Source organism: Opisthorchis viverrini, assembly GCF_000715545.1.
Source record: "Opisthorchis viverrini unplaced genomic scaffold opera_v5_10, whole genome shotgun sequence".
NCBI lineage: Eukaryota > Metazoa > Platyhelminthes > Trematoda > Opisthorchiida > Opisthorchiidae > Opisthorchis > Opisthorchis viverrini.
Genome location: NW_008751666.1, coordinates 3,143,704 through 3,258,955, shown reverse-complemented (window position 1 = coordinate 3,258,955; position 115,252 = coordinate 3,143,704). Strand labels below are relative to the sequence as shown.

Sequence of the window (115,252 nt, the reverse complement as noted above, 5' to 3'; positions counted from 1 at the left end):
CGCTAGCTATTTTCCTGAACTTTCCACAGTGCACTCAGTTCACACAATCATTTTCAGGTGCTCACCATTGAGTTTGCCCCCTCCATTTCACTCAAGAGGAAATCTTGATAGCAAAGATCTAAGTTTTGGCGGCTCACAACAGCGATGGCATTGCGTTGCAGATGACTCCCGGCAGTCGTATGGTATCACGTAGATTTCAATTCAACTCAGTGACAATTATTATGTTGGCTAATCGTAATTAAGTAGGCGTGTACAACTCAGACAGACGGCTGTTGGAGATTTAACATTAATGTGTTCATATTTGCAGGTTGTGAGTGAGACTGGGTATCACCTGGTCTATAAATATCGGGTAGTCAACAGGTAGTGGTTCTTTTCTGATGTTGACAGTTTGCGATAACACTCGAGCTAGTATGTACTGATTCCCCTACCCTTAAAACCATGAATAGCTCTGAACAGTGTTCTATTACTCTTCGTTAGCATATTCTTTCCAAGTCGCTTCCTAACGTATTTTGTTAGTCCATATTGAACGGGGTGGCTAAGCCTTGTTACCACGCAAGCCAGACGTTTACAAGTTCCTCGTGTTAGCAAGTTAAATTGCAATTTTGTAATCCCATCTGAAAGTGGCCGCTCGATGACAGTTGTTCTCATTATAATACTTCCTTCAAAACCATTGTCTCTACTCTTTCCAGCGTCCAAGCCAAATAGGCTATTCCCCATCGTGGAGCTGATCTTTGGGCACTTTCTCATCCGGTTCCTGCTCCAAACGATACTGGCTTTCTTGGCTGCATTTATATTCTGCCCAGTCTTGGCCGTCATCCGCTTGGTGTGGGCGTTCGTTCGCTGTATCACTCGCTCCATATGGGATGCTTTGGTGTTTCACCTCGTTTTGCGCCGTTTAGCGCGGGTACCAGCTCGCGAAGATTTCATGGTGAAACGTATTGCGGGCCCTGGTACAGCTGCCAATCACTTTTACAGGGTAAGCTTGAACGAACGTTTCCGTCCGCTTGGGGTTGTATACTACAGGAGCTCGACGGAAATCCCATTTGGTGCTTCGCGGCCTGATTAGTAGACTTTTTCTCCTATCTGGTACTTGAATTTCTTTTCTTCTATCATATAAAGCCATCCCATTCAGCACAAGCTGTCGAACTAATAGGGTGTTATTTTTAGTTTAGATCCGGGACTGGGCTTGTTGTTATGCTGAAAGTAGTCGACTTTACAAACAACAAACACACAAATATACACATATGATGCCAACAATTTGACGCTAGCGAATTTAGCTGGAAGCAACATACACTAAACTAATTCGTTCTGTATTATATCAGTAGTTCTGTTTCATTCTACTCTGTAACTGTCATGACCACAAAAGGTTACGGTAATCCTCATTGCGACTAGGTCTGCAAGATGGTGCCCGCGTGATCCCCATGATTGAAGATGCCACCAGATATGACTTCTCGTCGATCTCAGTGGTGTCGTTGTTGTCGGTTTTCATCCTGTTTTTTCAATGAGTGTCCGAGGTCAAGGAACCTCAGAATAACTGCCCCAAGTCCCTCTCCATCCACACTAGGTCTGCAAGATGGTGCCCGCGTGATCCCCATGATTGAAGATGCCACCAGATATGACTTCTCGTCGATCTCAGTGGTGTCGTTGTTGTCGGTTTTCATCCTGTTTTTTCAATGAGTGTCCGAGGTCAAGGAACCTCAGAATAACTGCCCCAAGTCCCTTCTCCATCCACCTTTATTCTTGTCTTCTTGACAGGGCTTTCAAATAGATGATGATTGTACTGCATCCAAGTGTAAATTTTGAAAACTTTTGTGTTGTCGTTGTTGATGACGTCGATGATAATGATGATCATTACTGTCGTTCCTCTTTTGCTTCTGTATGGGGTTGAATTCTACGAACCTGTTGACATGGCTTACAGCTTTGTTCTTTTCCTCTAATATTTATCCTGTGGAGAAGCTGTGTGCCCCAGATCCAGATTCTTTATCTTCAACGATCAAGACAACCGCCAAAGCTTCTCAACTACCGGATGCCTCGTTCCGTCAGTTTTGTATCTGGCATTTTGCGATCTTACGTGTGCGGAAACGCCATTATCACACCATTATCACAAGATATGTTTTGTGTCGTTCGCAGAGAGAGTATTTGAGAAAAAACTAACGATGTGGATCTCCTGAAGACAGGTTGCGCCACAATTTTGAGAGAGAATTCCACACAACGCTAAGTTTATTGATGATGAAGTTGGCCCACATTTTTGCTGGGAAAGACTCAGAAGCCCGTGATTATGTAGCTTGAACGCAGTGTCCTAAAACACTGGCTGTTTTATACACTTTATGTCGGAACAACTTGAGCCTCATTCGGCACTATTCAAACATGTTTAACGACCTTTGCGGCTTTCATAGCAATCCAGCTAGTCAGCTGATAGGCTCAAATCCTTTCCATTCACCTTGTTATATCACCGGCACCAGTTCCTGAATTTCTCATTGATCTTTGACTACCTAAGGTTTGGGTTTGAGATGGCGCAGCGGTTAAGCTGCCTATCCCTTCGGTAGAGGTTCTAGGTTGGCACGTGAGCTACGGTTGGGAAGCACGGTTTGGCGGATATTTTCGGGAGATAAATATTGGGTAATTGATCAGGTGGGTGTTGATCTGTTCGCCGAGCTCGGAGAACCAACTAATGCACCTGAGCTGCCAATATTCCAACACATTACCGAAGGTAAAGATAAAGATCTTGGCGATATTGGTAGGAGTTCGATGCTTGTCGAAGAATGTATTGAAAATCCATACCATTGTAACTTATCCTGTGAGCACAGCTGCACTGTTCATATGGTGAACTTACTGCTCCAAAATGAAGCAGTTGTATCTACCTTGAATGAGATAGCGATATAACCATAGAAGTCTGTCAACATGTCCATTTTGGCCATGTTGCATAATTAGAAAGTAGAAGGGAGTTTGATAAATGGTGGGTTTGTAAGTTCAAGCGCGAGTAGAAAAAAACAGAAGGTAGGTCTGGAAACGGACTTCAGCCGGTGACCTCCCGCTTATCATGTGCCCTATCGACTGGGTTACTTTCGATCCTGGTTCTCCGGTGACCTTGTGCATCTGAACTGTACTACTGATACACTGCACGCCTGCCTAATGGAATTTAAATCTATATCTGCCAGGGCGATTACTTCTTGGTACCCTCCACAGTGGGCCGGATGCTCACATCATCCTGACACACAAGGGCATTGACGCGATTTGACTTACACTCATGTGCATTCCAATTTGGATTTTCACAGGTGGCTCACCTGGAACCCAACTCAGTCTCTTGCCCATGGTATTCTTCTTTGACGTTAATTGTTTGAAAGTATACACAAACTGTTATTCCTAACGAGAAGTTTGTTGGATTAGTTGTGAAGTTCACGTACGCGTTTCGGTGAGCGAGCGTCCTTGGTATCTCAGTCTTCAGAGCACCTATACGGTAAGCTGGAATTCGGCGGTTCGAGCCATACTGCAGACGTGTCTTTTCGCGCATGCTACGTGTACTTGAACTTCCCATCACAATAGTTGATTTTCGAGACACACCTTCACCTCATTCGTAATAACGCATGAATCATGAGTCGCTAGTTTCTCATTAACCTGCCTCACAGTACTATTTCCAAGATCAGCTTGTTCATGAGGACCTCGCCCAAATGGTCCGATTTTAACACCGTAGAAAACCATGCACCATATAATTCATGAATTTGGCTGTTATGGGCCATTTTATCGATACTCATACTACTGCTACGATGACAACAGCAACTTCATCCTTAGAGATTTTCAAGATTCTACAGGTCACTTGACGCGTTGGCTCGAGTAACTCATTCATATTTTGAGGGTTACACTGACACTTGCCGTAAATTAAGTAATTGCCGCATAAAGGATTTCCTTGTTTAGAATTCTATGCTCTCTTAACCACCGACAAACTTCAGTCGCGCGAATCCTGCATGTTAGGCGAAGATATTATCAGTCTACAACTGAATTTCTTGTGGATTTGAGGAGGCTACTGATATTCAGCAGAAAACCAGTCATTTTCCTAAATTCACCACTTGTAAAGGCGATTCAAGAGTTTTCTCATCGTTGACTGTTACTCTTTTAGCAGAAAACGGCCAGAAGTAGAGCTGTTACCAGTCGGTGCGCGGCAAATCCTCCCTGTCACCGATCAAACTTTCCAAGCTGTCACGCTGCTCCTCCGATGAGTCACTGTTGATCTCAGTTGCTTACGGAACACCTCAATTGAAACATCTACCTTTCCTTATTCGACCGTCCCTTGTCACGTCATATTTGAACCCATCCGCGTTATGTAATCACGGCGATCTCCGACTTCATTCGCTGCGCTTCTTATACATTAAATTCTTTGGTAGTCTTGTATGTAAACTCCCGAGAGGCTGATCTTATCGTTTTCAGGTTGACACCAAGCTCGTACGGTTATGCGGTTTTTAGTTTCACACTTATCATTTGTTTTTCCGTCCCGCTATTCGTCACTGTTCATCAAAGGCGCGTCCCGTGGACATTTTGGTTGTCCTTGTCGGGCAGCTAGAGCTTTTGGAGCTCAACCTATGGCGACGCCAGATGGAACAGTTGGCTGACAAACCGATTGATTCTTATCGGTGAGTGCTGTTCTGTCGTATATTGAGCATAAGTTTTATTCTAACTTTCCTCCTACAGGTTTTTCACAAACGTAATTAATGTAGCAGATTTGACTCGTGAATCGCGGGTCCGATGACTCGCACTGAGCCAGTTACTGGCAAACATAAACCAGAAGTTATAGAGAACATGGGATGTATGCTTTCCCGTATACACGGCCGTTACGAAATCAATAAGTTGCTCAGGCTGTGCAGTTACGAACTGCACAGCTTGTGCCACAATCCTCAGATACTGTGACTGTCACTGTGGGCATCCACAATTGTGGATGCTTCACTGGCATGCAACCGTTGTTTTTGTTGTATCTTGCATTTATTTCGCAACTTGCTGCCCTGATAAGACCGTTTGCCGCACGAAAGGCTTCTTCGATAACAACCGGTTCGATCGATCATCGGGCTTATCACCCATTCTTTCTGGTTTTCCTGATTCTCAGACATTTACTCCGGTTTCCACTCGGACTGGGGTTGATCAAGTTTCAGAATCCACAACCACATGTTTCTTATCTGACGTCGTTACCTCCCCTTGTTGTGTGTCAACATCATACACCCCCACCGACTCGTCGGTCTTACTACCCATTAGCCACCACCCGGTCGTCACAGTCCATGTTCTACTCGTGTTTACTCAACCCGGTTGTTGGACACCTATTTTACGGGTGTTCATGTTTCACTGGGAACGGACTGCGTTCGAGCTGTTTCAGAATGACATATTGATAAAGATTGTGAAATAATTTTCCTTCGAGATTCCGAGATACACTATGTAGCTGTTTTGTCCCTGTAGCGGATCATGTGCATGCCACTAATCTCAAGGAGAATTCGAACCCGAAACCAATCGGCTAGTAGCTGAATGCTAAATTGTTGACCACGAACAGCCCATCGGTAATGCGATTACCTTACGCTTACACAGAATGTAGCGCCACTCATTCTTCAGTCTCGGAATTCACTTTACATGAATACCTGTTGGTTAGCCGGATAAATGAGGACTTCTCAGACAGAAGTTTGACTCGTGTTGTCAATTATCCTTCCTCCTGACTGCTTGTAGTTCGTTGTTAGTGTGAGGTTATTGGAAATTTTCAATCGAGATTCCACTTTGTAAATGGAAATAATCTAATAAAAAAAGCTGAAAAATACTGTACGCCTATCTCGTGTATATTGGGAATCCCCACCAATCCGACCGTTCCATGACGAGCGATTTTTCAGCAACATGATCACCTGGTGGTCGGACGGTTAGTCTTCAACCACTACCCGGGAGGTTGCGCGTTCGAATCACCCTGGAGATTCGTGAGATACGCACTGCTGACCACATCCAATAAGAATGAAACAGCCGCACAGTGTTCGTCAGCTTTTTGACATTGTCCAACTTTACTTAGCTTTTGCAGCAATAGCGCGAGGTTTGCAGCATAATAACATTTTGTTCTGACGTGTCAGTCGCGCATAAAAACGTTCACTTCGCAATGTAGAGACGAGTATCATAAGTGTGTGGAACCAATCGGTAAATCGACCGACCTGTCCTATCATTCCATCGCCAACTCATGTTAATGGCGCATTTCGTTGTCCTTTGTGCGCGTAAATTCGGTCGGCATTTTTTGATGAGCCTGTCCACACTTGAAGTTTTTAGCGAAACTGAGCAACGTTCTGGGTCTAGCCTGGTGGCTTGGATATACTTCTTTATGGCGGGTTTCCAGGACTGGGCGCACTCACTCGATTGGTCACATGTCCTGAGTCCTCTTCGCTTATGCCGTATTGTCGTACGAAGAATCATTATAGTGCTATGAAGGATGCAATACTCTGTACTTCTCAATCCAGACAAAGATTCGGACATTGTTGCAATACAAAGAAGGTGGAATGTTCAGTTACAACGAAGATAAATGTCGCATAAAATTGAATTTCGAAAACGCCATAGCGATAACGACCGGGACAGAAAAACGAAATCGAACTTGGTTTCATCTCTCATGGGTTTCAGAGCCAGCAAAACATGATTGAAATCGCAACATCACACCTACGTGGGACACCGAATATACGTAGAGAGGGAGTCTTTTTGAGACCGATTCTACGTGCACAGCATTCTGCCCACCAGGAATTAGCAGGGTGGTAACGGATAGATACAATCCACTTCGTCAACTTCTTGCTGTTCAGTTTGTTAAGGGTTTTCTTCAGGTTCCACTCTCCCTGGTATTATTGCACACCCGGAATATGTATTTTTTCATGTTAACCTCTACTTCTCACTCCTTAAACATCTCACCTGTTACCCGCTGTAATACCTTGAAGAACTGATCCTGTTGTCCATGAAAAGTGTTCAAAAATGTTCGAAAGGGAACTCTATAAACAGATCGATGACTTAGCAGTAGTTGTACCAACTAGACGCGTTGTGGGGAGTTTTTTTTATAGGTTTCCTTATACATCAGCTTTGTGGCAACATTTTTGCAGCCCTTTTTGAACGATGTGTAGACGATGTTTTTGTTATTGTGTATCCTACCCATTTTGGACGCGTTCACAACCGCGTTACTCATCTGTATCCCGATTTATTTGTCTTTTAGAGCTAAAATTACATTTTTGGATATGTTCATTAGCAAACTTCCCGGCCATACTCTCAAATGTTCGGTGTGAAGTGAACAGTAGATCCAAATTTCATCCATCTTGGTTTTTGAGATGTATCTAATTCGCACTTCGTTCTCACTTGTCACACGTACTTGTGTTCCCGATTCTTTGTGAGAGAAGGGATTTTTTACGAAAACTTTGCTGTCTGGTGCTACCCGGAGATATTCATCGTTGCTCACAGCAGAATCGTGGCAGGATACAACAAACACAGTTAAAGAAAGAAACACTGTTCGCCAATTGCGATCTGCAGTGAACATTTCACAGCAGCCATACACAATAGGTTTCAAGATGCAGTCGGCCGTACTGAGAGGACCATCGACCTGATTCTGCTATCATCAACCAGCAATCCAATACGTAATGTGTACACCGCCTCCTTCTGACATGCTTTACATCAGACCACCTGCAGTTATAGTGACACCTGGGGTTATGCGGACCTGTCTCGAAATTGCCTCTTATAGTCTGAGTCGGTTGACTGGTCAGCCGATAGAAATAAGGTGGGATGAAGCTCATAATCGATCACGAAGCGTAGCCAAGCTAACGGTCAGTGCGTTGACCCCAGAATATCGTTCACAATTTCACTTCGAAATGTCGGTACGAGGGTGATAGGGTTTGGTATGATCAGTTAATATGCTAATCAGTCAATATTGGTCAAGTCAATACTCTGAAATGCTCGTTAACTTGCCTTATTGTGGTATACGATCTAGGCGTGAAAACGGACTATTGACATTCTGCAGAATTTTCTCTCCACAGCAATTGTCAGGAGAATCTGTCGATTTTGGACACTTACCGAATGACAAATTTCCTCTCTTTTCCTCAACTCGAAGGAAACAGTTTTACCTCAAATTTATACAAAATACCGTGAATCCGGCGGCCGTCAAGGTGTTTGTATATATAATGTTGACCTTAAACGTGGAGTGTGTTTCTTCTGACTGCTACCACGGTCCCCGCCTCAGGACTTTTCCATTATAACTCATAGGCGCATAGTACATCCTTCGTTGATGGAATACCTTTGCAAACTTTCCTGGTGTTTCCTCTCGTTCTTCCTATTCGTGTTTCCCTCTATAATGCAGTTCCACGTCTATTAGTTCAATATAAGTCTTCGTACAGTCTGCATATCATCTTGCAGACGGTTCGCTTGCCCGCCATCCAAGACACCAACTTTTTTGCTCATACAAGACTATACCAGTGTCTATCTCTCTAGCACTTCCCGAAGGAGTACAAGTGTCTGTTCTCATTAGCTGTCATCATCCATTCTATACTGGTTCTCCCTAGTGGGGCAAGTAATCTAATGGGTTCTGTCGTTTCTGCAGTTTCTCGGACTCCTCTAATTAGCCACATATTGTCGAGGTAATTTTTACAGTTGGTACTTTAGGGTAGACTTACTTTGCCTTCCTCATGTGAAGGCTTTCTGGCGTCCTTCGTATGATGTCGGGATAAGATCCTCAGATCAAGTTGTTGAGAATCTCAGTTTCTTGATCGAAATATACATCTTCTTGTGTGTCAATCCATGGTGTGTCTCGTAGGTTGTTCCCACTCAGACCTGAATTTCGGAGTGTTACTCGCCTTGAACTTAGATCACTATTGAGGTGCTTCGAAATTCTTGTCGCATTATCTCAATAAATTTGTCGATACGTCTTGTGAGAAGACACCATGATGACCTTACATGAAAAGGGTGTATTAGTTTAGGACGGTAGTAAATGGCGGTCTTTATTTTCATTCCATTTGTCATACAGTGTAGTATAGACTAACAACACCATGCTGTCTACATGTGCTGAAATTGTTCTATTGGAATATGTGCTAAAAAACAGAACACGTGACTGAGTACCTCGACTATACACCATATCAATTACCAGAGTGCGACGAAGAGACCCCTGAGGTCAAATGATGCGGAATCTCCTTCAGACCGAAAACTCGGTTTCCTACGGCGTGCACTGCATTTGCACCGAAACGCCAGATCTCAACCAACCAGCCTCAAACCTAACAATGGCTCTGATCTCATGTCCATTCGTATCTGAAAAGACAACAAGGCTTTAAATTCGTGGGTTAAGCCAGGCAGATGTCGAACTAGCAGCCTTGATTCTAACTTTTTGCGCCCGTAGCACTTTTTATTTATTAAGCATGTCCGCGTATTAACACAGGGTCCGTGATTCGGTTCGAAGCACGAGATAAATACCACCCTCTTCCTTTAGGACAGGCGAACTTTTCCCTTGTATCGTACGCACTTCACCCTTACTGATTAGCGTGATGTGTGTCCCGGATCATGGTCAACAATGAAATCAACAGACAGCATGCTACGAAATCAGTAAGTGCCCGTACCATAATCTCCAAAGACCGTTCCAGGCTTGTTGCACAGATTATTGGACACCCTACATAGTGTGATGCGGCTTATCTCGCGTGTTTTCTCCCAGCACATGCGCGTGATTCTGGTAGAATTTCCCATACATCAAGATACTGGTTTTGAGGTCATTAGGAAATATAGTCTTTCAGGGTGTTTTGTCGTGTAAAAACCCTATATAGTTAAGTGGGATCGACTCTGGTAATACCGGTTCTTCTATTCTGTTCGAAGCAAAGGCGGGGCACAGGAGACTTGAAATTCATACTGACGTTGCTGATACATGACGATAGTCTAGAAATGATAGATGTCTGCTATGTCGAACATCTTCGGCGGCACAGAGGTTTGCGCACAATCACCGTATGGACACGGAGATGTTAAGTGATAAGTGATTGCTCGTTGAGCAGAAGCCGTTTATTTCAATGAACCTACTTATCCCGATAGGTACGTTACGAACTGGTTACGGACCTCTCGGCGTTTTGTCTCATGTCCTCGAACATGTGCTTTTTCCATGAGACTTGAGTGAATCAACTCCCATGAATGGTCTTTTGTTTATTCCTCCAGCACTGAGCACCGGATGCCATGTTGTTGTTTGGGAAAACCTAACAAGTCGACTTTTTTTTACCTTTTTTTAAAATATTTTTCAGTGAATCGTAACATTTTCACAGGTTTGTCAAACATGTCATAACATTGCTAACGATGTTGTTTCTGAAAACTGTGTCACATGGTTCACCGTGCAGTTGTTTGTGTGGTAGGATGTAGCTAATGAGATATGATTTGCCTGAGCCCCTGTTAATCCTAATTTGACTTGTCCCGAGCTCCACACAGTGGCTATAGAATGTTTTTCAGAAGATTCTTCCCTTATACTCTCTGTGGAGGTCTCCTCATGTTTCGGAGTGCACCAGCTGGGGATTGTTAGTATTTTCTTCAAATTAATTCAACGTCGTATACCCTGTATGATGAGAACCAATGAATTCACAGCTTTGTGCGGACGTTTTGTCAATCTTTTCCGGTAGAATTCGGATGCGGATAATTGGGCTTGGGGTGGGTCATTAGCTAGCGTAGCTTTTTCAAATTTGTGATCGGCAGTCACAGCTGCTCTGGTGCATCGAGCGTCGTACAGTTTATTGAATCAGACTGTTTTCCTGTGTCTTTTGTTCACGTCGCGTCCGATGGAGACTAACCTAGTGACGAAGATCATGAATCCGGATACGGTAAACGTTTCGAATTTAGCCTAGCAATACGCAGCAAGTATGTTATTGTTCAGAATCAGTACTATGGGATCCTGCTGTCTGTTCTTAGTGGGCTGTAGCTCACCTTTACATGTACACCTTCTACCTTTACGATAAGAGGAATTCGGATGTTTTTCAAATACAATAACCTATGAAACGGGCGGAATGGTCTGATTATTTTGTTGGCCTAACGAACATACTGGCCGTCATCGAGACTTCGGTATTTTCCAACTGGTTTGGCACATCACATCGACCTACCATAGTTTCGTTGTGTTTGTTCAGGCCTCGTTTAAGTTATATCTAGAGCTTTGACTCAATTAATACAGTTCCTTATGGTGTTAAAAGAACTCTGGGGGATTATTTTCTATTTTTCCGCCTTAGGCGCCTGGTTCAGAGTCTGTCCTGGTTATGTGTAACCCCACAATCTGACGGAAAGCTGTACACTACCTTGTGCCAGAAGACAAAACTGTGGCGTTCCGAAATTCAATCGAATGCTGAGGAGTAAGTGCCTTGTTGCGTGTCTTTCGTGCTGTGTTAGAGCGTGTGAGAGGGGGACTTTTCGTGAGGTACTTCGATGCGTGTTGACTTCTCATCCCGGGTTGTACTAAATGCTCTTCTGGGAGACTCGGGTGCTTTTTATTCCGTTTTGCCATGCCAATGCTGTTTGTGTGCGTTCTGTAGCCCACCCTTGTGTCAATTAGGCATGCACCTGTTCTCCGAATTTACTGAGTTCATTAACAGTTCAACTAAAAATTTTTCCATGTCCACCGCGAAAAAGCTCCGCGGAATTCGATACCATAATAAGCGGCGTGAAAGCAATACGGTTGATTACTTTGAAGCTCTGTGATCAACTGAAGCGTGAAATGAAAAGCCTACAGTTGAATAACTATATCGTTTATCATCAGTGCTATTTTGGTCATTGCTTCGGCAGTGCATTCATCGAGTTTGTCTGAGCCTATCCAAATGCCCAAAAACAGATTCGCATTGTATTTGTTTCAAGAAAAGGAACTTTAGAAATCATCATCCTACTGGCCTCTATATAGGAACAACGGGACTTCCCTGGCCTGTTGAGTGGGCACACTCAGCTATAGCTTACTTCGCGGTTATCGCCAAATGTTGCATTGGCAGTTTTGGAACACAGCTCACCCAGTTGTCCAACACTTGTCCTCATCGCTGATTCACTTAATCGCCTCATCAAATCATGGCTTATCAGCTGGCTTCATGTCTTCGACTAAGAACATAATTTCCCGAATCCATTTTCATTTTATTCCCTTGTCCGCTTTTTAGACGTATCCAAGCTCTCCAGCTACACCTGAAGCCGAATCAGTTGCAGCGTATCAAGCTCTCCGATCGAGATTTGCATGTAAGTTATGAGCCCCACTGTCTCTGCCTTTTGACAATTTGATAACATCACCATGCTTCTAGTGTGATAAACGCAAGATTTAACAGTGAGTGAAACTGCCATCTGCAATATACGCCATGTTCGACACCAGTTACCGTTTGTTCGCTGTTTGTTTACGTTCTTCCTGACGCTTATATGGCAGTTGAGGGCCAGCAGGTACTACTGATTTATTACCGTCACTGGTAACCTAGTTCATTTTATAGGCCAGGGCTTCGGTTGATTCACTGATTTCCTTCCGCTTTTTAGACTTGAATTTGATTCACCATTTACCACACTTGCAGGCTATGGACTATTAAAGTTGAACAAATTTGCTTCATAATTTTCCAACAAAGACAAACTTTTCGCACCGCCTTTAAGGAGAAAATTCCTTATCGATACATAGTGTGCATTCAGATAAGCTGTCGTACTTGTTTTGTGTAGTATTTTTGCATCAACTATGACATGCATGCATGCATTTCAACTATGACATTTTTGAGGGGTCAGTCTAAGTTGGTATTTACCGCGACACTTCGTTGTTTTTTGTAGCGCAGCTAGATAACTTTGGACAAACGAATGTTGGAAACCAGTAAATGAAGTGCTCAGTGGTACGCTCGGTGATCACTTAGTTCGCATGAAAAAAAACTTTGTAGCACTCAGGAATGGAATCAAAGACGACACCTGTGAGGTTCCAGAACCGCGAAGATGGGACAAACTGAGTGTCCAATGGGTGAACACCACTTACCGTTGACAGCTTAGGAAGCAACTCTGATACAGTTGGCCTCAATAGACAGCTAGTTCTCATCCGTTTACTTGGTTAGCTTACGAGCAAGCGCTGTATATAACTACAGAACCGGATGCGGGTTGTGCAGGTTTGATTCTTTGTCTTGTTAACCCAATCCTGGTAGTCACTAAGATGTACTCAAACGTGTTCTTTCAAGTTGAAAAAAATTAAGATATCAGCTGTGTAACCTCGGGTAATGATGAAATGCGCTGGTCGAATTATGCACTTCCCAATCTTGCCCTAGCACTCCATCCGTTTTTGAGCCTTATCTCTGTTCCAAAATACACCGATCGGTCGTAGTTCATTGTAAAATTTCTACTTATTTGTGCGAGAAAACGAACTTTAGGCTGTTTGGTAGGTTCTACTCATTTTCTGTCGTATTTAAATTCCCGCTGGAGACGTTAGGGAAATTCGCAGTGAACGACCTACCCAGTTCATCCTAACTGAACAAAAGTGTCGCAGTTTGTCCACTGTATCGGATTTTGAATGTGCCGATCCTGTTCTTTTGTCTCGCACTGAAAAGGTACCTTCAAATGTCGGACACTATGGAATGTATCGGGATATTTTTGAATGTTTCATAATAATCGGAATAAAACTGATGAATCTCGGCAAAATGACCCATATTTTGACCACAACCAGCGTTAAAACAGCCCACAGGGTTTCCACACTGAGCTTAAACTGATGGACTGCTATTCTGCCCGAATCTGCGGTGGAATAGTTCGTCCAAGCGTAACCGATGGAGAGCCCAAAGCACATATACTCGCGCTTTGTCCGAATTGATTAGACATTGTAACCTGTTCCGCAGGTACAGCAGCTTGTAAATTCCTAATGTCCTCTTTCCTTCGCCCTTGTGATCAGACTGGACCGAAGAGGTTACAATGACCATCCATGTGGTATTCCACATTGGGAAGTCTGGTGAGGTCCGTATTATGAAAAATGCGATATTGCTAACAGCACAGTGATGATACAAGGCGGGGCCTTGTCTCTTCGTTCACATATCCATAATCGTTTTAGAAAGCATACGATGTACATACCAATTATGGAGTAAGAGATATCAATTGTGTATACGTGCTATTCACTGCGCCTATAGTTTTACCGCATTTCCATGATGTCTCAGCATTTTGATGTGAGTTTTCCATGGTTTCTGCTAATCACCAGAAAACGAGGAATGAATTGTGAATTCTATTCCACTCGGCTTCCGGAAGTACCTAACGCTTGTGATAGAGCCCCTTATAGCGAACTTTGTTGTATGGTCCAAAAGATTATATACTTACGGAAGAAAGTCTTGAATGGATTGAGTATTCCGACATACTCAAAAGGTATTTGACCTCGCGATGCTATTGTATGGGATGATCGAATATGAGAGGAACGTATATCACGCACGCTGTCGTCATCTGATCCTGGGAAATTGAAGCGCACTTTATCGTGAGTTGTTAAAGTGCATCTTGGTGCACGGGTTAGATTCTTCTTCGGTGTCGGAAACGAATTTCACTGAAGTTATATGGTCAGTTCCCGGGACAGCTGTCGGAGTGGATTTAGTTCAAGTGGGTGAGATATGAATGATCTAATTCGGACAATCTTAAAGCAGTTGGCCATGAGTGTATACATGTCGCAACACATGTCACTTAGTTGCAATATATTTGTTCCGTGAACTTGACAAGCCGGAACCACTTGAGAAGCGAACCCCTATTAAATTGAAGTTCGCTGTGGATGCGAGCAACTGCGGTTAAGTGAACGCCTTCATTTATTAGTTTAAGGCGTGTTTATTTCGGTGTTTTTGGACTGTGAATTCACTTCTTCCTGAACTGTTTCCTCATGAGCATTCTCTCAGTAAGTCAACACCCGGTAGTCTTGTGCTGTATACTTTGGACTTTCTTGTTCATGGATGTATGGAAGTCAATCACTGGTATCCTCTACTGGTTTGTTACTATCCATTAGGATGGTAGTCCTCAGGATAGCAATAAGGATGCCGTGCGGCCTTGATCAACTATACCTAACCGGCCACGCGACCTATCCATCAAACGTCTTGACGCAGATATTCAGCTTACTTTTACGCGTTTGCAGGCACATGTCTCAGGGAACCTGGTATAAAGCCTCGTTTCTTCTGCGTTTATGTATTCCTCTTACTAAAAATGCGACAGAAATTCTCCGTCGGTGTCCACGATGGTTTGGATTATCAGGAACTGATTACCCATTTCAGCTGCCCATTATAAACTGATGATTAATTTCAGCTTTCACCAAGTTCTCTGTTGCTGTCGAAAACTTCTGTTCAAAGTCGCATTGTTTTTTTGTTTGCAATTTGTTGCCCTGTCTTGCATGTCATGAGCCTGACAAGGAAACTGATCCCTACAGGCTTCGCGCTTGCATATGTAACTTTCTCTCTGCGTTTGAATCGTATTTTTTTCTGCGACATGCCTGGCTGCTATGGGACTTATTACAACGCACTGTGTGCTTTTTGAGCCTAACTCTCCAGTGCTTTTCTTCCACTTTCCCTTCGCGATATATTCAGCACACTCTACGCATGGGTGCCGAGCTTACTGAGTGTTTCTTTCAAAACCGAATAGCGGCTAGATTGGATCTGCTGCAACAGGACCTGGTCTCATGGTGGTCCGCTTTTTCTTTGAACACGGATGACTATCTAGGTGAGTCACGGAACCTTCTGATAAATTGACTAAATGTTTGGTATGAACAAGTGGCGGACCGGCCCAGGTACATCTGAGCGTTGTTGTGTCCCTGCCGGAAAAAAGTTAACTTGTATTATCCTATCACTAAAACTGAATTGGTCGATGGAATGATTTTTGGGAGTAACTTCTGTAGAGGAATTCGAAACTACTCGGGTGTACAGCTGGTAGCAGTTATTACGATTCTCGGTTTCTAGTCGGATTGTATAGAATTAAAATCAGTAGAAGTAGTTTTTGTCAAATCACAATCAGTCTGTCTGACACGGTTTACCCGAATAGCAGTCGGCTGTCGATGTGGAAATTCAGTCTGTAAGTTTCAATTAGTTTGAGTAGATTTGACTTCACTTTCAGTGTGTACATCAAGGAACCATCGTTCGCGAGCAGGAATGCTGTTAGCCATGCGCAATTCAGAACAGCACAAGCAGAAACGTGTCCAACCTTTGGCCTAGCGGAGGGGATCAAATAAATTTCGAGGGTCTTGTCGTGCGACTTACCTTCCAGAATACGGCTGATGTGCTCCCTTGCACAGGGTTGCTAAAGTGCATACAACACACTTTCGGGACTACTACATCCGCGGTAGATGTATACAACTTTTTCTCAGACTCACGTAAACTGAGAGCAGTCCTTCTAATGCCAAGGCGGAACGCTTGGGACACTTTCAACACAATATCGGTGCATGAAACTGCCAGCTTCACATACTTTCAGTGTCGTGGTTATCCTTGCGGTTTGCCTTCTAAAACTGGACTGATGAGCACATATTTCCGAAGCACTACATTTCAACAGCAACAGCAGTAGTTTATCCGGATTTTCGTCAGTTCAAGAGAACCTTCTTTTGTAGTTAGCGTCGTTGGTTGATCATTTGAGCTTCCTGGTGGCGCATCGAACGGGTGGCCAAGTATTTTGTGGCGATAGTATTATTGAGTCCGTTGAGATCTTTGGCAATCACGGCCTCTCGTTTTGGCCCGAAGACACTTCATCGCTTTCTATGATTTCACCAGAAAACGAAAAGTAAGAGGGAATAAAAGTACCTCGCTAATGGTCCCTTCTCGGCTCTATGAACTTTGTCGTCGCGTCGCCTCAGTCTTAAATGAGGCCGGGATGAAACAGTCCGAGTTCACTTGGCCCTTCCCACAGACAAAAATTCAGACGGTGCACCGGATAACAAGAAAGCGCGTCCCGGGCAAATTTGTCTTTGAAGACCACCAGCTGGCTTGTTTCAAGGGTTCCGGGACCCTAGCCAGGTTTATTATTCAATGGTATTCTTATGCTGCGTATGAACCTATCCCCTGACCATTTGATTGAGGTGTTTCTATTACCCCGCACTCCCGGATTACAAACAGATCGGAATTACTTGTGATGCACAAAGGTCTAAGTCCTGTCCCACGCTGCCATAATTCGTCGCGTTAGGCTACAGCCTACTAAGTCCATTTTAACTGATTGTATCGGCAAATTGCAACCTGATACTCTTATGCAAACCCTGAAACAGGATTGCTTTTTCTCCTTGATGCTGCCACTGACCTTGGGGGAGCTATTTGACTTTCGTGTTTTCTCCACTTCCTGTTTGACTCACGTAAATATTTGCCAAGTCACCGCGGGTCAAAGTAACTCAGGTGAAACTGCTCTCGATCATTGTAGTCGGGAATAAACAATTTATTCGTGGATTAAAATAAAACCACAAGAGGAAAAAATGATCCCAAGTGTTCCTATCGTGGTCATTGTTTTTCTTCTCAGGCTTGCATCTCATTCCTTCTTGGTCCTCTCTCTCAGTGTGTGGCTGTGTGATGGTTGGTATGAAGTGTCCATCTACTCGGCGAATGGCAGTCGAGTAATTAGTCGTCGATCTAAGTCTTTCCAAATAACGTAGAACGGAATAGTTGTTTTTGGCGCGGTTCCGTAATTCTCACTGCGTTCCTGCTCGTCTGAGGCGTGTGATATTCACCCAACCACCCCGTTGATTCGTTTTAATTGCCTCTCAATCGTCGTTGGTCATCGCTACCGCCTTCGGATCAAACTTTGCGGGGAAATGTTTATCGTAATATTTGTTTTTAAAAAAAATGATTTAATCGTTCACATGACATTTCAAACAGAGTCGCAGTTATCAAAATACACTCATTTGCAAACAAATTTGGTTTTGCTGGAGGCTCACCTGGAACCCAGCTGAATCTCTCGTTTATGATGTTTTGAAGAGTTGCAAAACAGTTCCTCTTAGGCAATTTTTTCTCTTCCCCATTGAAGGTTTGTGCACGAGTCTTTTGGGTCGAACTTTTGGTGAGCAGATTTTCACCTGCATCACTGAAAATGATACTGTTTTTCCACTCCAGGTAAGTTATTCCATTTTTTGTGTGTGTCATGCGTTCAATTGGTACAATTTTCGGCTCACAGGCGTTTGTTTCAGTTGGTGTGTACCGCTTTACACTCTGCATAGTTGGAACATTTTTGTGGGTGCGTTTTCCAAAAGTAGTCCAAATCTTCGAATCTTTCGGGTTCCTGTATTCAGTCTAAAAACCCTAGTGAGTCCATATATGGAAACTAAGCAAGATCATGCGTTACTGTCATTGTTGTCTTTGATGTTACTGATGATGATGATGATGAGTGAGTCTTTGTTACTTTGGCTGAAAGGGCAGGGCATTACGTAATCTCTTCTGCTTGTAAGCATCGACTCCAACCTTTCAGGCTTTCTTCAATACAGGTGTTTCATATAATCCATGAAGACCTCCGAGATCATTCTAGGCGCTACTGCTCACGATAAAACAATAAGAGACAAAAGAGCTATTTACGTTCATTTAGGTAACATATCCCCTTAGTTCATTTCCTTTGAATTAGATCCCTGGTGCCGGATGTTTTTGGAAACTATCAGGATGGGGCGTTATGAAAAAAATACTTTTGAACCCAAACAAAAATATACTACAGATGATGTAGTCGGTTCGTTTTACCAACTGCATGTCTGTTCAATTTGGAAACCCCATGCTAGGGGCTTTTCCCATCATGGATTTTATCCCAGAGCAGCGTGCATCGGTTTCATCCATTTAGTGGGATTAGTCAGTAGTTTGAATCTCTCAAGTTATGAACAGGAATCAAATGCCTACAATGCAACCGAAAAGAAGGATCACTGGGCTAACTCCTAAATTTTCTACCTCGTGTTTGTCGTTCACAGGAACTGCCTAAAGCCATCAAATGGAAGGGTCTACACAAACGTGTTTATAGATTAAGTCATTAGGGTGAACGAGAGACCCGATAACATATACGTGAATATGTTTAGATATGGCATGTGGTGTATTGAAGGTGCCAGGGTTAGAGACTGTTGGTAGGGGTATACAACAGATCAAGCTTTGATGCCGTCTAAATTCTCGAAGTTGGTCCAAACCTGGAACGTGTTTTAACGTCAATAGGGGTTTGATGAACCAGCATGGATACCGAACAAAGATGCCACTAGCATATTCATGGTAAATTAGGGACGGGGCTACGGACGATGTTCGGCGCGCAAGGAGAACAAGGAAAAAAAAACCGGGATTGTTGTGAGGCAATGAGTAATTATGTCCGTCCTGAGGCTGTATTGGGTCCGCTGAGTTAATAAATACCGTAAACCTCTGATGTCATGAAAAAAAAAAAAACCGGGATTGTTGTGAGGCAATGAGTAATTATGTCCGTCCTGAGGCTGTATTGGGTCCGCTGAGTTAATAAATACCGTAAACCTCTGATGTCATGTTCTAGTTCGTTATCAGGTAGCATTTTCAATAAGCAACCTTGATCAAGGTGTGTTGTCAATGTATACTACTCTCACCCACTGTTTATCCATAGCACTGTAATCACAAGGTTGTTGGTTTTCTGCTTCGTTCAACCACGGGCAAACACGGTCATCTGTTTCCAGGGTGATTATTTTCTGGCACGACGTTTTAGCGTGGCCAAGGTTTACTGAAGTTTCGTTTTAAAGGTCGCTTGTTTGGAGAGGTCTGTTGCTTCCGTTGTCCATCATCTATGTTGTTGGTCCGCTTAATCTTTTCTGCCACATTCAAGTGGTTGTCCTTGATGTTTGCGTCCCTCCAGTGTCACCTGTACTTTCAGTCGGGTTAGTGTTGGAACCTGACCTCTGCCTTCTGTCTTCCCCTGTCTAGGCTTGGGCAATACCCCAGCTCTCGTGCTTCCTTTGAGTTGCATGGCAGCTAGGCACCGAAAGGGTATTACAGCTGAACGATTTAGTGTTCCTCTGGTGTTTTGGTCTAAGTAGATATGCTAGGTGTTGAGCTGGAAATTCATGACATTAATGACTATTTGACGGGAGACTCAACTGGGCTGCGGTTGAATCTCTCGTTTGTGGTGTACTTACTAGTAATATCAATATTGCTACCATCACATTGAACCTAAGCCTTCTTTACTAGAGTCGTTTTCCTGTCCTGTCATTCTTAGCAATGAAATGTACACCGATTAAGTCGCTGTTTTCCAGCTATTAACTTTGTGGTCATTCTTCACGTGGCCTTTCATTCCACCCTACTCCCTTCATATGATGTGGGGTACCTCAGTTTGACAGGCAAGTTCTGGCTTATTACGACGTGACCTAAACTTTGCGCGTAAATGGCAATTTCCTCCCTAATCGGATGGTCTTTACTTTTGCCGAAGAGTTACCATCCAAAATTTGGCTCATGCCGCACGGCTTGCGTTGACACTTGATTGCACTTGGTGATCTTTTAGCTGTATGTTTAAAGGGCCTTTTGTCGTACGTGCCGATAACTGCAATATATCATCTTTTCTTTTGTCAGTTTGTCTTCATTCAGGCTTTGTGTGACCTGTCACAGGTGTGGCACACCGTGTGAAGATAAATGACTGTGTACAACTTAACATGAGCGGTTTTTATTCGGGGTTGTTTATCTTAAAATCATTCCTGTTTACCGCACAGGATTTGGACTTTATTGGAAAGGAAAAATTCGCTGGCGTGTCAGTTTTATATTTCAACCACTCGTATGAACACTTCAGAGCACGAGGCACCCTAGCATTGTAATCGGTTTTTAGTGTGAGGCTGGTCGTTCCTTTGTTTCGGTTGGGAATAGTTTCCGTTTGCTATAAAGTGAAATTGTTTATGGGCACTTCTCACCGTAGTTCTGGAGCATAACTTCGGACAGTGATTCGGCATTTCCATTTCACGAGGTGCTGTAATACTTTAGGTTATTGTACTTCCACTCAGTTCCCCCATTCTATTGTTCCCGCTTCAGGTACGCGAGCCGTCTCTGATCCAACATTTTCAAGATTTCTTGATAGGAATGGTCAGTCGAAAGACAAGTTTACGGTCTCTGGATGCAGTTGCGATTGACAAACACAGAGGTGCAGCACTTTGTTCCTCTCCAGCTCCACCAGAAGAAGAAGTGCTTTCACTTTCGAGCGATGCGGTGGCTTCCACAAGTGACCTTATGTCACAGCGATGCACAGTCATCCCCGCTTCTCCATCCAAACGGGAAATGAATGCAAATTTACTGGAATCTGAGAAACCTCAACAGGAGAGTGAGATAGGTTCAGCTTTGATAAGCAGTTCCGATAAAGGTCTTGCGGTATCTTTCGCCTTCCCAGACACGCTGAGAACATCTCAACGTCGTGCTGTACCCGACCCAATTGCATTCATTCATATCGATCTTCCGCTTTTCCCTCTGTCGGCCTTCGCTCCACTTTCTTGCCGTCATTTGCCGTTGCCTTTGAGGTGAGTAGCCTACCGTTTTTGTGTTGAGTGCAGTGTCATCCACTACTGCAGTTTGCGTTCCTGCACAAACATTACCGTAGGTTCTGGTATAACTCCGTCAACTTTTACCTCAATGGACCCATTATCCTGGGTTTCGTCGCTAGTTCATTTCGGAAACCTCATGAGGTTACTTCACGGTAGCATTGGATTTGCACTATTCCTGTTGTTTTGATCCTTAACAGTAGAGAGGAGCTCATGAAGAGGAAGGCCGTGAAATCGATCTCATTTTCCGGCAAATCTGGAATACTCCTACGCTGATGGGCTTTATTTGGTGAATAGTCTCTGGAGTTTTCCAGAATGACACAAGACTGTTCTCCCCGTTTTCATTTTGTGAACCAAAATGTCCGTTTTGAAAGGAATGTACCGCTGACGTTTTTCTCTGCTGTAGTTGAAGTTTCTTAGTGCACCCAGAACGTTTGGGTTCGAGGCTTTAATGAACTTGTAGTGTTTGTCATCCAAAAACTTTTCCTTAGGGTTTTATTAGTTTTAACCAGCGGGACGTTAGTGTTACTAGAATACAGAAGTAAAACGGCCCTTTTTCACATCTTAATTTACGAAACATGTTTACAGGTTTTAAAGTCTGGGGCTTAACCGCTAATTTGAAGGCGCCCATGGCAAATGGAACTCCTATCGCTGGATGGTGGCGTGCGATATTGCCCATCCGGTGACTCCAGTGGAGACAATAAGAGTTTTCTCGCAAGGATGCCACCTGCATCAGTTACTACATAAAAATGATTCAAGCAGAAGCTTGAACGCTGAACCTACGGACTACTCTCTGAATAAAATCCGGGAATTCCCGTCGCTGCTCGAAAACCACTTTTTTAGTTGGATGATGGCAGGACACGGCCGTATAACTTTGGATACCAGGTTAGATTGCCCTCATGTAACCTCATGTCGCCGCCCGAACAAGCAAGAAGCAGTAAACTCATGCACAGTTCCTGTTGAAGTTTACTGGTGATATATGTTCCCAATCATTCTCATATGTGACTCTGTATTTTTTTCGCATTACGACGTACCGGCGTTGTGGTGGCATTATTTTGACAGCGTGGTCAGAATTTTGAAGTGTATCACGAGGAATCTGTGGAAATCCGGCATCAGTTTAAGACGCTCCGATAGTTGTGGAATTCCTTCGATTTCATGTCAGATCTCAAACTACCTCCTGCTATTCCTTAACTTTACGTAGATTCCTTTTAAAATTCTGTCGAAACCTTGGGGTTTCCAAGAATTTTCTCGAAACGTAGTGAAAAATGTTAGGATGTTTTGATGTGCAAAAAATAGCATCTGGTGTTCAAGATTCCTGTGCACATGCTTAATGCGGGCTAGTAGCACCTTCGTTTTTTTCGAATGAACGTGATAGCTTTTTTGTTTATTCTAGCTAATCTGGTAGCTCCAACCACTGGCTCGTTTTTAAAGTATCTCGGTGTTACGCCGAAGGTGACTGATAGTTGAATTGTTTTTTTTTTGCGCCTGATTGTTTCGATGTAAGCGTGTTGCAATTCACCGGGATGTCGTCATCGTTGCATAGGAGTGTGGCGGTGTGTTGGTCTGTGAACATCGATAAACCAAAATTTTCCTCAGTATTGAACTGAAGGTTTTTAAAAAAAACTTTCAGAACAGGTGTTGGTTACATAAGTAATTGGACTGATCATCCATATAAGGGTCAGCAGCGCTTAGCTTACCCTCATTGATGAATCACCAGGGCGAGAGCAACGCTGCTGAGTCATTAACCGTACTCTTGTTGACAGCTAATTTTGAGTGGCGCCTGTCTCCGCCTTTACTAGCTTACGCTATCGTTCAACGTCATCTTTTGTGCGTCGCAAAATTTTCAGGTAAATTTCTTGCATGGTTTTGATGTGATTTTCCACCTTTTGCTTCACTTCACTTTAATTTGTGGCCCAAAATCGCATTACAATTATCAACCCTCTCGTTCATTACGAAAAAAACCACCCTATCGTTTGCTATGTCCTTACTAAAATGACAAGCACTGGTCTATAGATGCTCTTGTGAGAAACCTCTCTCATTCGTGTTCCATCGCCCACGAATGCGAACACGGTTGGTACCTCAACTTACATGTGGAAGAACGGACTTCCGGTAGACGGTTCAAGTATTCCTTTTGTTCATCCTCTACAATAGGGATATCAGAAGAGTTTTCAGCAACCTTGTGAGTAGTTCCCTTCAGATAACACCTGTTCGCTGTTCTCTTCTGTCTTGTAAGTTTTACTCACCAAGTAAAAATAAGTCGACTAGTTTGGTCTCAGAAACTTCTAGTGTAAACTACTTTAAGGGGCTCCCTATGAAACACCGGTTTTCGCTGCAGCTTTGTGCCCCACCAGCGGTCTTTTCTTACATGCGCACGCAGCCAACGTTTCCCGCCTGTCCAAAATCCATATTATGGTAGTTTGCCAAGTTCTATGAAGCCTCATTCATAATAGCGACACTTATTACGCCCATCTTCTTAGTGGTCGCAAAGCCTGACGTTTGTCCTGCCAACCATGCCTGCGTTGTTTATTCCGTCTCAGGGATATCAGACAACTATTTCAAGCCACGGATATTTTATCTTGTGCAGACAGTCACTTCAACATTGTTCTGCTGTTAATCTTATCTCTACTTGTCCGTGCTCAATAGCAACGCGATACTAACTGCTGGAGTTTAATTACTCACAGTTGGCCTTGGTTGTTACCAGTGGGCGAACTCTTTTTTCTTCTTTCATATTTATGTTGATTTTATGCGCTGGTAATCGATTTTCCCCGACCGACTTCCTCGAGGCTGATAATGATTGCCGCGAACTGATATCCTTATTTGCATAATTTATCAGGACTGTTTGAACCAGCCCACCCTGCTCCTCTACCTTCGTTTTCGGACATGTTGTTCACTGGAAACGTAATTTTCCATTAAGTTTGGGGAGTTGTGTCTCAGCTTGTAATCGTCTATAGGGTTATTCGCAATCTCAGTAAATCTTACTACTTAGCTCTACTCAACTACTTTAGTTTGGAAGCTGAGACGTAGTTCAGCACTAATGATCCCTTCAAGTTGGATGAACACTATGCACCTAAGCGAAACAGACGCAATAGCAGTACTACTTTCAGAGCAGATTCCTTTGATGTCTTAAGTATTGTCCCATGCATATTTTCTGCCAATTCATTTGTAGAATGTCGTAAACGAAAGGTTTATTTGATACACTATTTTATTCCGCGTCCACATTACTTCTTTATACGAGTTATTTGTGAGCAAAAGTGTTAGCCAAATTTTCACGTCTGAAACGAAACATCCGACATTAGAAATATGACATCATTATCAGCAGCACAGCATCAGTGTTCAACAGTGATGCTCCGCTGGCGTACAAATATAATTTATTTGAAAGCCTTATTGCGAAGGAAAGAATAAGGATGGGAGTTAGTGCATAGCTGTTTCAATCATTCCGAGGTTGCCATACTTCCGGACACTCATTTAGAAAATCTGGATAGGAACTGACAGCACTAACGTCATTGACGCCGCTTAGTGGCCATAATTTGTGGCGTTTCTGGACATGCACACGAAGGATCAAGCACACCCCATCCTAGGAGGTAGGCCGCACCGGCAGTATCAAAACATTTCCTAATCTCTTTCACAACCCTCTGCCAAGTTAAAACTTGGTTACTGTCCTGCTTCTCCCACTCTCAATTGGACACGCAACACCGCACTTTTTTTCGGTGAACGATGATTCGGTAATACGTAACCGATGTATCGCAACTTTTTGCAATACGACACCGTCTGTTGAAGTCCCCGTTGCACAATCGTACAACCTCGTTGCGGACCCCCCTGTATCAGCCTACGCGAGCTATGGTTCTAGAACAACGGTTATCGAAGTAAATATCTCAATTCGGCTATTCTTAGAAACCACAGGCGCACAACAAAGCTGCCCTTAATATCGCCCGATACTCACTTCTTTTGAGATACAGTGATATTCTCTTTACAGCCTCAGTTGTCTCAAATTAGCAACCGTAACGCCGACCTTAGGGATTCTTGCGTTGGCTTCATCTGTCACACTATAATTTCCAATATATGTAAATCGTTCCGTGAATTTGTGTACCTCTCCTTGGGCTGTATGTGGCGTGTTAAGTGACTCCCGGTCTGGGAACATGACCTTGCACTATGTGGGTGCAAAGCACATGCCAAAAGACAAGATGACTTTGATCAGTCCATCACAAAATGCCTGCATCTTTCTCCTCGGGAGTCCAATTACGCTGAGTATTGTGCTATCACCTAATTGAATGTAAGGATTCGGTCAACGTACCACCCGCCGGGCACTCGAGCCAGTGCTACACAAGCCATAGGCGATAAAGGACAAGCACCACCAAGAGTCCCATTACGACTGGGATCACGCTGATCTCCGTGTGATTACCACACCCATCTTTGGAAACCGGTACTGTCCTGTTTCATCTCAGTCATCTGGGACATTCTCTTTTTCCAAGGGGCAGGCAAAAATAGGAAAGATGCTTACAGAATGCTTAAACAATGTGGGTTCGAAGTCATCCGGACCAGATGCTTACTGTCGCTTAAGAGGACATATGCAATCATAAACCTCCGAGGCCGTAGGAGATTCCAGGTTTACTGTCCATCGTTCTACTGAAATTCCAGGATCCAATTGGGTGGCAGTTGGTGGTTAAGAAAAAAGGTTGTTCAAAGTTCTCGGCCCATCTCGCGTCATCATGATCATTGATAGTTGTACTCTCCAGTGGTCTTCGGAGTCAGGTTTCTGCAAACAACGGAAACAATAGTGCTAAAATAGAAAGAACAAAGGCGTTGGCAGTGGCCTGTTCTCGCTCACCCGCCGTGCTGTGTGCTGCGACGGCTAATGACACCACGTGACGGTCAGTATGGCCAGTACGAATGGTCAGTACGTGCCGTGTCGGTCATTGTTCTCCATCTAAAAGCTTATGTTCCATAGTTGTTCCCTGATATTTCTTCCCGGTTCAGTTCTCTCACGACGGAGTTCCGGGGCTAAACTGTTCCTTGACTAGGTCACTTTGGGAGATTTGAGACCTTTGCTACTATTCTGAAATGTTAGCTCTTCGGGTCGAGTTGTGCGCATGGAACCAGATGTCTTTCTCTCCATGAATAGGAAAAAAAAACCATTTTCGATGTTGGTTTTGAACCCAAAGAGCTTTCATCTTTTAAAGGAAAAGAAGACAATGGAACAAATAAGCTCTTTATCTCACGGTTTTCATATAAGTTTATTCCAGGTGCTGGATACCCCCAGCTACATAGTGGGTATTCCAACGGTGAACTCCGGAGTTTTTAGCACCGAAAGAATTTAAACACCCAAAGGAGTTCATCAGAGGACAGCGAGCTCAACGTCTGCATGGTTTCCGTAAACGGTGAACAAACACGCGGTTATGGCGTCTCTATTGTTGCGAAAAACAATGGGAACTAATAAACGAAGTAAATGAGCGGAATTCCATGCAACTGAATTATGTTTGATGAGTCTTCCTATTACTCACGGTAAACATTTCTGGCTGGCTCAATCATTGTTTCATAAACGCCGAATTTTTTCCTCCATGTTATTTTATTTCAAATGAAGTATTGGGATTGAATCCGTTTGTATCTTCAATTCATATCAAAGCTTTTGCGGAGAACGTTTGTAACCGTAGCACTAGGGGTATGTGTGCTTTCGGCCGGGCCTGAGAGTGTCCTCTCTCTTAAGAACAATGCATTTCAGAACTTCCATTTTTTTTCCAAGACCAGTGCTTTATTGTGGAGTTATTTGTGAAACACGTAGTTCATCGAAACGATTCTATTCATAAAGTATCGTTACCTATGCGAATGTATATACTCAGTCTCGAACGGACTTAACCTCATGTGTATGGTCACTGTGACTCTTTGTTCCACTTCGTGGGCAGTTTTCCTCATCATTTGAATGATGTTGTCTATTTCTTTTCTTCAGATCTTCCCCAAAAGTGTCTACCATAAACCCACTACCGTGTTTCATTTCGGCCCGTCTGGAGGACGCTTGTAAATGTTGTATATGTACAACCAAAGCAGACATAGATCGTGCCCACCGGCATAAATTGGCGGAACGCTGCGGTAGCCTTGGCCATCAAGAGGGTTTGTGTACATGCACAAACCGAGTCGATGTGCCTACCTCCTATCGGGCGCATTCTGGTTTGACGGAGGAAGAACGTAACCTAGGGCTCCGGGTGAGCGGCTGGTCGGCTCGTGATGCGGATATCAAGAGTTCTCTATGCCCATCTCTGGTTACTGTTCAACCGGAGTCAACTCACTTGCTGTCACGCTGCCCAGTGCATGGGACACTCACGATGGTTCCCGAACCGCAGCGGTCCTTGTGGAAACACGTATTTTCTCGTCCTGGTATTCGAGCAAAGAAACCCTCGCCCGTCGTCGGAGCCGTCGAACATCTCGGTCGAGTTTATCACCCAGCTATAATTACGCTTTTAATGCATGCTCGGTAGGTATACTCTCAGGTCTGACTATTTGTGTCTCTCAGTGTGAAAGACATGAAATGATCCGGATGATTCGGGTTGGTATTCTTGTAAGCTGTGTGCTCATCCGAACGCAGTATATGCGTTCAGGTACCGCACCGTAATATTTTTGCAATTTATCCCTACGCATTTATGGGAAACCATATAGACATCTGTAGGTTTTCTCCGTCGGAGTTGTAGCTTGAAACTCAATATCTAGTTCAGAAGTTTTCCCACTCTAATCACGACATACACTCTTAAAATAAACCACATGTTCCATCGTTCATCCACCATTCACTGAGGCGTCGATTTAACAGTATTTATTTTATGTCATCCCTTGTGTGTTGCAGTAGATTCCCCTGATTTTGGCTAACATAATTACCATCACTCTATGCTTTCTGGATAGTGACAGGGAACAGAATCCACTGGACCTCAGTCACCCGGCTGTTCAAACTGCAATCAACCAGGTTACGACCCCTCAAAGAGCTTTTAATCTTATCCACCGACTTCAATTGCGTAGCTCCGATACGCGGATTGCTGTTGCTGATTCGGTTCCACCGCTCTATCCAGTCCTAAGTGTTGGTTCTGAGTTAGCGCGCGAGATTCACACAACCAAGTATTCCAGTCTCAAAGCCGCTGGTGAAGTGGGTTCTCCAAAGATGCGTGCCTATTCTGCGGTTGTGGCGGTTAGTCGAAGCTCGGTGATTTTAGAACGTGGGGCTTCGCGTTCGCTTTTGCTTGGATCTAGCAAGGATTTCCGACCAGGTCACTCAGGAAGTCTGGATACAAAATCACAGGATACCAAAGCGACTCCAACCGACATCACGGTTCGGCGTTTTCCAATGAATACTGACCAGTCGTATCAGCTCGCCACATCCCGCGTAGACCCACGACCAAATCCCCGGCATATCAACGGCGCTCCGCTCGTGTTGTTCGGTTGGGACGATCCCAGTGCGGTGGTTGCTGGCTATTGGTCTGGGATGGACACACCCGGGAATGAGGTGAATGACTTATGCAATTCAACAGGAACACCTACGGGTAGTCTTTATGGCACGGAAGATGCAGCTACCACTGATGACTTGGACGAAACTGAAGATGCCTTATCATTGTCCAGTCTGAACCAAGGCGATATTGTAGAGAATGTGTTCTCTGCACCTGGGTGTAATCAGGTCTCCTTGTTTGGACCCACTGACCCGCTGATTGTTCCGAATCTGTTGACTACTTCAGCCACAACAGCTGGAAGTGCCGAAATCGAGGTAAGCACTGTGGTTGTGTGAGAGATCTGGTAGTTAGATTACATCAGCGCCTCAACAGGGGATTCCCCGGAGTAATTACACACATATTTCACCCGAGTGTCCACTACTTAATATGCTTCATCGCTTATCACCAACATGTAACAGCGGCATGCAGTTAACGGTGGTTGTTTCGCATGATAACACTCCACTAGGCGATTGTCCTTCAGTAACCTGGTGCATTATCTCTACGCTTATATCTAACTTCTAGTCGGACCACAGAGCTGATGTCAACGAAAAACGGTCAAGTCTGCTTGGAACTACGGCTTCATTGCATTTACATTCTGGGCAGAGTTCCGAGAACTGCTCGACAGTCATCAACCCAGGCTCGTGTGACCGGATACAACTCTCCCCGGAAACGATTGCCAGTTCACCCACTGACCACTCACAATCCGAGCGAATCTGCAGTCATCCAGACCTATTGACTAGTACTGTCGGATTTCCCGAGTCGAAATATTCACAAAGCCCGCCATCTACAGCCGAAGAGAAGCAGAGCAACCCTAAGCAAATACGGTTGAACGAAATGAACGGTGAATTGTCCACCCAAAATTCTTCCGGTTACCAGGTTGCGAGACTGGCGAGAGAGGAGGAAGATGATGAAGACGAAGAGGATGAGCAGGACACTTTAAAGACGGTTTTGATCATGTGATTACGCGACCACTCACGACTTATTCAGATTGTCGATACGTGGTATGTACGGGGGCTCACGGGGCTGTCGTTGCTTATTTTTATTCGATTTATGCTTTCTATTAACCAGCACATGTTTGCTCAAGCTCTCAGAGGTCTATTTTCCTCCTCATTATAAATTGTACCCGTGGAACAAGCCTCTAGTTGACGTGCAGCTACAGTGATTATGATCACCAAGTCGATATCAGTGTCAGAAGACAGTTGGTACCAAGGATAGCAAAACGAACAAAAATGAGGACAAACTTTGAATGTGAATTGACTAGCAAGCGGGCGGGAATACGAAAATACGTAGCGCCAAAAAGCACAGGGTGGATACGCTGTCCGATGATGAAAGCGGTAAAACGGGCCTATATAGCCAAGGCAATTATTTTGGCCAGCGAGTCTATATGAGGGACACAGGGAAACGAGAATTTAGTAGCATGTCATTCGAGAGCGCACTGACAACTACAACTGACGACTGTAGGGTTCTCAACTCAAATACAGGTTGCACACATCTCCTTATGTTCACAAGTCCGATATTCCCTGGCAAAATGTTACGCAACTGTCGACGTTGGCCTCAGTTCCAACCTGTTACCCGACATATGTTTCCAAACTCCGCAACACAACAGTACCGCGCTTACTATCCGGAATACGTCAGTCAATTGGCAACGTGGATGACCACGAGGGGCATTTTCAAAATTACTGTCTGCTGTCCACTGGAAGTCCATTATACCAGGAATCGCAGGCCCGCGCTGCCTGCCTTGGCCAGGTCAGTAACACATACTGTAGGATGGCATCGCTGTTGAGTCACACCTAGAGCCGACCCTATCCAGGCACCACGCGCGCTGATATCAGCTCCTTAATAGAGTTTTGATAGCTTCTGCTTATCCAAATGCGGTGGTACAGGAATTCTGATTGAAACAAATGTGAAGCGTGTTGAACAGTTTGTTCACAGTCAGCGTGGTAAACACTGGCTTATGGTTGCCAAAACTAGGCTATTCGGTTGTCTGATACAACAAGCCGTAATAATCAAGTACGCGAGTTACCTTGTTTTACTTCGCCCTGCTAAATTCTCCCCATAAAGCTTCATATCTTCGCCTCGCTTGTTTTGGCTTCTTCCTGTGTTTCCTGCATCCTGACCCCAAGCTAACCACCGAGTGTGTGCTGAAATTCACCTATTTCCCATTTTTTTATTCACGTGCGAATTAATACCAGTGGAAATCTGGAAACTGCGCTCGCATAACGAGCTCAAATCGGACAACACTGCAGACTGTCGGTGCTTTTTCACTATACGAACTGAGTATCGCATCGTAAAGGCATACTCCATTCCCTTGAATAATGATCTAACTTAACTATGGGTCATTTTTGCACTGTATATATGGGTGAAAGACTCAAGACGAGGGTTTCATTTAATTTTCGCATTAAATTCATCGTAGTTGGTAGGCTCTGGTCATAACTCACTCCATAGTTACCGTTGCTGTTTTCGACTCTCATGGACTGCAGAAAATTAACATTGTCCTGGTACTTTATACACAAGTGAAGTACAATTCAGAGGCAGGCTTAGAGTTACGTAAGTCACTTATAGTCCAAGTGTACTCTGCCCAAGTTGATGCGAATCGATGAATCCGTTGATATTTTAGCCGATGGGACTTCCGTAATTTTACAAAACCCATCTACCGAAGTTTAACATCACCCACCCCCTCACTGATTTCGACATTATCTGACTATAGAGTTTACTACCCCTTCTACTTTATTGCCAATGTTTTCGTTACATCACAGTTACCAAGCGGATGGGAACCAGAGGCTTCACATGGCGGTAGTAGCTGTGTATCGTGCTATCGCGGTTCACGGATGTCATAGATTCGCCCACTTTTGTTTCTTCACACAATCGTACCGATGGCAACGCTCCTTTGGATGTCCTCTTGGTACCCAGGGACCTGAGTTAAGATGTCAGCCTCCTTTGTAGTGTTCATCTATTTTTGTTTGGTTAAAGCCATAAGCTTGCTATCGCTTTTTCTCAGAACCAGAGTTATGTACTACATTGTTATCTCAGTCACCCCTGAACCTGTCAACCCCGCTGTAAATCCTATGCATTGTCATTTTATTCCCGCCTTTATTCACCCCCACAAACTGCTTACAGCCTTGTTATCTACGTATGATTGAACTTGCCCGTGGCCTTTTATCTCATTACTTTGTGGCTTCTCAATGTCTTACTTGATGTTTTATGGTGGCCAGTTGTGTGTACTCTCTCCAACCGCTTTATTTGTGATGCTTCCGTTGCTTTTTAACTTGGACCTGGTGTTTTTCTCTTCTCGAGCTGATATTGAATACGAAACGGTTTGTTCACTATTTTCATTCCATTCGCTTTTCCTAACTTAATGAATTTTTACGCAACTTTGATCTCCTTCGTTTCTATCTTTGCTCTTCAGATACGCGCAGATAGATGCACCAGCCCGAAACACATCTGCTTTCCATATAAGTTTGATGACTTTCCTTCTCAGTTCTCACTTTTTACCAATATAACTGACTCATCACATACATTTGACATTCAACGGCATTAGGTTGTTGGCTACTTTCTCTTACCGGTATCTGATCATATTTTGCTTCTATATCTAAGCAAAATTCTACTGTTTCCTTTCCGTAATTTCTTCTGAACTGGGGTTTACTGATTGATTTCTATCTGCTTCATCGTGGGATGAGGGGGGAGGGGCGAACTAAAGTACACACCGTCTCTGTTGAAGTACCGATTGTTCGGGATATCTGTTGTTGACATGAGTTAACGATAGACGCTTCAGAGTAACGTCACAATTCCATCACAGATAATATTCAGAACTCAGACTGTCCCCTCCGAATCGAGTTCATGATCAATAGCATCGCTGGGTTCGCTCATCTTCATAACAGAAGCCACTCTTGGCGGTTGGAAAAGCTTTTAACTAGGTAATGCCCTGAAATTGTGAACACTCTGGTGAGGTGAACGTCAGACTTGAGTAAGCTGCCTGCATCCTGGATAGTTTCCCAATACCGCACGATGTACCTTATGAATGCGCAGTATTACGCATCATGAACTCGGTTGATCCAAGGTCAACTATTATGAGGGAATGACCAGTGAATGGACGGGAGCGTGATTTTGATCCGTACTGGAATCAAATGTCCCAAGTTAGGAGCAATTCACTTCATCAGTTACCGACGAATGAAAGTGCACCTCAGGAATTCAAGACCTAACGTTTTCATTTTGGCAATAGTTTCAACCGATCGAGTAACCGGGAACCGTTTTCTAAACAATCAGGTTTATTTCACGCAAGTGGCCAGTTCTCACTTTCTCGGTTGACGGTTTTGCATGGGTGAACTCAACGTTAGGTGTGGTGTAAGCTTTTTTCCCGTGAACTGCTCCCAAGACCGACGAGCTCTAATTTCATCCAGTTTACCTTATATCCATGCCAATACCTAACAGGAATCCAACGGGTTGCGGCAGATGATAAGTCTGTCCGGAACACAAATTGCTCAGTGTAGTAGTGACAGTATTCAGTAGGAACATACAACTTGTCTCGTTACTCGCCAACTGGAGTTCAAACCGAAAACTTCTGCTATTTTCTCATTGCGTCGCTCAAGAAAACCTCTTGGACAGTTGGTAGAGCGGATTAGTCCTGGATTAGCTGAAGCTTAAACAGATGTGCTCAGTGAAGTCCTCATATTTATTCGGTTGGGTGAATTTTGGATACGGAATACATATTTGTCATCCAACGGCGTCTGAAGCTATTTCCTTTCCCAATTTAATCTAGCGTGGAGAAGTTCACGCAATTAATTAGTTCTCGGGTATGCGTCAGTCAGGTATGGTTCTCTTGAACCGGAAGGTCATCTCACTTGGTACTCGGCAATAAAATCTGAAGTTCTTTCGGGCTGAAGGCTATCCTGTCTGTATACACACGTTGCATCGATCATATCTTCACCCTCCGACAGATTCTGGAACAGCGACACTGCTTCCAGCAACCAACAACGGTTGTTTCTTGACCTGAAAGCTGCCTTTGACTCTGTGGACCGCCAAGCACTATGGCAGTGTCTGTGGAGCAAAGGTGTCCCTCATAAATTCTTAACCCTCACTAAGACGCTGTACGCCAACTTCCGCGGCCCTATCAAGGCCTACGGGAAGCTCGCCTGTGTTCCCACATCAAGTGGTGTCCGACGCGGCCGTCCTCTTTCACCTTTCCTCTTCAAATTCGTCACTGATACGATCATGGAAGATTCACTACCAGCCTCTAATGCCTGTGGGGTCGAAGTGCTCCCTGGGCCTCCGCTCACAGACGTCGAGTACACAGACGACATAGCTCTTCTTGGATCTGACGCCGTGGCAATGCAAACAATACTAAATAATATAAATAATTCTGCCTCGCGGTTTGGTATGCGCTTCACACCTGCAAAGTGTAAAGTGCTACTGCAAGACTGGGTGGGCTCGAACCCTAGCCTCATGCTTGCGGATGAACCGATTGAGGTAGTAGACAAATTTGTTTACCTGGGCAGTTGTATCAGTCCCGGTGGCCTGGTTTACAATGCTGCGGTGCGCTCCATATTACTATATGGATCAGAAACCTGGCCGCTGCGCGCCGAGGACGTCAAAAGCCTTTCAGTGTTTGACCATCGATGTCTTCGGAGCATTGCCCGAATCTGGTGGGAACACTGGATCAGCAGTTCTGAAGTACGTCGAATGGTATTCGGGAGAAATAACTCACCCTTGATAGCTGAGCTGATCTGCATGCATAGGTTGCGCTAGCTTGGCCACGTGCTGCGTACGCCAGTCAACTGACATCCTCAAAGGGCTCTTTTTGCACAACCACGTGAAGGGTGGAAGAGAGCCAGAGGCGGTCAAACAATGGCTTGGCAGTGAAGTGTGAAAACAATTACCAGCAAACTCAATGGTGCTGGTCATTGCCGTCTTCCTGGATGGGGACCTCGAGACGGGCCACATCAATGGGTGGAGACATTGTCAGACATGGCCCAGTCGCGCCCTCAAAGCTATTGCCTTCAATGCATAGCTCCCTTCCCAATCCTCCCACTTGACAGCCCACTGACAGTGCTGGATTTATGCACCAATTTATCAGCTCCCGCCTGCAATGCGCAGCTACATACCCCCTCCCCTCCAAATCATCGGGTGACCGAAACTTGCGGCAGCTACAACCACTGTATGACGAGTACGCGGTTATTATAGCTGACAATGATGATGATGACACGTTTTAGTATGCCAATAAATTGGAGTAAACTCGTTGGAAGACTTGCCTATGGTCATTTTTGTTAATGCACCCTAGTTCCGGGGAACTAACAAAGCTACTGAATAATCTAGTTCGCATCAAAACAAAGTGAAAGAGAGTTATCGAAGTTAGGTACCCCGCCTAGGGAGAAAAACACCAGCATAAGTAGACAGCCAACCTATAGATCAGTTCGATTACATGCCAGATAACCAATACATAGTTTGTTCGCTTTCGTCGGGTATTATGTTGCACAATGTGCAGATGGAGCGTTTGTTGTCTCTGACGAAAAGCTGCAATTATCTGGAGTGAAGCACTGCACTTGTAGTCAGTTTGAAATTTCTTGGTATAACAAATGGTGATAGGATGTTAAGTTCTTTAACGGCTATTGTTTACATTGCGATTCCGATTACCTTGTTTCCGACGGTTACTCATGGTGGTCGTAACATTGAGCTATGAGGAACTTCAATTATCGTTGTTTTTTCACCACTAATCAGCCTCAACAAGTGCCTTACGCAGAGCACCATCTATTCGACCTCATTCGTACCGAATACTGCAAATATTCTTAAATGATTGCTTCAAGCTGTTGTGGCTTTCGAAGCTCTGGTTCGCGTGCTTGTGCGAAAATCGCCTGCTGTCCGGGGAAGTCGGTCAATCGACATAACCTATGGGTTGTGATCAGCTGTTTCTTCCGAGAACCGTTTGACGTGCTTTATCGTTGGGTAATATAAGTCCAGGGTTAGTAAGTGAATGTGAGTTAATGCCCTCAAAGTGTGTGTGGCACAATTTATCGTTGAACATTGGGACCAGAAACAATCACGCCCAATGCGATGTGTTTCATTAATAATTGTCTGATTAGGTTGGATAGCTTGGAAGAGAGTTTCCGTTACGCACAGCAGTGTTTTTTATTCGACTCAACATACTGCTTATGAATTAGCTCAATGCTTTTCGACAACACATTACCGGTCTTGGTCTTCTTGGGGCTAGACCGATTATTCTGAACATAGAGGCGTCGAATCAACGCCTAATATACAACTGTTCTGACAGCTTGTGACTGGGTAACTTGTTTCTCTGTCTTCGTTGCAATCCAACAGCGGCGGTCGATTACATTGGATGGAATTTTTCTAGCTGTTATGTGTTAATTCCTTTCAGACGTGCCGTTATTCTTGTGGGTAACGGCGTTTCAGTTCTTTCGACGTGCTTGTCCCGGTGGAGCTACTGCAGTACGGCGGACAGGATTTGAATATCTCTTCCTAGTTTCCTATCAGAACAATCTTTTTGTTGCCTGTACACAGACGTTATGACGGTGTAGATATTTTTCTGTCAAAGTTGGCCTATAGATTTGATGAGTGACACGTCTTTTCTTAACAATCGGACATCTGAGAAGTGTAAAGACCTCACTCTATGTTCAACTGTGAATTAACTGCCTGTGTGGCACTGATTCAAGTATTCCATTGTCGGTTGCGTACGGAAGTTGCCATCAAATACAGCGAACGTTACATTACCGTGGGGAGCATGCATTTCTGGGCTTCCCACCGCCACTCCATCAATTTTTGGGTAGAGATTTGTTAAGTCAGAACTTTACATATTTAGTCCACGATAGAGTAAAGAATCGAGGATGATGAGTAGAGATATTCAGTTTCTTGGCATGTGAGCACAAGGAGGACGCTTGTGACAAAGGAACACATCCCATGACATTGTCCTCCTGGGAGACATCTAAGCTTCGAATCACCTCAGTAAGCTCAGCCGAATCCTAGATCTTGTGTGTAGCTAGTTTTATGATTGGTTTGCTGAGTTTAGAATGCAACTGAACTGGTTTTTATGGGGTATTCCAGTGAAATAAAGAGTTTGTCGTCTCGGGATACCATATTCGTAAATTTTAGAAAGCCTGTAAATGCTCACGAGGTGAGTTGAACAAAACATGCTTGTGTCTCTGGTCCAGTGCACGTGAAGTGGCCTCCTTTACTCTTGTTCTATCACGCCCATTGTTTTCAGGAACCAACCGGCTCCGATACCCAAGAACTTCGTTCGTTTTTAGTATATTCCTTAAAACAGCTCCATAGGCTCAGTTTCGTCCCAGGATTGCATTCCCGTTTCTTGGACGTTTTGTTGGACCTGTTTCAATGAAGCTCTAGTATAAACTTCAACGTTGGTGAATCTGGATTTTTAGATCAGCGTTTTTGCCAGCTTACAGTATCAAGAGATTTCGGAGTAAATTCACAGAAGTGTCCATATGAAAATTCAAAACTGAACCTCAATAGTCATACGGTCAGCTTGTGGCGCGATGCAAAGAAATTATAATCAAGCAAGGGGACCCTAAACTATGTAGTGTTAAGTGAGAAATTTGTAGGATTCATAAAGTGCATTCCAGCTTTGACGGTAAAGGGTCGCTGAAACAAAAGTGGCTAGTGAACTCTTAAGTTGCTTTTTCCTCTTAGATGAAAACCCTTCTGAAGCTCTTGGCTGAAATCCAGGAAGGTTCTCCGGCACACAAGACCCTAGTTATCCACTCTAGGCTGTGCATGTCCACCCAGAAGGCCGAACTCATCAATACGTCATAAATATGTTGCTGACAATAATTCCTTTTCTTTACGCAAAACCTATGGGATAAAACCGTTGCTGAACCTGAGTATACAAAACTCAGCAATCAACCCCGCACTGACTATGTCACCTCGATTGGTGACGAAACGTGTGCAACTCAACTTCCAAGCTCGGCAAACGGACCAACAACCAATCAGCGCAACCGAGTTACCTATATTCCACAACATTATCAACTCAACGAAAAGCTACAAAGCAGGGGGTTGAAGTGTGAGCCTTTGATCTTTTCTGTCAAAGAGATCCATACCATTTGTAATTTAGCGAGATTAAAGCTCATCAGAAGCCTGTAACTTTGAGGTCGCCTTTGCAGTTATATAGCTAGATCAGAATAAAGCTCGGACTTCCAGATGTAAGTAACTAATTTTTCTATTCACTAGTGTCTCCCTAGCTTCTCATCCGCTAACTTTCTGGGGGTCTAAATCAGAGTTTTGAAATTTCCGACCTCATGAATGGAAAAGCAACGTTCCTTTCGGGTAGGCAAAAGCTGTACTTGGCACATTTCACAGTACCTAATCACGTGGTAATAAAGAATAATTGGTCGGACGGGATGTGTTCAAACGTGAAACAGTTGGGTATTGGAGTACCAGGATTTTGGTTTAAAGGTAAAACAAATTTTGGGTCTTGTGTTTGGAAATGCGTTAGCAATGAAGCACAAGGATGCCTCAATCAGGCGTAGGAAATTGGACTGGAATGTTTCTGGGTAGGAGAATTAGGTTCCAAAAGAGGTCATTGGAACCAGATGAACAAACATGCTGCTTGAATGTGCTTTGAATGTACACGTTTGATCATGGTTCGGTTTGTTGTTGATGATTTGTTAAATACAAAAGGCGATATAATCATGGGGAACAAAACTAACATTTTGGGGTTCATATGCCCTTTATTTGGGTGGGAATCAGAAATACGGAAAGGCAACGGCAAATGCTTGGTTTGGGTTGTACAGAGATGTGTAAATTAAAATAGCTATTGTTTGAGCACTCTGAAGGATAACTGTTTTTAATTATTCTGTCTTAGACGTAACTTGCTTGCCTAATTGACTTAACATTTTGGAACAACCAATGGAAGACTCACGTCTCCCATTCATCCGATTGTCCGGGACGGATCTACACAAATTCTCCAGGATCCTCTTCGTTTTGATTGACTCGTGGGAGTTCGGACTTACTTGATGAAAATGCTGCGTTGCTGGAACCACTCTTGGGTGCACCTGTTCGACCGGTGTCACCGGATTTGAGTACTTCCCCAGTTCGACTCGTGCTAGGCCCGCTGGATCCGTAAGTTGACCTGAGACGTACGGAATGTTTATCACTGTCTCCAACTGTAGATGACTGACTCCGGCTGTTAGATGAACTGCTTCTTCTCCCCTCGCTTCCTCCCAGTGGAGGCGGAGGTGGTAATGGTGGTGGAGCTGTGCTTCTCGAAGACGGAGGGAGTGGCGGTGGTGGTGGTGATTCAAAACCTATGGGAGTAGGAATCTTCTGTCTCCCCAGATGAGAAGGGTATAGTGGTGGAGGCGGCTGACTTGGAGATACCAACTCCTGATTCGGACTACTGGGTAAGGAAGACCGGCTACTTCGCTGATTCCCACTAGGTGTCGGGCTAGGATAATGTCTGTGGTGTGAATGGTGTTGATGATTAGAACGTTGCTGATGAGGTAGAAAAGATCTGGGACTCAGTGTTCCGGATTTCCCAATATCTTGCATGGAACCAGGCTGTCCAAATCGGCTAACCGACACTGTCTGTCTTGATTTGTACAAACTCCAGAGCCTTTCGACTATCTCCGAGGCAACCAACTCCCCAGCATTAAGTCCAACCAATCGTAGTATAAACACCCCATCCTGTCGTAGGTATGAATCCACAAAAGCAGCAGTTCGTTTTTTATCTCCGGGCTCAAGAGCGTCACGAAGTTTGAGAAATTTCCTAATAAAGTGGACTCGGTTGCCCTGGAAACTAGATTTGTAAGACCAGTAAAGAAAACTGCTTGTGTTCACCGCAGCCACAAGTATAAACCAGAACCATAGGAAAATAAAAATCTTCTCGTTAAACATATTGATCGGGAGCACACATTGTACTGTGTGACGGTGTACGTTAGCCAGTTTTCGAACTTCAAAATCACAGAGAGTAATTCGTGGAAAATTCCCCGATTCTTGCCAAACAATTCCCTCGGCAATATCGCGTAGGAGGTCTATACCGTAGAACGTGTAGTTTGTCCCAAGTATCCGATTCATGAAGAAAAATTGTCCCACCACATTGAGAATGTACAAAGATTTGGTGATTAAGTAAAGGCATATGAGATAATTGCCGTAGCGTTTTCCAAACCATAGGCAGCAGCTGCGAGCCAAAAAATGACGGCACTTTACTCCACAGCCAGACCGGTACTCTCTTTGAGTCGTTAGGGCATCTTCTATGTGTCTGGCCACGTAAGTCACATTGGATTTGCGCGTTTCCGGATCTTTGATCATTTCTATCTCACAAGCGACCTCCATGATGCTTGAAAGCTAAAAGCAAAATCAAAGAAGCATTGTCTAGCATTATCAAACTTGCCTACGTAATCAACAATTACTTGACAAAACAGTTGAATCCAGGACGTGCTAAAGTAATCGTTACATTCCGAAAAATCAAACTGCAAATGTGGGTGCGAAGAGCCCGCATAAACCGAATTGACACAAATGCCATCAGGCTCTCACACTCTAGAGCGCTTCCATGTTTTTATTCAGGCCATTAAAATGTCATAGAACACTCTGAATTTCCCCTTTTTATTTTTATGTCTAGACATACGTATGATCCGTATCTTCTTGCATACAACATTCTAAATGAATTCCTTGTATAGCAGACCGGCAAAAAAACTGGAGAACTGGAGGTATTGGCTGGCACAACTGTGTCCGCAGTGAAATTACTTACAAAATGTTTCCTCGTCTCGGCAGAACCGTCAGGCAACAAGAAAGGCAATTATATGATTCAACTCGTGTTCGACTGTCTAACTGATACATGGTTTGCTGGCGATTAGTGCCTGGAAGGGCTCCACTGCTTCATTTGTTGATTTTATGGTCACTATGTTATTACCTACGTATATGTCTTGGAATTTTACCTGTCTAACTGAGTCATTCTGTTGAATTTTATTAATATATTTACTAGGAAAGATTCAACTGAGCTTCTCATGACACATTAAACCTAGAATCTAGTACTAAGCATGTACAAAGTGGGGGCATACGTTTCACCTCGCCTATGTGGGCAAAAGTACACATGAACACTATGGTTTCACATTAGAAACATCCAACTGCGCTGCCACTATCACTCAAGGTGTACTGGTTGAAGTATATGTACCAGGCACTTCTTTCGTTTGCCCTAGGTGGAGTACTGGGTCGTTGGGACTGGTCTGACAGGGAACGTTTAGTTCATGAAGTCTTGCTGCAGCTGCGTGCCTGTTGACCTCGAGCACTGACGGCGGTTTGGGTAATAGATCCACCTTTGACAAGTGTCTGTATTTCTTAAGACAACTATCCTGTACAACTAGGATGTCGCCACGATCAAATGTTGGATCTTTTTTTATCGCCCAGAATCTCTTCACCGGTGTCTTTTCTGCACATATGACATCTTCGCCACTTCCTTAGGGGGGGGGGGTGCTTCTTTACAGCACCAAAAACTGGTTTCATTCCATAGGCGTGATACGCTACTCGTGAGGTTGCTGAAAATTATTCGACACCCACGTCCGGTTTTGTCCATCTTGGGACTCATCTGGTAGGCAAGTCCCCGAGTTTCCGTCAACCTCATATTCTACTTGTACCCAAATTACACAAAATCACCGAATTACACCCACCTGGAAACCATAAACGAGAGATTCATCTGGGTTCCAGGTGAGTCTCTCTTGAAGCTATTTTTTGGCAGATGGGTGTATTTCGCTGGTTAAATTTCAGTTACATCTTCCTCTGTGTTCAGTTTTACGCTTACGATTCCCTTGGTAAGGTGAAATGTGATCTATTCAGTGTTGAAGCTGGATGGATGTTCCCTAGTCAATACGGTTTTTCGGTCGTGTGGTGAAGCCTAATGGTAAAGTTGAGCCCTCTAAAACGGCTGTCAGATCCAACAACTGAACTTGCAGGCACTTTGCTAGATTTTCCGTGGTAATGCGTCAATTTTACTTCTTGGTAGACATGGCGCCATTCCCTACGAAATTGCCAGTTGTAATCTCGTTAAATTCACGGAAGACACAGTCCTCAATGTTGGATGGAAATGAATACCTCACTTGTTCCACAGTGTCCTATAAAGATAAGACGAAGAAGCCGTCAACCGCCCCGTAGGTCCGCTTTTTCTCGAAAGATTTGTGGATAATCGAGAGGGCAAATCAACCCGTCGAAGTAACCTCATTTAACATTAAATCTCTTTGTTGGCGACACGTCTAACATATGCAACGACGCCGTACTTGCAGGACCGACAATTCGACATTTGGGCCAACGAATTTAAACATCAAGTTCTTCATCTGTCGGTATTCCCCTAGTGAGTCCTTTTAAGACGAAATTTTCAAGGCCACCAACGTTCCAAGTAGTGTGTATCCAGATCATTGTCTTTAGGTTGGCAACCGGATGATTTTTCCTTGACGGCTAAATCGGCTGCGGAAATCTAGTGAGAATCAGGCTGTCATTCGTCTAGTTCTGGATGGGATACCATGACATAGCTCGGTAGTTTAAACCACGAGACCACAAGGACATATGCTTCTCCGCTACATGTGTTAAATCTAACAACATAAGAAGAGCGGCTCGGCGGTATCTCAAGTTTAAGAAATCTCTTAACTTGAAAATGATCAGATGACTACTAAATTTATGGAAAATCTTGGCATCTAACCTGCTAAAGAAAACGCCACGGAATTGATGTTTCATGACTGACAACTGGTAAGATGCTGTGGACGTGTTTGGAACAAATATACACTTCACTCATGTCATGAGAGATCTTCACTGAGCTAAGGTTAAGGGTAAGAGCAAAAAACCTCACTATAGTAAGGGTATCGACCAGGCCACATTCACTACCGAGAGAGAAAGCGTTGTGATTGCTTTTTAGCACGAAGCACGTGCGATTTCTTTTCAAACTGTGGAATGTTTTCCTCATTCTGAGATGATTAGGCTTCAGTTGACCCAGAAGTACAATAATTTTCTTCACAAAGGTGGATTTCACATAACATAATTCAACGATTACAACTGTTTGATGAACCTCAAGGAGAGGATGCACTTGTCCGTTCTCTGTATGTAGTCTACCCTATTTCATGCAACGAAAATCCGTGGCAGAATACTTTATGAATTAGAAGAGCAGGACACCCTGATAAAATCACATATCATGTTGGCCAAACTGAAAAAAACCCTAAATGCAAAACCTGATCCCTGTCTACACGTTACAGTACGAGTAAAATTAAGTCATCATGTGATAAACCAACGCTAACTTTGATGCGTTACAGTGGTTTTTCATGAGTTCTCCCGTTTCAGTGGTGATACACTAGTGAAGGAGCCATAACACAAAGTACTGCTTGCAGCACTGCCTAGAGATTTCAGGTTAACTTCATTTTTTACTCTGGTTTACGTTAATTCTTTCCATCGGAGGCATCATGTCTCAAAAATTACACATCAGTCATTATTTAAGACAACCTCCATGCTCCGTTACAACATCGTAAGTTATTAGCAAACTCCCGAGTAGGCTGGAATAGTCTCCCCAATAGGCCTTTGCGTGAAATTCCTCAGAGCAGAGTTCATTTCAGGAAGCAGGAAAGTATTCAACTCGTAAATATGATCACTGCTTGAATGTGTGCTTGAATGTGTATTGCTGATCCACCTAGATCCTGCTGACTCCTCGAGGAAGAAAACGGATTTGGGCAGTTCAATCATTCCTGACTTAGTCATTATAAACCGTGGTATGCATTTACAAAGAAATCACAGTGTCAAAGTTATTCTGAATGACCTATAAGTTTAGTAACTGAAGCCACACATCAAACACCGATATTGTACAATGCCTGTTGCGTGTGCAAAACAACAATGCACTGGTCCCCATATATTTTGCAATTAGGAGTGACCAGTCCGACAAGCGAAATTGTATTTTTAACCTGAAAATATTTTTTGGGAAACTTGGTTTCCCAGTCGTCCACCACCCGGATAGAAAATCATGTCGCTTTTCAATTAGGGGACAGCTCTTGATGCTTCCAGCGACAGACAGAACATTTAAAAACAAAGTGAATATTGTGCCAGGACCCTGTAATTAAAATTCCATTCAGCTTACCTAAAAGGCCAAACCCATTCATTTGAGCGAGGCGAATTTGATGTTATCTTAACATGGATTTGCAAAAGTTACAGCGATTAGTTGGCTACACAAATGGAAGGCCTAATCGAGGGCGGAAGTATGAACCACTGCACCTGGCTGTGATACGGAGATTAATCACAGACGATGGAAAACGTACAATACACCAAACACGTTGGTAGCGGTCTATTAAGCTACAATTTATCAACAAAAGTCTATAACGCCTGGGCCTTACATTCCCGTTGAAGCGGTTTTCCGTCATCCTTACAAAAACAGGATTTTTTCCACCGCATCATATGCCGTTGAATATCCAGAATAGGAATTGAAAAGATTTGGTTATCAGGAGATTTTAGAGAAAAAGGCATGATACAATTCATTTTGTCGGTTATATTTCAGAAAAATAAATGAAACTGTTAAGAGGAAATTATGGGGAAATTATCTATTTTATTCCTGAGTTGCATTAGTCATCGTATCTGGCAGAGGAGTAGTGAGATGCAGAATAATCTACAAGATATAGATGAGCTTGTATTCCTAGAATACCAGCTGAGAACAAAATGCATTCGGAATAAACTTCAGTATACGATTGCTGTATAGTTCTCCGCAGAATGTTAGTACCGTCAGACCTATCAAGTGCAGAACACAAATGTTTGTTGAGTCAGTGAAAATAATTATCACCAGATGCATGGAATCAGTGGAAAACTGGGTGTTTTTAGAAAAGACAGACTACGGTGGAGTCATTTACTTTGTACTTTAGGAAGCGATGTCTGACTCCGTGTTTGACTTTAGATCACTTGTAAGTTAGCGTCTTTTACTGTAATGCGGGAAAAACTATATTGTCAGGGATGCCTGATCCTGGCGTCATTCCGATTAACAATCTGGCAAAGAATAAATCTTCTTTTAAGGCAGAGTATCGTTCCTTAATTTGAACAGGTTAAGGGAAAAGATTGTGGACGACATAAATAAACTCCAGTAAGTTTACCACTCAGCACATGTAATTTTTTATCCTAAGTACCGAGTTTCCTGTTTCCAGACGTGATGTGAGGCTGAAGGAAATGAGCAATCCATTACGTGTCGCAACACCCACCTCTCCATTGGTCATAGAAAGCAATTCGTCAGCGCTGCATATCTCGCAAGCTGACTGTCCTAATTGCCAAGAAAATTTGCTCAATTTCAACTGACCGACATTCTCAGTCAGCCTCTTCATTGGTGACACAACCGTCCCACAGAAAAACGGTTCTTTCCTTCCTTTTGGTCTCTATACATCTGTCACGGACGTCCACTTCAATATGTCAACACCACCGCTCACGCATGCACGCATTAATCCTTGGCAAGCACTTGGAGCAAGTCGCCCGGTGAGCCTATCTGAAGCGGTGCAGACCAAATTAATTCGCTTTCTATTACTGTCACGCCGAGAGATTTGATTAATTCCAGTCGTCGATGCAGATGATCATGGCTGAATGCATTCGCATGATTGTCTGGTCAAGTGCATGGACGGAGAAAGGAATAAGTGATCGAGGGGAGTGTAGAAACGTGATGAAATCCACACTGAGCAGGGTAAGTTCTCAATCATGAGACTGTTGACCTGTGGCCCCAAGCGTGAATGGGTTTCCAAGTACTCATGAGACAAAGGAAAATCCGTTGTTTTCACCGAACCAGTCCAAAGTTTTGCTCGTGTCGGTAGAGGATCAAAACTGGTAAGTGGAAAACAGGGTGTGGATTAGGAATCTTTCCCGGAAATAAGACATGCTAACAGGCGCGTAGGTGATGGGCAATGGGGATTTTCAGATACCAGCCGCCATCGCTTAGAATGCTACCAAATAAAAATGAAACAAATGATTGCTGAGAATGACACGACCGGTCGATCATTTATTTACTTATGCCCCCCACCCCAAAAGAAAAAAAAACAGATTTTGACTTGTCTCCCCTGGATTGATGCACAATGGCCAGCATGAGCTATCTCTCGGAAACGAATGTTTACACACAATGTTAAAAAAACTATTAATATAGGCATCAAAATGTTGACGTCCATATCGGTAATCTTATATGAACACACGTTTTGTCACTTCTATTCTTTTGCACACTCTTTAGAAAACGCTGGCCCTGAAATCTCCCACTTAAAACCGTACTAAGACAAGCAGTCCGGGAATGGGTACATGAAAAAGTGCATTAATTAAATAACATAAAATCACCGTCTTTGTTCAGCCTGTTGGCTGTTGCGTCTGGTAGAATGTCAGACTCACCAGAAATTATCTTATTATCTCCTTACCAGCCGACGACTCTTTTACAGGCCCCCATTGCCACATCAGTTGTGTAAGACTGGGTACTGAGCTACGAAGAGAAGAGTAGTTGAGGGCTCTCTTAAAAAGGTTTACAATCTTTTCCAAAAGCTAGTGCCTGTTAGTGAACAGGAAGAAAAACGCCTTCAGAGACTCGTCCACCATTGGAGAGATATTCACTTTCCACAATGTTACCAACTCCAACCGATTCCATCATGTAAAACACAAAGGCAGCTAATGAGGTCTGATTAAGTGGCTATTGGACTTGAGCGAATTTGCGTCGTCTGCATGAATAATCATTGTAGAGACAAGGATTAGAGTGCCGTTTTTTCTTTATAGTTATTCGAAGATAAAAGACTTTAATTAACACCAATGAGAGAGCGGTGATCTTGGGAAAGTTTCGCACCATCTCGCTTCCCACTTCCCAAGTATACGGTTATTGGGCAGACTGCCTCCACAGTAACTCAAACGGTAAGGTCTCAGACAGTAGGCAGAAATCGTGGGTTCTTCAACGAGCAGATTTGTTCTCTTCTCCGGTGTTAATGGAATGCTACAGTCTCCAGAGTCTGATGACACCGTTCTGTGTGAGAAATTCGATTCCATTTCACAGCGACCTGTATTCATTCCTACTGCCAGACCAATTTGCGATGAAACTAATGAATAAACGAATCGGAAAAAAGAGGTCGACTTTCGTATAAGGTGAAAACATGGGTTGTATGCCTCTGCTAAATTATCTCAGCAAATTAAAGCTCAAGGTAAGCAGTAAATTGATTCGAGACCTCTCAGGGGAATTGCGACGACACAGTCATTCACAATCTTCTTCCTTTTACGTTGGAACATTTGCCTATCAGTTACAGGCAAACAATCACACAGACGGTCATCAGTATGATGTATCAGTTGCGCTAGACCGCACCCGACACCCCACCGTGTTCCTTTAAACGCAAGACGGATTAATGTGCCTTAACCGATGTTCATCTCGAGAGGACGCGCACACGAACAGAAAGGGACAAGAAGGAACAGACTGGTAGTTACACAGCAGTGCTAGAGTAATTTACGCTGCTCGTGCATTTTATTACGCGGTATCGCTCTTTTTCTACGCCGTCAATATTTTAGGTCAGGTTCACTCACTTGTGTAATTGCCTGTGAAGGATCACACAGAAAACAAATAAATGGAGTGGAATCGACTGATAACTATGCCACTGCTAGGCTGGGGGTGGTTGAGTTCAGTCAACTCCACGTTTGATAGGCAAGATGAGCAAACCGGAAGATCGGGTGTGAAATTTGGTCTGTACATATCGTTCCTAATACAAATACAGCCACACTTGACAAGTGGATTCGAAACATATTCGCAACACACCGGTAGCTTGCACGCCCGTAAATTAGAAATCGAGTTGGTGGTTGAAACTGAAACATACTTAGAATTTTGCTCATGCTGAAAACTAACGACTTCTCAAGAAGGTCTCACGCTCAACACTTTCATAACGACATATTTTTGCGGCCCTTTTTTCAGGGTTAGTGGCTTTCTCATCCAAACCGTGCACGATTTTGGTAAAATTCAGAACCAGGAGTACTACGTCACACTCGGTATTATGAAAAATATTTTAGATATAACCTGGGCGAGTGAATGCCGTTATACATGAACTACACGGTTTCATTGTGCATCTGTGTACCATGAGTGATTTTTTTCCTTCATTTGACAAAGGGTTAAGTAGGGACGCTTGTAATGCGTAGGCTCCATGTGAGGGTCGTTCAGATATCACACTAGTGATAAACTGGATGTGTGGTATTTGTACGATCCTGGAAACGCTCCCTCAGTTAGCGAAGGTAAAGCTCTGTATGAGATAAGCGTCCAAGCTACCATCATGCTCACAAACACTGGTCCGATCTCACGTCGTGAAAAATTTGAGACTACATATATCTATCCTTAGGACCAGGAGATGGAGTTGATTAGAAAACTTTTGCAAACGTCCAGAACTTCAAACTGGTAGTTGGTGTGGCTGAACAATTATCTCATTATCAACAGAATTAAGGGGACAGCTCTGACGATGACCAATCAAGATACGGTTCTGATGTACAGTGTCATTACTAATCAGAATGAAATCAGTGAAAAGGTTTACATTCATGCTGTTGGGGTAGCTAATATGAGGGTGGGCCATCGTGCTTTGCGTTCTTTCTATTTTGGGACGGATGGACGCTTTACAATGATACGGAAGAACATCCGTCGCTGTTGTTAGTACAGCAAAACGTCAATCCGACAATCAAAAGATCCGTTGTTGGTCTTGAACTGTACGTGTCATCGATCGACCCAGTGAACCCTTGTCAGCTTCCTTTGCTCTGTCTGGACAACCACCAATAGACACCGCCGACTCAGGACCTACGTTTCCGTACTGGCCCAGCGAGTTCAGCTAGTAGGGTGACGATCCACCTCTTTGAAGTACCACGACCGTATATTTATCCCCACTACCAAGAAAACAAGGATCACCGCTGCCTTTCATGCGAGTCCTTTCTTTCTGGGACATACTCATCAAGAACTTGTTTCACAAACCAAGGAAGTAGTCTTTCCAGACGAAAATGTTTCCAGTGATGAGCGGGCAAGTTTGCACAACCCTGAAATCAACAGCTGAAGGTGGACGTAACACAAAATAACTCCAAACTAGAGTATCGCTTGACTGCGCCGCACTATCCAAATAATTGTCCTCAGTTGTAAAACACTTAACGGAATTGCAGATTCAGCACAGCTCTGTATATCCCTGTTACTAGATTTATATTATTGGACGGAATGATCACAGTAGAAAGTGGAGTTCTGTGGGGCAAATGCGAGCGATTTCGGATCCAACCGAGTGTTGACTGCCTAACTCAATCATGTTGATGATTTTCTCGGGCGAGAATTGAACGTTGTAATTGTTACAAAGACTGGTCACAGTAGTTATGCCTGTGAGTTTGGTAGAAAAATGGTAAACTTTTCAAAAGCGACCTGTTAGAATGGGTCTTTTTTGGAGGCAAATGCCAACATTTCCCATCATAAGGCCAACGTTTTCCCGTTTTCGTCCTTATTTTTAAAGAATAGGAAGCCTATATCTGGCGAATTTGACGAAGCCATCAAAATTGTCCGCTCGTCAACTGTTGATCTGAATTTGAAATCTTAACGTCAAGGTACCTAAACTCAGAAGGCCGGAGCATATATTGAGTGACTGACTGTCTGATGTGACCAATAAAATGAAAATATTTTGACAGAGCTCCCACGTTTTGAATTTTCCCACATTTTCAGAGGTAAAATCGAGTACAGCCAAGATGAATAAATAACAATGATTGCGCGTTTCCTTTGCTTAAAATCAATGAGTATGACGTTAATTATGGTCCTTGTAGAGCAAAAATGACCTCTTTATTTTGCAGTTCCAGTCTTGGTCTGTTGCTTTCCTTCTGTCTTTTGCCTGTTAATCGCCATTGACATAATATTCTCGGATGGCATCGGAATCAGACTGGCCAATAACGTAGTTAATGTTGTCAACATCTCAAAGCTTATTTTACTTCACGCGTTGGAAGTAGTGGGGTTTGAAAGTTTTAGAATGTCATATGGCAGCAAGGAAGCCCAACATCCCGCGTAAATTTTTATCCCACATTCATATCTGGATTAAAATGGAAATGTCCCGAGAGTAAGTATACGGCAACTTAAGCCATGAGGATCGCGCCGCTCTATTTATCATTTCGCATAATGTATCGACCAATATCAGTTGCCGAAATGAAAAACGTGCCACTCTGGATGCCGGTGGTCATGATTTTTTAGGTGAGCCGAATTTTTTCCAAGCTATTCGTGCCCGAAACACCACACCAAATGCCGGTGATAGTATCTTTGCACAACGCTTTGATCGGTTACCGGCAGCGCTATGGAAAATTGATGAACAATAAATCTCCATCTATTTTTTCAGTTAAATTTGCTGTATTTTATATATGTACACATGGAGTTTAAACTGCTCGGTTCTGAGGTTGCTTCAAAGTTTTCGGCAGTGAGGCTGCGTTGGGACATTTTCCAAGCTGTTTCTCTGGACAATTAGGTCTGAACCTGAGGTAGGTTCTATGAGAAGGAACCAAAACTCTGTAAAATTGAGAGTCTAATGAGGATTCGTAGGGTTCTTCAGTAACATCCTGTTTATACTGGGTTATCACATAGAACGAAAAGGAATGATGGGCAAATTTTCATCGCTGTCCAAATAAAACTTGGTCGGTTGAACTACATTTGATGCACAACAAATCATCAGACAGAGTTTGGTGGAAACCATGACAGAAACTTACCGAAATAACAGGTTACAACTTGGAATGGGTCAAGTGTCTACGTTACACCAGCCGCTTAAAATAATTTGGAAGGCACAATATGCGATCGTATATTTGGCAATATATCCGTTAGTTTGAAAACAAACACGCAGAACCACCATTCGTGAAATCGGAGCTCTCAACATTCCCTCCGATCGCAAGTTGAAAGATACCCCTTTGGAGTCAGAGCTAATGGGTGTGTCTTTACCTATCGCTGAACCAGTAAAGGACTTGGCAGCTTATGCATAGATGGCCCAGGAGAGACTACGTGTAAGGTGCTCCAGAAGTGTTTAGTTCTGACAAAGAGTTAAAACCGAAAAACAACTAATACGTAAACGCCCGTTAGAAATTTCGACAGTGACAAAAAATACCCAGTAAAAGCGAATATTCCAATCCCAAATATGTTTCACAGTGAACCTTGTACAATTGGTTGAACGCGTCCGTTTCCGGGGGCGCACTGTTTTTGGCTACATGTACCATGATAAAATGATTCTCTGTACTCCTGAATAAAGGATTCCTGTTGGATCCTATTGGGTAAATGCATATTTACCCAAGCGTGAATTACTCAGTACTGTTTGATTGTGCACCACGAAATTGTCCGGAAAGAGCCTGGATTATTTAATCTTGTTTAAATTTCCTAAAGCATTGACGCACAAATTCAAGGTGAATGGAGACATCGACCTAACAAGATTATTGCATTTAACTTCTCAAATGCACAGGAATCTAGCTGGGACAAAATTTGGGAGGAGCAACTTAGTTTTGTTCAGGCAATGTTGGTGTGGGTATCTTATCAGTCTGTCGAAAAACTCACTTGACAATAACGAAGAGTGTTTAAGACGGGGAAATCGATTCCGTCGCCAATCGATATACTAATCAACTAGCTATTTAATCGGTAGAAGAGAACGCATTGGATAAAATTCCGAACACTCGCTTGAAACAGAGCAAAACAACTTATGGAGGTATTGTATCCTTCCGTTTGATAATGCGTACTAAAAACTTGTCCATAATAAATGGTCCTCTGGAGCAGTTAGCCTGCCATATTTTCTTATCCAGATTTTTTAGAATTGCATCCCTGTGAACCATGAGTTTGCTTTTCAAGCAAACTCAGCCAAAAGCATTTCGATTCCACTCCATATTTCCTTGTAATTTTGTACAAGGTAAAGCTCCTATACTGGTTGCCTATCTGAATCGGTCACCCTCTTGAAGGGACCACTTTTACCGTTCTGTTATATTCCGATTGTGATTCTAAGGGAACGCACCTCTGGTTATCTGCATAATATTTGTCCTCATCTGACCAGCCACATTATTTGTCCAAGAAAACTACCAACTCTAGCTTCCAACACACTTTGTTTCACGGGACTAGGCTGAGATTCTTTACCATTTTATCGTCTTCACTTCTAGATGGCAGCCACTTCTGTTTCATCGCGTCGATCATATATTTATACATCAAAGAAAGTACCATACTGATTTCTACTTGCACTTCTAGGAGAAATCCTCGAAGCAAAGTTAGGGAAAAGGTGGTCATATTGGAAAACCGTCTGCGTCCTCAAGTTTTCTACCCACCCCTGAGGAGCCTAGGGAAGGATATGTTTAATTTCGATGTGTATTTTTGTACAAATATGAGGCATATAAATGGATAATGACATTGAAATTGTAGACAATTGTTTAGTTTCAGAAAAAGTTAGTTTTCTTGTACACGGAGATATATATGCATGTGTCTTACCATACACACATTTATTTAAATTTTAGCACAAACGCTATTTTTAAAAGAACATGTTTTATCACATTGTAAACGCAAAATTTACTACTGGGTAATGAAAGTTGTGCTGTAACGTACTTCTCCAGCCTTCTAAACTCACAAGACTCTAACGTGAACTTGTAGGAAGTAGTGCTTTTTGAAGTTAGTCAGCTACTATCCATCTATGTCTGTCTTCTAATCTATCTATCTATCTATCTATCTATCTATCTATCTATCTATCTATCTATCTATCTATCTATCTATCTATCTATCTATCTACTATCTATCTATCTATCTATCTAATCTATTTCTCAATCAATCTATCCGTTCATTCACCTTCCTGCCTGCTTACCTATCTATGCTATCTATGGTGTGCTCTTGCAGTGAGCCATCAATCAACATTATTTAAGATGTATTGTGCCATTTTTCTGTCTGAGAAAGCATGGTCGATGTGTATATTGTACTTGTTACAAAAAAAGGAAGTACTTCTGAGCTGAGTGAACAGACCCGATTAGGCTCTTGAAAACGTTTCCTGCCTAAAGCAACCCGTCATATGTGTGACACTTTCAGCTTTCCCTTCTTTCGGACGCGACTGCTCTTTGAGTATTAATTGAGAACACTAGACTGATCTGTATATATATGTTTGTCTCAGCTCGCTAGTTATAATTGAAATGCGGTCTGACTTCATTCATCTACTTCCAAATGATTAACTCAAAGTTATCAGTGGACAGTATTCAGTAACCTCGCTGGGCATTCAGTAGGATATCGATCAGTTGACTTGAAAATTATCGAGTGATTCGCGGAAGGTGATGGGGTTTCCGACAACAGCCTTGCTTGTAGTCAGATTAGATGAGCTGGTCAATATTTCTTAAACCCACCTGCCTTGCTTTACGGTGGCAGCAAACCAACACACCTGACGTTGTTCTTCAGATAACTTCTACTTACTAGCAGAGTTTCTGACAAATGCAGCGCTGTTGTATGAAGTACATTGGTCTTCGTGCGGAGAAATGGCTTTTTATTTCACCATCATACCCATTCCATACCCCCACGAAGGCTCTAGTAATTCAACTAGGCATATCAGCGACAAGTTTCCTCAGGTTTCCAAGCAGTACTTGCACCATTCTACTCTCATAAGACGAGATGACTATGCCAATAATAATCTGGCCACTCTTTTGCCGCCTGGTTATTCCTTACCTCAAAAATGGAGCGGTGATCGCCATTGTTGTCGAGAACAGAGCAGTATCCCCCTGAAACCAGGATGAATCGGTGAATGGGACGAGCTCTTCTAGTACTAGTACTAGAAGGCTACGAGTGGCCAGACAGTTAAGTGTTCAAACTATTGGGCAGGAGGTCGCGGGTTCGAGGCTCTTCAGAGTTTCGTGAGATGCGCACTGCTGTTGATTCTCAATATGGATGAAACAGATGTACAGTACTTCTCGGCCATTCAGCATAGATTGACTTCACCCTCGGGACGAAATCTCCTAAAAAACCCACATCTCCTCACAGTATAAATAAATTCTAGTTGTTTTTAATAGAATATTGGCAGAAGGAAGCGTCTACTAACATGAAAATCCCGTGGAAAATATTTAATTTGTCTGGTGCTAACCTGTATTTAACGTGTTCGGAAAATTTTGTTTTTACTTGTCTTTCACTTCTTTTGGCTGGCCGTATGAAGACTGTTCCGTTTCGTCACCATATGGGGAGACATCATCAGTGCGTGGTTGATGATGTGCGCACTGATGATGCCTCCTCGTATGGTGACGAAACGTTTGCAAGCCAATTGCCAAGCTCGGCGAACAGGTCAACAGCCACCTGATCAACAACCAGTGTTCTGACTTTTTTTACAATTTCGGCGAGATTACCTCATGACCTTTCTTTGTGTACAACCAGCTCTGCTACGGTGGTGTTTTGAAAAGTTTTCTTATTGTGTTATACCGGGGTAGCCAGTTGGTGTAGCAGACCAGGCAGACAGTTTCCCATACCCGTTAAGTATTCTGAACAATAGAAACCCTATAAAACGGAAACGGAGCAGCGGAGATAGTGTGACGTATTATAGCTCCGATTTCAGGAAACATGTAGTACGGCTGATTAGGAGTGCAAATCAATCGAAATATCATAATCACATTCCTGTTGCCAAAGTCTTCTATTAGAGTTTAAATGACACTTCGTTGAACCGCATGACCTATCACATAACCTTACTAGCCACAAAGCGCCTGTTTAAACTGGACGCTTAAATAACATCCTGGGACAGTGTAGGTCCGGCTACACAATACGCCAGACGTCTTTTAAAAGTAGATTACAAGCTGAGCTTTGGGATTTATAGTTTTGAGTCTCTCAGCGTAACGTGCGGTATTAGCCTGAAAAGCTCAAGTTTTCTGAGTGAAGCAACGAATTCTTGGTGCTCGGGTACTCCAGCACTAAACATAGAGGTAATCCGTTACGGTGACACGAACTGTAATCCCTACCTGAACCACGTCAGATTGGATGCCGTTTTCTGTTTTAAAAATTATGAACGCGTGTTTTTCATCAATTGTGGCCGATATTCAATGGACGGAAACAATTTGTTTTAAAAAAGACTTCACTGTTGGCATGAACTCTTGTTCCGTGAAGCGCAATCAAGTCGTTCTTTTGAACTTGATTCGCCTTCACTTTGAATTCTTCATTATAGAGCTCATGCAATACAAACAGTATGCACACACAAGTTTCAACTTGATTCGTACTTAAACCCCGTAACCACGAAATTTTATTAATTTGGTGGAGTTCACTTATTGAGCGCGTTAAAAAAGTAGACCTGTGTAAACTCTGTATACGTAACGCACGTTTACTGAAAATACTTCGACTGCCTACGACCGGTTTCGTCCTCCTTGGGGCCCACCAGGTAGGCGCACTCCGCGAGTTTCCGTCAGTCTTATGATATAGTTGAAGCCAAATTGGACGAAGTTAGTTATATACACTCACTTGCAAACAAATTTGGTTTCGTGCGAGACTCACCTGAAACCCAGCTGAATCTCCCATTTGTGATGTTTTCAAGCAGCACATTCAGTTGAAACATCAAAAGGAGAGATTCAACTGCGTTCCAGGTGAGCCTCTCGCAAAACCAAATTTGTTTGCAGATGAGTGTATTTCGCTCTGTACTCTCTCTTACTGCTGAAAAAAGTATTTTTGCATTTTAAAATGCTTTGACAGCTCACTAGTTGTTCTGATCGGTTAATATTGCTATCAGCATAATGTGTAAAAAAACTTGGAAAGACAACAGAATCGAGTAGCATCAACTATAAATCAACCATGGTGTAATTGGGTAAAAATGCTGTTCTTCCGGTAATTTTCTATCCAGTCGTAAATTCACAGTCATTTAACTCGTACGGGAATCAGTTTGTGAAACGTATCGCAAGATAGGAGTGCCAAAACATCCATAAATAAGATATATTCATTCTCTGCCTCAATAGACAGGTCAAAAAATTAAAACCTTGTCCGAGTTGTTTTCCCGTGAAACGCCACCGTTTATTACGACACCATCAACGCGGTTGGATCTCACTCTGAGCTCTGATCAAAGCAAAAAAGAACAAGGATATCGTGCAGTTGGGGAAACTCTTATGTAATAGGCCCTTTTAACGCACTGCTCATTCTGACTCTCCAATGAAATCGCCTGAATTCTCTGTGCATAATCCGGCGATTGCAGGAAGCACAATTTCTGCCTACTGTGTCGTGCCTTGACAGGCTTCTCTTATAGGAATGTCATCGGCATGCCACCCCACTACCCTGAACTATGGCACGGTTCACTGTCTCCCCTGGTCCTGAAACAAGTCCTAGTGTTTCGGTGCAAACTTCGGCTTGTTCGTCCGTGTTTTGTTTTAAATTAAACAAACCGAACTTGTCATTAGCTTAAAACGAACATGCGAAAATTTGGACAACCTAAAGATGACACTCCCCATCTCCACAAGGCCATTCTTTTCTTCAGGTAAACGTATACTACTAGTACAGTTCATAAACGGTTGTGAACGAATAGAGTTAAACAAATTGCTAAACAAATGACAAAAACAAGAATTCGCCAAATATTAATAGGCGCAAGTTCCGTGTCATGTTAGTCACTCGAAAAAGAGCTGTGGTACAAACATTAACCAATATGCGATAGATGAGTATAACGTGTCAGATGGAGAATAACGTGCCTCAGTTCGGTAATTGCTTGCTTGGTATAAAATTACTAAGACGCTGACTAGGTTTGGGCTTAATCCAATTTCAACCCAAGCTTGCAGTTAATATTTCACATGAAACGAAGGATGTTCCCTTTTGAGAAGAGGCTTCGTATATTGATATTTGAGAAATTAGCTGCAGTTGCAAGCTATTAATTATTGACAGTGTTGTTATTTTGAAGATGGTGCCGGTGAAAGCATTAAAATTACTTTTGTGCTCTAGTAAAAATCGGTGCTTTTGGACGGGTAATCGTTCTTGTGTAAAGGCAGAAAGCATTTCAGCGGCGTGTATTGGAAAAAATACATCCGAGATCTCAGAACATCATTATTTACTTACACTAAATCGTGCCAGTGAAGGAGTCTTTTACCGCTCTGATGCGTAGTAGCATAGACCTGACGAAAACGAGCAGGACTAACTAAATCCGGATCTCTATGTTATATGACATACATCTTTAGGGTGAATTCCGCTAATTTCTCCAGGGCAGATCGGACGAATTGTTCCGTATTACTGATGTCTTTGGACCAAAGCGGTAGATAAGACAGACGAATCTTTCCCTTGGAGTCAGAAAGGTAAAAAGGAAATGAATACCTAAGTACCTATGTGGCCAAACTATATTCATACTCTTGCAGTATGATACTAGCTATGAGTATATCTCTTCTCAAATATGGTCGGTACCAGAGTCTTTGAAGGTGTATGTTGTCGGGCGTAAGTTCGGAGGGAGGAGGCCAACTTGAGTAAGACGGAAATCATAAAAAGTCAAACAGTCTAATAAATAAACAACAAACAGGGTATAAATGTTGCGTACCACCAGTCATGCGATTGCTAGCAAGCGACCGAATAAACTACCAAATGACGATTTCAAGGTATATTAGCTACAAAGCCAGGCTTCCGGTTTAATCATATAATGTTGTTTTGCATGCTAGTTTATCCGTTTTCACACTAGCGGACACGAACTTCCTTGTTTTAGTCTGTTCTGATTAGCCGTATGTTGAATCCTTCCCCAGATATCACATATTGGCAACATAACTGGTAATTTCAGAATTTCAGTTGACTTGCAAACGTTTCGTCACCATATGGGGAGACATCATCAGTGCGTGGTTGATGATGTGCGCACTGATGATGCCTCCTCGTATGGTGACGAAACGTTTGCAAGCCAATTGCCAAGCTCGGCGAACAGGTCAACAGCCACCTGATCAACAACCAGTGTTCTGACTTTTTTTACAATTTCGGCGAGATTACCTCATGACCTTTCTTTGTGTACAACCAGCTCTGCTACGGTGGTGTTTTGAAAAGTTTTCTTATTGTGTTATACCGGGGTAGCCAGTTGGTGTAGCAGACCAGGCAGACAGTTTCCCATACCCGTTAAGTATTCTGAACAATAGAAACCCTATAAAACGGAAACGGAGCAGCGGAGATAGTGTGACGTATTATAGCTCCGATTTCAGGAAACATGTAGTACGGCTGATTAGGAGTGCAAATCAATCGAAATATCATAATCACATTCCTGTTGCCAAAGTCTTCTATTAGAGTTTAAATGACACTTCGTTGAACCGCATGACCTATCACATAACCTTACTAGCCACAAAGCGCCTGTTTACACTGGACGCTTAAATAACATCCTGGGACAGTGTAGGTCCGGCTACACAATACGCCAGACGTCTTTTAAAAGTAGATTACAAGCTGAGCTTTGGGATTTATAGTTTTGAGTCTCTCAGCGTAACGTGCGGTATTAGCCTGAAAAGCTCAAGTTTTCTGAGTGAAGCAACGAATTCTTGGTGCTCGGGTACTCCAGCACTAAACATAGAGGTAATCCGTTACGGTGACACGAACTGTAATCCCTACCTGAACCACGTCAGATTGGATGCCGTTTTCTGTTTTAAAAATTATGAACGCGTGTTTTTCATCAATTGTGGCCGATATTCAATGGACGGAAACAATTTGTTTTGAAAAAGACTTCACTGTTGGCATGAACTCTTGTTCCGTGAAGCGCAATCAAGTCGTTCTTTTGAACTTGATTCGCCTTCACTTTGAATTCTTCATTATAGAGCTCATGCAATACAAACAGTATGCACACACAAGTTTCAACTTGATTCGTACTTAAACCCCGTAACCACGAAATTTTATTAATTTGGTGGAGTTCACTTATTGAGCGCGTTAAAAAAGTAGACCTGTGTAAACTCTGTATACGTAACGCACGTTTACTGAAAATACTTCGACTGCCTACGACCGGTTTCGTCCTCCTTGGGGCCCACCAGGTAGGCGCACTCCGCGAGTTTCCGTCAGTCTTATGATATAGTTGAAGCCAAATTGGACGAAGTTAGTTATATACACTCACTTGCAAACAAATTTGGTTTCGTGCGAGACTCACCTGAAACCCAGCTGAATCTCCCATTTGTGATGTTTTCAAGCAGCACATTCAGTTGAAACATCAAAAGGAGAGATTCAACTGCGTTCCAGGTGAGCCTCTCGCAAAACCAAATTTGTTTGCAGATGAGTGTATTTCGCTCTGTACTCTCTCTTACTGCTGAAAAAAGTATTTTTGCATTTTAAAATGCTTTGACAGCTCACTAGTTGTTCTGATCGGTTAATATTGCTATCAGCATAATGTGTAAAAAAACTTGGAAAGACAACAGAATCGAGTAGCATCAACTATAAATCAACCATGGTGTAATTGGGTAAAAATGTTGTTCTTCCGGTAATTTTCTATCCAGTCGTAAATTCACAGTCATTTAACTCGTACGGGAATCAGTTTGTGAAACGTATCGCAAGATAGGAGTGCCAAAACATCCATAAATAAGATATATTCATTCTCTGCCTCAATAGACAGGTCAAAAAATTAAAACCTTGTCCGAGTTGTTTTCCCGTGAAACGCCACCGTTTATTACGACACCATCAACGCGGTTGGATCTCACTCTGAGCTCTGATCAAAGCAAAAAAGAACAAGGATATCGTGCAGTTGGGGAAACTCTTATGTAATAGGCCCTTTTAACGCACTGCTCATTCTGACTCTCCAATGAAATCGCCTGAATTCTCTGTGCATAATCCGGCGATTGCAGGAAGCACAATTTCTGCCTACTGTGTCGTGCCTTGACAGGCTTCTCTTATAGGAATGTCATCGGCATGCCACCCCACTACCCTGAACTATGGCACGGTTCACTGTCTCCCCTGGTCCTGAAACAAGTCCTAGTGTTTCGGTGCAAACTTCGGCTTGTTCGTCCGTGTTTTGTTTTAAATTAAACAAACCGAACTTGTCATTAGCTTAAAACGAACATGCGAAAATTTGGACAACCTAAAGATGACACTCCCCATCTCCACAAGGCCATTCTTTTCTTCAGGTAAACGTATACTACTAGTACAGTTCATAAACGGTTGTGAACGAATAGAGTTAAACAAATTGCTAAACAAATGACAAAAACAAGAATTCGCCAAATATTAATAGGCGCAAGTTCCGTGTCATGTTAGTCACTCGAAAAAGAGCTGTGGTACAAACATTAACCAATATGCGATAGATGAGTATAACGTGTCAGATGGAGAATAACGTGCCTCAGTTCGGTAATTGCTTGCTTGGTATAAAATTACTAAGACGCTGACTAGGTTTGGGCTTAATCCAATTTCAACCCAAGCTTGCAGTTAATATTTCACATGAAACGAAGGATGTTCCCTTTTGAGAAGAGGCTTCGTATATTGATATTTGAGAAATTAGCTGCAGTTGCAAGCTATTAATTATTGACAGTGTTGTTATTTTGAAGATGGTGCCGGTGAAAGCATTAAAATTACTTTTGTGCTCTAGTAAAAATCGGTGCTTTTGGACGGGTAATCGTTCTTGTGTAAAGGCAGAAAGCATTTCAGCGGCGTGTATTGGAAAAAATACATCCGAGATCTCAGAACATCATTATTTACTTACACTAAATCGTGCCAGTGAAGGAGTCTTTTACCGCTCTGATGCGTAGTAGCATAGACCTGACGAAAACGAGCAGGACTAACTAAATCCGGATCTCTATGTTATATGACATACATCTTTAGGGTGAATTCCGCTAATTTCTCCAGGGCAGATCGGACGAATTGTTCCGTATTACTGATGTCTTTGGACCAAAGCGGTAGATAAGACAGACGAATCTTTCCCTTGGAGTCAGAAAGGTAAAAAGGAAATGAATACCTAAGTACCTATGTGGCCAAACTATATTCATACTCTTGCAGTATGATACTAGCTGTGAGTATATCTCTTCTCAAATATGGTCGGTACCAGAGTCTTTGAAGGTGTATGTTGTCGGGCGTAAGTTCGGAGGGAGGAGGCCAACTTGAGTAAGACGGAAATCATAAAAAGTCAAACAGTCTAATAAATAAACAACAAACAGGGTATAAATGTTGCGTACCACCAGTCATGCGATTGCTAGCAAGCGACCGAATAAACTACCAAATGACGATTTCAAGGTATATTAGCTACAAAGCCAGGCTTCCGGTTTAATCATATAATGTTGTTTTGCATGCTAGTTTATCCGTTTTCACACTAGCGGACACGAACTTCCTTGTTTTAGTCTGTTCTGATTAGCCGTATGTTGAATCCTTCCCCAGATATCACATATTGGCAACATAACTGGTAATTTCAGAATTTCAGAATTTTTTTGCATATATCAGCTTCCAATTTGCTCGAAACATTCATACCTTAAGTGCTGATGGCTAAGTCATTTTTCCTCTGACAACACTCACTGTAAATCTTCGTAAAGAGATTTACAATATGCAGCGGACAACACATTCACAAACAGTCGGACCATGATTAGAGACTACTTTATAGAGAAGATAATGTTGGTAGTTGGTTGGTTAATTGTTTGCTGTACTTCATGATCTCTTCGCGACAAAACTGCTAATGGCGAACAGGTGAGGCGTCAGTTTTTTCCCAGAACTTTTCAAAATATCTAGAGCAATTTACACTACTATTTTTCCCCGCTGAGTTCCATAAGGTGTTAGGACGCTAAGAGAATTTTAATCGATTTTAACTACGTCCTCTGATTTAACGGTGTTGGGACGAGTGGAAAATTCTTGGCGTTAAAACACGTGACAGAAAAATCCGACAAAGCGTTTACTGAGTAATGTGGATCTGGTGCACTTAAATCTACCTTTTGAGGGACAGCACTCCCGGAAACCTCTCCAACGTATTTAAAGTAAAGCAAACAAGTCTGACAGATATACTATTGAAGAAAGAATCTATTTCGCTTTTTATCACTGCATTCATAACAGTTTAACTTAACGGAAAATAATCCCAAGTTTTCATGCCAGGGCATTGGTTCTCTTTTGTGTAAGTTTAGGGCAGATATCTCAGTTTATTCCTACATCTCCCGCCTTTCACTGCATGGAATGATAAACATGTTCTTTTCATTCGATAACTTAAGGTTGATAAGAAATTGGAAATCTTTGTCTCTTTCTCGGTGGGAAGTCTAAATGAACCATTGAAAATTTGTTCTTCTCCGAGATGAGCAGCGTCACTTGTTGCTAATCTTGCGAAATGCTCACTACACATGGTTTTTCGACAATACACAACGGTGAGCTTTATAGTTAATAAATAGGTCAATCACCGTTCTGACTTCCAGGTTTTGTTACGGTGGATCAATGCTGTGCTCTTTTGCAAGTTACCCCAATCGGAGACCACCAGTATTTACATAATAAACTTAATATTTTGCCAAAGCTAAAAACAACAGACTTTTGCAAAAGGCAACTCAAGTAAATTTATTGTTTATGATATTTGTCAACTGAATCTGTTGAACACAGGCCGCCTCGCGTAACCCCCAATATTTTACGTCAAGCACATGTATTTCGAGTCCTCAAACATTGTAGCAACTAAAAGCTGAGGCAGCCTTCTCGCGTATTCATATCGGAAAATGTCACATAAGAAGGGTTCACTAGAAATTCAATAGTCTCCATTTTTATAACAATGTTATTTTTTTACCGAATGAGAACAATTTGGTGTCTGGGAGTAGTAAAAACCCAAAGAGAACTAAAAGTGGCGCATCTGGTTGTCTGTTGTCTTGTAGCTTTTGCTAATCTTACGAAGAATCGGGCAATCGATGAAGAGGTTTTTTAAATTATTGAGAGTTGCCCCAATTTTCGGGGCCATTTGCAGCTACCACGTCATGACCAGCTTATGTTCTTGGAGGAGAAATTACATTTATTTGTCTAAAAAATTGTAGAACTCTTGGATGTTAACTAATAAATGAACATCTGTTGACTTCCAACTATTGTGGCTGATAGACTTTGGCTAAAATTTGGTTGAGCTGACAGTGAACTGAGAATGTGAGGCTGCTGTTTTTATCATTTAAAATAACAGATTTACCACACATCCGAACAAAATATAACTCAGTGCATCCGGTTATACACCCCTTGTTCGATTGCCAAACCATTATTTTTTAGTGGTGAATCTATGGATCACTTATGGTCGATTGGAAATTTGAGAATCTATTCTGCCACAGTGCAAAGACCACTGGGACCAGGCTTCTATCTGACCTTTCAAACATCGTTTTTTTAGGTTACTTTCATACTGCTGGCAAAACAGCACCGACACTGTCGTCTGTTTTATGTGGCATGACAGTCGCTGACATACGTGAGGTGTGGGATCTCGAGTCGCAGACGGTGGGCATGTCAATACAACTTAGTTAGCACATGGTTTATATGTTTTCTGGCATCCCTTGTGTATGATCCTTTCATGATCATGTAGACCATTTGTGCATAGTTAAAGTAGGAATAGTGGCCAAACAAACGGTCATAAAACAACCTTCACTTTCTCAGGGAAGCTAAGCAATAGCTTCAAAACAACCAGCTCTAACAGCAGGAGACAAAAAATTGTTGTTTAAGGAAGAACTGTTCGGATTATGTCTCTTTGTCCGTTATTCTTCTTGGGAGTGTTCTCATGTCGGCGTTGCCTCTTTCGATTCTTTTCGACTATGTTTACTAGCCTTATGGTTATAAGCTTCTTCCAAGCAACCACTGAAATCTTATTTTGTTTTAAATTTTGAAATTTTCTACCATAAACCTGGAGAATGTAGTTAAGGGAATTAAGTACAAGTATCTTAATAAAAATCTAGGGTAGACTCACTGCCAAACTAAGATAGCTGGATTATTATGTCAGAAGTTTAGACCCTGGTTCAGTTTCTATTATCTTGAAGTTTTCAACCGGAACTCCTAATGAAAAATATATCAATTCGTAGAGTTTAAAAAATCCACTAGTTTACCGCATTCTGCTGCGAAATTAATACTGTGAGTGACTGTTAATGTGCAAACTGGTGTGAAAAATGACAATCCAATCTCCAGCATGTATTTTGATCCATTATTTGGGGTGGTTGCCTAGATTTTTAGGGTACAAAAGTTAAGTCACTTCAAATGTTCCAACACTGCTTTGTAAAGTCCTGAAAGACATCGGCATTTCAATGTCAGGTTAGAAGCAACGCAATACACTTTTGCAGTTATTTGACTGACATTTGTTTTATTCATTAAGTTTTTCATGCAAAACAGTTTATTATACCGCCCTCAGACAACTAGCTAAAGTTTTGATACCGACGGGTGATAAATTTGGCTAGTTAGTTAATAGAAAAAGATTGTCTGCAAACCGGCTTGTTATGCTGACTCGAGGAGAACACTAGTCTACTTAAAGCAGTCTAACTTAGCTTTACGTTCATTCGCGCAAAGTACTCAGTTGAATGTTTAATCCAAAAGGTGCGGAGTTCAAAAAGGGGGCAAAAGCGCTTAGAAATCCAATATTCTCCGTGCGGGAAAAATTGCTATATTGCTGCTTCTTATCGCCCCAAAATATAAAATTTTCTGTCGTTGTCACATTTTTCCATTCTTTTGGTTATGGCAGTCTAGCGAGTTATACTCAGTGCTGTCCTTTGGCAGCTGGCTTATCGCAAAATCCGTCTAATAATGACTCTTAATTTTTCCTTAAGGTGTGCGCTATCCAGAATGGAAAGGGAAAGATCATTCGATCAGGAACCCGATGACGCTAAGAGATTAATTAGATTTTAACGAACAGTTTAATTAGAGCTAATCATATAACAACAGCATTTGTAATTGCGTTTCCAACTGACTGATGTTGTGAAAACTGGTCTTATGAACTACTCTAAATCTTACTTGAGAACAACCCAACTCGAGTAAATCTAACTGGTCTTTTGTTTAGCTGCTTGCTATCAGTCAAATGGGCGAAAGATTATTGAGCAATCTGTGTAAAATGAGCTATTAATTGTCAGAAAGTCTGCAAAAGTGGCGGGTCACGGAATGTTGACAATTTGCAAAATGGTCAGAATCTTGGTTTCTGTGCGAAGTCTTTTCGGGTGAAATGTTTATTAATGAAACCCTCTAAGCCCAACCAGGCATGCGGGTAGAATCGTCTCCTGGATTCTGCAACACTCTGATGCGTCCACCCTAAATTAACAGAAATTGCGCCAGAAATTTCCATTCTGAGCTCACCGCCACACAGTTTAGCTATTCATAAATAACACGGTTTCGTTACGATAACCAGCGGATATTTCATTCATATTCATATCCATATTTTTCATTCAAACATTGTATCATCATTCACCTAATGTTTTGAGGCTTGCAAGAGCGGCTTTCTAGTGCCGTCGTATTTCAGCGTTCATCAACTGCGAAAAATGTGAAATCTCACCATAAAGCTGAACATCTGTACTCTCATACAACCTAATTTTACCTCACTGTTGTCGAAGGACGCTTGTAAATTACCATACAAGCCCGCAACTTACATTAGTACCTACACGGAATCCGGAATCTTTATGCCTCAAAGAGCAGGCTAATTTCCAACCAGAAAGTTATCAGAAAGAACCATACCTAATTAAGCTTATATGAATTTGCAGCAACCAAATGGTCAATATTGTTAGGTGATATAAACAAATCGTCAGAATGGAGAGCCAGGAGTAGAATATTTTACTGATATTTACAAGCTGATCTTTGGAATTAATTGTCCACTGAAAGTATACTCCTGTTGCACTATCCGATAGATTAGTTACGCCAAAACAAGGACGCGAAAATTTTGGTCAACATTTGTTCTTAAATGATGGAGATGTTCAAAACATGTATGTTTACTCACGTGATAACATCACACCTGAACATGTTCTGCTGATACTGTAACAAATTTAGGATTGGAATTCGTCCACTTAGCTGTGGGAATTGGTATTCAGCATTTGCATGGTTGAGAAACAGTAAAACATCATCTTATTGGACAGAATGAGTCCGAAAAATCTCTAAAAGCACTTCAAGTAAAAACAGTATTATGGATAATCCTAATCATTTAAAGGACTATGCTGGTTTTGTATTGTAGCATCTCAATTCTACCTAGGCTAAAAGTCAATCAAACCGCAAGAAACTATATGGAGAGAGCGATTTGGTTAGAGGCCGTACAATGCAGACCGTAGAAAACTCATCGTAAGCTGCTTTGCGTTCCGAATGAATAAAATAAGCCGATTCAACGGTGCTTGTATGAAGTCCTGTTTAAAATGTGTAATGTGCGCTCATAAGCTCAGAGTCTAAGACGTTAAGTCATATATTTTCATATAACCGATAATATATGAGGTAATTAGTCTTTTTCCAGAATGTTTCGCTGACACATAGATGTTTTCTGTTCGAAGGTGTTTATAAGGTTGACACGTGTCCCACAGTGCTCTTATCACACTGCAATTTTTGAAGTCAACTAAGACATTAGATGCCAGTTATTATCTGCTCCCAATATTATTATAATGAAAGGATGAAACACGATTTTTGGAGTAGGGAAAAAGTCAACTGATACTTTTTCATATCCGAAAACATAGATCTAATCTTTTTTAATCAAAGCGTTTTTCATATAAGGAGGCGAGCCATCCTGATTTGCCCTGAAAACTTCCCGTGCTCTTCTAGGTATTTGCTTGTTCGCGAAATGTGTGAGAATCGCTTAAGTTATTTTACGCGTGAGCAAAACAATTTTTTCTCGATAGAGACCTGTAGAAATGGACGAATTTAGTGTACTTGGCTTTGAATTGATTTCTTTGGTAGAGATAGCGGTTTGCAACTCTCTTGGGACGGTGCTAAGGGTGTGGCATGGATCAGATTTTGGACAAATCATGGTGAAAATTCATTTGTTACAGAAAGGAGTGATGGTGGTGTTGTTTATAGCATTGAATGACTGGCACCTCTTGGGTTTCTACACTGATTTCCATACATTAGGGAAGAGCATGTGGCCGTCCAAAGAGGTGCTAGTTGCGATTCCCTTGGTGAAAAACCCAGTTTGGCTGGTTATATTTCTAACCAACATCACTATTCATTCGTTCCAACTAGAAAACTGCATTTCACATTTTCCCGGGGAGGAGCTAATGTTTTCTTGTCTAACTGAGTCAAACAAACATTATGGAAGACTGCTACGTCCTCTTTACATACAATATGTTGATTCCAGTGCACCACATACAAAGCTCAAATGATACATGGTTTTCAACCTTGCTAAAATTTAGTACGCAAAATAAAAGCCACTCATAGAATGGTATCACTCTGTCTCCCTAGCCGTGTGTATCGTATCTAAAATAGATATCATGCATATGGGGACACATTTACGCCTATACTGGAGAACATCATTTCTAAGGCAACCAGATTAGTTGCATGAAGAAAAGAAGTCATATTCGCGGAACATAGCTTTTTCGCCGTTTTATTCGTTTTTAGTGTCCCGGTTAAGGGTTTATTATGTTTGAGTAATAAATGATGGTGGCTCTAAACTCAAATCTTTCCACATTTTAGAGTCATACTTTTTGCTAACTAAACAGCAAGCATTAGCTCTCCTTTTCAGATTGGTTTACAGTTCCGATGTTACATATTAGGATGCCGAACTTTGTTTAGAAAATACTACCTTCGTCAATCCCCGTTTCGCAACACCATAATCTGCGCAGGCCAGTCAACCTCTTCGAAGGCCGTTGTTCAACATTCTACGGGCCATTCACTTAATCATGGACGAGCAAAATCACGGGGTTCATAGGTTCTCCAAGAATAAAAATAACAACTAAACACTTGGCAATTCATACAATAAGTTACAATGTGGACACCAAGTTCATTCCAAACAAATGTCCACCTTTTCAGCTCCAGGGTTTGTTGTACGAATAATCTAACTGTGCAGTACTCTAGTGGTTTGTAAGCATATTTTTGTCACTGATGTTTCTGTTGAGTAAACCTGAACAACTTGGGTTTGTTAACAAATACAATAAGCTAATTCGTTCAACTATGGCTCGCTTTATATTTGTGTGATCGGAAATCAAGCGCAAGATAAATTCACAAGCTCTCGAGAAATCCATGTCTGAAGTTGAAATCGAAGTTGAAATCTAAAAAGCTTGCCTGGTTGATTAACACCGTCTTCACAGCCCATGTGGTTGTCTGCTTTGTAAATAACAAGGTGCATTTTCTCGAAACTTGTCAGTCACCACATGTAGCGTGAAGCCGAAATGACAGTGTTTGCATCGAATTTCCGCTTTTTGGTGCTGACAGATGATGGCTGCGATCTGACTGAGCAGATCAATAGAGGAAGTATCTTAGTACTTCTAACGAACATGCAAAAGAAAATCTGATTCCAGGGCACTTTGTTACAAACTCCGGTGGTGGTCACAAACGGCACTCATTCCCGCTGAAATTCACATAGAGACCAAAACTTTCAATGAAAAAAGTTAGTCCGATGGAACGATTTTGACGGCAAAATAGATTTCATTTAGTTAAATCTAGCTTGTGGTAAGACTCATTTAGCTTGGCTGCTCAACATATTCCGTTATCCGCACTGCTTGTGGGTTACGGTAGAGCTCCAATCTGCCTGTCTTCAGTAACACAATGCCCTGTGACCGTATACTCAAAAAAGGCTAATTTTCATTTGTTGCAGTTTTTAAGCTAGTTTGGTCAGTTTTCTCCCTAGAACCTTATCATCACACTTATGAAACTGGCGCAGTTATTCTGTTGAGAGTGCCAGTCTAAACAAGTTTGACGAAGCACACAGCATCAGCGAGTAAAAAAAGAAATCGTCTAGCTATAGCAGCCCTTCGACGTCCAAATGCTATGTCACCAGATAGAAGAACAAGGGCTGAGATACGGCCAAATTTCCCAAGCCTGGTAAGGGGAATCTGAGAGACGGAGGTCGAGTCTGAACCACGAACCTTCCCGTCAGGAAATCATCGCTCTAGCCTAGGAGCCCATGTTGCAGCATTAATGCATATGATCGGATTCACCAAAACCAGAGCACCATTAATTTGGACTCCGATATAGACTTGCCACTGCCACTCCACAAACGATGGCGGTGAAGATGATGTCTAGAGCAAAGCCTTTTGAAAGCCTCTGACTTATTGTCATCAAAGCGGACACACGCAATCTACATAAAATAGGCAGTGGGTTGACACTGAATTGATACTTTTGATATGGAAAAATAGGCCCTGGCTGAGGTGTATTTTGGGATGTCCAGTAAAAGGTAAGCCTCTTAGATAAAAAGACGAGCTTTATTTTGATAATGCCGGAAGCTTTGTTTCAACTTCGCAAAGAGACGCAATAGCATCGGTAGACTCCAAGAGGTAAGCGCATCTGCTGTTAGTGCTGAATATGTTCTAAAACATAACCGAACATATCACAATACAAAAGTTCAGTATTATAGATTTCTACGCAATACGTTACCGGGACAATATCTAAACGGCAGTCAATCTTTTACTTTGCACTGTCATTTGTTCCGATTATCAGCAATACAGGTGAATATTACCAACTCTGCGCTTGAAGTCCAAAGTTAACCAACTTAGCGAAATTGATCGATGGATGTTCGGTTCTCACTTTTTGTTTGGATCAAATCCGGCAAAAATTAGATGATTTATTGAACGCCTTCTCCGGTTGCGTGCAGAATGCGTTTGACGAAATTACCGTTTACGAGTTTTTGAAGATAAAATCAATATTTATGCCGGAAGTGTGTGTCATATTTGGAATTAAACCTTGCATCCGTTGCCCAGAAACATCCGGTGCCTGTCACGAGTTCGGCAAAATAAATTTCCTCAATATTCATGATTAAATTTTAAACACCTACGAGTTCATTACTCATTTCTGCATGAAAAATAAACTGACAGGAATATTATATTTTTCCCAAAACACGTTGTGTATGCTGGCTATTCTCCAGGGGACTTTAACTAGGTTTTGAAATGCGTTGTTGACAGCTCCGCACAAAACAGAAATTTACGCATTATTATCAACGAGGGTCCAGGAGAATTTCGTTTCGTTACCAAGCTACGTTAATTTTGGTATTAGGCGGTGGTAGTGATTACAAAAGATCCTTTAATATATAAGTGAAATTAACTTGGCATAACCTTAATTTGCATCTAGCACATTTGTTTTGAAGGTATTTACACACTAACACGCATCGCTAATGTTTACAACTACCGGCATTGTAGTGGCCTTAATGAGATGAGAACTCATTGACTCACGTGAATGTACATGATAGCTAGAATTAAGAAGCAAGATTTAATTCATCAAATACCAAAGTATTCACTTTGCAAACTATTTGATAGCTTGGGCTCATGGCGTGTCAGGGAAACAAACCAGTTTACATTCCAGAACAGTAAAGCGACATACTTAAACGTCAAATTAGGGTAATTAAATATGGTGTCTAATTACGAGAGTGCAACTCAAAATCCCGGTGCTTATCCTGCAGACAATTTGGGATAAGTTAGAGAAGCCTCATATCTGTTTTACTTACAAATCAAAGCATCTTCGTATCAAAGCTATGATAAATATCGCCTAACTTGGTGGGTATTTTTAACTATATTATGGTAATAGTACGCATGCTTAAAGTTGAAAATTACGATGATTTCTCTGTCCAGCACGAATTGCCTAGAGGAGAAGACAGGCGAATAAAAAGTCGTAAATAAGAAACGACCGTGAACAGTATAAACATCCTTAATGTCAGCTGCTGGTCGGAGAAACTATGGCGTTGACTCCAGCGAGTCACCTGGGGAGCGAGACACTAATCCCGTACGCCAACTTTGATCACGCCAGAAGCATGACTGTGATGAACATGACTTAAAGTGCAACTCAAAATCCCGGTGCTTATCCTGCAGACAATTTGGGATAAGTTAGAGAAGCCTCATATCTGTTTTACTTACAAATCAAAGCATCTTCGTATCAAAGCTATGATAAATATCGCCTAACTTGGTGGGTATTTTTAACTATATTATGGTAATAGTACGCATGCTTAAAGTTGAAAATTACGATGATTTCTCTGTCCAGCACGAATTGCCTAGAGGAGAAGACAGGCGAATAAAAAGTCGTAAATAAGAAACGACCGTGAACAGTATAAACATCCTTAATGTCAGCCGCCGGTCGGAGAAACTATGGCGTTGACTCCAGCGAGTCACCTGGGGAGCGAGACACTAATCCCGTACGCCAACTTTGATCACGCCAGAAGCATGACTGTGATTAACATGACTTAAACTCTGTTCATTGCTCTATTCATTATTCTCTTGTTTTTTAATATTCCGTATGCTGTACATATGCGCCAATTCGAATACATACGTGCCACTTGTTATGCAGCACTGAATTCTGGATTTCTAGTTCGTCTCGTTAATCCGATATACGTGCGAAACTTAACTCTCACAATATTAATCCATTTGACGGTGGGTAAGCATGATAGTCTCTCTTCGCATTTTACCTGTTACAATGCAAGATCAATTTCACTATCTACTTAACCAGTCATATGGGTCCGGTACAGTGTGCAAGGAATTCAGGAGCTTTTTTAGTCCGTCATGTACTCCGGTACGGTGCTTCTAGGCGATTGAAAACAACTTATGTTGTATGCATAGCCCTGCCACAGTAACTAGTGTTCTGGATGACTACTTGTTGTTTTCAGCCATAACTGCATCAATTTCTCTACTATCAGCAAGACGATCAAAGGCGATTTCGAAAGTGGAAAAAGACTGGTTGAAAAAGTAGTGAACATTTATATGGTTGTGCTAACACGAAAAAACCTTTTTCTTAACAGCTGAAGATTTCATGAGAACATTTGATTTTTGTGGTTTTCAATTCCTCAATATCCAGATTAGTGTGTCCAGACATTTTAAGATGAAAAGTAAACCAATTAATACATATTTTACAACCTGATTACCTTAAAATAGTGACGGTTCAAAACCGTAAAGCATCAAATTTCTAAGTGGGAAGGCGGATTCCGGATTCCTTGCAGTTTCCTCTTGGTCGTCTGCATTGTGGTCTAACAACATGGTTCTCAACAAAGAACACTGTCCACAAAACGAAAATGTTCTGCGCGAAGCAGACTTGTGAGTATAAAATCGAATTCCCACTATCGATCAGTGCTTTTATCCCTGGTCCAACTGGTCTGATCAATATACAAGGAATGAATCGCGAGATAAAACTCTATTACTTTTCAAAGTAAACAGGTGTATATTGATTTTGATGAACGACCCACAATTAGAATATGTTACTTTCGTCCTGTGATAGTAATTCTATATAAAAAAGCCTTATTCATTTTGAAACCTGCCATCAGGTTATTATTCACTGTCTCGGAAATGCTATCCAATTTTGTCGATAAAACGGATGCGAATGAGTCTTCGTGTAGCGATATAAATGATGGTGATGAATAAGATGGTGAGAACAACCGTACTTTTACCGTTTTTAATTTACACTTTTCAGGCCATTATATTGTAAGTGTAAGAATTAATGAAAAAATGCTTCTCCACATGCAGTTTTAATGGAATATTTATTTTCACCCAGGCCGCTTGCTACTCTAAACGAGCATCTTTTCTTCTGGGTTGAATTTCTTCCAACCCTTCGACTAGTTTGTGACCGAACCGGTTGGAAAACGTTAATGGAGTGAAATATCGGCCAACGTTTTGTTCTTCACCTCTAGGAGTGGTTGAGCATTTGACAGCTTCAAGTATTTATAAACACCCTTGAGAGGTTGGACAGTTTTCAAGTCTGTCAAGCCGGGGAACCGGTGGAATGATGATAATACATTTCTGTTAAGCAGAATATCGATTAGGAAAACAGAATCCGATGTGACCATTGTGAAATCGGGTTCTGTCAAAATAACTCGGTTTGAGGAGTATTTAGCTTGAGTCAGGTTTTGTAAAGTACATTATATTGCTTTCGAGGTTTATGTTTGATTCCCTTTTTCTAAGTGCTCTTCAGTATGACGGAGTAACACGAAATACCAAACAAGTAAGCTCAAGAGGCAGCAATGCGCCGTTCGTTTTGTAGGAGGTTTTAAATGGGATCCAACTGCGTGTGATTGCGTCCGTTTCCCAAACTTTAACTTGCGCTTCTATCATAAAGCTACCGATAGTAAAATATGAATGTAATAAAGTGAAGAATACATCTTGAATCCTACTAGAACGCGTTCGTGTTTGCGAAAGGAATTTGCTATATGTCTTTCAGTGATTGTGTTTGAAAAAGGTGCGAGTTGAAGAGCAAAGAGTATTGCATGAGCGTAGCAGGCTGTAAGGGCACAACCATTATTAAGGCTGCTGGATTGTTCCGTATCATTTAACCTACAGATATAATATTACCGGTTGAACCCAAAGATTATCTGGCCCTGACTGTCTTCCTGATCCCATGAAGTGAAATCTGGGACTACTGGGATAACAGCGATAGGGATGGTTAATTTAAGTGCTTGTGTGAGAGACAAAGAGTGCACTCTGAACTCTCTTGCCTTTAATGGTAGCTATGAAGTCTGAGGATGAGATAGTGTGCATCAAATAAGCCAACAGTATTTTTCTGCTGATATTGATAATACATTAGATTAGTAGAGGTTGAATGTTGAGATATGAGCTATTCTAATAATCGTCCGACAAATGATCAGGGAGAACGTTTGATTTTCATTCCACAGATACAACTCGGTAGAATATATGAGTGATCATTGCGGAAAACAATATTTGTATGATTTTTTGAAACAATCATCAATGTGGAAAATGAGAGTTACTAACAAGTTTCCGCGATAATTTAGCGTGCCTACTTAACGAAGAAACCATTGCTTTTGCGCTGTTATTTGTTGCTTGTCTTCCATCAATTTTTGGGGACGGGTCCTCACTTGTTACAAAAGAAGTTTGTAAAATAAAAACGTTGTTTAGAGGGGTTCGTGTTATTTTTAAAGGACTTTGGGAGAAATAGTTTTAACTGAGGTACAACACAAAATATGTCAGTGTGCTTCTTTATCTACCAAGTTTACTGTCACCCATTTCCTTCTGTTACTGAATCCTGCAATTTCGTTCCGTTTTCCACTGTGCATATCAATAGTCTGCTTTCCACCAGTTACAAGAGTCCGTTTTCTGTAAAACCGGGCTTGTTTCTCACAGGAAACGTTTTCTAGCATGGTGGCCAAATAAAATTTCACAGTCCGTATCCAAGGTGATTGTGATGACGATCAGATAAGATCTTCCATTTGTCATGCATTTCTTTCTACAGACAAAACTCCAATTGTTGTTAAAGCGTAGCGGGAAAAAGCGAAGAAAACTACCGGGGAACACAAGAAGTAACAGTACTGGTTTTAGGACTGTTGAGGTTGAGTTGCTGTTGGGGGATAGAGAAACTGAAGGACACGTTGTGATTTATTCAGATGCAACGTCCATCAGTTGCTGAAACCGGGATTGTCAACTTAACAATTGGATACCAGTTTTTAAAAAGAATTAGCGCAAACTGCAACAGCAGGTGTTACTTCTTTGTACCAGGTTACAGACACTGGCCTAAAATTACCGGCCACAACTCATGTGTCAGGTTAGTTTCCACATTATCAGAAACCGACATCTGCAACAACATAATTGCTTTGAGAAGATCAAACAAGGTGCTCTCCATATCATCCGTAGGCTCATTGGAGCGCATCTCTAAACTATGACGTGCTACTTGTGTATACTGTACTTCCGACGACACATTGGCTCAGCAAACAAAGCGACAGCCATCCGTGATTTATGAACTTCAACAAACTGCAAATAATACTGGCAGTTTTCTGTGTTTATTCTTCCGCCAGATCAACTAGTCATGAGTAACCAAGGAGCACAGAACACTGTTCAAAACTATCAAACGACTTTGGAGGTCCAAAAATTAAGTGATGCAGGAATCTGAATAATACTTTTTTCTTTGCGAATGCGTACTACGGACTTATTGTAGCAAGATGTTAACACGCGGTCAAAATTTGAGTAACCCTCTATCTATAAATCCTTTACGCAAGGCAAAATATTAAGGGAGAACGGCACACAACCCACGTGAGACATGAAATGCTGAATAACACGTATGGTTTACAGTTTACAGAACAATATGCGTTTTGACATAAATTAACTTGGATAAATATTGCCGCTAACCAAGCAGTCATTTCAAAATCGCGTCACATAAGGTTTTCTTAATGTAGAGAAGGGCAGCCTTGGAGGCCATAGATTAAAGGGAACTATCTGACTTAGGCTGTCGGTAAAATGCTTCGGTTAACGTACGTCGAGGGGCTCGACATTTGACATAATGGAATGGTAGCCACATGTTCTTAATTGGATCACCGTTATTGACTAGCCCCTGACATTCTGAAGGATACTGTGTCCACTTGCCAAGAACCCGAATGAGAAACGCATGTGTGAACTTGGTAGAATGTGACTTAACTAGTCACGCGGACTACTCAGCATGACCATATTTAAAACAGTCCTTTAGATAAGGATAAGTACGACGGTTCGGCAGCGATTTATCAGCAAAACATATATAAGTGGTAGTTAGTTAATCTGGACTGTATAGAAAATTCGGAGTAAAAAATCGCACATCTCAACCATAAGCCGACATGAAAGAAGAGGTAGCTTCTTGGAAACAAGCATGTCGTGAGTTCCCTCTACGGAACTTGCGTCTAAAACTCGACAAATATTCATATTTCCTGATGTGTCTAGGGGAACGTATACACCACGATCATCCATTCACAAGAGAGCCTTGAAACGATCCATTTGAAAAATAATGAGGTCAATTTTGGATATTTTGGCTTCTTAAAAACACAACGATTAAAAAAACGATTGACATTTGTCGTTCATTGGTGAAGGTACTGCAGTAATACGTAACAACTTCCGGTCCGTTTGTCTAAACTCCTTGAAATGACAATTGAAAGGATATACTAGAAAGCACTGAAGGTATCATTATTCTCAAGTGTTTACGATTAACGGAGGACGGAATGAGAGTAGCCCTGAGTAGTTTTTTAGAAAAAATAATGCGCAACTCTACGTAAAAAATTTATTTTAAGGCAAATTCCTGCAAAGTGTCATATTTTTGTGGGTAAACTAGGACCGGAATAGTTTTGGAATTGACTTATTCAGTCATTAGTAAGTCGTTGAAGTTAAAACGCAAATGAAAATCTTAAATGTGTTTAGACGAAAAGGCAATACTCATACGCTGACCCAAAAATCTGTGTATTTTGCTATTCACCTAATGACGGTGTGTCCACGAATTCGAGCCACATTCGAAACTATAACCTGCATTGACGTATTGCACTACTCATAAAGTTGCTGAAAAAACTTTGACAGCCTACGATCGGTTTCGTTCTTCTTAAGGATCATCACCTAGGCGTAGTCCTCAAGCTTTCGTCAGTTTTATGTTCACGAAATTAGCGTAACACAGCCAGTTGCCTATCAGTTTTTTTGACAGGACACTCTCCTGGAAGCCAGCTGGATTTCTCCTCATAAGCTGCATCGATCAAATGCAAAAACATCGAGCAATAAGTTCAGACAAAAATAGGCAATCTACTCAGTTCTACCTAGAATCTAACCATGTCCTGCTTTGTTATGAACACCTAGTAGAATAAAATACTTGTCGCACCACCAAGTTTTTATAACAGAAACTTCATCCTGCTATATCTATGGGTGCTCGGATGCCCTGATTATAACAGATTCTAATCTTCACGGTGGCAACCAAGTTCATTTTGTTTAGCTATTATTCTTTGAATCCACAGCTATAAAATTTGGACATAAAATGGGATATTACTTCAGGGGTATATATATCTGGGATATCTTGGGATATCCGAATAAAATTAGAACAAAAAGGTGGGACGTGCTATGCAACCATACTCGCAAGACTTCTCAGATTAACCTAACATCTGTCGGAAAGGAAAATTGGAACAGAATCAACTGTGACAACCAAGAAGAATACGTAATACAAGGTTAGTGTGGGCACTTTTGTGCTTGTAGGTTATGAGGGGTGCAGAAAACGCCGACTTAATTTGATGCTACCTGATGCTCATCGCACATACAGACAACCGAGTGTCGATCCGGTTGACTGAAAAAACGGGATTTTTTAGGCTGATGAAGTTTACCATTGCAAAGTGGCTGGCACTCAGGTCACGAGTGAGACAGTCTGTGATTAAAGAACGAGGTTTCAAAGCGCTGTTGTAAGTATTGTACACTGAATGTGTAATCAGTGTACTGTGAAATGTGAGCATACGTAGAGGTGAACAGATGTTTCAGTGACGCAGCGTGGTTTGTCGTTTCAATAGATGCGTGAGCTGAATTTGGCTGTACGCATTCGCTGGGCTACCATCATACAGAAGGCGAAGCAGGATATTCATTTTTTGCAGCCGTTATTAACTGGTGTGTGGGGTTTTATGTCCTGTTGTAAGCGTATTTGCATGTCGTTGCGATTTTACGTCCAGTATAGATTTGTCCTGTGCTACTGAAGTTTCCCCGGATATTTGAGCTCTGTAATTTCCGCTAATTTCAAGTCTAAGGGTGAAAAAGTACAATCTTGATGAAACCTGATCGCTTTGCATATCAAAGAATTACTCAGCTGGATGTTTGACAAACCGAATCCGGAATCTGAAGGGAGCAGCAAATCTTTGGTTTTACAGAGTCCATGAGGCTACAGTAATTTTCTAAAAAGACGGGATCAGTGAATTCCTGCACATTCGATAACCCACGTGACTCCCCCAAATTTGTCCTCAAAATTTGGTATTTTGAATCATATACATACATACATACATACATACAAAGTTACATACATACATATACATACATACTACCAATCTATGCTTTCGCGATCTTTCTACTCTTCTGCCTGGGTTTACTCCAACGCAAAACCTTGGTTGGACCATCACACTAGTTTAGTGTTAGACCACAGTCTTACTTTCTGAAATTAACTGCAGTCATCCGTACCGCGGATTGACATGTTTTGTCTGCTCTGCTTAACATTTTCTTCGTAGACTTGAGGACCCTTCTTGTCAATAGTTGAGGAAATTCAACATCACACTGCGCAAAGCTTGAGGGGCACAACTGTTCATTTCTGGCATTTCCTCAGGAGGGTGCTTGCTGAACGTATAGTGTGAACGTATCTAATATTGTGAAAAAGCCCCTCCCCTTTAGATAAGTGTACACTAGTAGAGAAACGTCATTTGATGTGCTTGCTCAATTGCAGTTTGGCCAACAAATGTATCGCGCAATTCTGTCCAGCAAATTTGGACACCAACTAGAATACGATAGTGAACAGAATTCAAAACCGAAACATTTTTGCCTTCGAGCAATTCTTGGTGGTCTGGGCGCTTTCAGATTCTCCTGCTTTATCTAGCCTAAACAAGAAGGCCAGGTGCCAACTTGACACTTAGTGCACACTAGCGCTGGAAAAAATCTCCTAGCTTGACAGGACAACAGTTAGTTTTCAGAACTTTAAATGAAAATAAAACGTAAATGGCGAACCACGCTAAACGGACAGCTGGTATGCAAAGATCCATTAGTGTGTCACCGGTAGACTAAATAAAATGTGTAAAAGTTTGAAAATGTCCCCTTTAACTGAACTTGTGCTTTTATGGTAATTCAATGGAAACTGATATTAATAAAGTTGTGTTTTCGTTGACACTTAAGCCTGCATAAAATCATAGTACAACATTAGCAAGATGATATGATAAGAGTGCAAAAAAATTAAAATCGCGTCTCATCCAGTTTTTATTCAGAGGACACATCAGCTAAACCAACAAATTCAATTGTTTTCCTGCGGAGGATCGCTTCCAAAGGAGATCTGGACTTATATGTATTTTCTATTTTTTCCGGTATTCAAAAACCCTTTGAAACGTTTGTGTCGACTCGGAATGTTTATTTACAAAAGTCCATCTAGCCTTGTGTGATGTGCCCCAGGATGTAAGTCGTTCTTTATGGAGGAATTGGAAAACAGCCTGCAGCAAAGGACCAACTGACTCAAAGGTACTTATATTTAAAAATAAGAGTGCACAGCGTGTTTTACTTGTTTCGGGATCACCACCCAGTGTGGATGATTCTGAGGTGAATACTGTGCGTATTTGACATTTTAACATTATGGATCCGATTTATGTAGCTTTGAATATCATTATTGGTACACAGTTCAACCACACTAGCACAGCCGCAGTTGAATGGACCTACTCTCTTGTTGTTTTCCGCAGAACCACAATACCGTCTGTGCGGTTAGCTGATGGACTTGTACCTTGATTTCCCAAGTATCGCACCAACGGAAACATACAATGGAATATACGTAGCGTATTTAGTTGTAGAGCATCCTAAAAGATTCAGTTGAGTCATTTCGCAACTATTAGCACCTCGCCAATTCGCGGAAGATTTGTTGCTAAAGTACGACAGAAATTTGATTGAAACTCGTTGGCAACGTTTGTCCGAGGATTTTCAGTAGGGTGAATTCAGTGATGTGCTGTCAAAAGTTAGTAATCAGCGAGTATTTCATTACACGTTTGTGAATAGTTTGGCACAAGTATCGCAACTTGCATACAATTGTTAACTGAATTACCAAAGTGCAGTGGTTGGAACATGACTATTCCTTGGTAGGCATGCTTGTCTTTTGTTTTAAGCAATATGACCAATCAAACCCTGTCATGTTGTGACCAAATTCCAGTTATCTAACGGTTCTGCGGACTACATTTGATGAAGGTCAGTTCATAAATATGAAATCATGTATAAAGATCCTGTTTGTGTTCATTCAGCGTGCTACAACGGATGGAATTACTGGTCCATCGGAAGGATGGGATGAAGTCGTATTGTTCGAAACAGCTGGATGGCGAGGAGAGTAAGATATATCTCCCGGGCCAACATATTTATGGGAGAAGCGATGCTGACCTGGGGCGAGGAAGTTTAGTTTAGGAACAAAACGTAAAATACATACATTCTACCGCCAAAACAGTTGACGGTGGTCACTGGCGCGTTACCAAATACGGCCTAAATACCTGTAAAATCAACAGTTCCGTGCAACTCAAACGGTGCCCGCTGTGCGCGATGAAATTAGGAGGTTGAATATGGCGAATTTCCACTCGCTCCTTCAAGCTAGGTCAATAATTTCTGGGTCAAACATTGAGCTCAGAGTTTGTAGATAGGGCCCCCAGTTCCAAGCTCAATTGTCAAAACTTCCATGAACTTAATCAAAGCTTTTGATTCATCCACTGGGTGAACACTGTCGTTCGCCCTGCGAAAGCTTGTCTGTTGAGTCAAGTTTTCGGCCTCATCAAATCACTTCACATTAGGCTGAAAGTAAAGGTGCGGACCTGCGAAACTTTGCCCAATGACTTATCGTTTGACGTCAAAGTTAAAATGGCATAATTGTTGAACTAGTTCTTTTAAGCCATTATTTATTATTTGGCTTTGCAAAGGAGTCCTGCGCTTTTAAGGATGTTGTACCTTTTTACTACCGGCTGCATGATCCTCTTCTCATTTCCTTACCATAGCACTGCCGCAGGAGTCCAGTGGCTGTAGTTTGAGACGCGTTGTGACGACTGCGTCATATTTTTTTTTAATTTTGAGGCTAAATTAGAGACAGTGATTGTGATGCTAGGATCAAAGGGGTTTTGGTCTGGCTCTATTAGAAATAGCCAGCCCCAGGGATTCAACTTGAGACATTTCTTATCCGGCTAAATTGTTGAGAAATAGTATGTTGTACGGCGTCCCGCCAACATGGCAGCACGCTATCTAGAGATGAGAAACTTGACAATGAAATAAATGTACGGATTGCGATGATCAGCACGACATTTCGTTGCCTTGCTAACCGCCGAAACTGACATCCCTAAACAACTTCTACATGCACATCTAAAGAACGGATTTCGAGGTAGGGAAAGTCCTAAACCGCACTATTTCGTCAGTATCTAGATAAGTCTTAGGACGTCTGGCTTTTATTTGAGATTGTAGGAGGATCTGGCACCGGACCAAGATGCATGTACAACAAACAGAAGCGAGAAAATTAGATAGGTGAATTGTTGGAATTATGGGAAACAAACGAGGTGAGTTTGTTCAATTTTCTGATGATTACAGAGACGGTGCTAGCATTCCGAGGTTGACAATATGTTTGGCTACTAGTTTTGTCTATCAGGATATTTACAGTGTGCTAGTTGATGTATTCAGGTGACTTTGCATTATGATGTACTGGAATCTTGTGTGTGCTGAAACTTAAGGAAGTAGACGGATGACTCCGATGTCACAGTGAATAACAAATGTCCGGAGCCATTGCCCGTTGTTATGCCATCGTGTTTGGGCCGTTCGCAACAGACAACTGCACTTTTGTCCGTCGCTCTTACCCCCTAGACCCAAAGCGCAATAATATAATCGGCCCACGTAACCACATTTGTCTTCCTTCTATGTGCAAGGGTGAGTTGCTAGACCAGAAATCTGAAACGGCCAGCTATTCTTCTGAAAGTGATGTAAGCGCGCTTAATTATGAAATATGTGGGTTTTTAAATGTAGCCATTACTTCCTCAAATTAGAGACATGATGTTGGATGCAGTCCACTGCGTCAAATTTCTTCTCATTTTCCGTTAAAATTTATATAACAAATAAGGTGAAATTTTCTCACATATCTCCGAATGATGTCAGAATTAGCTAGTGTCTTTGCAGTCTTCTCTCGTTTTTCTAGACAATTTCCATTCACTTTGCTCATTTTGAATTTAATTCATCCTGACTGGAAGCTCTCGGGTGTTTCTAAAATCGACCCAAATCCACATACCTGAATTTAAACACGTCAGTTTGAGTCCTGTCTAGACATTTTTTGGTAGATGTGCTGATGCCTTTAAGACTAACGTTTGTGAACGGAGCCAAAAAGCAGGATAATTTTCCATTGTTTTGTCACTGAATGCTGCTTACTGTAAACAATCTTTGGTTTCAAAAGGAGTAGGTCATACTTCAGGGAGTAAAATCAGTTTGTCTGTTTACAACACAGTGATTTGTCTCACGCAATCAATGAATAATGCCATTTAGTAACTCACTGAGTTTCTTGGTTGCTAGCACACACGAAATTTTGGGAAGTTGTCATTGGCGCTGAACCAACATTCAATAAAGGAACAGAGTATATTTAAGTAAATGATATGAATCCAACGCCACGCCCGAGGATTCATCTATTCTGTCGGGTTCAATCTTTCAGCCATAAATTTCACATTAATACACATTTCAGTGGAGACGGGATCCTAGGGAAATGCACTCATTTGCAAACTAATTTGGTTTCAAGTGGAAAATAAGGCTGACGGAAACTCGGGGACTGCGTCTACCCGATCAGCCCCAAGAAGGGCGAAACTGGTCGTGGACTGTCAACAAATTTTCAGCGAACGTATGAGTGGTGCATTACAAATGGAGACAGGAAAAGACAGGAAATTGAAAATAAGTGTGATTTAGGGTATGCAAGCGATCAATTGATGGTTTGGGCACGCTTGTAGCTGGTCTGTCAGGAAATACCTTCATCATGTGCGATCTTTTGTCTTCCTCAAAGATACTTTAAAAATTCAAGGGTATTCAGTCATCTGGCTCAAGGAGTTACAAAACAGAAGGATTATCATCATTGGGAACTCAAAACAGCGCTTTCTGTCAACAGTGAGCTGCTGCATAGTTGCGTAGACAGTGGCCAAAATTACGTGATAGGAGAATCGGTGTCAGTTTCCAGTAGAATAAAATACAGCAAAATTTATTTAGGAGGGTTTGACTAGAACTGCGAAGGAATCTTTCGTCGCGACAAATGAATAAAAATTTACAATCGCTGTTTACAAACAGATATAGGCAAAAGTATATCCACCCGTAATACTTTTACAAATATCAGTACACGTAAAAACACACAGGCCTCTTCAACGCCAACATATTTGTCATGGTTAGTGGTTTCACTAACTAATCTGATTTCGCCTAAACGAGCAAAGTTATACTTATAGGTTTGCTGAAAATGAAATTTCCGGTTTCATGCACACATTGTTTACATCCCAGTACGTGCAGATCAAGTCGGAATTAACGTACTTCATTTGGATGGTAATGCTTGTGTGTGTGTATGCGTTACGGAAGAATGACTGGCATCCGAGTCGAGACTGCTGGTCAGTAGTAGCTGAACCACTGGACCGCTGGACGACTGTGCACAGTAGGACAAACCAGGACATCTCTTGCCTGTTCAACGCATATAAACATATATTTCTAACACAAGGAAGCTAGAAAATCTCCCTATCTAACAGTCCTTTGCGATCGAGCTACATTACACGAGTCACAGTAGCTTTGATATATCGTGATCGTAGACAAGATTGTCATCCAGAAAACACTCGTCTGAATGATCGATTTATAAGTGTGCATACAAATGCAAAATAGCCTATCGAAAGTAAATATCCGGACCGTCTAAAGAATAGTGATTCTGTGACAAATTACTTCAAATAAGAAATTTGGAAAGTTTATGGGACCAACACAAACTGCAACAACCAATCTCAAAAGCTTGAGGCACTTGATGTTTTTGCCTCACCTGTAGCAGACTTCCGTTTACACATCTCACTCCTGGGTCAAGGGCAAGTAGGCCCATGATCCATTATTCAGACCTTATAGTGAGGATTATTTTAACTGGATACTCTAATTTTTGTTTTTTTGGTCCGTTTTGTTCACTATGGCCATAAAATACATCTACGGCGATGTTATGAAAGGCCAAAGTTGTAAAAACACAGGTAGACATGACGTAAGCTACAGGTCACACCCGTAATTTGCAAAAACCTTTTTATTTCATATCATTCTTGAAGAGGGCAGAAAAAATCTTCCCATTTCTAATTTCCTGTCCTTTCTTGTGCGTAATGAACATCTTAGTAAGGATCGTGTTGCGGGATGTTGTAGTTAAAATGAAAATATTAAATGTTTCAAAGGCAAATTATTCCAACCACGAAGTCCTCACTCACCGGCCATATATGTTGCCCTGATAAAGTCACCTTGAACTGGGTGCATCATGGTTTTATGTGCATTGGGTATAAATGAGAGGATTTTTTACCACGCAAACGTTGCAGTTCTTCTTTTTATTCTAAAGCACATCATTCCTACCAACATTCCAACCAACTCTGAAAGGTACAAATTTGGTTCGCTTCAGTTGTAGCAACCGGCCAATTTAGTAGAAGGCTAACGCAGTTCAACAGATTAAGAACGATGAATGACGGGCAATATAAACAGCGACTGCTCATTCGTGTATACTATGCCACAACTTTCATGTCAACTTACATGATAATCAGACTGACATCAAAATACAGACCTATATGGAACAAGGAACGAAGGAAACTCGCAGACAAAAACGAATAAAGACAATCGCAATGCAGTGAGCAAAGTTTTTTGGGGTCAAAAACGAGCCTTTATGGCAGTTTATTCCATTGTAATACAACGGGATACCAAAACCTGCGCGAAACTGATAAATATTGGCATATAAACGACCAAAAAATGTTAGCCAAACACGAAAAGTTTAGTCAGCTAGCCCGAAATGTCATCCCGTCGAAGGATATTCAAAAAGGGTTTCCGGACAATTTGCCTTCCATTCATTATAAGGTATACTAATATGCTTCTAGCTAGCAGGTTGCCTGCTCTACACATGTGGTTTCTTCATCCGTGTGAAACAGAATTTACCGACTCAGTTTTCTGTACAGCCTGAATGATCCAAGTGAGGATCGCTACCGTCTGTCAGTCCGACACGTGTATCAGAAGAAACAGAGACCACCTTCTGTCAGAAGGCGCACGGTACGGCATCCTTTCGCTCAGATCATGGGCGTTTCTCTCCATCCCTCTAGAGGTACTCATTTGAGAGTTGCTAACAAATTCCTCTTTCTCAGACTCGAAGAGACTTTTACTTCAAGCAGGTTTCACGCTCGAGGAACACGCCAATGAGTAGAAAATCCCCCTTGTGACAAATGTTTGAAGGAGCAATATTTTTGCATGTTCTTCGTCCAACTTCGTCCACATTGGAGTGGATAACACTGAAGGTTGTAGTTATCTGGTCATTGCTGATGGAACAAATTTCAACAGTGATAGAACAGTGCAGAAGAGACACTTGTGCAGCCAACAGGATTTCGGTCAAAGAATGTTGGTTTGATGGTAGCTCCGCATGAGAAACAAAATTGCAACTGACATTTTTTATAATCGGTGAGAAGCCCCAGGCAACGGTTTAAATAATACTGGGATCGCTTGTCGTGAGTACATCGAAATGCCGAATATCTGGACAAGCAGGCGCGATTCTCTCCCTCCCCAACAGAAGTTGACCTCCATTCCGTCTAGTAAAATGTTCAAATGACATCCCTATAGTTTAGATGTTCGTCTGATTCATCCCAATAAAGTATGGTAGCATACTGTGTATGGTCCAAAAACTAAGTTTTCAGGTGCCCTGTGACACAAAGGAAAAGACAGTAGGCTCACAACATCAGTACATCGAAATGCCGAATATCTGGACAAGCAGGCGCGATTCTCTCCCTCCCCAACAGAAGTTGACCTCCATTCCGTCTAGTAAAATGTTCAAATGACATCCCTATAGTTTAGATGTTCGTCTGATTCATCCCAATAAAGTATGGTAGCATACTGTGTATGGTCCAAAAACTAAGTTTTCAGGTGCCCTGTGACACAAAGGAAAAGACAGTAGGCATGATCACAACATCATCATCATCATCACATGTTTTCGACGTTGATGCCCTATTTTGCCGTAAAGAATAAAAGTGGACGGGAAATCGAATTCGTCCCAGCCTTCCATAACCATTCTGCAGTACCTGAAATTACGGACACATAATCAGGCAATCTGGATAGAAACTGATGTTGACTAGCGGCCATATCTTGCAAAGTCTCCAACCAGGTAAAATGGGAACCACGCACGCCCCATTGTGGAAGGTGACAGAACCCAAACTCTTTGTAGTCTAACGTATAAAATGCCTTTCTGCTAGTTCAACGAATGACCACCTCTCTGCTTCCGCCACTCTAAACTGGGCACAGAAAACAGCACTTTCTTCGGCAGATGATGGCTTGGCATGCGCATGACTCGGTCGAACAAACTCAGCTGTTGGTATAAGACAGATTTTTATATGGAAGTCCCTGTCGTAGAACCAAACACTCACTTTGTAAGTGCCTCTATATTGAAACGCAACCCTACACGACCTATAATTCTGAGACTACGGTTGTCAAACACATAGAGACATCTCAGTTTAGCTGTTCGAACAGCCCAAGTCTCACAGCTGTAAAACAAAACAGCCCGTAGAATATCCTAATACGGACATCCCTTGAGAATTAGAGATATACCGCTCTGGCGCCATAAGTGTCTCAAGTAAGCAAACATGACTCCAGCCTTGCTGATTCGTGTTTCGACCTCACCTGTCAAACTAAAATCAGAACTAATACAAATTCCAAATTACGTCAAACTCTCCAGAATTTTGAGCGTCACTGCCTGAATCCTAAGTTGCTCATGTTCACGAGCATGACCTTACACAAAGTCCATACCGATGAAAGGGATGGCTTTGGTAACTTCATTCTAATACACCTGTGGCTTCTCCTTTTCGAAGACCCTATCTTAGACTGGCGAGGTTTTCGTCAGAGGCTATTGGAACACCGGAGTTTTCAAGACCTAGCTTTTGTCTCATTATTTTATCACTCATAGAAGTAAATAGGAGTGAAGAGAGTGGGCGTCCTGGGCGGACAACACTTTGTGTACGGAAGCTTCTGGAGAGTCCTCCGTATACTAGTCCGGAGGTCGGAGAATGCAAAGAAATTTTTGTGCACACGAACTTTCAAGGCAAGCGTATCGAGAGGAACAGCCCAGTAAACCGGGTCAAATGCGGCTTGAGCGTTCAGGAATACTGAAACTGTGGCTCGTTTGTACGCAAGGCGTTAATCTAGCACCTGACAGAGTACAGATTTGGTCAACGCAACTTCTATCAGGCCGAAATCTCGTCTGCTGCTCTCGAGCCGGTATTTCACGAGCCACAATAAGGCAGCGAAGCAAATTTGACGCCAAAAGTCTCGTTACGAACTGGTTCATGCAGAATCCTCCGTGATAACAATACTCACCACAAGCCTTTTTTGAAAAGGGGCACCATCACCGACTCTTCCCAGTTGTCCATGATGATCGCTCGTTACGAACTGGTTCATGCAGAATCCTCTGTGATAACAATACTCACCACGAGCCTTTTTTGAAAAGGGGCACCATCAGTGACTCTCCCCAGTTGTCCATGATGATCGTTTTTCCAAAATGCAGGCAAACGGTTCAGAAAAGCGCTACCTGAGCCCACCAGAATCTCGGTGGCGCTTGAGAGGACATATGCAGGCATAAATCTCCGAAATCGTAGGTTTGCCATGTTCACCATATTCCATATTCACATCACTAATTTGAATAGAGTATATAATCTCAAGATCACCGTAAGTTTGTCGTTTTATAAGTTGCTTTCTTGGCGTGGCGCGCATGATTGTGACCCACCATCCAGGTCACCTCTGAAATGCAAACCGAAATAATGGTGTTTGTCTCAAATTGGCAACTTTTAGCCTGAGTGTAACCGATGCGTCGCATATTGTACTGGACACTGCATATGCATTCAGAATTTTTATAGGCTGGTTTCGGCCTATCGCCTAAAAGTAGTTACGTCAATCTGAGTAACCGAATTTCACACTCTATTTTGATTTGGGGGGGGGGCAAAGGCTACCAAAATGTGCGTCTGGTTTATTTCATGCTTGCGAGCTGATATCTGAAGTCTGGTATGGATATCTGCGTTTAAGATACGCACACGGAGACTGAGAACACCATCAGACTTGAAAAAACATGCTCAAATGTTACTCCGCTTTTTACATTATGGATGTTCCGAGTAGTCTCCGGGACAAATTGTGTGGCAGCAAACTTACGGTAATTTCATAGCTGAAGCCCGTACTGAGCGTGTCATTAAAAACAAGTTATGACGATATACAACCAGTGTGTGTACTGCTTGTGTACGGTTTGTGTACTGCCTCGGATGCTGGAATTTATAAATTAATTGTTGGATAAGACGCTTTCCTGATGAAACTCGTAGCTAGTATTTAGTTCCGTTGACACACGGGATTATAGAGCCCTATTCCATTTCAGTCACCATCCAACGATCGGCATTAATTATCATTTGCACTGAAAAAACAACATCAGCGTTCAACGCTGTTGCTTTGATGCCATTCGTATCGTAAAGCAAAGAATAAAAGTTAATAACAAAGGGACTTAGTGCTAACCTACCACAATCGTTCCAAGACTCATAAATCTCCAGACATTCACTCAAAAACGTTGTATAAAAACTGACAATAAGAATGACAATGGCATCAATTACAGACCGTCTCACGGAACGTCTCAAAATAGTGTTAGGGCTGATCACGCCAGACCCAATCCTGGAAGGTGAGTCTCATCCACAGTAGCCAGATTTTTAGTAATCAATTTCACACTCCACGTCAGAATTTGGCTACATATCAGCTTGCGCCATTATGAATGGAGTGCAACCAAGTCCAGTGTGTTGTTGGGAACAGGGTTTCATACAACTTGCTTTGAGGAGGGAAAATTAAATGTTACCACAAAGACCGGCCGTCGGGTTCATACAACTTGCTTTGAGGAGGGAAAATGTTACCACAAAGACCGGCCGTCGGAGCTTGAGGACTAATTTCGAGATGATCAGGTTGTTGCGGCTTGCTGACCCCTATATGTTGCACTCACGACCGAAGAAAGACAGACAAACTGGATCATCAGTACTGAAGGATAGGCTTGAACGCGACAGCTTATGTGGCGTGATGTCGTTTTAAATTGTTTGGATCATAGTTTTACGTGGACTGGGTTAATGCCGGTACGCCTAGACATACATCGGAGGACAACTAGTGTCCTTAACCAAATCTTCTAACTCTAAAGCCTTGCCGCAATGTACGGTAGTTAACGCAAAACTACATGTTTATAGACCAAGTCACCGCATGCTTACCAAACCCGGACCTGAAGATTTAGGAAATTGTGGGTCAGACCCCTGATCGTGAACCACCTTGGTATGAGAAGATCTGTTACGGTATGCCTTAGTGGGTTACGTTGGTACTAAATCCTTTGGGCCACGGCAAATTCTGGTCGCTTTTTCACAGAGCGATTCTGATAATATTCTCGTCCTACCAAACACTTGATCCTTAGACTAAGCAAATCATACTTATTTGTGGTGAGCCAGATTGTTTGCTGGTCAAGGTGACAACTATCGGTCTGTTCAAAACCAGCTCATGTGCGCAAGATTTGATGGTCAGGCTCAACTGAGTGGCGGCGGATGTTAACTGTTGTAATGGTGCAACAGTTGACAATGCTCTTCTGATTTTAGAGTTTAAGCAGCGAATGTCACGCAAACTGTGGTCCACAGGTGAGCGGTTAGCACTTGTATCTATGCAACATATTGTGTCCGTATTCACTGGGTTTCACAAATGGCCAGGGATCACACACACAGAAAACAGTGTACGAATCCTATCTCGCCATTCGTATGGCGTCATGGAGCAAATAACGTTACAAATGGGTGTGTTTATTGGAATTCCCAAGTGATGGAAAAGAGCTCACCACAACGAAAATCGCAGAGTATTTTGAAAAGAAATCACAGAGTAATACTAAAGACCCTCAGTTGCCTAATGGAATTTGATAACATTTTTATTGGGTATATCTATCTCCGCTTAACCGTCAATTGCTTCCTTCTCTGTAACCATTAGGTTTGTTTGAACTCACAAGTCTGTCGTTAAATACTTTCTTTTTCCTCCAAATAGGCTAGCTAAATGGGTTCGGCAGTCGACTTGTAGATCGAAATGATGATAAACTGTTGCGGTTACGTGTGACTGCTGAAAGTTATTCTGCCATTTCTTGCCAAGCCCACCCAAAAGTCATTCGCGGTTAGAGGAATTTCTATTAAACCAAGCCCAATGGTTCTCAACACCCACGCATAAAATTCGATCTTGTGCCAACTCTCATCGAATGGAGTATTTCTGAGAATAAATTAGCCTGCGTGTGGTGTTGTGTACAGTATTTTGTCTTGAGAGTTCCTTCTCTAACGGGTCGATTACTGAAACAATGCTGGATCTATACATTTTCAGACTGATGAACTAAGAAAACTGATTTGAATAGGAGGACATGAGTAACTGTAAGCTCAAGGGAAGAATGACAATCTGGCATATATAAAGCTTGAGTTTTAAAATTATTTACACTGACATCTGAGTATCGTACGTGAACATCTACTGTCGACCACGGCTTGAGCGGCCAAGTACCTGCGTGATCACCAATAGAAGTTCAAAAACAGCTTTTTATAAAAAAATATATAATGAAATCCTGACGGTGAGAAGCATTCCTATTGAGAAACAGTGGGGAAAAATCTGGATTTGCTATTAGACAGGCAGGCTACAACACAGTCCAAAATGTGTAAAGCAGAATGATCCAAAGGGATGTGTCTGATTTAATAATTGTAGTAGTGCGGAAGTGGGACTACTGAGAGAACATTGGTATAGCTAAAAGTCCAAAGAGTAGTGGACGAGAGTGATAGCTGGTAATCTGGACGACTGATCGGCGAGAATGACCAAGACGTATATCGTGCTTCCGCCCATCAATTTATGTGGAAAGGTTGTAGACAAATGCGTAAAGTTACGCCATCGGAAGCAACAGACATCGACTAAATTTCTGAAGGTATTACACAACAATACCTGGGGAACAACTATGGGCATTGCGTTTACTCTATGTACACAACTAATGATCCGGTGTGAAGGTCACGTATGCTTATTCCGTAAAACAACTTGATTTTGAGGTTGGCTCAGATGAGATCTTATGTAAACAGAAAATTTCAATCTTTATTTCTCATTTGAGTTACGTTGCAGCAAAACACCGGAAGGACGCCACAGCTAAACAACTATTATTACACGTTCCGCCATAGGTTCACTGATTTTCAGTGCTTTTATTTTGTTGTGTTGCAAATAGGGTATTACCAAATGTTCACTGATTTTTCAATGATTCACTTTGGTGGTTTATGAAGATGGATAATGAAAAAACAAGAATAAAACGGGAAACGGTGAAAGATTTTCCTCAGGTAAAAACAAAAAGACTGCAAACTACTTCCTCCGGACTTTTATGGGTACCTCATACGTTTAATCGTTTTGACTGTTAACAAACTGACAGCCAACCTCATCTGGTCAATAAGTAGATTTTGAATCTGCCGAGAATTCGTTTTCCCAGAGTTTGGTTTCCTTTAACTAACCCCAAACCGTGTCATTGTGCTGTAACATTTTTTGGCGGATTTTGAAGGATTTCCCTTCCAAATTTAATACAAGAACGTTTCCGTGAAATACAATTATGTGGATTATTTTGTAACCAATCATAAGTTGCATTAGAATTTGTTTCCCACTCAATTGTTTGTGTATGCACACCGTACACTTCAGTTTGGACCATTGTTTCAGTATATGGGTTGTGGATGACAGTTTCTCTGTCAAGCTTAACACTACATATGGGCTTTAGGCACAGTATCCTTTTGGATGTACGACTAATCGAATCCTACATTCTATGAAAGGAACCTGGTGCATTAGGCGCCACAAAACGCAAATGATCAGTACACTGGTGCACAAAGTTCTTGGCTGTTTTCGTCAAGATGAAAGGGTCAACAGCATCAACCATGTGAAATGGTCAAATGTCAGCACCAATTAGGTAAAAATCTGGAACCATAGTTAAGCACCCCATGTTATAACAGGTCTGGTGGTTGCAGAGTTCATCTTTGCACGAGTTGTACAGCGCATCACAGAGAGAAATAGGAGGAAGAATGTATATTGGTCTAAACATATTGCAAACAATGTAGTTTAGCCACTTCCTGACGTGATGTCAAAGTCGTGTTTTGTAAGCAAAGTCCAGTTAAAACAGCCCAAGGTGGTCAGTATTTTATGGAATTGTTCTTAAATGAAAAGGACAATAACGCATTCACGTCCAGGCTTGACACCCGCTCTGTTTTTTCAGCAAAAAACTGAGTGAGATGGTTTCCGCTGATACATCGTAATTTACTGAGGATAGGGAAAATAAAATGATGAGCGGCACGCGTCTGGTAAGATGGCTCAGTCAATCCTTCAATATCGAAAGTTTTTGTTCGTCCGGAATGATAAATAGTGAGGACTACGCGTTAGAGGCAGTAAGTTTGATGCAAGATCGCCAAATATTAATTGCTGCTTGCAACCACTAAATCATTTCGTAGCAAGCACAAGAAAAACCGGGTTTATCTTGAAAACGGAGCTAAACTTGCTCATCGTCCGGCGTCTAATTTGAAACTACTTGGCTTCGTGGTTGCATCCGCTGCCGAGTATTTGACTTTCCTACATGAACGGCAAACTACCTGATATTAGCCATACACGAATTAGCCGTTTTTGCATGTGGTTCCGATTGTATGGCATAGCCCGTGGGTTACAACGTTAGACCATTAATTAGAACTTTTTAAATAAAGCGCTTATTGGGATTTTAAACCATCCCAGGTAATATAATATATGGATCATCAGGATCCAAATCACAGGTTAAAAACGCTCAAAAATAAGCGGATTTAGTTAAGATGGGTTTTGATATCATCTGCTGACCAGAAACCCTTTCCAGAAATTCAGGCATAACAGTTTCGAGGAGCAAATGTAAAACGAATTTCCATTACGATTGCACGTGGGCACAGGGAAATCGCTGAGTTGGGTGTTTAATATGAATGCCACCCATTGTTCTGGAAAAATGGTGTAACAAATTCCGTGCAACCTTGTTAACATTAAGGGAGGGTTGACATTTATGTAGCTGTAATTAGTAGCAGCATCATCAACAACACAAAGGTTACATTCTAAGCTCTTGGGCGCACTGATATACAAACGGACACACCTTGTTTTCCGAGCAACTTGCGCAGTTTAGGTGATTAACTGTAGCCAACTCTCCATTTTCATACATTCCAACAAGTATTTTATTACGGATGAAAACGGCCAGCAATATGAGCGGGATGAACATGTTGCCTACTCACATTTTTGTGGGAAATAAAACCGGCTTAACCATAAGCTTCAGCGCCTTGAGATCCATCTTACCGTTTACAAATTACTCATTGTGCTTACGGACAGAAACTGTGAATAATATGCAAACCAGTATGCAAAGTACTCCAACTTATTTCCCATAAACTCCGGCTAGTTCATGAAAATCAAAAACCCCACACAAAATTCAGATGTCGAACCTCTTTATGGGTACAAACTGCTTCTCGTTTTTCCCCACAATCCAGCTGCTAGTATTGGTGTTTGTGTGAGCTTGAGCAACGAATCATATATTTTTCAGTTATCATACGGTATGGCTGAGTATGGAGTACGGCTGAGGACGAAGTGAGTGATCTACGGCTTAAAAGATAATTTTGATTTGCAAAGCACATTCATTTGCATAATAATTTGTTTTTGATGGGAGGCTCACCTGAAAACCAGCTAAATATCCTGTTTATGTTGTTTTTTAAGAATCGTAAACATCATAGACGAGAGATTCTGCAGGATTTTAGGTGAGTCACCCGTCGAAACCAAATTGGTATCCAAATGAATGTATTTCGTTAGTTTCGTGCAATATTGGTTCAAGTAAAGCATTAGGTTAACGGACACTCGGGGAATGTAGTGGACTGTCTAACAGTTTTTAGCAAACGTAGGAGTTGTGTATTATGTGTATAATTTTATATTGTTTTCATGCGAATGTCTTTGTCATACATTCAGATTATATTGGTCCTGAGCGTCAGTTCACATGTTTGCAGATGTACACTAGACTCACTCAGTGTCAGATACAGTGCCCGTGGCGTAGAATTCTAGCAGTCAAATTTATTGGAAGTATATCTTTCATTTGGGTTTTAGGAATGGAATCTATGGTCAAACAGATGGATGACAGGGGTTCTAAGCTTGCTATTATTGACGCAGATGTATTCATATGCAATCTGCAGAGTTAAACTTGGCTTTAGACACTGTCACCTCTAGTAGTTAACTTGTGACCTAAGTATCATGTAAAATGACGACATCAATCTGAATGACGTAGTAGGTTTTTTCAGAAATTTTGTGCAAAAGCTTAGTTTGCAGTGAGTGGGTGTATTGACCTAAAAAAGTATTTAGGTGTTTGAATGACAACACACATCAGATTCAGTGAGATTGGAGAAACCAATTTTTCCATGGCATTGCTGATGACCGTGCTAAGGTCCAATGCTAGATTCACACGTAGGGTATGATAGACACACAAAATGCGATTAATTAACTCAGTTTACGTGATGCTGACACGATCTGGACTACTAATAAGGCGTTGAAATAAGTAGACAAGGTAGTTTGCATAGGGACATGCTGAGACATGGTGGACTACAAGGTTTTCCGGTTTATCAAGAAATTGAAAAGTTGCCTTCTATTTATTCAGGCGAATCGTAAACTCAGACACTTGCAAAAATCGAAATTCACCTATTGGATAAAACTGCAACCAAAGATTATTCAAAGTATGATTGTCGGAGCATAAATATTCCGATAGAATTAATAGGTGTCCCGTTTGAATTAATCATTAAATTCACAAGGTTGTGCTTCACAGATCAATGAATATCTACGATTGCTGATAAGAACTACAAACCGTGCCAGCTATAAATATTTGTTTAAGCAATGATCACCGTTAGTGTTTTAGGCTAACTTCGTGAGTTCGTTCACCGATATCAAGAGAAAAAGAAAACTAAAATAAGACAGCTTACTTAGAGTCTAACTGAGACAAGTGAGGGCTACATAATGGACCTTGTAAACGTCTCAGTGAACTCCAATTCTTGTTTCGTCTGTTTTTCTGTATGCTCAGGAAAAGCTCTTTGAATTTCTTCAAAGATCCAGCTATTCACATCATTTGACTTGTCATTTGCAGGCTATTCGAGGATAAGCCACACTATGCAACTTAAAATTTCATTTTTCGTCCCTTGATGTGCACAAAAATCCTTATTCATATGCTTCTGTCAGTCGCTCGACCCAGGTGTTGCATCCTGCAACCCATCTGAGCTTTTCGGTTTGAGGACTTGTTGTGGCCAGTCACAGAATCTACCGTTTACAGCAGAACTTCCCTATCCTCATCAATAAACCTATAATGCAAGTTTTCTGGTTCCACAATAGGTCGCTTAAGCTGGCATCGTTTGACCGAACTCCGGTGACAGTCTTGTTATTTGAGTGAGTCGGCGGATCCTAATTTCCCAGTAAAGAATAGTCATATAAGGAAGACATTCCCATTTCTGTATCATTAATTGACTGTTATTTGCGTACGTATGCATATGGATCACGTTAGAAACCTAATCTATCTATGAGTAGTGCACTACACCTATACATGTACCGCGATATTCGAATATCTTAACATCTGAAACAATAGGCGGCCTGGTACACCACATTCAGCTGCTTTTAAAAACAAGAGACTCAGCTGGGTCATAGTTGAGCCTTTTGCAAAACCAAATATGTTTGCAGATGGGTGTATTTCGCAAATCTAATTATATTTACAAAATACCTCTGCTCTTATAACAATCCTTATTGCTGCTTTGGAAGTGTCTCTGAGCAGATCTTATTAAATGTGTAATAGCTTGCATTAATTGCAAAGATTGCATTCCCGTGGTCACAGTTCGCGCTTGTCTTCTGCGCCATTGTCTTATCCTGGACAATATTTATGAACTAAATTTACGTTCGAGTAGCGCTACCTATACTGATTCACAGGACCGATGTCATGGCTTTCGGTTCCCATAGTGCTGTTCAACGGACCGGGTGGTATTTAGCTGCAACAAGGCCTTAAAAGACGAAGTGTAGTCACCCAGCTTGTCGACAAAAGTGCTCGGTAACTTAGAGTTCAGAAGGTTGTTTGAGTTATTCAGTTTGAAATTCATGTTCCTTTGAAAGGCAGCAATTCACACTTGCGGGCTTTCTGACCCTCTCAAATTAGCCCATAAGCTAAACGACCATATTTGTGAAGACATTATGAGGCTATTAGGAATTATTAGTCGAAATTTCATTTTTGTAAGTAAAGACAGTCTAGGCTGAACAGCCAAGAAGCACTTTAGAGCAATTTCGTCATCAGTGAGATTCATCAGCACCCCACATAAAAAAATCTGTTAAGTAATGAGAAACCACAGACTCCTGGATGGTAGTTTGTTATACTTGAATATTGGACAGCTCGGCCATGAGCAGCAATGTGATGAACTTTCACCTAGAGATGTTACACGATTAAAGATTTAAAAGCAGTGGACTAGTTTTTGAGATAACTTATTATTCTTTGGTAAAACAGTCGCCTTCAACTGAATTGTAATAGAGCTTTCTTCCTCCTACCCAGTGTTTGAATCCAGCGCTTTGAATATAGCATTTAAACTCAAAGTTATCTCAATTTGCATAACTAAGTAGTTCGTCCCTGTAACTGAGGGCCTCAGGACCTTATAACTGACCCTTGAAGGGTTACACCTTGCTATAGTGTATAATTCCAATCGCCCGGTACGAAGACTTTTACGCTTTTCGAATAATGCTATTGTGATATCAGCGACTTTTGTATGCCTCCCACATCCTTTTTCTCCTTCAATTATTCCCGCTAAAGAAGGGTAACACGTTATAAAAATTTTCCACTTTGCAAAACAGATGCATAATTCTTAGCCTGACCCTCAAACCTTTGTAAATTTTTAATAAGTACAGTAGAAAAGTATATGAGCAGGTAAACCACAGACTCCAAATTTAATCACAGACTGACTGAACCAAGAAACGTTTATTCTCAGGAGAGTTATCATGAAATCGAAAATCCTATGTGTGCACTGAGAACAAATTCCGTTTTTTCCTTTGTCTAACTCTCCAGGATAATCTCTGTAAAAATAGCTGCTCGGTGCGCAAATAGACTTTGTTCAGTTCTTTTTTAATCAGGTCTCAACTGGACCATGCAATTATTTGATTGCTTGCAAATGACTGACTGCTTCCAACCGGAAATCTACACAATAATCGACAGACGATTATCGCCCATTTCAAAGTTTCAGAGTGCTTGAAAATCCCTAACAAAGGTTTAGACCCATACTTGTCTGCTTCCCTTGGAATTTTGACCACTACATTTAAACTTTCCCGGAAGTTCAGCTTTTTATTCCGGCCGAATTTCTGGTGCAAATCAGTTGCATTCTGAACTGATATGTTCCGTTATTCGATGCAGAACTAATGGCCAGTTGCACCGCATTTGACCTTCAAACTTGATTCCCACTGCGCACTTTTATGATTCACTTCACACCAGTACATAAATTCATCTTCAGTATGGTTTGAATCTACTTGCTAAATATATTCATTTAGCTCAGAATTCAGGAGGTAATTTGGTAGGGCCTTATGTTACCCTTGCTCTCAGGTTTTCTGCAGTAGACACCAAGATCGTTAGATGACCAAAACACCAATTAATATCCTGCAGGTTTTGCCGGCTGTTTTGGTGTCTGGCAACATTATTGTTACCCACATATCGCTCGCTTTTATTATTTTTTTCTGTCACGGATCCAAGTGGAATGTCAGTAAACATGTCTGGTTCAGCATACCTTTCATACTGTCCGCGGGGTCCACCAGCCGACGTCTACAAAGATATGGTAGTATCTGCCTTATCATATGAGGTGCACCAGTCAAGTTTTGCAGATTCTAACAGTTTGCTATCTTTTGTCACTTCAAAAAGCAGTGATGAGCATCTGGACAGGTCCGACACCCCACAAGTAGATTGAACACAATAATGGAACAAAAACGTGCAACGATTGTGGCCTAAGGGTAATCTAATTGCAGGTAACAAAATCGAAACTCCGTTTCAAGTGGACGACACTATCTCAGTCCCTTAGTAATCGGAAGTATTGAAATGACGGTTCAGATAATTCAAGTATATTACTCAATACTCCACCGCTGAGGGGATTTTTCAACCACTCGGAGCCTCAGGTCTCCCAAGGGGAGCCTAATTACAAGTGTCTATCTCTAACTATTTTGAAGAGCTAGCAGAAAAACCCGTGTCCGTGAAAAGTTAAAGTGGCCGACAGTTGCTAGGGTAATTTTTCGAATAGGTCACACAGTGGATGCACCTCAAAGCTTCCAGAAAACGGCTGCACAACCAGAACGCTTCGGCTGTTTTGAAGCTCGAAAATCAAAACAGTGAAAAACAGGCCCTCTGGTCCTTTTGCAAGTGTTTTTTAGGAACGCTGTATAATCTTAAGCATTTAAGTGTTTTTTAACATGTCTATGAATTAAGAACGTTTGTTTTGTTTCGGAATGGTGATATTCCCTAATTATACCCGTGTTATTCTAGTGAATTATCAGAATACGAAAACCGTTGAGTTTGTTACATCGCGTGCATTAAACTACTCATGATTATCCATAACTATGCGTGAGTTTTGTCAAGAAGAACTTAACAGGCACTAGTCCAGCGAACTTGTGACTTACAAGGTGTAGCAGAGTTGAATATGGGAATATTCCCAAACCTTATCATGCTGTAAGTCCTTTGGATTAAATGGAGTCTAGTGGAGTGCATGTAGCAACAGGATAATGCAAACCAAGTCTGTTTTATGCTGGAGGAACAGCTTGTGTGAACTATTGGATAACTTAAACGAGATTTTTCACAAGTCTACAGTGTCGTACACCTGAAAGCTTTGATTAGTTTCCTGTTACCGGTTATTACACCGGATGTTTTCCCCTGACACAATCTGTCAAAGCCAAATACAGCCTTGTTTGATTCATAGATGTAAAATTCATTTATGTGCAAGTTTGTAGTGAACTTGGAAGTGTGGGCATTAAAAATGTCCGCTGCGTAACTAATTACACTTTGCGTTTATAACAGAGTGGTCAAGGAGCTTATTATAGGGCGAGTGCAACAAACACTTTTTACTAAGCCGCTTGTGGTTACGCATGTATTTCAACGGTACTAACGCAAAGTTGAGGGAAGTGCTTTGGTAGAAGTGGGTTCAGGAGCACTCGGTCAGCCTAAGCAAGATGGCACCAGTCACTCATTTATCACTTAGGTCCCGACTTTATTTGTCAGTTATTCAATGTCTCAAAGTAATACCGCATATCACTTAACTAAGTGTAGGTGTTTTTTGCTAATCCATATTTTCACTGTGACGTCGCAGTACAAATAAAATGAGTTGAGTAAAACGGCTTATTGAAATTTAGCTGTAACACCTTGCCGGTGCTCAGCGGCCATGCTACCCGAAAGAAGCGCAAGAGCTGGGATACTGCCAGATTTCCCAAGCCTAGACAGGGGAAGTTGAGAGGCAGAGGTCGGGTTCGAACCACGGGCCTTCCGGTTAGTAAATTCGCCTTCTAACCACTTGGGCCATCTCGCCCTCAAAAAAGAGGCTTATTGACAATGTCGTGGAATGTAGGTAGCTGGGTTGCGCTGCTTATCACGATGCAATAGTCAGCGGAGAAATTATCACATGCCATTCATTGATACGCAATTTCTTGTACGATCAAATCATCCAAGGATTTGTTCAACACCCTCCTTGGAAATTCGAATCATGAAGGTTGAAACATAAGTAAGTAACCAAAAACAGAATCATTTCAAATTTATCCACTAAAGGTATTGCCGGGAGGCATATTTATGCTGCACACAGTACACGTAGTTTCCAGGAAAAGGCTATTTACACCGGACTTCCGGAACCTAGGACAAAGTTTTGTGCACTAGACTTAACTGGAGTGGTTTGTCCTAAAGGAGTAGTTTTATAAATTTTCAGACACTCCGTGTAAAGCAGAGCAAGTTATGAGTGTAAAACACGTAGTCATATCAATCCAGATCAAAAAGAGGAAATCACTGAATTCAACAGAAATCTTCCAAGGTATTTTGTCAGGAACGGACACTAAAATGCATATTTTATCAGGTGAAGCGTCTTTAATCCAAAGCTAATTACTCTAACCTGACGGGATGCTGTGGAGAATACGACAAGACAGTTTTCATTTGAAATTTGATGAATTGGTCTTGCGTATAGCTGGTTAGGAGAGAACCGTTCATAACAAGTTGCTTCCAGTTAACATTTTAAGGGTGTGAACTTAATGTCACGGCATCCAATAATTGTATCGGGCTTCTAACTAGTGGAGATTGTTTGCACGGTAATTTTAGGTTAGCTGGTATGTTACATTTTGAAATTTCCCCAGATTCACTCACTCTGAAGGAATTCTGTCTGCAGTAAAACGGGCTGGATTTTTAATGCTGGAGAGCAATCTGTCCAGGTGCGCTTACCACCGAATTACCTTCGTACGGCCTGCATCTGAACCATTGAGTACTTCCTTTGTAGATAAAATAATAAAGTTTGAAATATCCTGTGTGGTCTACAATGACGTGAAGGAAGATAAAAAATGCGGAAAGTCTGCTACATCACTCAGCACTTTTATGAAAACCAGCAGGCAGTAACTTCTGACTTGATATTAACCATAAAATTCTCATTGATCAAGTTGTAATTAGACATTTGAATTCGGTTTTTTTCAACTACGAAACATTCGATCTATTTAAAAGCCCGAGTGGAGAGCTCGCTGTTCACTGACTGTTTACAACTTCTTTTCACAAAATAACAGCTATGTCATAGGCGCTTTCGACTGGTATAGCCAGACGAAGATTTTTATCAGGTTTCGTTCCGGGAAAATTTAGTGAATGGCACACTTTCACCTGTCAAATCACTGTTCCTGTCGTGTGATCGAATTTTAAATTGTACTGCTTAGGTCCAGTTAGTATCACATATGTTGAAGCTCTGCAATGAACAAGCATTCACAGTTGTAATTAATATGAACTTTTAAATTGACCTACATCAATTGTTCGCAGTCGCACCCTTGCCCACGAGAATCAAGATATAAAACAGACTTTCCACATATATTCTTCTCTTTTTGTTGTTCCCTTCGTGACGAGATCATCAGCCTGTGGTTGTATTCTTATAGTGGAGCCCCACAAATTTCAAATTCTACAACAAGTGCTCTGCCGTATTTGTAGGGGGGTCATGGATCTTGTCGGTAACGAATGACCGGATAACTGCAGGTAGATCATGGATGTATCAACAAGTGCCACCTATTATTTGAGAATGAACAAAATGCTTAACGTGGAATTGACAATCGCATGTACTCAGGAGTTCTTTTGAAACCGGTTCAAATGACTTCGGATTAACAGACTGATAACTCAAAACAAAACTCTTTGTAAAGCAGGAGACTTACATGAATACCTGATTGCCAGTTGAAAAGCCGCCATACAATACAGGGCAGATTGAACAAGAAGGCCTGTATCATCAGTATGAATGGAACCCATTGATAGTAATGGATCTTTCGGTCTTCACGGTCCGCTAAGTTTACGGGCACATTAACTTCTCTGGTGGGTATGAAGTACGTGCTGGTCACCCAACAAACAGATTCAGCATACTCCTCTTGAGCACGTGTGAACTCTGTCGGGACCCAACAGGCGATCGGTTTACCAATGTACTGCCGAGCTGAAATGACGAGGGTGAAGATCACCAAGAGTAGTGGGGTAAACGTGTGACTGAATCGATCGGAGAAATCGTCGTCCCGACGGAACTTTCCCGCATCAAGTTTAAACTTTGTCAGACCCGCGAAAAAGTGCGTATCCATGTGGAATTAGCCGTTCGGCAAAAGCGGCCCAGAGTAGGAATCCCTTGAGAAGGTTGAAACCTCTGTGTAAAGTGAATAAATGAAACCAGGATCTGCGCTGCGATGCATCGGGCAACGAGTTAGTTCACAAAACCTTTTCTGGATTCCTCGCCCATGTTATTAGTCGTTTGTTTGCCGGGTTTAGAACCAACCATCTTAGATATTGAGCAACCATACACTGTTGCTAATTAGTCCTGAGCGCGGTGTGGTTAAACGCGTGTACTATTTAAATGACACACTTATCTCTGTGGCAATTTCATGCGCTTATATTGCCCCAGGGATCAGTCAGTCATTCAGTCAGTCCGCCAATCAGTAAGTCTGTCCGCGTGCCTTTTGTCTACCGTGGCGTGTGCGCAACGCTCCGGGGACAATTCGTGCCCACACATGTAATGTGTCTTCCATTGTACTCCAATTTGTCCTAGCTCACTCACTTGTGCGACATCATTACCGCTTGAGTCAGAGCTATTGAAATTCAAGTTTAACGTGATTTGTTTTCACATTTTTATCGCGACTACATTGTGTGTAAAAGACCAAATTGAAATTCCATACTAATAAATGGGATGAGATAGTCTTTTTTATACATCCTGATAATATCGCGCTCATAAGAATGTCGACGACGGCGATTACTGTTTCATGCAGTACGGCAACTACTGGCTTGTTTCAGCAGCAACAGTACAAGGCAGACCATTGTGGACGATGAGTGGAAATTGTGAACACAATGACCCTTTGTTAAGCAGATGGATAATCGTGTTGAGAGCACTGGTTCACTGCGTGTTGTTTTTTGGATAAAGATAAAAAATTCTTGGGTTGCCTTGGAGGTCAGACGGCTGGAAAGTCCGGCGGGTTGCTTCCCACTGTATGTAAATGATGCCGACCTGGAGAAGAGATAAACTAGTAGGAAAGTGACTAACAGTAAAATATCAGAGAACAGTGTGCATTACGTTACAGCTAGCAGACTCTACTTATGTTACTATTTTTAGCAGGCCCCAGGCCCCAGGAAAAACACTCCTATTTTGTTCGGTTTAAGGTGACACTCATAGTATCCAAAAGAAACTTTAGGGATATCCCCAGTTTCTTTCTTGATACACTGATGAACCTGACATATTTATGTTGGAATATTGTGTAGTTTTGTAGAACAGGCGACAAGAAACAAGAAGACCAATGTCAACTGTCAGATATCATCGTCATTTCCATTGACAGCATTACCAGAAAAAACATCTGGTGCTTACTGCCGTATAAACATGTCAGCTGATTCGAATGAAGCCCTATGATGGAAAGAAGAGAAAATGTAGGATAAAGAGAGTAACTTAGAGCCAGCCTACCACAGTTATCTAAGGTGCATACAACCCCGACACTCAGTCGGACAATCCGGAGAGAAGCGGACGGTTTCAACGTAACTAACATAGGTTAGTCACCATGTCGTGCAGTGTTTGCTAAGATGTTTTTGTTTTTAGTTGGAATCAATGACTTTGTTGCTGCACGTAACATACAGTAAGTATTTAAGTTTTCACAACACGTGGGGAGTACTGCAATCAAAACTGGAGAGTTCAAGGACAGTGAATAAACCGAAGGGGGGACTATTCTGAGCTTGCCAGTAAATCAGCTAACTGTTGATCTGTTCTTGGTATGTTGATCAGTTTTGAACTTAGCTGTGTCAGTAAATAATTGCTGCAATCAGCATTCGAACACACACTCCAGGATGGTTCTCATCGGCAGGCTCTATTCCACTGATCAGTGGGTTGACATCTTCCACTGTAGTACGAACATAGGGAATGAGTCGGGTAGTGATTTGACTACAGGATGATGTGTCTGCAACTAGTAAGGGAGGCTTACTTATTCAAGACTGAACTTGGCGTCAAGAAAACCTCCGGAGACTTGTTAAGGTAGTTGCTGCCTTCCAGTCACAAAATACACAGTGCAAATTTTACGAGCACCGCATTGGTGAAAAGCAACGTTTATACCCGATCAGTGTTCCTGACCACTTCAAATTTCCAAAGTCAATCGAAGGTGCTGATTTAAGTTTCAAAATTGACCTTGAAGGAGCTCAGACCTAGATTTTATCCAGTTACCAGTAAGGCCTGACACATCCATCATCTTTTCATTGCAGAAATCACTCCTGTTCCGTACTTTTATTGTACAGGTTTAAGTAAACTCTTTTTTCAGCTTATATTTAGATCAACATTTAGCTATCTGTTTGGTCCACCTTTGAGAAAACAAACCTAAACTTAATGGTCTGATTGGATGGACGGCGCATAGCCGTTTATGTCAACGACATGCTGGTGCTAATACTACAGTGATATCAAGCAGCTCCAACGATGGCGGTTTCGTACGGTATTTTAACTTCGAAGGTGAATTAATAAGACTACCCGAGATATCAGCTCATAAGTGCCTCTCCCGAAAGTAGAAGTGTATTCGTTATTAAGCAAAAGTCCACAGTATTGTACCACAGGCTTGGTAGGCATGTCTGCTGTTTGGTCGCATCTAACTCTGAACTGACACTATTTCAGCTGTGTTAATTATCCTCAGAATGGTATGGTCGATGCTGCTTTGCGACAATACACCCAATCTAATTTCACTCTGATATAAAATTACATCAGTTGAGTCTAACCCATAAAGGTACCGGTTTGCTGCCTGCGCAATGTATCCTCTAGGAGTGCAATCGGAACGCCCCTACAAAAGCGAAAACTATCTGCACTTACATGCTGACTAAAGACTGTTTCGGTGCAGTATCAATTACCGGAACAGATGAAACGACTTGTCGTTCACATGAAAACCAGCCCTCAAAGATGGTAGATCACATTGCTGTGGCTTAGCTAAATTACTGATTTTCATCCGTCCTTGGGTGGCTTCAGATGGCGCCCTTGTTTGCTGTTGCTTTCCAGTGAGCTTTCCAGGGGCTTGCAAGGCATGCGCAACTCGCCTGGCCATTGAGGAGCACTCGGACCCCGAAAAAACAACAGAACTACCAGAATCATCTACTGTAGTCTGTTTTGGGACAGCATGCCAGGTGATCTTGATGTTTACTCGACGGCACTGTCCGCAACCGTACAAAGTGCGGGGCGCTCAGTCTGTGGAATGTGTCCACGCACGAGATCTCCAGAAGCGCTGTAGAATTGCTGAAATCTGGGGTACATATTTCTCCTAGCCGAGAGGACAACACCACTCGACGAAATTTCGGAACTCAGATGAAAATGAACATATGAGCGGATCTAGAAGTTTCATGAATCCAGAGAGCTGAAGAGTTGGAGGGGGCGATAAACTCTAGAAGTATGCTTAAGTTATTCGAAATGATACTAAAATCAGACCAACTGAGGCCTCCGATAAGCGAAACAATCACTGAGAACTTTTTACTAATGTGTCAGAAGAGCACGTGATTTCAACGTCTGAGCACCTCCAGTGATAATTCAATTGGTCACCTCCAGTTTCTAAGCCTGATTCCTGACCGGAAAGCTTGCCCTGGACCATTAGATTGGAAGCTGCCAACGGCCCATAAAATAAGCAAATACATTTTTTCCTCAAACATTATCGAACTAGGAATTCTGATGAACCTCCATCTACCCATTTCGTAGAAAGGGGTGAAATACCCAGCCGGTGGTTGTCTAACTTAGTCGCACCTGTCTTTGCGAAAGGCACCATTTTCAAAAACAGTAATCGCAGAGAGTGTGACAGTCACGTAGGAATTAGATTGACCCAGATCGATTGCGTCCTTTGCTGAGAATTACACACAGGATTCTGGTAGGAAGGATGTTGCAGTGACCACATCTTTATACACACGAAATGCGTACAGCTGCCCCACTATCTTGGTGTTTCTTGATTCCAAGAGTGCATTCGATTCTGTCTCAACGCACTTGTCCGACAGGATATGCCGAAGAAATTCATGAATATCCGGTGTTCATCTTATTCTCAAAATTGTGAGGACGTAAGAATGTATGGAAAGCTCCCTAGAAGCTTTTCAACAAACAGCGATATCCCATAAGGATGTCCACTGTCTTCACTTTTGTTTACCATCTGGTTACTGAATTAACTGGGTGAATTCTGGAAGGCCCCTAAAACTGCGGTCTTCAGATCTTTCCCACAAAGAACATTGTTCATCTTGAAGAAACGAAGGAATTGTAGGCATTACTTGAAAAAAACAATCAACTCTAGCCACTTTTTCAGAATGTGCTTTGTACCCAAAATGTGAAATGTCTTACTACAAAACGAGCAGCTATTGAGTGTGCATCTAAGTATTCGAGGAGAGAACTAAGAGAAATATGCCTATCTCAGTTCGAATTGGCTTTAGTGGTAGCGTGACAGTCAAATCATATGATCCCAGAGAATATTTGCATCAGATGGACTATGTTGTCGTATGCCGAATAGAGAAAACCAATACAATAGAGCTGCGTAATGAATCGATTTAAACCGAGATGAAACAGTGGTTAAAGCGCGAATTTACTGACCGCAAGATCCGTGGTTCGAGCTTGACCTCTGCCTCTCGACTTCCGCTGTCTAAGCTTGGGCAGTTTTGCAGTATCCCAGCCCGTGCCACCTTCTGGAGTCATGGCAGTTAGGCACCGAAAGGGTGCTACAGCTGAACGAATGCAAGTGTGATCAAAAAACAGGTTTCTGGGGTGGAATGCATTAAGTGGCACGTCTTCTCGTGTGCTTTGTCTGGAGAGCTACCGTTTGTCGAGAAGAGTATTGTTTCCCGTGCCGAATTCGAAGCGACGATAAGCAAGCTGGACAGAATATGACTTGCTAGAGTAGAATCAGGGATTTTAAGAAACATCTGGGCTGCTGCACTCTAGGATGGGCCACCTGACGCCGGATGAGCTAAACTGGATACAATGAAGTGCTTGACGGATCATTTCTTTTAGTGGCGTTCACGTTATAAGCCTCTGTCCAGCTAGTCTCGTTGAGTGCCCGGGGTGGAGATATCTCGGATTTTTTTGCCAAGTTGGTTCCAAATCGCTCTCGCTGTCCGGTTTATTTTCTCCCCATCGAAAGGCTTTTTTCAAACGTATTGATGTGCTTGTACTCGCATATTTAACTCCCCATGACTCACGATTCCGGCAACCACTTTGCGTTCACCTTTTACAAACAATACTTTGCTCAGCTTATAATTCAAAACCAGGATACTGCCTACTTTATGGTTGCATATTCATTTGTCCTGATGCTGTTTAGCCAAATAACTTGGACGAATGATGTCGCAGCTTGTCGAGGGAAGGTGTGAGTAATCCCACTGCGAAAACTTTGCCAGACTCAATGTTGTTAGAAGCTCATGTTCGTTACCCAACAATGACATCCATCACGTGCGTGATTCAAAAGGTTATTCAGTTGCATATGGAGATCATCACATGAATCGTTAGTGCCGACTCAGCGTCTTCCCTCTTGTCACATCCGTAGCAGTCGCGATAAGTTAAGATACGGTCGAGAAACAACTTGTTCCGCCTTGTTCACGTGAGACATTTGACTTAACCCAGTTGGCCAGGGGAACCGCAGGCCATTTTGCACCAGCCAGCTGAATATAACTCCAATTTCATTGACAAAAGTTTGACGAAGTTTCGTAAAGCCAAAAGTACTAACCTGGCGTATATGTCAAATTCGTTATTATTTCCTATCTAAGAATGAAGACTCAAAAAAGATATTCGTCTTTTCGTGACCTAGATGCGACTGTGTTTCACTTTTAGTTGTTTTATCCAGTCCTCATTGTTGACCACTTTGTCGTCTACAAGGGTAATTGCCAAACTAATAATACACAGAAATAGTATTTCTTTTGCTTGGTAGCTCTCCCGGTGACAATATATTTTTGATTGCTCTTCACAGAAACCATATAAAGTAGTTTACTTATAAAACTGCTCTTCACAGGAAACCATGGTAAGAACTGTTCTGCGTAAACTCGCTGCCTTGCTCCCCAAATACTTACGAGCCGAACACTAGGCTGTTATATCCACTACTCTAGTTAAGGAACGCTACATTGATCGATACCAATAGACGAAAATAGGGGTAAATATTAGCCTGAGTGGGTGCGAGTGGTACAAAAAATAAAACAATCAAAGATATGTAAAATTTTGAACTCTTCGTTTCAAATCTAACGTGGTCCTTATCCACGTTGGAGAAACCACTTTTCAACTGATTTCAAGGAGCGCCACAAAAACTAAATAAGGTAGTGTATATCCAAATTTATGAAACAGCTGTCTTTGTGTTTTGTTGTAATACGTGCTGGCGGTACTACCCACCGCCCCTGATTATCTGTGCATATTGGTCGACCCAAGAACCCCGCCCCGGAACAGTTATACACCCAGTTGCCCATACAGTCGTCCTCGTCGCCCATAGTCTTCTTGACGAAACATTTCCATTTTGAACTGGTTAGCCCAAATTCTGAGTCATCGTTTGACTGGGCATCTGAGTCTTATAGAAAATCGAGCGGTACGCTACCAACCTGGGGCATCACTTTAGTGGTGTTCCAGAGTAACTTTCCAAAGGAAAATGTTGAACCATCTATGATGCTTCCACCACTGATTCTATGATCACAATTATGCCCGAAAAGTCTCGTTACGGTTATGCAATGTGGTCGATGCATTTTTGATGTTGCTTCTTCACAGCAACACATCTAGTGAATTATAATTGATGTGGACCACAGTCTCTTAATGTCTTCTTATTACCGTCAATCCCTGTCTGGATAGGCGCTTGATCACCAGGTGCGCTTGGCCAAATCAAAAAGTCAACGAACGTGTGAGCCAGCTGCTCTATTGATCGCCGTCGCGTACAAGCGGTCAAAAAGTGATACTAAGAATACAACTTATTTGTCAAGGCAAGTGAATAACAATCAATGGAATCTGTCTCAACGAAAAACGGCTATTCCATTGGCAGTTATGTAGTTCCGTTACGTTCAGAGCTGGTTCTCCATATAATACTTAAAGTCCGGTGTCCTATCCTTCAACAGGAAGTTTATTCAGCCAACTTTAAAGTTGACTCATAACTGCTCCTATTTGTGGAGTCTGCATTATGTAGGATGATGTGCGAGCAAAATTATCTGGCCCTTGAATGACGTCGTATAATTTGTGTACATTTTACCTTCCTAAACATTGGTAATCTCAAACCGTTTGGAAAATTAAACGTGGTAACCCATAGTTATATTTGCTGCATATTCTAGCAAAGAATGTGACAAGACCATAAATAGGTGGTCGGTCCTGAGATGAAACAACTTGTTGGTCCCTTTTCGTGTCATGAATCGTCTGTTTTTTATTTAGTCTTTTTATTTAGTCTTCTCTTTCAAAAGATATACATGAATTCAACCGCCTATTCTGCCACATCTGGCTCATCGGTATTTTGTTTTAATCCACCGTCTGTGGATAGACAGGGCGTTTTCTACTAGCTCCATGATGGCCGTGAAAGACCTGGTAACCATCAGACAGATTGCTTGAGTTTGTGACACCGGTTTGCGTTTTGAAAATTCACACCAAGCGACCGAATGGTTCTGTATTCACCCATTGAACCTCATGCTGAAAAGTGCATTCTGTTCTGACGTACGAATTTTACCTGTGAGAAGTGTGAACTCAAAGGACTGGTAATTTTTCATTTCCTCCTTAGAGGTCCTTTTGATTCAGTAGAAATAATTGCTATTTACGAGAAGTCAGAATCTGAACATGTTTTGACTTACCTACTAGAACAAGGGCATCCTTGAGTCTCACAGGTGTAGGCCAGGAACAGCGGAAATTTTCAACATGTTAGCTGAGTCAGTCTTCCGGTAATCGGAGGTTATTTGTAAAACTTTGTCACTTGCATAAATTTAGTGCTTTTGTTTGGTCAAAATGACTCAGGTAAATCACTGAGCTAATGGCAATCAGAATTGAGTCTCCCGTGAAAACCAAATTGATTTGTAAATGAGTGTATTTCTCGAAAGCAGTGCAATTTGGGTTCAAGTAGATCATAAGGTTAACGGAAACTCAGGGACTGCGCCTACCTGATAAGCCCCAAGAATGGCGAAACCGGTCGTGGGCTGTCGAAGAGTTTTCAGCAACCTTGTGATTAGTATCCTTTATGAAAATCAGAATTACTGTTAAATATTTAATCGTTGTCGAGGAACCAGGATAATTTCTACTTCAGAACTTTGGTTGCTTAATTTCAGTAACCCTTTCCTCGAAACAATTAAACGTCAATCGTTTAAAGGCTTCATTTTTCATTATTTGTTCACCCAAGAAGTAGAACAAACGTAGATAAAACATATGACATGAATGCCGGTGACCTGAACTAACAAGACCAAAATCGAGCGGTCGTAAAATGGACTTGAGAACATGCTTCATGTTGGACGAACTCTCCAACTATTTTCTAAGCCATCGTGACCGTAAATCTGTAGGTATGTTCACTGATGAGAACACATTAAACTTCAAGGATTCTCACAGACATTGTTGGTACCATTTTGACTCGGTGATTAACATTCTGTCGGATACATGTTTGTGCTCAATTGAGTTTATGGATCGGATTATTAGAAGCTCATACCTAATCAAGCAATAGTATTGATCTCGATTCCCTGGCTCACTCAATGAGTACACGAAAAGGAAAGTACATTTCGATGGTTACCGCTATCAATCTAGCCAACATCAGAGAATTCCGGTACAATGACCTAGAATTGCGAAACAGACCTTTGACAACGTTGTTTGTTTGGTTTGCTAATCATCCGTGATTATCAGCACATGATAATAAGTTCACCTTTCCAGTCAGTTTACTTAACACAAAATGTGTTGGGAACACGTGTAAACATTTCCGATATCCGGTTTACACTTGGATTAGTTACAGTCGTTCACAGAAAGCACTTGATGAGGACGTGTATCCAGATAAATGGCGATATAGCGAACCGTGCATTTGGCGGAGAAACAGGCTTTGATGGGTTTCCGCGGTGGCTCCTCTATGCGAAGCTATTATTCATTTCGGACAAATATGGCACGGTGTGCGCATCCACTCATGAAGAATTTATGATGCTTTTTGACGGCCTCGGGTGCCGCAGTCAAACGCTAAGCATCGGTCCATGCTTAGTAGAGCGGGTCGAGAAGTGATTTGTAGCCGACTAGTAATAGGCATAGTGTCCTGGTAGCGTACACAAGTGTACAGTAAACAAGTATGCACTTCTTCGTCATCTGTAAGTAACCTTTATAGTCAAGCCATCGAAGTTGGCGAATGGTGAGGACCCAAACTGGTATTCGTTGGTATTTTTCCAATACTGGAGGACAGTGCACTTGACACAGTCCCTCTGACATTAAGGGGACAAAATGTCAAGGATTCCGCACCTCTCTCTCTCTCACTAGATGCCACTGCAAAACCACATGAAGGTAAAATGTCCATTTTTGAAACACAGATGTTAAGGTAAATTTTGGGATTGGTTCAAAGCTGAAATAAAATTATCTGAGATCTGCTGAACACAGTGATATGCTGGTCATACATTCAAGCTGAAAAAAAGGTATCTAGTTTCACCGGAATAACCTCACCAACTGTGTCAAGTTGTCGCTATCGTACGACTGAATAATGGTTCAAGAGCAAGCTTCTATTTTTCTCCCGTTTAGTGGAGACTAATAAATTTGAATAAAAAGGTCAACGTTGGAGGTTGGTAGAAGAGGTCTATCCGATAAGGCCACGTCAGAAATGTGATGGTGATTTGCTATGATGTTTCTCTTCTACTCCACATTGGCTCTCCCAAACGTTTTCAGATGCAGCCGTTGATCCGGGATTCTTAAATAACTTTTGCTTATACCTGAATAGTGAACAAACTTTCATTCTGCAATATATCTTCCTTTTGTCATCGGTCTATACTTCAGTACCCAGCCTTAGATTTGTGGTTAGGCCCAATGTTCCAAGCTACCTTGTGTCCCTGGTTAAGAAGCCGTAGGCTAGAATATTTAATAAAAATGGGGGCAAATTTGAATAGAACTATCATGTAAAATCCACAAGTTTAATTGGTGAATGCCGAAAAGCAAAACAAAGTGGACATTACTTCTAACAGTGCTACATTTTGTTTAATCCACACGCACAATAGCCAGTTTTATATAGTAATCCATATTTTCACACGTGTGACTGCCTAAATTAATCCTTGCTTCAAAATGGGCCTATAAATGTTCACTTGAATACAAGTCAAATCTGTCAGAAAATCAGAAACGCGTTTGAAACTTGAGCCATTTTGTCAGTCCATCGTAGCTAACTGGTATCTAATACATTGTCCATCTGGTTGAATAAAACTTGCTCGCGTTTTGTGGATATCTTAAGATGGTAAGTTTTGTCAATTCTTCCCAAACCCTCAGGCTGTTTGACAGCACCCCTCGTTGGAAGTTCAAGCCCCAGCGATAACAGTAACAAATTATTGGAGAGAGCTGAAAATGCTCACTGCGCTGAATACACCTAATCACCTATAATTTTTAATAAAGTTAATCTAAAAGCGGTTTGCCTCTGAATCTTTAGTTTCTATAGTTAATATTATATGCTGTTCCAACAATTATTGATTAGTTGTTTGATATGAATATGAAAACTCACAGTGTGTGAGAGCGTTTTCAAATTACACGCTAATCTAATTAAAGTGGTAATCGAAAATTGTGTTGTCCGTTATTTGTGGTGGAATTTGTGAGCAATATTGCTCACAGAGGAGAAAAACAAACAAGCGTGGAGAGGACTAATCGGATAATCACTTGAAAATATTTTGACAAGCGTTTGTAGCAGTATGCATCAAAAGTTTATTTGCAAACAGTAATGTTCAAATCTATAATCTCAACGTAACTTCGCGTTTATGGCGTGCATGACGAGTTTTGTGAACGCCAAGCCGGCTCTCGGCTTGCCCAATAACTTTGTGGACACAAGACTATAGCAGTGTGAATTATAACTCGAAATCTCTTGCATCGTTCCCAACGAAAATCGGAGCGACCCTTGTGCATTATATGCAGTCGAGGGATATAATAAGCGCCTCTGTTGTGTTTTGGTCTACGGCAGGACAGTTTACTGTCTGGAAGACGCTGTATTGCCAAAAGATTTGTATAAACTAGCAAGCATGGTTACGCTAATCTGAGCGGATAATCTGTGGATGACAGTTTCTGATACCATTGGTCGAGTGAACGCACATCTGAATGATACCAAATATCACTAAGTCTGCCATTATTTGCTAATTCCCCAGAAGTTCTTACATCCACCAAAGTCTCCGTGGACGTTTCCTAAATCGTGAAGTCTATCGAAGAACAGAAATTCCTGATGAGATGTAAAGGCCTACCAGACAGAGACAGTTTGTGATTTGGGTAATTCCTGACTGCTTCAACTACTTTTCAACCCATCAAAAGAACGGACCACTAATCAGCTCATAAAATTGTCTTGGATGTCCGCAACATGCAAGGTTGAACTTGGTCATACACCTGAATTAATAGACGGCACTGGTGTTCGTCACATAAGGAGTTACAATGTGTGTTATCTCACGAAAAATCAGACTCCGTCGAGCACTTTTTAGGCACCATGGCGAATATTCAGTACACGACTTAACAACTGTCCTCTAACACGTATGGTTCGAACACAAAGGAACTGGAGGGCATCAGTTGTAGTTTCTAACTTTGAACAGTGACCTAAAACAGTGCGTGGGATAGCGGGACGCAAGAGCCCTAAATACGTGCTGCGTACATCAAGAGGTATTTCCCCACTTGTAAAGGAGGATACCTCTTTTCAGTGAGTGTTTTTGTACCTTAGATAAAAGAAACATCCTGCGACGTTTTGCGACGGCTTTTCATTTAGTCACCGAGATACATTATTGTGTTACTTGCCACACTACACGCATTAGCTGTTTGAGGCTACCAAACAGCGATTTGCTCAACAGATGCAGAATCTTACAAAGGCAAAGTCAATTAGTCCATGTCAAATTGAATAGGTGTGTTCTAAATGCATTTCAAGTTGAAGCCCTCTGGTCAACAACGATCTAAGTATGCTGAAATTATAAAGCACAACTGAGTAGTCTGTGCACATGTACCGATGTGCGACACACTTCTCCGCACCAGATTGAACACATTCCAGTTTTCATAAAGGAAACTACTGATAAGATTGCTGAAAGCTCTTCGACAGCCCACGACCGGTTTCGCCATTCTTGGGGTTCATCAGGTAGGCGCAACCACTGAGTTTCCGTCAACCTTATGATCTACTTGAACCCAACTTGCACTGTTCTCGAGAAATACACTCATTTACAAATCAATTTGGTTTTCAAGCGAGACTCAATTAATCTCTCGTTTATGATGTCCTCCAGCTGAATGTGCTGCACACAGGCCGCCTCATGATTCAGTTGGCACGATATTCGAGATATCGCAGTATATTTTCATAAAGGGCGAAACCGGTCGTGGGCCGTCGACGAATTTTCAGCAACCCTGTGAGTAGTTTCCTTTATGAAAATATACCACGATAACTCGAATATCGTGCCAACTGGATCATGAGACGGCCTGTGTGCGACACTTTCAGTTGTAGAATATCATAAACGGGAGATTCAGTTGAGTTTCTCGTGAAAACTAAATTGAGTTGCAAATGGAGTTTCCCTCAACCTTATGTTCTACTAGCTTTTCTTCCCAGTTTTGTTTCTACTTGAGCCAGGAAAAAAAGGGTTGTTGCATCCGTTGGAAGATTCTCAGACCAGGAGGAAGTGAAAATGCGAAATCCACCCAAACTTTCTGGAAAACCCACGTGACTTATCACTAACCGATTGCACATGTGATCTGGCCAGTGCCAGCTCATCATCTTGCTGGGCGCCGATCACTTTATTTTAAATAAACAGACCGTGGCGAAGTGCATTTTTGCATTACTGATTCGGAAATCATACTTTTCAATTCATCCAAACTATAAATAAGCCCTGTCAATTCTCAGTTCATAAACATTTCGGTGCAAACTTGCCCGGATGTTTCAATTGTATCTTGACCGATTGGAGGGAGTTTCAAGCATGGTAAAATGCGATGCTTACCCTGTACTAGGATCAGTCATACTTAACTGGGATTAGTCCTTCCCTGTCATGCACATCAGCCACCAAAACTTTACCTGATTCAAATTTTGGTACTTATAAAGGTACGCATTATTTATACTACAACCTCCGGCTATAACACCTACAACATGTAGACATTATAAACACCACCTAATATATATAGAAACACTACCACTCTGACAAACGTCAGTAATATCCTTCATAATTTCAACGGACACTCTGGACAGCCCACTGCCTAGTTTCATAATTTCTACTACGCAGATTTTCTAACTGAATACCAAATTTTATGTGTTCTGCGAGAAGAAAGCCTTTTTTGATTGATTTCGTGCTAGTGACTGAGTTGATAAACATAGAATACAATTTAATGTTCCAGAAGGAAAAAGTCTGTTGAATGATTGGAGAATAAGCCTACATGATGAGTCTCAGGAAGAATGGCTATCCATACTATACAGCCAGTCTGTAGGTGGCAGTGAAACGTGATTTAATGTTTTGAATACCATGACATGCCAAATGTAGACCACATTCACTTACATTCACGTTACAGATAACAGTATTCCGTTTAAGAGGTCGAAGCATACAATATCGTTAACTGGAATGGCATATGACTCCTGACTGAGTCCAGGCACGTGCTCCATTTTACTGTGTATTCTTGCTTGACCTTAAGCACCCTGCTCACTGAAGAACAATCCTAGCATTTGGGTTATTTGAGGGGCGAGTCTGCACAATTAGGATAAATTATATATGCGCAATGACATTGATTTTCACTGACTGACATTTACCTTATTCGTCATCCAAAAGTTGATGGAGAAAAATCAATTCTGGAAAAATTCTAACATGTATAAAATCTTTTGAAGGGGTCTAAAACTCCAAGTCCTCGGAACGATCAATAAAATGAATGTCAGCACCACTGGAAACAGAACACTCAGTACCAACCACCGCATGAGATGTGCGAGGCAGTATTTTAAAACGGATTAATCATCATCATCATCATCATCATCATCGACAGCATGACATCAGTGTTCAACACCGATGCTTCATTGCCGTACAACCATGACTTATTTGAAAGCCTTATTGTAAAGAAAAGAATAAAGGTGG

General features: G+C 41.9%; 3 protein-coding genes across 3 annotated transcripts in view; 1 reads left to right on the top strand and 2 right to left on the bottom strand.

Annotated features, from left to right (window-relative positions):
* Positions 1 to 32,446, top strand: part of T265_01005 (hypothetical protein) — a gene marked incomplete at both ends in the record, with an annotated part of 81,123 nt that extends 48,677 nt beyond the window's left edge. Inside the window, 11 exons of the mRNA XM_009164920.1 lie at positions 690 to 976; positions 4,513 to 4,625; positions 11,199 to 11,318; positions 12,105 to 12,180; positions 15,489 to 15,621; positions 17,896 to 17,981; positions 20,865 to 21,343; positions 27,306 to 27,827; positions 28,247 to 29,096; positions 29,344 to 29,822; positions 31,578 to 32,446. Of these exons, the coding sequence (XP_009163184.1) occupies positions 690 to 976; positions 4,513 to 4,625; positions 11,199 to 11,318; positions 12,105 to 12,180; positions 15,489 to 15,621; positions 17,896 to 17,981; positions 20,865 to 21,343; positions 27,306 to 27,827; positions 28,247 to 29,096; positions 29,344 to 29,781 (3,104 nt within the window). The remainder of the gene's footprint in view (positions 1 to 689; positions 977 to 4,512; positions 4,626 to 11,198; positions 11,319 to 12,104; positions 12,181 to 15,488; positions 15,622 to 17,895; positions 17,982 to 20,864; positions 21,344 to 27,305; positions 27,828 to 28,246; positions 29,097 to 29,343; positions 29,823 to 31,577) is intronic.
* A 6,287-nt stretch (positions 32,447 to 38,733) lies between these two features.
* T265_01004 (hypothetical protein) lies at positions 38,734 to 101,163 on the bottom strand (the record flags this gene model as incomplete). Its single annotated transcript, XM_009164919.1, has 2 exons — positions 38,734 to 40,125; positions 100,756 to 101,163. The coding sequence occupies 2 exons, from the start codon at positions 101,161 to 101,163 to the stop codon at positions 38,734 to 38,736; spliced, it is 1,800 nt and encodes a 599-aa protein (XP_009163183.1).
* T265_12693 (hypothetical protein) lies at positions 53,934 to 57,621 on the bottom strand (the record flags this gene model as incomplete). The annotated part of the gene is made up of 3 exons (XM_009164956.1): positions 53,934 to 54,053; positions 56,861 to 56,967; positions 57,528 to 57,621. Coding segments are annotated over 3 exons (318 nt in total), but the record flags the coding sequence as incomplete, so codon positions are not given.
* Positions 101,164 to 115,252: the final 14,089 nt, after the last annotated feature.